The sequence below is a fragment of the Eubalaena glacialis genome, chromosome 7 (genome assembly GCF_028564815.1).
Source record: "Eubalaena glacialis isolate mEubGla1 chromosome 7, mEubGla1.1.hap2.+ XY, whole genome shotgun sequence".
Lineage (NCBI taxonomy): Eukaryota > Metazoa > Chordata > Mammalia > Artiodactyla > Balaenidae > Eubalaena > Eubalaena glacialis.
Window position 1 is genome coordinate 66,979,781 of NC_083722.1, and position 142,341 is coordinate 67,122,121.

General features: G+C 45.8%; 4 protein-coding genes and 1 non-coding gene across 11 annotated transcripts; 1 reads left to right on the forward strand and 4 right to left on the reverse strand.

Annotated features, from left to right (window-relative positions):
- Positions 1 to 1,729: 1,729 nt before the first annotated feature.
- NKTR (natural killer cell triggering receptor) lies at positions 1,730 to 50,729 on the reverse strand. 4 transcript variants are annotated; one of them, XM_061196556.1, is made up of 17 exons: positions 50,630 to 50,729; positions 50,376 to 50,456; positions 35,961 to 36,035; positions 35,288 to 35,395; positions 34,733 to 34,777; positions 32,878 to 32,965; positions 23,901 to 23,930; positions 23,232 to 23,377; positions 21,792 to 22,014; positions 21,197 to 21,352; positions 14,815 to 14,902; positions 14,174 to 14,319; positions 9,862 to 12,753; positions 7,399 to 7,494; positions 6,598 to 6,654; positions 6,007 to 6,111; positions 1,730 to 4,474 (listed from the first exon to the last, which is right to left on the reverse strand). In XM_061196556.1, exons 2-17 carry the CDS (start codon positions 50,431 to 50,433, stop codon positions 4,387 to 4,389), a joined length of 4,401 nt encoding a protein of 1,466 aa, XP_061052539.1. In that variant the 5' UTR covers positions 50,434 to 50,456; positions 50,630 to 50,729; the 3' UTR covers positions 1,730 to 4,386. The 4 variants fall into 4 exon arrangements, with proteins under 4 accessions (XP_061052539.1, XP_061052537.1, XP_061052538.1 ...); XM_061196554.1 differs by having other exon boundaries at positions 6,007 to 6,108; positions 50,630 to 50,712; XM_061196555.1 differs by lacking the exons at positions 34,733 to 34,777; positions 35,288 to 35,395; positions 35,961 to 36,035; positions 50,376 to 50,456; positions 50,630 to 50,729 and adding an exon at positions 34,400 to 34,424.
- TRNAV-CAC (transfer RNA valine (anticodon CAC)) lies at positions 15,439 to 15,511 on the reverse strand. The gene has a single exon. It is a non-coding gene; the product is annotated as a tRNA-Val (tRNA).
- A 3,802-nt stretch (positions 50,730 to 54,531) lies between the features above and the next one.
- On the reverse strand, positions 54,532 to 62,012 carry SS18L2 (SS18 like 2). Its single transcript, XM_061196564.1, has 5 exons — positions 60,783 to 62,012; positions 57,746 to 57,825; positions 57,268 to 57,487; positions 56,955 to 57,031; positions 54,532 to 55,060 (listed from the first exon to the last, which is right to left on the reverse strand). The coding sequence occupies exons 3-5, from the start codon at positions 57,334 to 57,336 to the stop codon at positions 54,973 to 54,975; spliced, it is 234 nt and encodes a 77-aa protein (XP_061052547.1). The 5' UTR covers positions 57,337 to 57,487; positions 57,746 to 57,825; positions 60,783 to 62,012; the 3' UTR covers positions 54,532 to 54,972.
- Positions 61,682 to 78,563, forward strand: SEC22C (SEC22 homolog C, vesicle trafficking protein). 4 transcript variants are annotated; one of them, XM_061196560.1, is made up of 7 exons: positions 61,682 to 61,802; positions 68,070 to 68,278; positions 70,106 to 70,269; positions 72,198 to 72,377; positions 74,571 to 74,689; positions 75,913 to 75,978; positions 77,837 to 78,563. In XM_061196560.1, the coding sequence occupies exons 2-7, from the start codon at positions 68,097 to 68,099 to the stop codon at positions 78,035 to 78,037; spliced, it is 912 nt and encodes a 303-aa protein (XP_061052543.1). In that variant the 5' UTR covers positions 61,682 to 61,802; positions 68,070 to 68,096; the 3' UTR covers positions 78,038 to 78,563. The 4 variants fall into 4 exon arrangements, with proteins under 4 accessions (XP_061052543.1, XP_061052545.1, XP_061052546.1 ...); XM_061196561.1 differs by lacking the exon at positions 61,682 to 61,802 and adding an exon at positions 62,023 to 62,064; XM_061196562.1 differs by lacking the exon at positions 75,913 to 75,978.
- Positions 78,564 to 93,476: 14,913 nt separating this feature from the next.
- VIPR1 (vasoactive intestinal peptide receptor 1) lies at positions 93,477 to 113,992 on the reverse strand. Its single transcript, XM_061195273.1, has 12 exons — positions 113,884 to 113,992; positions 109,777 to 109,884; positions 103,706 to 103,812; positions 102,217 to 102,320; positions 101,659 to 101,791; positions 98,939 to 99,092; positions 98,345 to 98,405; positions 98,065 to 98,131; positions 97,600 to 97,691; positions 94,599 to 94,728; positions 94,326 to 94,367; positions 93,477 to 93,668 (listed from the first exon to the last, which is right to left on the reverse strand). Exons 1-12 carry the CDS (start codon positions 113,948 to 113,950, stop codon positions 93,477 to 93,479), a joined length of 1,257 nt encoding a protein of 418 aa, XP_061051256.1. The 5' UTR covers positions 113,951 to 113,992.
- Positions 113,993 to 142,341: the final 28,349 nt, after the last annotated feature.

The following is a 142,341-nucleotide window of genomic DNA, read 5'->3' on the forward strand; positions in this document are numbered from 1 at the left end:
GGTGAACAGTGGGTCTGGGGTCTCCAAGAGGCAGAAGTGCTTGGCCCAAGCTTCGTGTAGCCCCACTGGAGGCCTTCTGATTCACGGGGAGCAGAGCAGGCAGGGGCGATGGAGCACTGCCTCTACCTTCTACTGAAATCTTTTTTTTTAACATCTTTATTGGAGTAGAATTGCTTTACAATGGTGTGTTAGTTTCTGCTTTATAACAAAGTGAATCAGTTATACATATACATATGTTCCCATATCTCTTCCCTCTTGCATCTTTAAAGAAAACCGTCCATGAGAGCCTCTTGCTCCTTTTTGTGTGTTGCCCGGGTGGGCTTTCCTTGCCTCACGCTCATCAGGCGCTGACTGGAGCTGCCTAGGGTCTGTCTGCAAGAGTGCACGCGGTCTTCTTCCAGGGTGCCAGCTCTTCTCCCTGACCTTTACAGCATCAAAGAACTTCTCCCTGCTGAGCAGGAGTCCTCTTGGCACTCTGCCCAGTTCATTCTATCACCAGTGCCTCATGGGATTCACCCCTCGCTCTGGGCAGTGGCAGAGTGGATTCCCTCTCCCAAAGACTAGCCGTCTGAGCCCAGGCTCTTCCCACGTGAGCCATGGTTTCCAGACCCTCACCTGGCCACAGTTTGTGTCACTCACTCTGCACCGGTGGAGCCTCCTTTTGCTTCCAAACAGTGATGCCTAGCCAGTGTTCATGGTCACTCGTGAGAGGGGCATTTCCCTTGAATTCTCTTGCCAGCTAATTCAGAATAGAAAAAAACCAAAGTCTTTGACACATTTCCTCCCAATACTGCCCAGCTGATCAAGACGATCACTATCAGAATTTGATTAAAGATCCTTGTGTTCTCTAAAAAATAAGACCCTAAAGGAACCTCACTTGGGGATTTCCCTACAGCAAACAGACTCTACAATTTTATTTAAATTTTAAGGCAACACATCCAGATTTGCCTGTTTTCAGGAACTGCCTGACTTGGGGGTTTAGTGTTAACTTTGAAAACTGAACCTCTGCCAATCTTACTGTGTGAGGTTATGTTGTATTCACTAAGAAAGTACAAATCCCTTTGAGTTCTGAGGAGAATAAAGTTAATTGTACTTGTCCTGCAAATTCTCATGTGGATGCTAAAAATATCACCATGAATGTTTTCTCCAGGAGAGAGTGCTATGTGCCTGCCTGGTGAACCACTGTTAGGGAGGGAAGGTGGAGGCTGCAGGTGGCGTAGCAGGTAAACATGCTGTCCCTAGGCAGCATCTCACAGATGGGCGGGGGGACGTATTCCCTCCTCAGCAAAGGCATCTGTTATATGCAGGTCACCTCAGCTGGATGACAACAGAGCCTGGAAGAAACGTGGAGTTGGCAGGGGAAGGAAGACCAAGCACCATCAATGGTTCTCTGCGTAGGTGAACATTTCTGCCTGAAGTTCTCTCTAGCTCCACCTCGTGCCCTACCACTAATACTCGGCCAGAAGATGAAAACAAGCCACAGACAGATGAGATGAAGTCTCTTCACTGGCTGGGTCAGCAAGGAGACTCAATGTCTCCTTTTCCATTTCAGAAAGACTATTTGAAGTCTGGATGAATAAAGAAGGATGAAACATGCATAGACTCAAACTTAGACTAAGTATATATTTTAATTTCTACAAGGCCCCCCTTTCCAGTTTTAGGGAAATTTAAATGAAGTGTATACAAATCAGACATTACCAATATGTACAAAAGCATTTTCTACAGTTTTTGAACAATACCAGCTATATCATGTTTCATTTGCAGTAAACAGGACATTACAAAAACAGTCCAATAATGCATTGTCTATTAAGAAGCACAATACACATAATTCAATTTTATTAAAAAATAATTTAAAATACAGAACAATCCCCTTTATGAAGAAAAGCTATTTCTGTAGTCCATTCAGTAAACACACAAGTTGAATGCTGCAGCTGAGGGCTGTTCTTTTCCATGGAGAAAACAAACGAGGCTTCTAGGGCCCACCTTTTCAGGGTAAAATTCTACCCACAGCACAACAGGCGAAGTTATTGCCTGTGAGAGGCAGAATTCTAAAATGCCCCTCCCCCTATTTCATGTCCCAATCCCAGGAACCTGTAAATGTGATACCACTTCTGTGACTATGTTCTGTGGCACAGCTGGCCTTAATACAGGGAGACTATCTCAGTGGGCTTGATCAAATCACACGAACCTTAAAACAGAGGAGGAAGGCAGAGAGACCTGAAGCATGAGAAGAAGGCCTCGATGGGCCATTGCTGGTTTGAAGACGGAGGGAAGCACACAAGAAGGAATGCGAGCAGCCTTAAGGAGCCGAGAAAGAGGACCCCGGCTGACAGCCAGCAAGGAACTGAATACTGCTAACAATCTGAATGAACTTGGAAGCAGATTCTTTCCCAGAGCCTCCATAAAGGAATGCTGCCCTGCTGACCCTTGATTTCAGCCTTGTGAGACCCTGAGCAGAGAATCCAGCCATACTGTGCTGGACTCAGGAGCTACAGAACTGTAAGCTAAGAAACGAGTGCTGCTTTAAGCTGCAAAGTTTGGGGTCATTTGTTACACAGCAATAGAAAACTAATACACTGACCAAAGGTAACTCTTCTTAACGTAATTAGATTTGGCAGTTTTTGTTTGGGTTCTAAATGCAGTTTCTTTCCACTGCGTATTATTAAAGCAATATTCTCCTCTGCAGGCAACTTTTGAAAACCCTTCATATGATCGCACGTTGTTTTGTATTCACTATCAAGTATGTTTGTTTGACTTGGGTCCTATTTTCTAATGTATTCTCATCTATCAACTTGGCAAACAACTGGCCACTTAACCCTGTTTATGAACCTTTTATGGGTGATGGTTTTAATATATCCAAGGTCACCCCTCCATCCATCAGGGGTGGTCAGATCCCTCCAACTGAGGGCTCTTTCCCACTTCCCAAGTACACCAGGCAAGCCCTGGGGTAGGATCGCACAGAGTTCTGCATCAAACATCCAATATGAATTTCTTCTGCATAACTGGATTAAACTGGCACTAAGGTGATTAAGTACACTTGGGGAAAAAACTCAAACTAAAGGTTAAAAAAAATCTCACCAGTTTTTACAGGTCAAATCATTTTTGCAGGAACCACCGAAGACTGTGAAAGTGTGTAATCTATGCAGTACTGCACACCCCGATTCCCTGTCTGTTGTCGTAGGTTTACCATCTCATACGAGGCTTCACTGAGTCAGTGCAGGCCACTGAAACAGGGAAACATGCTGGCGGGTGCGGAGAACAGTTCAACTGCTCTTGCATCTGCCTCTTACTTGAAAGACTTAAAAGTAAAGCCCTGCAAAATGTGCCCAGGATGGTGGCAGGGAGATCTTGGTGTTACTTTTGAAGTCCACTCTCCAATCAACTCCTCCAGGGGCACACGCATCAGTTCTGTGCAGCAGACCCCAGTGGCCACACAACCCCATGCCAATCCTGCCCGCTCCATGGCCCCCAGCCCACACCTGTGCTTGAGAGAGGCCCTCCAAATATTTAAAGTGAATAGAGCTTAGAAGGACCCATGTTTGGTGCCAATGAATTTTTAAAAATTCATTTCTCTCTCTGACGGAATTCCAATGTACAGTATATAAGAATAATGCACCAAAAGGTACCAAACACCAAAGCATAAACTGGAATAGAATTGTTTTTTAACAAACCGAACTTCTGATAGTATTTATTAAAAAGCACATAAAACATTAGGGCTTTAGAGACAGTGCAGGTATTTATAGTTAAGGCTGATTTACTCTTCTTAACCTCACCCACCAGCCTGAAATAATACAGTGGGCTGTATGGTGACTACTTTCCTGATCCTCTGAGACAACAAAGAAGTAAGGAATGAACTAAGAACCCCAGAGCCACTGCCTTATACTCCTGGCTACCATTAGTATCAATTCTGGGCAGTTTGTTTTTAAGAGCACACAAGTATAAGATTCTGTGTAATTGGTATATAAGTATTTGGTCACCTTTCACAGTTCTCCTTCACAGTTCTATGCTTGGCAGCATATATGCTAAGACCTTAAAAACGGGCAAAAAGAATCTGTATGCTAAGAAATACATGAGATGGAGAGAAATAATCTAGCTAAAATAATATTGCAAATCATATTTAAATTTCATGATTTCTTGATTCAAGAAAATGAAATTCATTTCCATAGTTGGCTACTGTAAAATGTGGCATACAAATATTTTTAGGAGACATATCTGTATTTTAAATTCTATGCACATGTAAATGAACAAATAACAGTAAGTGTCTATTTTTCAACTTCATCTCTAATATTGAAATAGAACAACAGACTGCCATTAAGTTTCGTAGACTTTTAAGTTACCAGATATTTACAAATAAGATATAATTTGTATCAAAAAAAGGGGACACTTTCAACTATATCTGCTGCTTTCACTGGGACTCCGGTGATGAGAGTAACTTCGGTCACTTTCACTGTCAGAGCCATAAGATCTACAACTCCTGTAGAACAAAACAAAAACAGAAATACCTTTTAATTGTCAACCCTTTGAATTCCTCTTGTAGCTTCTTTTTTGATATGAGTGGCCTGAAAGCAAGTGGCTTGAAGAGGCACAGCAGTGGGTTGGCGAGTGGGGTACTGACTGTGGCAATACTGTGGACTTTTCAAAGATGTCAATGACAGATGGTGGTAATACCGAGGTTAAGATAAAATAAAGAAACTTCTTGGGGAATTACTTGAAATCCACTCATATATGTGAGAATAATTTTCCATGTTACCCAAAATGAACATCAATATTTAATCAGACTGAGGAAGTAAGGGAAAAAAGGTCCACAAAGAGAGTTTCATTAAAAGACAAGGAAATCGAAATCAAAATCAAATCAAAATGGGAGCCCAATGAGGGGTGAGGCTGAGGTGGGGCAGGGACAGGACCACTGGGAGAGTGAGTCAAGAAGACTTGGTTATGGTCACCATTCAGTTATTTCGAAAAATATTCACAGAGAGCCAGTCACTTTGCTAGATGCAAAGGGCACACACAGAGTAGACTATGTAGAGTTCCCTGGGGCTCAAGGACAGTATAGAATAGGGGGCAAGATAAATAAAGCACGTGCGGCGGGAGGGCAACATATCTCAGAGTGAGCAGTCAGGAAGGTCTTCCCTGCGGCAGTGAGTGGGTTGCCGTGGAGACCTGCAGAGTAGGTGAGAATTGGCTATTTCAAGAGGCAGGAGGGGAGATGGTGAAGTGGGCATGTGAATCTCTAGGCAGAAAAAAAAAAGGTTCCAGAATGTTAGTGCAGGGAAGACAGAAAAGCCCAAGCTGGAGTTGGTAGGTGGAGAGGCCTCCATGCAATGCTGAGGAGCATGGACCTGCCCCTGAAGGCAGTGGGGCATTCTTGAAGAGTTTCAAACAAGGGAGTGTCCAGGTCACACTGATATCCTGCAAGCTCGACTGACTGTAGTTGTAAGGTACGGGGGAAGGGTAAGACCAGAAGCCACCAGGAAAGGGACATTACAAAAAGCAACCCACAAAGACTTCTGCAGTATGAGCCATATGTTACATAAAACGTATCTATAAATACATATAATATATAAACATTTTTAACCATATAAACTGCAATCCTAAGTGATTATTATATTTTATTATATGTTACATTTTTAAAAATATTACCTTTTTAAAATTTAAAACACTGACAAATTGGCTGTTAGTTCTAGCAAGCAACCCTATTTAAAGAATGGGCCATGGTTTGAGTGGCCTTCTCTCTTTACTCCTTCCAAAAGAAATGTTTGTCCAAGGATATGTGAATATTTAAAAATCCATTTTAGATTCAAACATTAACAACCACCGATAAATATTACCCAGCAACTCTTAATACAAAGGCCACTTTCAGTAACTGCCTTTGGGGTGATGAAGTTCAGGAAGAGAAAGAAGTATTTCTGTCCTCAGAAGATGGTGCTTTCTCTTCTACAGCAGTCTCTCACCCCACACCCCAAGTGCCCACAGTAACTTACAGTGCTTGAAAGAACGGAGACCCACCTGGACCGCCTATTGTAGCTTCTGCCTCGGTGATAACTGTCGCTCCTCTGGCTTCTACTTCGACTCCGACTCCTGCTATAGTAGCTATCGTAAGTGTAGGACCTGCTTTAACAGCAATAACAAACACTAAATCTTCCCATTCAAATACTCATATGTTCCCGTTTCTTTTTAGGTTCTTAACTGTCCTCTTAGAACATGGGCACTATGTGACAGTAGGAAGACACATCTGCAGAACAAGTACTGGAAACATTTAACAACTGCCCCAAATCAGACTTACCATATTAAACAGAAAAATGTTAGTTTCTTTTCTGCATTGCAAAATATCACAAAATTAACACTGAGTTAGTTCAATTGAATCTCGTGGATCTTATTAGGCAATTATAGTCAATAAATCCCTGCCATTACAATTCGACATCAATTATCACTTTTGACACTAGAGCACAATGGGCCAACAGATTAAAAACTGTTCAAAAAGACAAACGTATGTTTTTCAATAAAATACAAAACCTTTTAAAAGGGAATTAAGGGCTTTATAAAACAAGGCCCTTTTAATTCTGCCCCCGCAGGTGGTTTCCCAATCCCTGTCCATACCTGGACCGACTGTGGGGATCGTACGAGCTGCTCCTGGATCTGCTCCTGCTGGACGTCCTAATAGTAATCACATGAGGGGCTATCAACTTGTGGATCAGGACAGGCTATATCAAAAATCTAGACATTTATTTGCCCATCAAGGAGAAAACACAATGCAATCCGGCAGCTATATTTATTTCATTTTCATATCAAAAGTATATTGGAATTTTTTTAAAAAGCATGTTGGATTTCATAAGAAAGGTTATAAGTTTTACACAATTCTTCTATGAGGTGCACATCAAGAAGAAGTCACTGGGGAGGAACTGGGTGGGGAAGGGGAAGACACAGGTGGGACACTTGTAAGTAAAATGAAGCTGCAGCAGTGGTAAATACCTGAGAGGCAAAAGAGGGCTGGAAGAAGCTGGGAAACCAGAAACTTGGGGTCACCCACCATACACACACTTCTTCCTTTGTCCTCTTTTAATAGTCCTCCTCTCCCAATATCTAATCCGAGTCAAGAGATGACTGCAGATGGAAACTTAGGTCAAAGAGGAGGTACTGTGGGTTCAGGTAGCAGTCAGGGCCTCTTTTAAATATTTCTACTGCTTCTCTTGCCTCACTCTGATAAGATTCCATCTTGAGAATAGCCAGTAAGAATCCAACAGCTCTTTGAAAGAAAGAACTAGGTGAGAAAGTAGGCCTGTCTGATATTCAGCAATGACAAGATCCTTTTCAACAGCTACCTCACTCTGCCTGTGCAGGGCAGGCCTTCACAAGAAGACAGACGGAGACCACACGGCAGGACAGGATTCACAAACTCACCTGTGGCTTTTGTAACTGCGGTAGGAGCTGCTCCGGCTTCTTGTGCGGCCTCTGCTGTACCACCCTCTGCTCCGACTTCTGGAGTAGCTTCTTGATCTACAGGTAAGAGTGGAAAAAATATAAATCGTGTTAACTCATTATGCTGTTAAAATTAATTACTAGTAGGGCAGGAGGGGGAAAACCCAACAAGAGGAAAGGAGGTCTCTCACGAACTCCTCACAGCGGGTATCACAGAGACGGCTAATGAGGGTTTAAACCGAACAGAATGAAATAAAGAGAAAACAGAAAAGGCCGATACAGGTATGTTCATAGCATCCCTATCTGTAATACCAGAAGAGGAAACAAGCCAAATCTCCATTAACAGTAGAATGGGTTAAAAAAAATTAACACAGATATATACTGAAATATTCTAAAGTAGGAAAATGAACTACAGCTGCATGTATCAACAGAGGTAACTCTTGGGAACATAATGTTGAGTGAAAAAGGCAAACGTAGAATAGCTATACATATAAAAAAGGATTTTGTTTGAAAACAAGCAAAAGCAACATTATATATAGATAGAAACATTTATAGTAAAACTACAAAGAAAAACAACAAAATTATAATAGAAGTTTAGAATAATGTTTAACTCTAGGAGAGAAGAGAGAAAGTAGGGTAGCATCGGGTAGGACTACATTAGGTATGTCAAAGCTCTATTTTTAAAGCTAGATACCATTTAAAATTATTTTTTATACCTTAATCATTAAAAAAAATTTATACCTATTTAATATTTAATAAAACAAACAAGAAACTTAATGCAATTTTGCCCCCACCCTGCTTCCCCTAGTTTATGCCTGCCATTCAGGAACTGAACAATACCCCTGTGTATGTGCTACTCAGGTGACATCTTCATAGGTTTTATTCAGTATGTACTTATGTTCTGGAAGACAGATGCAGCTTATTTGCAAAGACACATTCTGTTCTCATAAGATCCTAGTCATTTACTCAACAAACAATTATAGAGCGACTCTGTTAGGTGAATGAAAGATGAGTAGCAAACAGCCCCTGACTTCACTGAGTTTGCAGGCCAGAAGGGAAGTCAGGCCCACGTAAGTAACCGAAACAGGGAGGCAAAGTTTAGCTATCTCAGTCTACCACCTGTGAGCTGCCCAACTTAAGAGCAAATTTCTTAGCGTTTCTGTGCCTCACTGTCTTCATTTATGAAATGAAATACCACCCACTCCAAAGGCAGGGGTAGGAAGGCAGATGAGAGTGGCCAGCGTCACCAACAGCTCAGAGCTGTCGGAGCGTAAACAGTAAGTACACACCGAGCAGACGGGAGGCTGGAGTAGCTCAACAGGCACCTTCATCTAGAATATGAACCCGGAGAGAAAAGGCCAGGATTCACCAGCTCTCTGGGCCTTGTTGGGAGTCAGAGCAGGAGGAGGTAGAGACGCCAACAACTCAAGCATGGAATGGTCTGAGAGGGAATGAGGAGAGCTAGCAGAGGGCTTCTAGAAGGACTGAAGGGACTGAAAACCTGCCCTGGCACTGGCCATGCGGAAGTACCTGAAAATCTTAGCCAGCTGAGTGAGATGGGGGAGGGAAGGCACAGAATACAAGCAGCAAGCAACTGAAGAGTAAATGGGAGATGGTTATTGTAGATGGTAAATGTTGGCTCCTATTTTTAAAGAAATCTGGGTAAGGGAAGAAAATGACTGATAGATAACTAGGAAGAAAAAAAGTTAAAGATTCTTACTGCATTTTAAGTTCAAGTGATGAAAGTCAAGCACAACGTAATAAAGGATATGAGTCAGAGGCGGTGAGGCAAAACCATAAAACATTTACAAGGAAAAGAAACGAATACAAATTACTTATTAACTTCATACCACCATCACCAATTTTTTTTAGTTTTAAAAATGCTCATTCTCTGCATTAGCCAGTCTATGCTGATGACAAAAGTTAGACGTAACTTGAACCCAAAATCAACCAATCAATCTTAAGATGATCATTTTTACCATTTCCTGCCCCTTGAATAAAGATCAACTAGATGCATGTCCTAACTTTGCCTCTCTGGCCCTCACCCTCCACTTGTATAAAATTGAGGGTTAGATTACTGATCTCTAAATCCTACATATTCTGTAAATGCAAGATTCCCTTCTAAGGCATCACTAACAGTAGAGAGAGCGGCCTCACTCCTTTAAAAATGGAGAACTTGCCACCTATCACGGCAACTCACTGCAATTGCCATGGAGCTTTAATTGACAGCAATAGTTATTTTACCCTGAGCCCAAATTTCTTCCCCTGAAATCTCCACTCCCTGTGTCTTCAGTCTGCTCTGTGAGTCACACAGCACAAGCTTTCTCCTTATTCCCTCCCAGATACTGGGAAATAGTGATCTTGTCCCTTACTCTGAGGTTCTTCCAAGCAAAACAATAACAGACTCTCCTTGGGAGAAAAAAAGGAAAAGAGAATAATGCTCACCGATAAGACGATGTGGAACTTCTCGATCGACTTCTTGAGTGACTGTAGGAGACAGACCTTGTTCTGTGCCTTGACTTGGTCTCAGATTTACTTCGAGATCTACTTGGACTCCTGGACTGGCTATCACCATCCCGACTAGGTGTCTGCTCATCACTCGAACTCTCCTGATTTCTTGGCCTCCGGTTTAAGCGTGCTGTCTTTCTTACTTCATCAAAGAGAGACCCAGGCCGAACTTTATTTTTGCTTTTAATTTCTATTCTCAAGCCTTGTGGTTTCATTTCGGGCACAGCAGTCAGTGCCTTAACTTCCACAGCACTTGATGTCGTAGCAGATGGTGCTGCCAGGTTCCCCACACCTTGCAGGGGCTTCCACTTATTATCCATGAGGCTGGTCTGGCTTTTCTCAGCCACCTCTCTCTTCACAGTGCTTTCTACAGCAGTGGCCAAGCTGGCGGAGCTGCTGTCCTGTTTTCCCACCTCACCCACCGTTTTGCTTTCTGACATGCTGCTTTCCTGTTTTCCCAACTCTGCCTCAGGATGCTCTGCTGGCATATCCTGCTTTAGAACAATGCTTATATCCGGGGTGTCAAGCCTTGAATTTCCTAGAGGGGAAGCCCCCTCGGCCTTTGCTGGGGAACTCCTATCAGGAGTGCAAATCTCCATGTTGTCATCTGTTTGAAGCATATCCTCCACTCCACTTGGGATGCTCTCTTCAACATGCTGAATGTTCGGGGGAGAACTGACTACATTTTCCTCAGTGTTTAAAGCTGCGGGAGACACACTGAGCTTACTATCATCTTTAGTAGGCTGATCAGTATCTGATGAAACCGTTATTGGATTATGTTTACCTGAAAGGTTGCCATCTTCACAGGGCTTCTCAGTTTGGGGAATATTTTCTTTTACGGCTTCACTTTTTTCAGAAAGTTGTTTTATCTCTTTTGCTTCCTGAGTAACTTGCTTTTCATTAACCTCCTCCTCCTCCTCTTCACCAAATTCTAGCGGAGGCTGCCAGTGAAATGCTTGTTTTCGTTTTGGAGCCTTGTGTTTTTTATCTTTTTTCCCTTTCAATTTCTCTTTTGCTTTTTTAGTATGTTCCCTTTTAAGATGCTCCTTTGAGCTGTGTTTATGCTTGTGTGGTTTTCCTCTACTGTTTTCTGAATTGGAATAGAACCCCTCAGAATCAGAGGCTGATGACCGCTGTTTGCTTGATTTCCAGGCACTATTACCATCAGGCAGTAAAGTATTTGCTGAAGACTTAGTTGCTGGTTTGGCTTTGATGTGAATTTCACCCAACTCTGACTCCGAATCTGAAGTGGCTTCACCTTCCTCCTTATCAGAAGATGGCCGGGAATTATTTTTACTGTTTTTAGTTACATCTTGTTCAGAATTTGACTCAGAGTCCCATTTACTCCCAGCATAATTCTTCCTTTTGGGCTTACTGCCATTTCTAAAGTGATCGGAAGGACTTTCTTTCAAAGTTCTTTTTTTTGAATGAGAGCATTCCCGTTCAGGCTTAGATTTCTCTTCATCTCTGTTTTTCTCTTGTTTATTATTCACGTCCATTTGGACTTGCTTCTCTTTTTCCTGGGCTGACTGTGTAACCCGAACACCTGACTGTTCACTGTCTGAAGAATAATCTAAAGATGACCTGCTTTCACTGTACTTTCTATGACATGAAGACTTGTCTCTGCCTTTGACATATTTATTACGAAGTGTCTTTTCAGAGCTGCTGCTGTGCCTTTTATTTGAGGTGTTATTTTTTTCCCCATTGGATCTAAATTTTCTCTTGGCTCGTCTTCCATCATCACTGCTAACAGAAGAGTATGAAAATGATCTACTACACCGTGAGCGGTCACTGTATTTATTTCGTGAATGAGATCTAGATGAGGGAGACCTAGACCTTGAATGTGAACTAGCTAAACTTCGAGACCTTGTGTATGACCTGGAATAAGATCTACTCCTAGAAGATCTACTCCTCGACCTTGGTGAACTTTCTGAACTTCTATCACTGTATTTTGAATATGCGCTCCGATCACTTTCTGAATTTTTTTCTCTTTTATGGTAGGATGATGAACTACCAGTCTCTTTAACATTTGCTAAACCATAAGTGCTTTGGATGGGCAGCAAATGGGTTGTTTTAGCTTTCATTTCCTGGATTCGTTCATAAGAGGGCTTCCAGGGCTTCTGTCCAGGCTTCCACCTTGAAGGAGGGGGGCTGTCACTCAGTGGTATTACAGGAATATTTTCCGCCACCACTGGTTGTACTAAAACATTTTCATTTTGTGTGACTGTTGCTCTTAAAGGTTCTGTTTTAACAGGTTTATTTTCACTTAACTGAGAGGCTGTTCCTCTTGGTGATTTTGATGCTGTTCTTTGGTGCCCTGACTTAGAACTAGATCTGGACTTTGATCTACTTCGAGAATGTGATGAGGATTTTGATGGAGTCCTTGATCTTGAGCTTCCTCTAGAATAAGACTGTGAGTGAGATTTTGATCTGTATGAGTCTCTGCTGGAATGGGTTGAAGAGCTCTGGTCATCCTTATCAGATTTAGACCAGTCCCTCTTGGACGAGTGACGAGATGACAGTGAGGAAGAACGAGATCTCCTTTCTCTATCACATGAGGATTTCACTCTTCGGGTGGAAGATTTTAAGGATTCTATGTCAGATGGTACAATAATCTTTCTCTTCTTAGTCTGTTTGTGCCTTCTGCAATGTTTCTGCTTTTTAGCTTTCTTTTTATGCTTAACCTTTTTCTCTTTTCTGTGTTTTTTATGGTGACCATCAGAGTGTCTTGCTGTACTTAGATCTGAATAATATCCATTATAGGACCACGATCGGGATCTCTGGGACAAGCTTCTTTCATCCCATCGGCTTGAACAGGGGTCACTTAACCTATAGAAAAGGACATAATACGCATGCAATTATTTACAAGCATGTTTTCTATGCTTTAAAATTAAAACACATTTGTTGTCAATACAAATGCGTCAGCAAAAGCTTAGTTAACAACCAAGTACTGACTCTGTCAACACTTTAAGCACACGTAGGAAGGATAAACCAACAGCTGACAGGCCTGGTCCCGACCTTGTAATTTCAAAGAGATCACTACTATCAGATCACTACTATCAGAATTACGAAAGGATTTTTTTCAGAGCCAAGCCAAGAATTTTCAAATTTGATAGGAAAATAGTTTTGAAAAGCAAACCAACTACAGCAATCACAAAAGCACTGCTGACCTACTGAATTCCTGGCTATCATCCACTCAGTAACACTCTGCCTCCAGGAATAATTTCTGAGGGAGAATCAAATCAAGTTCCCAAACAATTCTGTTAATTCTCTGCAGATACAGGATAACTGCCTGAACTTTAGGCGAAGCCTCTTTTTCTTTTTTGGCTGCACGGCTTGTGGGATCTTAGTTCCCCGACCAGGGATCGAACCCGAGCACCAGCAGGGAAAACTTCCGAGTCCTAACCACTGGACCACCAGGGAATTCCCGAGAAGGAATTCCCGGGAATTCCTTAAACACATGACTACTGTTTTTATCTCAGCCTCACAGAGGTAATCAACAACTTTCCCCTAAGGTTTTAGTTAAACTACCTAGTACAGAAATTAGGGGAAAAGTACATGAAAATAGATGCAGACTTTACAATATCTCATTGGTAATGTCAGGGCTCAAAACTGAGAGTTCTCAGTGCCACTGTGTCTACACCACTTCCACACAGCAGACGCACACCTTTTCCTCCCTCTTCTAACTTCGAACCATTCTGCTGGATGCCCACAGAGAAAAACAGAATTCTACCATGAACAATTACACAGGGTCCCATTGGTGTATTTTGCACTAGCTATTCTGGGGCCAGCCCCATTTCTAAAATAGATACTGCACTGTGGAGTGTCACTGAAGACAGGAGATGGATACACTTCTGAAGAAACAAAAGTCCCTGGGGTCAGAAGTTAACACACACACTGGGTACAGATTTCTCTATCTACCCATTTATTCATTAGTGACTATGAGAACAGGCTAGGAAAGAATCTGCTATATAATTTTTTTTTTTTAAGTCCTGATTATTTCTAAAATTGAACAAGAAATCTTTAAGAAATTCAGGAGGGTTATAGTCTTGTGAGGGAAAACAGAATTTTGATTTAAGCGCACCCAAAGTCAAGCAGCCCTCCTCCCATTTCACCAAGCATTCCCAAATGTATTCTCTTTGGTCACAGTCTAATTTTAAAGGTAAATATTTAGTGAAAAGTCCAGAAATATGTCTCTATCCCCTTAAGACTTAAAATATAGAGGACACAGGATTGTACTTATACTTACTTATCTCCTTTACTCCATTTTTCTCCACTAGGCGGTCTATATGCTCTTAATCTCTGCATTTCTTCTTTCCAGTGAGGAGGAGTTTCACTGCTATCATCATCATCTGATTCGGAACAGGATCTTGATCTTGGAGGTGTGTGATAGCGCTTTAAAAACAAAGTTAGGAATAATTATCTTCAAAATATCTCTTAATTGTAATCTGCTATAGGACAGAGGTAGGTATAAGACCCAATCTCTGACGCCATTCAAAGGCAATAACGACTGAAGTACCAAGAAGATGGTATGAAGTTGTGTTAAACTAAAAAAAAATGGGAAAGCTGGAGATTCACCTGTAATCACACACAAAAATTTCCTCTTTGAAGTCCTAATGCTTATATTCATTAGCCTAGATTATTCAATCTACTAACACTTCTCAGCATACTGATTATTTCACATTCACTTCATATTCAAACCCATTCAAACACAGCAGTAAACACTAACCTAACAGCAGTGCCTTCCCATAACTATATAGAATACAGCTAGCTCCTTGGACAGATTGTGGACTATACCTAAGATTAAAGCTAGGATTTTGCCTATAGGTAAAAACATTTTACTGCTTAAGATAAGTAATTTGAAAAAAAGTCCGGTTTTAACACACATACAATTGTGCCCCTTCCTTTAATCTTCCGTCCAGACTTTGATACAGATGGTTTCTGATCACTTACAATGGGTGTAATATCAGGAATCTTCCTGGAAAAGAAGATTGAAAATTTAAAAAAAGCAAATGCTAGGCAGTTTTCTCAGTGTTTAAATGCAGAATTTATGTTCCTATCATACAAAAACACTTCATTTAGATTCAACACTTTTGTAGAATGAGGCACTCCACATAACCTAATTTTCTAAGCAAATCCTTTAAATACCAAAACTTAAAAAAAAAGTAACCCAACTGAGTAGAAATACACGATACTAGTATCTATCTTTTAAAGTACAGAACTACTTTCAAAAAAATCCTTTTTTAGATGTCTCTTGTCAAAACAGTAATGTTCTTAGGGAATCCTGAGGTATTGTTGACTCTAATTCTCAAGTGTTTTTAAGTTTTAAATTTTATTTTATATATATATTTAAAATTATAATAATAATTATAATTATTATTTATCGGCTGTGCTGGGTCTTAGTTGTGGCACACGGCTCTTTACTTGCGGCATGGGGGATCTTTTAGTTGCGGCATGCGGGCTCTTTACTTGCGGCATGCGGGCTCCCAGTTGCGGCATGCATGTGGGATCTAGCTCCCTAACCAGGGATTGAACCCGGGCCCCCTGCACTGTGAGCACAGAGTCCTACCCACTGGACCACCAGGGAAGTCCCTTATTTTATATTTTTGATAGTTTGTTTGTCTACCCCACTTTACTATAAGCTGCCCCTCCTTCAATGCTCTGAATCTGCTACTTTATCTTATGGGTAATTCTAAGAGTATAGTTTTTATGGCAGCTACAGTCCTCCATGCCTGAGAAGTCTTTTCATACTTGAGTTTGTTTTGTATCTGTTATTATTAACATAATGGCTAGCTTTTATTGAGGACTTACTATGTGTCAGGCATTATATTAATAAGCATTTTAAACATACTTTTTTTATTGGGTAAAAATATATAACATAAAATTGGCCATTTTAACCATTTTTAAATGTACAATTCAGTGGCATTAGTTATACTCACAACGTTGTGCAACCATCACTACTATCTTTCCAAAACTTCTTCATCACCTCATCCCGAAACTCTACCTATTAAGCAATACCTCTCCATTTCCCTCATTCCCTTAGCCTCTGGTAACCTCTAATTTATGGCTGAATAACATTCCATTGTATATATATATACACCACATTTTGTTTATCCATTCGTCTGTTGGTGGACACGTGAGTTGTCTCCACGTTTTTGTTACTGTGAATAATGCTGCAATGAACCCTGGAGTACAAGTATCTGTTTGAATCTATTTTCAATTCTTTTGGATATGTACCTAGGAGTAGACAGGCTGAGTTACACGGTAAATCCATGTTTAACTTTTTGAGGAACCACCAAACTGTTTTCCACAGCAGCTGCATCATTTTAGACTCCTCCTAGCAATATATGAGGATTCCAATTTTCTCCACATCCTCACCAACACTAGTTTTTTGGGGTTTTGTTTTAAATTACAGCCGTCCTAGTAGGTGAGACACAGTATCTCACTGTGGGTCTGATTTGCATTTTCCTAATGACTAATGATATTAAGTATCTTTTCACATGTTTGTTCCTCATTTGTATATCTTCTTTGGAGAAATGTCTATTCAAGTGCTTTGCCCATTTCTAAACTGAGTTGTCTTTTTGTTGATATTGCTCATGCTTTTGGTGTCAAATATAAGAATCCACTGCTGAACCTAAGTTCATGAAGGTTTACCCCTATGTTTTCTTCTAAGAGTTTTATGGTTTTAGTTCTTATATTTAGGTCATTGACCCATTCTGAGTTAATGTTTGCATATGATGTGAGGTAGGGTCCAACCTCATTCTTTTGCATGTGGAAATCCAGGTGTCTCAGCACCATTTATTGAAGAGACTATTCTTTCTCCATGGAATGGACTTTGCACCCTTATCTAAAATATAATGGCCATGCAAAGTTTGAATCTCAGCATCAAAAATTAGAATTTTTATCATCTTGGGCCAGTTATTTAGCTCTTTGAGCTTCAGCTTTCACACTTGTAAAACAGAGATAACACTTCAATTTACCTCATAGGGTTTTACACGAATTAAAGAGATAATGTATGAAAAACTGTTAGTTCAGTGCTTTGCATATAGTAAGGGCTTCCCCCCAGAGCAGGGTTCTCAAACTCAAATGCTGACAGGCAGGTAATGTAAATCAGTGAAGTGGACACAATAGAATAGTTCACTTTCCACTTGATTATTCTTCCACTTGAAGAATAACAGTTCAAGCCCAGTGGTACACTTCAACTTCTCTTGGTCAGGAGACAGCAGAGATTGGTATGAATAGGGACAGCACTCTGAGTAGCCACTAATTTTTGCCTTGCAGTGAAATAGAACCAATGTTTTGGAGGATTCTTCAATTTCTCAAGAGAAGACAAAAATATGAATTTTTGTATGAGTCAACAATGTTTGAGCCAGTATTTGAGCCAATGGTGACTCTGGACACCTGGGAGCCAATTTTTAAAAATAAAACAATAATATGAAGGATAAATAACATAGGTCTATACTCCAATGTTTTCATGATCCACCACCAGTTTTCTCTTCTGCTACAGAGGCTCTCAGACCATGAGTAGGTCCCATATTTCAGGGTCTGAACCTCAATCATGGGGGACCAGATACTGGATGTTCTCAGTGTGTCCACTATGCCCATCCTCTCGGAGACTCACACTGCTCACCTAATCCACATGCCACTGAGGTACTAACCAGAGGTCAATATAATAAATGACACTGGGAAAAAAAAAATCTAATGGCCATAGATGTATGGGTTTATTTCTGGACTCTCAATTCTATTCCATTGGTCTCTATGTCTACCCTTATGCCAGTACCACACTTTTTTTTTTTGAATTTTATTTTATTTTTTTACACAGCAGGTTCTTATTAGATACCACACTATTTTGATGACTGCAGCTTTGTAGTAAATTTTGAAATCAGGACATATGAGTCCTCCAACTTTGTCTTTCTCCCTCAAGATTGTTTCAGCTATTTGGGACACCTTGCAATTCTATACGAACTTGGACATTGACTTTTCCATTTCTGCAAAGTCTACTGGAATTTGACTGAACCCATAGCTCACTTTGAGTAGTAATGACATCTTAATATTAAGCCTTGCAATCCATGAACATAGAATGTCTTTCCACTTATTTAGGTTTTAATTTCTTTCAGCAGTATTTTAGATATATACCTATAGTTTTCATTGTACAAGTCTTTCACCTCCTTGATTTAATTTATTCCTAAGTATTTTATTCTTTTAGATGTTATTTTATGGAATTACTTTCTTAATTTCCTTTTCAGATTGTTCATTGCTGGTTGTTAATAAGTGTTTTAGAGGCATTAGTTCATTTAATTCTCATAACAACACTATGAGGTATGTACTATTATCATCTCCATTTTAAAGACAAAGAATTTGAACATTAAGAGGTTAAAAATGTTGCCCAAGGTCATGGAAAGAAATGAAACTTGACTCTCATAACCATTTTATAGGGTTTTCCCAACCAGGAATCTGGCTCCAGATAAACATACAATATTACTGTAAGAAAACCTTGACTAAAAAGTATATTATAGTCTCTTCAGTCATTTCATATTCATGACATCATTTGATTCTCACAATGAGAGATGTAATAGGGACTCTTGGCAGGCAATTGTTAACCTCGTTTTCCTCATGAAGAACAAAGCACCGAACCAAATGACTTGCCTATTAAGTGTCCGGCACAAATTAATGTTCACCTGGGAACCTTTTAGATGCTGATCCAATGCTGCCACCCTCTACCTCCTCCCCACAACATTCTGATTTAATTTGCTGTATGGCCCAGAAACTGGTATTTTTAAAAGCTTGCCAAATTACTCCGAAGTGCAGCTGAAGATGAGAACAAATGAATTAGAGCAAGTGTGGAACCCAGCTTTCCCTAAGTGAATTATAAGTGATAATGAGCTTAACTGCTGGTAAATTCAGTAAGGTGGCAAGCCTACTAAGGTTGACAGCCCGTTTCTTATCCTTGCATACCTTGCATTCTTAGCACACAATTCTAGCTCCCAAACAACTGATCAAATCTCAAACATTCTAATGAAATAGATCAACTTGCTATCTTTGTATGACAAAACTACCTGCCAATTATGATTTAAAATAATTCTGCAGGGGCTTCCCTGGTGGCGCAGTGGTTGAGAATCTGCCTGCCAATGCAGGGGACACGGGTTCGAGCCCTGGTCTGGGAAGATCCCACATGCCGCGGAGCGACTAGGCCCGTGAGCCACAATTGCTGAGCCTGCGCGTCTGGAGCCTGTGCTCCGTAACAGGAGAGGCCGCGATAGTGAGAGGCCCGCGTACCGCGATGAAGAGTGGTCCCCACTTGCCACAACTAGAGGAAGCCCTCGCACAGAAACGAAGACCCAACACAGCCATAAATAAATAAATAAATAAAAATTAAAAAAAAAAAAAATTCTGCAGAATATAACTTCCAAAGATGTTATGTAACCAAAGAAGAGTGATGACCAAATAAACTTACCAGCAATATTCAACCATAAATACAAGACACTGGTATAAACTACTTTAAAAATACCAGATAACAGGGGTCAGCAAACTTTTTCTTAAGAAGAGAGTCCAAGAGTAAATATTTTAGGATTTTTAGGCCAAGAAGAAAATTAAGATTACTATGTAACAAAAAGAAAACAAGTTTTCACAAATGTTTTATCAATGAAATTCGAAAGTATCATTTTTTGTGACACAGATCTACTAATGAGAGGAGTGGAATTCTTTTTTAGGGAGAATAACATTTCACTTCATTTAATTAGGGTTCAGTATCCCCTATCAAAGCAGATAATGTTAATACTGTTCTTCTGGTAATGCTGATCTGTAATGAGATTTTTACATACTCCATCTCTGAAAATATCTTTCCACACAGATGGATTTTATGTGTAGCACCTGAAATACTGGAGAGTTATAACTGCATCACTGTGATGTGCAGTGCACTGAATAGCATGTAAAGCGATGAGAGCACCACATACAAACTCTCTGCAACTCCTTGATTCTGCTGCTGTAACACAAAAACAGCCCAAGAAAAACAGTGAACAAATGGATGTGGCTGTGTTCCAGTAAAACTTTATTTATGGACACTGAAACTTGAATTTCATGTAATTTTCACGTCACAAAATATTATTCTTCTTTTGATTTTTTTCCACAAACATTTAAAAACATAAAAACCACATTTAGCTCATGGGCTGTACAAAACCAGGCAATAGGCTGAATTTAGCTGATGGATGACTATAGTTTGCCAACCCCCGCTGAAACTGACCTTTCAAGTTTCCTACTTTCTGAAAACCAAATGGATTTGATCAATGAATGGTGTCTTCTATTTTCAGAAAGAAGGATCCCACTAATATTTGTTCACAATGAATGGTGTCTTATATTTTCAGAAAGAAGGATCCCACTAAAATTTGTTCACATTATATTATATATAATATAATAATATAATTAACAGCAGAACTACTGATACCTTACAAAGCTCACTAAAAAGGTTTACACAACTGTCACAAAGAGAACATTCAATTTTTAAAAATGAAAACATCAGTATGTTAAGCTATTAGTTCAAAGATACATCCCATTTCATAATAGCTTTTTAAAATGAGAAAATACAGAATTTTAAAATATCTAATAAACTAAACAATAACCACATGTAGAGAATTGATTGTGAACAGGGACATGTGCATAACTTCTCAGGCTTCAATATTAACTCTTCATAGGAAACTTGTCAATTACACCAACCACTTTATGGTATTTCTATTCATACATTTCCCTTAACAATTCTAAACTTGAGTCTAACACACAAAATACATTAATTACTATTTTTTGAGACCAAATCTAAAGCTACATGTTAGCTTTTCCAGTATAGAGGATTTATCACTGAGCAAGTTAACAACAGTAACATATGGGACTAAATTTTATCCCCAGTCATCACGCAATAATTTTGCACTATAAACTGGAGTATGTTTTATCACTCGATTGGATCCAAAGAGTTCAATTAACCCTCTGTTTTGACAACCAAAATCTCACCTCTAATGAAAGGCCAAGTAAATGAGATTGGTAATGAAATCTTTCCAGATCTCCACTAAGAACTTCTCCCCGATCAACTTGCCAAACCCCCTCTCTCTACTAGCAGAATATGAATTTTGAAAGGTAGGGTACATGTCATTTACGAATCCAATATCTCCCCCAGTATATTTCAAAGTGCTCTATGGGTCACGCTCAATAAATGAGTGTGGACCTGCAATAAGCTGATAGAATCACCAGTCAGAGAAATGAAAACATGTAGGTTAATCATCCTTACGGTTCAGGCTCCACTGTGACAAGAGGCATATCTCTTCTTAGTAAAAATCGGTTCTCCGGCACTGGAGGAATCTCTTCTGGGCGCACCACAGGCTTTTCCCTTTTAGCATTTGAATCGATACACCTTTTTTCATTGGTATCACTCCTCTCAGAGTGACTTAGAGAGAACAAACCGAATCACCAATTAAGATGTGTAATGTCTGCATTTTATAATAATATTAAATAATATAATATAATAATATAATTAACAGCAAAACTACTGATACCTTACAAAGCTCACTAAAAAGGTTTACACAACTGTCATAAAGAGAACATATAAAACATCAATGCAGTGAAAAAGCCACAGCACTAAAATTCTGATAAGAATTGCCAAATGATCCTTTTTTCTTTCAGGGATTATTTTCACCTGCAAACACATAAATCTTTGATATGAAACATCTGTGCTACCCTTGATTTGCTAGATTTCAATTTAAAGTCCACAAAATGCTATCCTTTTCAACAATAGGTAGCAAAGCTAAGTTTACAGAATCACACATACTTTCCCCATTCCAGGTGTTTGTTTTTTAGGTAAGACTACCTTGCTGTTTCACACTTACCCTTTTGGGCTTATTATATGTTTATTCCTTGGCTCTTCTGAACTGCTTGCTTCCTTTCGTCTCTTTTTAGAATGTTTCACTTTTGGCCTCCTCTTATGTTTCCTTCTTCTGCTTCTCTCATGTTCAATTTCACTTTCTGAGGATGATTCTGAAGAGGAAGAGGAATTGGAAGAGGAATCCGAGACTTCTGAATGAGTCGGTTTCTTCCTTTTTTTCTCAAAAACTTTTAAGAAATATTAACAAAAATATTAGTACTGGATTTCAGTGCCTATGTTTCAGAGTAAAAAACATGATTACCAAGTATTGTAAAACATGTTTTGTATAAAGAAAACTAAAAACAAAATTTATTTATTCTTTTTTTAATTTTAATTTTTTTAACATATTAGAGTATAATTGCTTTACAATGAATGGTGTGTCAGTTTCTGCTTTATAATGAAGTGAATCAGTTATACATATACATATGTCCCCATATCTCTTCCCTCTTGCATCTCCCTCCCTCCCACCCTCCCTATCCCACCCCTCTACGTGGTCACAAAGCACCGAGCTGATCTCCCTGTGCTATGCGGCTGCTTCCCACTAGCTATCTATTTTACGTAAAAACAAAATTTAAATAAACTTTTTTTTCAAGTTGATAATACAATTCGCTGGTGAGATTGTAAGGTAACAAAGCCTTCATGAAGTCTATATTCTAGTTGGGTCAGAGAAGAAAATAAGCAACTACATAATATGACAAATGATAAATGCTAAAAGAAGGGGGAAGTAAAGGCAGGGTAAAGGGAACAGGGAAAGTCGAGGTAATTTAAGATAACATTTGAGCAGAGACCTGAAGGAAGTGAGGGAGGGGGTCACGCAGGTATCTGAACGAAGAGTATTCCAGAGAGAAGGAACAGCCAGCGCAAAGTCCCTGAGTGCTTGGCATGTCTGAATAAAGGTCAACGTGGCTGGCAAGACAACGAATGAGGGGAAAGAGAGATTAGAGAAACAGCAGAAAGCCAGAATCCCTTACAGACCGTTGTGAAGACTTTAGCTTTGGCTGATGGAGAGGGGGCGCTTGGAGAAGATGGCTCTGGTTGCTGCTGAGGACTGTAGAGGGTCAAGAGTGTAAGCAAGGAGACCAGTCAGGAAGCTATCATCGCTGAGAAAAGATTACAGAGGAGCAAGGACAGAGGCAAAGTGAACAGTAATAACGCTATTGCTATCTTGTAAAAGATACCTGGGTTTGGACCACGCTGACAGCAGGGTAAGTAAAAAGAAAAGGTCAGATTTGAAAAGATTCCCTGATGGGTTGGATACAGGGTATGATATAGAGGCATCAGGGCTATTGCTATACTACTCGTAGGAGTTTCTTCCACTACTGAAATCTAGGAGGTATCTTTAAGTTACAGTCTTCAACATGTGTTACCTGTATCCTAGCTCCCTCTACCCCCAAAACACTCTTACCGTCTTTTGTCGACTTCGTGGCAAGCACCCCACAGTCAATAACTCGCACATCTGCATAAGGTCTACTTGCAGCATCAGTTTTCAGATTTTCAATTTGTTCGATTACTTCAAAACCAGAAATAACTAGTCCAAAGACAACATGCACCCTGTTACAATACAAATTCAAGAAAAAATTGTTTTGATGATAATTTAGCCATGAGCAGTAATCAAGACAACTGTTATCAATGACATATCCACAGACCTGAAAATAAGAGCGAAGTGTTTGATGTATGAAGCAACTAGAAGGGAATGAGAACTTCTGCTTCATAAAAGGAAAAAAAAAAAATCTCAAACTGGGCCTTAGTTTTCTGCCTTAAAAACAATGGTTCTTAACTATTTTATAGTAAAGAGTATGATAACAATCAGATTGCACTTGATACTCAGACACCATCCTTACAGGGTCACTCAAGAGCGCATGCCTGAGAAGTTCACCCATGAGCCCACGCAAAGACCCCTTCAGTGACATGAGAGGTCTCAAGACCACTGCACCCAGTGATCCTTAGGAAGAGCTCGGCTATGAGAGATTAACCCAGAGATCAAGAGCGCCCCTTGAGGGTTCACCCATGGTCTACTCTGTCTTGGATTGGCCACCCAAACACCTCTCCAAGATAAAAAGGACATAACTCTTACCCATCCAGGTGTGGAGCAGGCTTTGTGGTACTGTGCAACAAACATCAACATAAAGAAGATGGCAAAAACCAGGCGTTCAGGTGAACAGAGCAGAAGGGTTTAAATCACAGCATGTAGAGAACAAAGAGGTAAAGATAAAAAGATAGGGGAAAAAGTTAAACATCATACACACCTGGACTTAATAAGCTTAAAAACAGCAACAGTAGTCATTTTACTGATTTAAAAAAAACCCTCAAGATTATAATGAATTACAAACTCATATCTCTCTCCAACATGAAGACTATATATGTATACATATATGTGATATAGGTTTGAAATACACAGCATAAATATACATTAAAATTAAAGTTATTCTCAAATCCAAAACAATGACAACAACAAAAACAAAAACAAACTCAAAATTTATCAAGATAATTAAACAAGAATAAAAAACACCTAGCCATTTGCTTATGGAAAGAAGTGTGACCAACACTTAACACTTGCCCCACATACTTAAATGAATTTTTCTATTCATTATTTTTCATACTGAGTCAGTCTGCATCTTTTAGGCAGGCAGATGGAGGCAGGCCTCAGGAGTCCTGTTTTCAGAACTTCCTGCCCCTCTTCCTTCACCTAAGGTGACCCTCTGCCACCCACAGCAACTCTGAAAATGCAGTAGGGAGCAAACCTTCAATCTGCCAACACTCTGACAGCAAACTAAGTAATCATGGCATTATAGACACTTCAAATTTCCATGGCCCAGAAAACACCCAACCGGCTGCTTCTATAGTCACAAACTGGCAGTCACTCTTGGGAAGTCTATGGGGTATATTTGGTTAAGATGTTTTGAACCCAAGTTAGTTTTCCCATAACACTTTCACAGATCTTCAGATTATGTGAATTACAGTGGGAAAAAATTCAAAAGCAGATAACTAGACTCAGAAGTATCTATCACAAACATCTTAGTTTGTAAGAAAGAGAAATAGTATTTGAGAGAAAGGTCACTGGATTATCAGGCCATGTTAAGGCAGTCAATTGTACTAGAAGCTCCCTTACCAATTTTTATACTCATTTTAAGGCAATTCTAAGAAACGTAAGTCAGTAAAACACAATTTTAACCTTCACAACAATGTTAAAAATCATTATTCTACCAGGAAATGTAACACTTATACTTACATTAAGAATATTCGGTTCTGTAAAAGCACTACAGAATTTAGTTTTAAAAAATTAAAATATCAACTCAAGAAGTGCCAGAATTTTAAAGGGAATCTTGAGTTTTAAAACCACTAGTCTCAAATTTTCCTTAGAAGATTGAAAAGTGGTAATTTAAGCCAATGTAACAATAAAAATGAATAAAAACAGGCAGAAGAAAGAAAGAAGAAAAAGAAAATCTCGCAAACTGGTGAGTCACTGATGCTTAAATCATGAAACTAGCATCCCGAAATTACCTTGGACAAGAACTTTAAGATAGAATTGTGCTTCCCATAATTAAAAAACTTTACCAAGCACAGTAAAGATAGTAAGAAATTAGTACATATGCTAGACAGTGATTCCACTGTATGAAAGATGGAAAGAGGTAAAAATTTTTAAGGTAAAAATGTTCTACAATATAAGGGATCAGTCTCAAACATGCAGTAGTGAAAACAATGATTTATTGATTAGATATATTCCTCTTCCTTGGTCCTTTCTCTCACAATTCTCAGATATTCTGGTAATGGGGAAAAGCCTACAGATCGTCTTAAAACACAAACAACCCAATTCAATTTGCATCCTGGCTAACAGGAGGGCTATGAAAACCACCTCAGAGCAAACCTTTGGAGCAAATAGTGAGATTAAAACATCTGAGCTAACTGCAGTGATGCAGCAACATAATACTTGAAACTCAATTTGAGGATAGAACCTTTATGGACAGATTCAAGTTTGGTTTTTAATTCAAATGAAAACTGAAGACAAACTTGGTCCTTTAGTGCAGTAGTGAAGAAAACAAATGAAGACAAGAGCAATTCTTTCAAGGACAAATTTCAACTGGCCAACTGTGCCTAAACTGGTGGGAATAATTAAGTCCATTACTCGCATCTGCAATTCAGGATGCAGAAGTACAAATTTATGCTTTAATAGGGTTAGACTACATAATAAGAATACTGAAAGTATCTTAACAAAAGCCCCCTGGGGTTCTCAGCCCACACTCTAAGAGTAGAAATTCCAATGTAAAGCAAGCTTGCTGGCACTGGGCTGATGGGCAGGGGGAAATGATATGCTCGGTCCAAGCCATTCAATTCTACTAAAATGGGCAAAGAGATCTCATCCCACCAACTCTTAATTGTATTGATGTTTCAAAACTATACAGCTGTAAAGACCCAGGGAGTGGCAACATATGCTCGGTAAGTTAAGACCTTAAGGCCAGAGACTATCATAAATATGTAAGTTTGTACATGCTTATGAAAACATACCTAAAGGAGAAACAACCACAAGAACATTTCAAATTAGAAAAGCTTTCAATATTTTCACATTTCCATTTTCTCCTGTCACTCAAACACTGATTTTCTAGTTTCCCTCACCTATGAATCTGCTTTAAAAATATATGCACAAAGGTTCATTTAAACCTTATAAATCTTAGAAACTGAAAAGTATCACTGTTACTCCAAAAAACAATCTATATATATATTTTTTTACCATTATCAAAGCAGCTTTCGGCCTTATACAGAAATTAACAGTTCTGTACTGAAATGAGATCTAAACCATTATATACAATATAACCCACCCCCCAAGATGTGTGGGAACTTGGTGGTAACAAGCCACTGAAATTAAAATTATACTTCCCAGGATTAACCATGAACAATAAAACACACTTGTTTTACGTGTACTGCTGCCACAGATCAAGCAGAAAGTTTTTTTTCTTAAAATGGTTCAATGCACATAACAATAGGATTAAAGAGATAAAGGCAAAGAAAGAAAAAGAGAGAGCCTTAGAGTAATGAGACATTACCTTTGGAGCGCACGGTGTAACACTCTTTCTGTAAATTTTACACAAAAATGGCAAGAAATAAATTGTAATACACTTTTAAGACAAGACTGAATCTATGTTTTAATATCAATATAACTTTGAAATTAAATACTTTCAAGTTTTATGCAAAGCAAGAAAGCTTTTTAAAAAGGAGGGCTCTAAATTTTCTTTCACATAGGATATGTATGTAGAGATGAATTATGTTTAAGAAAAGCACTGTGGTTGAAGTGGGAATCTGCTCAGGTCCCTAATATTGTAACACCAGAGTGTGAATAATAGCTAGAAACAAAACATTATATATCGCTTTACAAATCACAGAAACTGGCTAAGTCATCAACTAACATCCTTCTCAAAAAGAGAATAATGTATCCTGAATACATACATACATAAAAAATCTGAATGCCCAGGAGCAGTTGCTAGCAGTAGAAATCAAAAATTTCAATGGAAAGAACTGAGTTAAGAGACTTAAAACAAAATTTCAGGGAACTTTTTTTACTAATTCACTTCAAACAATTAAAGTACCTTTCATGTTTCTACATTTGAAAGCTTTTTTGGTCACACATCAGAACAGACTACCATCAGGAGTTAATGACCAAATGTTTAGACTGTAGTTTCTGTTCACTGCCATTACATACACTCTTATAGTTGTTAAGGAACTGAAAATAATAATAATAAAGCAGCATACCTAGAATTTTAAGGATCTTCTCAAAGGATAAAAAGGCAAGAGAGGTATAAGTATAAGAAAAAGTATGCTGTCAAATCTTGGCCACAGTACTTTCTTTTCCTGTCTAATCTCTGATTTTCTCCATTATGAAAATTTTTTGTTCAATGAATATACACTGTCTGACCAATTTTAATTCGATTAAACTTTAAACATATCTGTTACTATTCAGACCAAAACCTATATTACATACAGTGGACAAAATTCTTTATAGGGGTTTTGGATATATTAAATCTTGAAATATTTTAAAATAGCTTTAATTTCTTATAAAGGCATTGATACATGAATTACTGTCAAAAAAATGTTTCAAATAATGTGGTGTTTCCAATGAATGTTGTAAAAAAAAAAAAAAAGTGACTCTAGTTGTAAAGTAGTATGAGAGAAGGAAACAAAGACAACCTATTTCTGTCTTAAGCAGGCTTTAACATGCAATTTTTCCCTTCAACTCCTGAAACTATCACCCCTGTAAGAGGCACCAAATTGTACAGAGTGACAAAGCTCATGTAAGGGCAATGGAAACTAACCAAGCCACGTTACAGTGCTCTACCTATTGTTCCATAAGTCACCAAAATAAAACAGCTTTAAAAAATTCAGCACTAACATTAACATAATACACACCAAACACCATGAAATACAAAATTCCTTCCAGGTTGCTAACACAAATGTCACACAAACACTAAGTAATATTAAGACTGGATGTTAGGGATGACACTTGATATCCAGAGACGATGGATTATGGTTAAGTGTCGTGAAATCTGTTCATGAAAAAATCTTGAAATTAACATATGAAGGTATTACCCCCAAAAAAGTAAGGAAAAAAGCCAGAACTTCTCAGGTTATTAACATTTACTAGCATTTCTTCTCACACAAATTCATGAATATGTGGAGGGAAAAAGACTTCTACCGCAAATCCACTTTTGCTATCCAAAAATATCAATACAGCTTTATAAAGCCCTTAAAACCAAACCACCCCTCAACTTCCCTTGCTCTGCTACTCTGAAAAGATCAGCACTTCTCTCCCATTCAGGTAAGTAGCCATTCTTAAATGACATAGAATATATCCTAGAACTTATGTTTTCCTCCCACAGTCCTATTTATGACTGTTAAGATTCAACACACACTTTTTGTTTAAAGTTCAAAGTTTGACTTTTTGACATTATCTTATTTTCTTGTATTTTTATAATTATCATGACCACTGACAGTGGCCAACGACAAAGCCTGTTCTCCAAGGCTCTGTGGGTCTTTTCATTCCCTGGTTGTGATATGAGGCCTGCATAGACTAAACCAAGGGAGACGAGAGCAACCGCCACTCCAACATGTTCTAACAGCAGCCGATGAAGAGACTGCAGCCGATTTAGGCAAGATGAGCCAGAGTTTCTTTGCAGCACCTTTCAGACTGATGAAAATTAAGCAATTACAACTATTTCCTTTAGGAGAGACAATATTTGCATATAAATCATTCCACATATTCAGAAACCTAGGATCAACCTACAAAACACTTTCTTCCTTTTATGTCTGCATTTTCACACCAAAATGTTTACTTTACATTTGAAAGTGGGGTAGATACTTTACAAACAGAAAAGGAAAAACAAAACTAACTCAAGGTATATACAAGACTAGATACAAGGCTTCCTGATAGCTAGGTTAGTGCTCTAACCAGGAGAATAGTTATTTAATACAAAGCTATAAATCATCTAACTAATCTTTTTAATGACTACTTTATGCAATATCTTCTTTATCCTTTTGATGAATGAAAATAAAGACAATGAAAATCAGAGTCAGAATTAATAGACTGTCATGACTGACAGCCAAAGGAAAAGAAAAATGCTTTCCTATGTGTCATATTATTCTCCAGCAATGCTTGAGGTGTCTAAAACTTACTAAAGTTAAAATAAATTCAGGGGAATTCCCCGATGGTCCAGTGGTTAGGACTCTGCGCTCTCACTGCCGAGGACGCGGGTTCAATCCCTGGTCAGGGAGCTAAGATCCTACAAGCCGTGCGGCGAGGTAAATAGAATAAAATAAAAATAAAATAAAGTAGAGTAGAATAAAGTAAAATAAAATAAATAAATAAATAAATAAATAAATTCAGAGCAGACCGGTCAATAAACCTATGTAGCTTACAGTGTGCAGCATTCTCTTTCTAGCTATCAATTTCTTTAGGATTATGAGTAAAACTCCTATAACCTGGGCTGCATATGTCTTTTCTTCCTTACTCACCATTATCTATAGAACAAAGGATCTCTAAATGCTTTTCTAGTCTAAGACTTTATAATCCTATAGCTTTTACTGTGGCTTCTTCCTAGTCTTTGGCCTAAAAAATAAATAATAATAAAAAGGACCCAGTTAACCTGGTTACTACTCTGGTCCCAGTTCTTTGAATTCCTTCAAAAATAGCTCAGCATGAACAAACCATTACTTCCTCAGTGATTCATGGGGATAGTGCCATATATCACTTCTTTCACGTTTCTTGAGAAGTACTATTCCAAAAACAATTAGTTTCCTTCTATTTAGGCCCTTAAAAGCAATATCACTATGACTAATATAGTAGCAGATATAAGTAGTTACTGCAAAAATTACAAATAGCTTTATAGAAGATTATCTGGTTTTTATCACACATAATTTTTCCACCCAAAGAAAGCAATATATACAAAAATATGTTTAATAAGATGATGTATATGCCTTAGGAAGGGGAGGTTTTAAATGTTTTAAGTAATGAAGACAATAGTTATTCTTGAGCACAATAGTTATTGCTCAAGAATTCTTGAGGAACATTTTGTTCAAGTACCCACACTAACTGCATCAAATTTACTCCTTAGAATTACAAGGTAACAGATTTATAACATAAACTACAAATACAATTTTGCAAGGATATGTTAAAAGTCCTTATTAAGCCTATAAAACTGGAACTATAAAGGCAGTTCTTGGCATTTTATGATCCATTCTCACACTATCCTTTCTTTTTCAGGCTGCAGAACTGTTGCTCAAGGTGCCACAGGAAGAGCTGTGGGAGGAGGATGAAACGCAGGAGCCACCCCTGGGGAGCCATCAAACAGCTCAGTGACCATCAACCCTCGGAACCTCAACTTTCAGAGTGATTGATTATCTGTGGTCATCTATACACTTTGAAGATGGTACATTATACTTTTTTACTACTTCCAATTCCAAAAGGATTTGGGCTTGTAAGACATAGACTTTCAAAGATATTTCTTTCATGGGCCACCATCTCCATTTTACCTATCCCTTCTATAAAAGCAAAGAAACATTTTGTTTAGCAAAGTGAACATTAGTTTTATTTTATCCTGCAACCCCTGAGGAATTGGTACTTTTAGCTCACATAAAAAAAAGCACACGCATAAAAACTTCTTAAAAAAAAAAAAGAAGGATTTTTTGTGAGTGCAAAAATGTTTACTTCCAAGATTGCTTTTAACTGAAAACTCATTTCCAGAAGTAAATTTCAAAATAAAAGTAGAAAATTTTCTTTCAATCACAAGTTCACAGTGATTTTAGTGCCATCTACAATCAGTTAATTATGAAAACAAGGTTAAAAAATTTAATACTAATTTACAGATGTTAAAATTTTAATTTGGTATTCCTTGTCAAAAAATAGTCTAATGTAAAATTAAGCTACGTAGAAAACAGACATGGCTTTAATTTTATTTGATACTAAACATCTCTAGAAAAGACTTAAGCAAGTATTAAATAACATAAAAACAAGATACTCTAAATTTTTTGAAGAGAGAATCTCATATACTGGATTTTAACTAATGTATGTAGGTGCACGGGTTTTAACTCTAACATTTTCTAAATAAGCTAATTAGTATATAACAGTGGGAAGAAGCTGCTGCTACCTGACAAATAAAAATTTAAATGTACTGATATAAAAAAGGAAATCTAAAAGAAACTTTAGAGCCCTCAGATGGTAGCTTTTTGACCAATGAATCATTAGTTTATCATGTACACAGTTCAGATAAGCTTAAAAATGGAAATGGGAAACCTCAATCAAAGAGTAAACAGCTCCTACAACAAGTTTTTCAAAATATTTCCCCCTACTTTTTTTTGGCCCTCAAGGAGGTTTAAGAATTGAAAAATACTCTAGTAAAGTAGTGTAATAACTAATACTCTATGGGATCAAAACAAGATACAGGAATAACTGTTTTAGGCCTTCCTTTTTTCCTGCACAACTCCAAGCATTATCATCTTCTATCAGCTTTCCATTTTTAGGACATTCTTAGGAACAGAATGCCCCTTATCTGAACTTTATCAGATCATGTTGGAATCTATTTTTCACACAAACTTAAAGTATGAGATTTATTTTATATGAATAATTTACTCCTTTAAAGACAGGGAAGCGCCATTCATACTCATCCATTCAGAAAGATGACAAAATTTTTTTCTGGTAAACCATGGAAAAATATTTCTCCAATATACATAGCATAACTGCAGAGATTTACTTCCAATCAAAAGCATTAAACTCCATGCTAGCCAATTATCTTTCGTATCTTATATCATGGGATTATAATAAAAATAGGTTTTGGAGTAGCTTTAGATAAGAATATAACTAAAAGTATGCCAAAAGTCTTTCAGATGAGAAATAAGTAAGGTTTTGGTTGTGTATACATGTACACGTAAAGGTGTTTGTTTTTTAAATATCAAATTCAGCATTCTGAAGTTTTCTAAGTGATAATATCATAAACTTTGGTGGAAATGATAGCAACATTGGGTTAATTCAATTACGCATAGAGATCTCACAAAGTTTAAGATCGTTAACAATGCTGGCTTAACACCAAATCATTTATCTCTATACAATGTCAGAAAACAATGGCACCTCTCTCAAACTGGTTCAAAGAACAACAGTTAGAGAAAAAGCAACCATACTATGGTTTACTCAAACCAACTGCTTTCCATGCCAAGGGCACATCCAGTCCTAGTCATGGACAAGTTTTAAATGTTCATCAAGGGTTTATGTTCCAATCCAGATTTGGTAATCTGAGCCCCCAAATTTGTTTAGAGTCAAAGCCAATTTCTTTTCTTAAGATGACAACATATTTTGAAAATAATTTACATCTTTTAAGTTACGCCTTTTAAGTACCATTCTTCAAATCCAGGATATACGCTTACCACTGTGGCTGTTAGAGCTTACCAATTACTATAACATAATAAAACCCAAGTTGACAGAATCTAGCATTAAACTTGGTTTAACGATACCATCTTTCTCATGAACAGCGCTTCTCTGTTTAGAAAAAGCTCATCTCTGAATTATGCCTACTCACATGAAAAACTGGGAACCATTGGTATGTTTCCCTCGATTTGCCATTGACAAAAGGAACGCTCTGTCATGTTTGAGAATAAAGTTTTCATCTGTTTGAAGAAAACACAAATTTGTCAGTCTACAATTATAAGTCACTTTTAAAGTGCAATGTTCAAAGTAATAAATAGAAAGCAAAGGATGAAATTCCTCTTCTGGTCAGTACAGATACTTGACTGAATACTTTGAAAAAAATTCTTTTAACTAATCAAATAACAAAAGCATAAAACAAAAACAAAAACTCTACTTATTTACTACTTAGCCTTGAGAAAAAGAACATATATTTAATACTTTTATACAAACAGCCTTAGAACAGTCACTTTTAGTAGTAACATATTTTGGCTAAATGATGTTTAAACTATTAACTTTCAGGGAAAACTAGCAAGAAAATTTTAGAAAAATCTTTACAGTAAAGCTCATTTCCTCCAAATTTCCAATTAACCTGCATAATGCACTATACATGGGAGTTTAATAATCCTCTTATGTGCTTAATTTCTATATGGTAAATTTATTACTCAATTCAATTGATGCTAGACTATGAAACCAAAAACCAAAATATTACAGTAAGTTAAGTTGTAGGGACATGCCTAAATTAAATTAAGTTATGTAGATTCTTTCTAATCAATAGGATCAAAAATTATCTAAGGAAGCAAGTCCTGTAAATACAAAAATTTAAATGGCAAAATACAATTTTTAGATATACAAATATCTGCCACAGGGAACAACCACATTACAGTGGCCTACAGCATTAGTTTCAAATTGTTACATGCTAATAGAACCAGCTAAAGAGCTGTTTCCTACTAGTTCAAAGGAAAAACTCTGTCATAAAGATCACTTAGAGATGGATTCAATTCCAGCAGAAATATCCTGAAAACTAATTTAAATTTCCTTTTAACACTCATACAAACAAATCTTTCTTTAAAACAAACAGAAACATAGAAAACTTTAAAAAAAAAAAGATTACCTTGGGAACAGGCTTCTGAAAAAGTAGTAATCCATTTTCCCCCAAAAGAAATATAAAAGACTATTATAACACTGAAGCTATCATGGCATTAAAACCTAGTAATATTGGATCCCATTATAAATTTCCGCAACTGACTTTTCTAAGGCTTTTTGGGGCAAGTGCAATAGTTAGATTTATGCAAGTACTACTGTAGGAAAAAAACACAATCATATAGCTCTAGTATACAAAAGAAAACATACAAACCTTTGAGAAAGGAAGAAATACCAAATTTTATTCAAAGAAATTGCTTGGTTTAGAGAAAATAAACATTAACTAGATTCTTTTCCCTGATGTGGAAATAATAACCCATTGGGAAAAGAAAAGAAGATACAGATGCATGTATGAAACAGTATACAGAATTTTCCAAGTCTTCAAGCAATATAAGAAATCCAGCCACAACCTGACCCAGACTGTCCATAAATTTATTAGGAAGGGTGCAAGGGAACAGAGTTGGAGTTTGTGTTACTGAGCTTCGTTCTCTTACCTTTTCATTTTGCAAAAGACCACATTCTCTATAAACAAAAGAATATGTTGACAGTTTTAGGCAGGAAGATAGGAGTTTTCATGTATATAGTTGCCTAACCTCCATGCTGAAAGTCATGTTTAACCATAAAGTTAGCCTTAATTAATCTTGTCAATTAAGTTATATATTACAATGTAATTTATCCCCAAGTTCATGCAAATAAAGTATTTTCATGCAGCATTAGTTTCATGCAAAAAGTGAACTATAAGTAAACCTCTTCTCATTAAAAGTACATGATCAAACTTGCTTTAATATCAGAACTGAGACAAAAGACCATAAAATATTAAGCCTTACCTTTAAAATATCCACCATAAATTGATTCTCCACCTTTTCCATTACCTGAAAATAATGAGCTACATTAAACAATAATGAAAACTAAAAATATACTAATACACATAAATTACTTTTTATGGTTTCAATTTGCTGAAGGAGTAATTACTGCAGATGATAAAAATTCTAAGACTCCTCAATTAACCTCAGTTTTAAACTATAAATCCAATCCCATTATAATAAAAACTATTTAAAAAATTCTCTCCATAACCCACTTATTTCAAACAGCAATCACACCAACAAAATTCTAAAAGAATAAAAACAATTGAACAGTACTTTGGCATTCACTGTAGGGTATTCACCAAGTAACTGTATTAAAACTGCATAAAAACAAACAAAAAAAAGTCTTAGTATTTTGCTTTTTATACATTCTTGGCCTACAACATTCATTCATCCAACAACTATTCACTGACCACCTAATATTTACATCATACTGTGACACTATATTTACAATTAAAAGTAATAATGAGATGCTTTAGAAACTGATAGAGTTATTAAGAGCATAACTTTTAGCTCTACCTTCACTGAAGTCCCCACCCTGAATCATAAAGTTTTTAACCACACGATGGAATGTAGAACCTTTATAACATAACTTCTTCCCAGTTGTTTTCCCAAGGCCTTTCTCCCCTGGAAAAAAAAAGAAATGAAGTTTAGCTACAAACATATCCTTCCATGGAAAGCACCATCCAATTAATCCTTTGTCAAATCCCTCGTATTGGGCACTGTAAGAGATAAGTAACATAAATGTTTTTCCTCCCTATTTTTTCTACTTTTTAAAAATATAAATCCAATTACATGTAACAAAGAACAATCTCATTATGTTCTGCTTCTCTATTTTCTAATCTTAAATTTCTTGTGAAATCTGGAATGCTAAATTTGTTCAAAGTACTAAAATCTGTAAAATTCTACCAAAATAAGTCAGTTTTGAATATACTATTATTTTATAAACTACAATGGATAAAGATTTCATTACATATGGTGGTACTTCCTTTTTCATTTCTGAGACCATTTCTTTCTCCTCTCTTCCCTTTAAGAAATGCTTCCCTAACATCGTATCAGTGAAAATAATATTTTTTATTTGCTAAACTCATTTCACAGATCATTACTTTTTAAGGAAAATATCTACTCTGTTAAGCAAGGTAAAACTGTAAGCCAGGACTTCTCATTGGAAATAATTTAATAATTCATTTACCTGAGCATAGGCAAAGGAAGTTTTTGCAAGTTTTTGGACATATATCTGAAAAGAGCTGAAACATAATGCGACCAACTGAAATAAAACACATGAAGAAAAGGTAAGCAAGTTGATTAAATATATCATATTTTATATGAGAGAAATAAATAGAATTAACAAATCAAAGGGTTAATTTTTGTAATTCATTTTAATTTTTTAAGAGATTCAACAGGAAAGAATTTAACTAGGCAATACCAACTAACAAGAACCCCACTCTATTAGCATTAGGATTCACATGCAACCAAACTGATTTCAGCCCTAAAACTGTAGGATTTTAAGTGTCTTTTAAAGGGACCTTATATTATTATATTCCTTATAGTATATCTCCTACCTGGACTATTAATCTTCTTTAAAAATACTCTCGAAAGACTTCCCTGGTGGTCCAGTGGTAAAGAATCCGCCTTCCAATGCAGGGGACGCGGGTTCGATCCCTGGGAACTAAGATCCCACATGCCGTAGGGCAACTAAGCCAGCGCGCTACAACTACTGAGCTCGCGCACCTCAACCAGAGAGCCCGCGTGCCGCAAACTACAGAGCCCATGGACTCTGGAGCCCGCACACCACACCTAGAGAGAAAAAACCTGCACGCCATAACTAGAGAGAAGCCCGAGAGCTGCAATGAAGACACTGTGCGCCGCAACGAAAGATCCCACGTGCCTCAACGAAGATCCCGAGTGCCACAACTAAGACCCGACACAGCCAAGGAAAAAAAAATACTCTTGGTAATAGTTGTCTGATTTATGCTTGAACCCCTCCAGTGATGAGAACATCATATCATAAGATAGTCATTCCGGCCAGTACTGTTAGAAGAAAGTTCTGTCCTCTACATCAGCTTTTTACCTTTATGAAAAAACTGTTTACAGACAACTTCCTGAACTGCCACTCACAACTAAAACTCACATTCTATTCCTAGAGAGTAGAAAGAGAATAGGTATGGTTCCTAAAAACTAACCAACAAACAAACAACCCTACAATAAACAGGAAATGAGAAGGAGCAAGTCTGAAAATTCGATTTAACTATGCCAATAGAGAAGTGTTTCACAAACCTTTTGGTCTCAAGACTCCTTTATACTATTTTTTCTTTCTTTCTTTTTTAAAACTTTTAATTTTTTTAGTTTATTTAATTTTATTTTTTATTTTTCTTATTTTTATGTTTTTGGCTGCATTTGGTCTTAGTTGCTGCGCATGGGCTTTCTCTAGTTGCGGCGAGCGGGGGCTACGCTTTGTTGTGGCGCACGGGCTTCTCACTGTGGTGGCTTCGCTTGTTGTGGAGCACAGGCTTTAGGCACGTGGGTTTCAGTAGTTGCAGCACGCGGGCTCAGTAGTTGTGGCACACGGGCTTAGTTGCTCCACGGCATGTGGGAATTTCCTGGACCAGGGATCGAACCTGCGTTCCCTGCATTGGCAGGCGGATTCTTAACCATTGCACCACCAGGGAAGTCCCTCCTTTAAACTCTTAAAAATGATTAAGCTTTTAAAATGTGGTTATATTTATTGCTATTCACTGTATTATAAATTAAAACTCAGAAACTTTCAAAAAACAAGAATACACAAGCACACATTCCATCAGCTGTCAGAGTGGTGACATCATCACATATTGTGTAATCTCTGGAAAACTCGACTTGTGAATGAGAGTGCAAGAGGCAAATTACATTATTCTAAAAATGGTTTTGACTTTGCATACCTCCTAAAAGTGTCTCAATAAAATAAGAAATGGAATTTTGATTTATAATCACTTTCTTGAGTTCCCTTTCCCTTTATTCTACAAAATCTCTTCCATTATGAACATTTGTATGTACTCAAGGAGACTTGTGGAATAAATCAAAATTAACTGTGGACCAAGCACAAGTCATTTGCAGTACAGACACAGAATGATTTACTGTGTATCACTATGATTTTAATTTATTCCTGGCCATGTCAGTCAGTTCCTCTGAGGACAAAACAAAGCTACTGCATAAGAGACAACCTTAAAGGATAAAAAGTGGGAGATGGAATCATATAAGGAGACTTTCCCAAGTCAACAGTGCCAAATGGAGTGCTGGAACCAAATTTTAAAGCAATTTCAAAACCTTCTAGCTGATCTTGATATCTAAAGGAATGAAGAAAAAGGTAAGAAAAGAAAGTAAAAAGGAGGACAGCAATGTATCTAAAATCATTTCAGAATTTTAAAAATTGCATGTAATATCAGTAATATTAAATACTACTCTTTGTATTTACATGGAAATATTTTAGCAGTGTGATAAAAGTATTTCCATCACTCTTCATAAATCCCTAAGAAATGGCTGGCTAGGTGGGTGTCAAGTTCAAAATCATCTAGCTTTGCAAACTAGAACATACTTAGATCTTTGGAATCCCTTTAAGATAGTTAGTTTTCAGAATAAAAGATATAATCAAAACTGAAACTTCGCCTTTTCTTTTAGGACTATAGTAACTTCAATATCAAGGGTTTTTTTTGCTTTGTTTTTTTTTTTTAATTAATTAATTTATTATTTGGTTGCACCGGGTGTTAGTTGCAGCAGGCGGGCTCCTTAGTTGCAGTACGTGGGCTCCTTAGTTGCGGCAGGCGGGCTCCTTAGTTGTGGCATGTGAACTCTTAGTTGCATGTGGGATCTAGTTCCCTGACCAGGGATTGATCCCGGGCCCCCCGCATTGGGAGCACGGAGTCTTATCCACTGCACCACCAGGGAAGTCCCTCAAGGGTTTTTTAAAAAAAATCTTTAATGCGTCCAAGTGAAAACTGATGAAAGTTTCAAATATTTTTAGTTTCTCCTTTACAGATGATTAGTAGTTATGAACACTCTAGTGGTACAATACATATAAAAACAGTTAAATGTGATTATATTTCCAGGTCTAATATTCAGAGAGGGATATCTAACTACAATGATTTTTTAAAAAATGCTCACCTCTAATATCTTACCCTTTAACCTGATGAAGAAAAGAAATTTCTATTGACCTCTCATTCTCATGGGGCAGGGGTTAGAGCAGAGGTTTTGTCTTTTCCATGGCATTGTGTTTTTAAGAGCAAAAGAAAAAAACTGAACAAAACCAAACTGTTTTGGGCTCAATACCATGGTGCAAGGTTAAAAACACTGCTAAAGGCTCTAAAGTAAATGATGTACATATCAGAACTGTAAAATATCATACTGGACAGCTAGTTCATCCACCAATGTCAGAATTTCCTTTGCAACAACACTGACAGATGAATACCAACAAAGGTAGAAAAATAACAGAAAAGCACAGGGACTCAAACAGGGGTAGGAGGTGAGAATTAGAAAAGGAACAGCCATCTTATGTTAAAGGTAGAAAAGGAAAAAATCTTTGTATATTTCACTTGGCGTTTTGAAGCAAAGAAAGAAAAGGAAAAGGACAGTGCTAAGAAGTGAACTTTCTTCTCTCAAAGTCCCCATAAAAATCCATATGAATTTGCCTTCATGGCCTTTCAACCAGGCCTGGTGTTATTACTGGGATTCTCTGGGCCCTACTTCTAAAAAAATAAGGAGAAAAAGGGGTGGGGAGCACATTCTTGCTTACAGAAATGGAAACAAGCCTTTTCCCTAAAATTGAACATGAGCTCAGTGCTCGAGCTCATGCTCATGCATGTGCACTAATTAAAGAAACTTTAAAAAAAGTGTGTCAGATACTGTGCTAGGTTCTTTACAAATACAGGCAGCTCTGCCATAACGACAGAACTGAAAGAAACATTGCATTATGCAAAATATCACATATAAAGACAACTGTTTCCATGGGACAATAGGAGTTGGGGACAAGGGAATTTCAGGTCATAGTAAAAATGATTGTTTTCCTTAAGAGTATCAATAATAAAGGCATGTTTTTAGTTATAAGAATATGTTATAAAACTTAAACATCATTGAGGAAATCCTACAATTGATCACACCTCACTCTGGCCTTTCTCAGCACTGTCATTAGCATAATCCTTCTTGTGGTCTTTCAAATTACTATTAGGACAACAAGAATAACTCAGAATAGCAGTGCTGTTCACAGTTCTTCTCTTCCACGTCACTAGTTCCCCACCTTGTTAACTAATGTGTCACAACACAAACAGTATTGCTCCTTAATTAATCTATCCATTAGAATAAATTCATTTTACAAAAACACAGTCTGTAAGACAGGTGGTTGTATTATTTAATTACTTTCCAAGAACCTTATTATGCAGGCACTATTGCACTGAAGTCCTATTAATTTATGAGTGTGTAAAAAGGGGAGAAATCATTTAAATAGTGCAGACCACTGCATCCAGTCACTGTATTCATGAGCTTATGACCCAGGGTGTGCTTGAGATGGGAGATTCATTTCTCCTGTTCCCTCAGCACAAATCAGATCTCATATGCTCGTTCTATCTCAAAGTATAAGCTATCTTGAGTGTGAGTCTAAAGTTTAAAGGGTAATTTTGAATACAAGCAAATTTCACTGTACTGCTATCTTTAGAACCACAATAACAAAACTCTATAGTATTTCCATTTACAAAGAGGTCAAGCGGCTTGCCCAAGGTCATAAGCAGTACTCAAACATTTGTCTTCCTCTTTACTTAAAACTTATTTCTCGGTTTCAGTTCCAAATACTTTACAATGTTTACTAAGAATACATTTTTTAAAAAAATAAATTTATTTATTTATTTTTGGCTGCGTTGGGTCTTTGTTGCTGCGTGCGGGCTTTCTCTAGTTGCAGCAAGCAGGGGTTACTCTTTGTTGCGGTGCGCGAGCTTCTCATTGCGGTGGCTTCTCTTGTTGCAGAGCATGAGCTCTAGGTGCGTGGGCTTCAGTAGTTGTGGCTCGTGGGCTCTAGAGCGCAGGCTCAGTAGTTGTGGCTCGTGGGCTCTAGAGCGCAGGCTCAGCAGTTGTGGCACACGGGCTTAGTTGCTCTGCGGCATGTGGGATCTTCCTGGACCAGGGTTTGAACCCACGTCCCCTGCATTGGCAGGCAGATTCTTAACCACTGCGCCTGCGCCACCAGGGAAGCCCTACTAAGAATACATTTTTTATTCAGTTTCTTCAATTCACGTGAACCTTGAGCAGTAAAGTTAAAACACCCATTTCAATGATATCCCCATTTTATCTATTTTGATAACTTGCCAGGGTTTTATAATATTGCTCTGAGGCCCACATAAAGCAAAATTCTAAAGTGAAGCATTCCTTTAAAGAAACACTTTGGTTATCACTTTGGAAAACCAACTTTAAGCCTCTGACAAATACAAAATAAGTAATGTTCTATTTAAAAAGGGAAGGGGGGGGGACTTCCCTGGTGGCACAGTGGTTAAGAATCCGCCTGCCAATGCAGGGAACACGGGTTCAATCCCTGGTCCGGGAAGATCCCACCTGCCGCGGAGCAACTAAGCCCGTGCACCACAACTACTGAGGTTGTGCTCTAGAGCCCACGAGCCACAACTACTGAAGCCCACGCGCCCCAAGCCTGTGCTCCGCAACAAAAGAAGCCACCACAATGAGAAGCCCGCACACTGCAACGAAGAGTAGCCCCCGTTCGATGCAACTAGAGAAAGCCCGCCTGCAGCAACAAAGACCCAATGCAGCCAAAAGTAAATAAATAAATAAAATTTAAAAAATAAAAAGGGAAGGGGCTGTATTCCTCTAAAATGTCAATGTCACAGAGAACAAAAAAAAGGCTATGAAAAAGAAGGATAAAGAGACATGACAGCTGAATGTAATATCTGATGCCAGACTGGATTTTGTATTGGAGGGGAAAAAATGTTATAATTGACTTTTTAGGCTAACTGACAAAAATGGAATACAGAGACAGTAGATTAAAGTATTATATCAATGTAAATTTATGAAGTTGGTAACTGCATTGTAGTTATGTAGGAGAATATCCCTATTCTTTTCTTTCTTAAAAATTTTTTTAATGTTTCTTAAGACTCTTTTAATGAATATCCCTATTCTTAACAAATATACACAAGTATTTAGGAGTAAAGAGCCATGATGTGGGTGAACCGCAAATGGTTCAGAAAAAATTGTGTGTGTAGAGAGAGAGAAAGAGAGAGATTAATAAAGCAAATGGTATAAAATGTAAATAGGTGAATCTGGGTAAAGAATAGATGGGCATTCTTTTTCCTATTTTTATTTTTCAACTTCTTATAAATGTGAAATTATATCCAAACAAAAAGTTTAAAACATCTGCAGATAAAACCCAATGCTTGAGTTCTATGAAAGCATGTGTCTATAAGAGCAGTTCTCAAACTTTTTGGTCTCAGAATCTCTCTATACTCTAAACAATTCCTGAGAACCTTAAAGACTTTTTAATATGGGTTATTTTAAATAATTTACATTTTCAAATATGAACAAAAAATTTAATGAGTGTCATTGTTTTACATTTTTGCAAATCTCATTAATGTCTAGTGTAATAGAAGATAGTTAGATTTTTCTATCTGCTTCTGCATTCAATCTGTTGTGTCATCATATGCCATGCAGCCTTTGGAAAACCCTACTGGATACAAACAGAATGGGAGTGAAAAAAATGGGGGTTTGACTCCTCCTGGCCTCATGACACCATCTCGCGGTTTGAAAACAAAAGGTCTACACCATTATACTACTATAATGTAGTATATTACAACTATAATTTATTTTAAAATACCTTACATAGACATTCTCATATAAAGTAATCAGATGAGTTTTAAAACTATACCTTAGGCCTCTAAGAAAGAAACACCCTTCAGGGGTGATAAATCAAAGGCCGTACTCCAGAGGTGGCTTCTAATACTGCTTTTGCTATCTTTATTTCTAATCAAACAGAGGCCTTGTAATTAGCAAGATGAATGTTAGAAACAGGTTCTTATTGGTCAATTAGTGATGTTTGGAACATACAGACTGAATAAAAACATTTGGAGATAATCCATACCCTTCCATTAACAGGACATATAAATCTGGAGTCACCCTTTGGAGTGGAACCTAAGGCTGGGTCCACCAAAAAGGTCCTGGGTCTAGTCAAGATTTTGGAGGATTCTGGTGTAGAACACTAAAAGATTCGCATGACAATTTTCAAGACCAGAAATCTTTCACATAAAGAGTGCTTGGAGCACTGAAAAGGACAGAACTGGGATTTCATCAAACTTACAGAACTGGTTATATGACTTACTTGTGTGCATACTTGCTTGCCAACGTCTACATGTGGCAAATGAGACTTGCTTTCACTGTGCCCTGGTAGCAAGGTTGTGACAAAGGCAATCTATAGCCATCACCTAACTTATCGGTGACTCCCCGATATACTCTAAAAAGGACTTAATAGCCATTCTTAACTGAAATGGCTTAAATCAGTTTGCAACAGATATCTAAAACCTGGTCCCCTGGGCTCCAGTACTCCATTTCTTGATACAAGATCTGAATAAGGCAAGTAAAAGGCAAGTTTCTGAGGCACCAAAGAAGGAAAAACAAGATTCCTATTTCAGGTCTGCCCTGGAAGGTACTCAGTTTAACCAACCACTAACAACCATAGAGAGAAGTAACATTTAACCAAAGAAGGGTGGGCCTACCTGTCAGAAAAATAAAGTTGTCAATGAGAATTTCATATCTATACTTCCAAATTGGGTATCATATTTCACACAAAAAGCTAATACTTTCAGAAAACATGAATTTATTTGTAAAGACGATGAAAAAGGATTGGCTAATTTCTACTAGTTAGGACCTTTAAAAAATTTATAAGGAATTCTAGGTTCAGTCAAGATGGAGTAAATATACCCTGCCCTATCTTTCTTATTGAATGCACCTAAACAACCTTGGACAGAAAGCATGGAACAATTACCTAAGGACTGAAAAATAAATGGTAGTAGGCATTGGGGAAGGACATCAGAACACAAAAGCCCACCAAGTTGGCAATGAATTTTGTTTTTGTTTTTCCTACCATATCTCTTGGCCTGGAATCAAAAGCAATCTGAAACCTGGAACTGCCCACTGGGTACAGAGAGAAAGAGCTCTAAGAAAAGCCCTCTATTTCTAGAAAGGGGGCCCCAACAGATCAGAGTGAATAGGGGAAATGTCATTTTTTTGGTGTATTTTTTCCATACTCTCTTGTCCCAGCTCCTAAGGAATTCTGCAGTGGCAGCAGCAGAGAGAGCAGTGGTGACTGGGCAAGCATATAAAACTCCAAGGGAGGGGAACCCTTCTCTCTGACTAGAGGAACTGTGGTCCCAAGAGCTTAGGAAGAATTCCTGTTGCATTTTACTCTCTATCCTGTTGCCACTTACCCTCAGAGACAGAGACAGACACAGTCATGGGAAGCACATGGCAGAACAGGGAAACTAAAACCCTTGCTTTCTAGCCAGATGACCAAAAAAGGGAGTCCCTAAGGGCCAGAATGTGTTGGGGAGATCTCAAAAAAGAGGGAGCTCAAAAAACAATCCCATTAAGTTGTACATGAATTCCTGGGCTTATCCATGAACTATGCATGGATCTGACACTAAACAGTAGAAGGTAGGTGGGAACTTGCAGGCTGAACCTAACTGGGTTGACTGTTTGCTATAACATCATCATCATCAACAACACAAGTCCATATTCTCCCCAGGATTTAAACTAGATCCAGGGTCATATAACATAACATACAAAATGTCCAGGATACAATCCAGCATTTATCGACATTTAAAGAACCAAGAAAATCTCATATCTCATAAGGGAAAAGAAGACAATCAAAGACAGCAACTCCGTGATGATACAAATGTTGAAATTATTAGACAAAGACTTTAAAGCAGCCATTACAACCATACTCCACTAAGTAAGGACAAACACTCTTAAAATGACTAGAAAAATAGAAAGCCACAAGCAAAACCAAAAGGAAATTTTAAAATGAAAAAGTATAATAACCAAAATTAAAGATTCACTGGGTGGGCTCAAAAGGAGGACAGAGATGACAGAGGAAAAAATGAACTCGAAAAAAAAAAAAAAGTGAACTCGAAGACCAGTGAATAGAAATTATCCAATCTGAAAAACAGAAAAAAGATGGAAAAAATAAATAAACAGAGCCTCAGGGACCTGTGGGGTAGTATCAAACCTCTGATATTTGTGTCATCAAAGTCCCAGAAAGAGAGGAAATAGTGTTGGACAGAAAACATATTTGAAGAAATAACAGCTGAAAACTCCCTAAATTTGGCAAAAGACAGACACAGATTCAAGAAGATCAGCAAACCCCAAAGAAAATAAACAAAAAGAAATTCACACTACAATAAAACTGCTGAAATCTAAAGACAAGATAAATGTTGAAAGTAGCCAGACAAGAACAATACATTTACATTTGGGGGAGCAACAGTTCGAATCACTATAGCTTTCTTATCAGAAACCATATAGACCAGAGGGGAGTGGAACATTTTTCAAGTGTTAAAAGAAAATAACTACTAACCCAAAATTCTATATATAGAGAAAATATTTTTCAAGAATAAAGGCAAAATAAAATTTGCAGTTGAAGGAAAACAAAGAGAATTTACTGCCAGAAGTTCTGCTCTGAAGAAATACTTAAAGCAAATTCTTCATGTGGAAGGGAAATGCTACCAGAGGAACTTCAGACTTCAAAAAAGAACAAACAGTAACAGAAAGGGTAACGATAAGACTATTTTTTTTCTCCTCTTAAGTTCTTTAAAATATGTGTGACAGGGCTTCCCTGGTGGCGCAGTGGTTGAGAATCTGCCTGCCAATGCAGGGGACACGGGTTCGAGCCCTGGTCTGGGAAGATCCCACATGCCACGGAGCAACTGGGCCCGTGAGCCACAATTACTGAGCCTGCGTGTCTGGAGCCTGTGCTCTGCAAGAAGAGAGGCCGCGATAGTGAGAGGCCCACGCACCGCGATGAAGAGTGGCCCCCGCTTGCCACAACTGGAGAAAGCCCTCGCACAGAAACGAAGACCCAACACAGCCATAAATAAATAAAAATTAAAAAAAAAAAATATGTGTGACATTTGAAAGCAAGTTTTCAGTGATTGTAGATGTAATACATAGGACAAGTACAACATAAGGTGAGAGGTAAAGGATGCTATATGTGGGATGGTTTTAACAGTTCTCTTGAAGTGGTAAAATATTAATTCTAAGTACACTGTAAAGAGCCAAGCATACATACTGTAATCTTTAGAGTAACCACTAAAAAAACTATACAGATATCTCTAAAAATTCAATCGAAAATTTAAAAAATACTAATTCAAATAATCCAAAAGGCAAAAAAGAGAACAGAATAAAAACAGAGGAAGTAAAAACAATTATTAAAGAGACAAATCCAAACATAACAATTATATTAAGTGTAAATAGTCTAAATATACTGATTAAAAGACAGAGAATGTGAAAACAGATTAAAAACCAAGACCCATTGATTTGCTATCTCCAAGAAACCCACTTTATTTATTTATTTATTTATTTATTTTTTAAACATCTTTATTGAAGTATAATTGCTTTACAATGGTGTGCTAGCTTCTGCTTTACAGAAACCCACTTTAAATATAACGATGTAAGTAGGTTAAAAGTAGAAAATGATGGCTTCCTTGGTAGCACAGTGGTTAAGAATCTGCCTGCCAATGCAGGGGACACGGGTTCGAACCCTGGTCCGGGAAGATCCCACATGCCACGGAACAACTAAGCCTGTGCGCCACAACTACTAGCCTGCGCTCTAGAGCCCACGAGCCACAACTACTGAACCCGCGTGCCACAACCACTGAAGCCTACGCGCCTAGAGCCCATGCTCCACAACAAGAGAAGCCCGCGCACCGCAACGAAGAGTAGCCCCAACTCGCTGCAACTAGAGAAAGCCCGCGCCCAGCAATGAAGACCCAACTCAGCCATAAATAAATAAATAAATAAATAAATAAAAAGTAGAAAATGACATACCATGTAAACACTAATAAAAAGCTGCAGTAGCTGTATTCACATTGGACAAAGTAGACTGTGGAGCAAGGAAAATTACTAGGAATAAAAAGGGTCATTACATAACAATAAGCGAGTTAATGCATTAAGAAGACATAACAATCCTGGGACTTCCCTGGTGGCCCAGTGGGTAAGACTCTGTGCTCCCAATGCAGGGGACCCGGGTTCAATCCCTGATCAGGGAACTAGATCCCGCAGGCATGCTGCAACTAAGAGTTTGCCTGCTGCAACGAGGATCCCATGTGCCACAACTAAGACCCAGCACAGCCAAAATAAATAAATAAATAAATATTAAATTAAAAAAAAAAAAAGACATAATCCTAAATGTGTAAGCATCCACCTAACAAAAGAGCCTCAAAGTAAATGGAGCAAAACCTAACAGAACTGAAAGGAGAAATAAACTCACGATTATAACTAGAGATTTCAACACTCCTCTCTTGGTAATCAATAAAAGAAGAAGACAGGAAATCAGCCAGGATATAGACGAACTGAACAACACTATTAGCCAACTGGATCTAAATGACATTTACAGAACACTCTACACAAAAACAGCACAATATACATTCTTTTCAAGTGTACCTGGGAAATTCACCAAAATAGAACATATCAAACCTTAATAAATTTTAAAAAGCTGAGATCCTACAAAGTATGTTCCCTGACCATAATGCAATTAAACTAGAAATCATTATTAGAAAGACAACTGCAAAATATCCAAGTATTTAGAAAGTAAAACACTTCTAAATAATTCATGAGTCAAAGACTAAGCTGCAAGGGAAATTAGAAAATATTTTGAACTGAAAGAGAATAAGCAATGTATCAAAATTTGTGCGGTACACAAAATTTGTGGGGTCCTTCACAGAGGTAAATTTATAGCATTAAATACTAATACTTGACAAGAAAGGTCACAAGTCAACAATCCAAGTTTCTGCTTTAAGAAACTAGAAAAAGAGCAAAATAAAGCCAAAGCAAGCATCAGAAAAAAAGAGCAGAAATCAATGAAATTGAAAACAGAAAACAAAACAAACAAAAAAAATCAATGAAACGAAAATCTGGTTCTTTGAAATGACAGTAAAATTGATAAACATCTAGCCAAACTGGCCAAAGAAAAAAAGACAACAGGCACAAATTATCAATATGAGGAATAAAGGCAATACCACTATAGATCCCACAGACACAAAATTAAGGAACGATGTTTGACAACTAAGATTAAATGGACCAATTGCTTAAAAGCTACCAACTACCAAAGCTCACTCAAGGAGAAATAACAACATGAAGAGTTCTATAACTATACTCAAATAATTTAAAGACATTTCCTCTTCTAATGTATACTTGCATTCATTTGGTGGCTTTACTATTCAAAAGTCTAATTCACATGTTTGCTAAAAAATACACAAATTTCCACTGATAGTAACGCAAAAGAATACACACTGTGTTGTATTCAACTCAATTTTTATCACTACTGCTTGATATCTCATTAATGTGGATAGTATGTCCACTCTTAAAGGATCTCTGCTTGATATTTATATCAAGTGAATTATTAACTATAGGAGAAGAGTATTACTTGAATAAGTACTCAATGACATACATACTAATGTTTAAATCCTGCAAAGCAGGACACGTCATTTCAAACAACTGAAGGGATCCTTAAAAGTTGTGTAAAAATCAAGTATCTACTACTTACATAATATACTGAAAAGTACTGAAAAGTGCTAGCAAAGTATTATATATGAGACTGAACCATATGAAATTGCCAATTATCAACTGGTTCAACCTAGAACAATGTAAGCATTCCTTGTTTTCTATATGATTCAGTGTTCTCAAGAGTTCTAGTCACTTCTACCAGAACGGTATTATAGTGTTGGGGACCGAAGTTCATTTTACATTTACCAAACGTATTCTGGAGATGTTTCATGACGAAAGTCATTTGCAAAACTAGGATATGAACGTATACGAGGAAAGGAGTACTGTACTTTTACGTGGCTAGAGAACCTTTGTTTGACCTCCACTTTCCAGGAGTCTGCTATTTTTAACTCTTAAAAAAAAATAAGCCCTGTTATTCAAAACGTGGATTCACTAAAGAGTAAGGATTAAGATCCACAAGGCTCAAAGTATGAAAAAGAGAGAATGCAACAAAATTACTAAGATCACATCATTCCTTTGCTCAAAACCCTTCAATATCTTATCTCACTGAGTCAAAGTTCTTACTATGGCCTTTACCCATTTCCTGCTACTCACCTGCCTCCTTTACTCCAGCCCCCCGTGAGCTTTTCTTGCTGTTCCTCAAACTTGCAGGTACACTCTCTCCTCAGGGCCTTTGTATTAACTACTCCCTCTACCAGGAATGCTCTTCTCAAAGATATCCACACGACTCACCTTCTCATCTCCTTCGGGTGTGCTTAAATGTCATCTTCTCAAAATGGCCTTTTCTGACCAACCTATTAAAACAGTATCCCTAAGGACTTCCCTGGTGGTGCTCCCAATGCAGGGGGCCGGGGTTCAATCCCTGGTCCGGGAACTAGATCCCACATGCATGCCACAACTAAGGAGCCCGCCAGCTGCAACTAAGATCCGACACAACCAAATAAATAAGTAAATAAAATAAATAAATAAAATAAAATAGTATCCCTACTACAAGACAAAAAAATTTTTTTTTGGTTTATTGTCTGCCTTTCTCCAATAGAATATAAACTACAAGGAAGAGAGGCCTTTGTTTAATGCATTGCTATATCCTCAGAGTCTAGAACAGCAGCACGTAGAATCTGCTGAACAAGATTGGCACAAAAGACTGTATATATGCCTCCAATTAAAACTTCCCTCACAGATACTAAAAAAGAGGTAAGAAAACAGTTTGGAACCCCGCGCGCTCTGTAACTTAGAATGAAACAACTACCCTCTAGAAGAAAATATTTTATTTTCAACAAAATATACTAACGAATGGCTGGATTCCCTAAAAACAAAACATTAATGCTAAGCGCACACATGCTGCAAGTCTGTTGGTACTGAATGCTTTGGTTTATCACCCAAGACTTGTGCTAAGTCATTTTTCTACGAACCAAGAAATTCTGGCTAAAGATACTTAAGGAAAAATAAAAGCGGAGTTAACCTATTAATGCTGTACAAGGATTAGGAAATACAGAATATACGAGTCCAAAGCTCACAGTACAGTGAGAGACCAGAAATCGAAACTGGGAGTGTTTGCCCCCTTGAGACACTGAGAGAGACAAAGTCCACAAAGGATTGCACCCCTTTTCTTGGCGCTAGGCACGGCATGAACATTCATTCCGGGGATGCAGGGGGGCATGGAGTTTGGGACTGTGAGGCCTGGATTCCGATTAGGATTGGAGTGGTGTATCCGGGCCACCCTCCTCTGCACAGACTTTCGCTCAGGAGAAAAAAAGAATGCCGACTGCGCCTACCAGCTCCCAAAAAGGCTTGGGGGAGGGGTGATGAAGGTAGACCCCTCCCCTTCCCCAAGGCAAGTCCAGGGCCCGCAGGGCTCCCCAGTGTCCCGGCTCACCCGGCTCCCGGTTGATCTCGATGTCGAAGTGACACTGCGGCCGGTCCTGCGCCCCCATCGCGACCGAGGCGGCGGCAAAAGCTGGGAGAGACGGGGAGCAAAGCGGTCAGGGCGCGGGGTTAGGGCGGAGCCCGCGCCTCAGTCACCTCCCGCTGGCCTGGTGCGACAGCGCCCGAGGCCGAGACCAGCTCCCTCTCACCCCAGGCCTCCCGGCCCCCATGGAGCGCGCACACACATGCAGGCTAGCTCTTCACCTGGCTGGCCTCCAGCCTGAGATGCTCCCCGTGAGCTGAGGAGAAACCGCTGCCACCACGGCCGAAGCCCAACGCCACTAACAGACCACCACCCCCGCCCCCTGGCCCGGCCTCCCAGTGCCACGCTAAACCCCGCGAGAGTCGGGACAAATACCGCGAGAGTACGGTCTCGAAGGCGGTGGGTAACCGAAGGGGGTGAGCTTACGTGGGCGTGCCTTGGAGCTCGAAGAGCCTCCAGCCCTGGCGCTCCTATTCCTGAGCTGGCCCTGTTTTGCCCCGCCCCTTTCCCCCCCTGTACGTTGGAATCAGTCGCCCAATCTGGGAGCCCCGGACGCGCCTGTGCTCTCTACTTTCTGTGGTCCTTTCTCCAGGGCCGTGTCTATGTATTTGCAGATACCGCGAGGGTTTCCTGTTTCCGAAGCTGCGAAACAGTTGCGAGAATGAGGTTGTTGACGTTTAGTAGCGCGACAGAGCTTTGGTTTTCTTTTTCTCAAGGAGTAGTTATGACACTATCCCGTTAGACCATTTGTCTCACTTCAAAGGCCTTTAGGCTGAATTGTGCATTCGTCCCCGCTTTGGGGCCAGCGTCACTGGTATAGTTGTGTTCAAGGCCATTCTCCCTCTTTTGTGAAGTGTCAGTTCAAGACCTTTGCCCTTATTTGAATCGCGTTCTTCGTCTTATAGAATGCAAGGGTTCTGGATACTAACGTGTTGTTTGATGATATATGTATGTTCTGAATACAACTGTCTTGTTAGGTTTATGTAAGTGCGAATATTTTCTCCCAATCTGCGTCTTGTCTTTTCATTGTTTTGAAAGTGGCTTGTGCAAAGCAGTTTTTAATTTTTGATTAAATCACTTGATCAATTTTTTCTTTTATGGGTTGTGCTTCTTTGTGTAGGAAATCTCTGCCTACCCCAAGCTCGAGAAGATTTTCTCCTATGTTTTCTTTTAGAAGTTTTGTAGCCCAACCTTACACCATAGGTGTAAGCCTATGATCTATTAGAATTTGTGGATGTGGGGTCCGGTAGAAGTTGAGGTTCATTCTTTTCCCCGTAGGGCTATACAGTAGTTCCACCACCATTTGTTGAAAAGACTTTTATCCATTGAATTACCATGGCTTTGTGACCACACATGTGCGATTCTATTTCTGGACTCTATTTGTTACACTGATGTATCTTTAGGCTGCGGCCACACTGTTGGGTTGTAATTGTTTTCCATTATTTTCTTAAAATTGTAAAATATACTTTACATAAAATTATCTTTTAACTCTTTTTAAGCTTACAGTTCAGAGGCTGTTAACTACATTCACATTGTTGTGCAACCATCACCACCATCTATCCATAAGACAATTTTCATCTTGTAAAACTAAAACTTTGGGGACTTCCCTGGTGGCGTGGTGGTTAAGAATCTGCCTGCCAATGCAGGGGACACAGGTTCGATCCCTGGTCCGGGAAGATCCCACATGCCGCGGAGCAGCTAAGCCCGTGCACCACACCTACTGAGCCTGTGCTCTAGAGCCTGCGAGCCACAACTACTGAGCCTGCATGCCACAACTACTGGAGCCCGTGTGCCACAATTACTGGAGCCTGAGCACCTAGAGTCCGTGCTCCGCAACAAGGGAAGCCACCGCAATGAGAAGCCGGCACACCGCAACGAAGAGTAGCCCCCGCTCGCCGCAACTAGAGAAAGCCCGTGCGCAGCAACGAAGAGCCAAAGCAGCCAAAAATAAATAAATAAATAAAAATTTTAAAAAAACTAAACTAAAACTTGGTACCAATTAAACAATAACTCCTCATTCTCCCCTCTACCCAGGATCTGGTAACCACTCTCTACTTTTTTTGTTTGTTTTTGTTTTACTTTATTGTGGTAAGAACACAACATGAGATCCACCCTCTTTTTTAAAAATTTTTTGGCCATGTCATGCAGCATGTGGGATCTTAGTTCCCCAACCAGGGATCGAACCCACACCGTGCAGAGTCTTAACCACTAGATGGCCGGGTAAGTCCCGAGATCCACCCTCTTAACAGATTTTTAAGTGTTCAAGCTGTCTAATAAAGGGGGGCAGCTGCCATCCCACTCCAGCTGATGGTTGCCACATGGATCTGTAACCCAGCATTGCTAGAAAGCCAGGCTTTCATAGGAAATCCTCTTGTTTTTTATTTTTTTATTTTTTTCACAATAAATAATTATTGAAATTAAAAGCATTTTGTGTACTCAATACATTATTGAAAGTTCTTGTTTTTTAAATATTAGCAACTAATTCAAAACTAAATACATTGCACAGCACCCACCATATCTGCTGATCAGATTAGGCCCATGAGCAGCCTACTTGGCGTGGAGTATGAGCACAAACCACATGAATAGTAGAGGAGGGAGGAGACCAAGGATGGGTTAGAACCCTACAGATGGCAGAATGGGTGGGGGAGCAGGCTCCCTTCCAGACTTGAGAAGGCCTAGAAAGGGCCAGAGCCTTCAGCTAACACACAAAGCTAACACACTTGGATGTTTACCATGTGCCCAGCTCTCAACTGCATTATCTCCATCTCACAACGTGAGGAGGCGGATACTACTTTCATTATCCCCATTTTAGAGCTGAGGAAACAGAGCTTTCAGAGGTTGTGTTAGATCTGGGACTCAAAATGAGATCTCTCTTCACTGTTTACATGTTACAGCCTCCCTGGGTTGCAACCCTTGACTCCAACAAAAGGAGGTTTTAATTTTGGGTTCACAAGAATCTCTTTGCCTCATTTAACAGATAAGTCTCAAAGAGGGAAGGTTCTTTATAGAACAAAGCTAATAGAGGCAAAAAGAACAATAAAATAGAAAATCACCATTATGTAATCCCTGAGGAAGTAACAGATCAAAGCTGGGGAGATCATAATTTAAGTGAAAGTCTATCAGGAACTTGATAATAAATCAAAGTAGGTTATTTCCTGATGTGATGCGAAAGCAAGCACCTATCACTTCCTATGATGTATTCTTGCCAAAAATATTAGAACCTGAGTCTGAATGAGCCTCTACCAGTTTATAGGAAAAGTGGGCGATTAGTGGGACAGATATAATGACACCACAGGGATACAACAGAAATGTGAAAAATTTTAGAGCAAATGACCTAGTTTTTCCAACAAATGGCAAAGAAAAGAAAAGGGAACTGTTAAGTATTTTTAGAGACTTAAGGGACATCAACAAAATGCAGGGTGTAAATCTTGTTTGGATCCTGATTCAGACACATCAACAAAAACACGTTTTGTGGGAACAAAAGAAAACTGAACATCGTGGAATTCAGGGCATGCTACTCCAAAATATGGCACCTTGGCATATTGAATATTTTAAGCTGAAGGAATTTGAGAAATGGCAGATGCTGGAAGGACTCTCAGACCTTCTCCCATGAAACAGGTCATGAGACCCTCATATTAGAAGTGTCCTCCCTACATCCAGAGGGACAAAGATTTTTAACAAAAAGGCCTTACTAAGTTCCCTCCAGTTTACTACACTTAGCTCATACCCTTATGTCCTATCACATTTTTCCATGACTTTCTACTTTTCATCAAACTTACTATAAAAACGCTCAGGTTTAACTGCTTCTTTGGGTCTTCATTTCCTTATGAAGGCTCCCATGTCATATAAAAGTTATATTAAATAAATTTGTATGCTTTTCTTTTATTAATCTGTCTTTTGTTATAGAGGCCTAGCCAAGAACCTTAAAATGACAGAAAGAAAAAGATACTCTTCCTCCCCTATCACATCTTCTATTAGTAAATGTTAGATAATAATTAAGAATTACTATTAATTGTGTTAGCAATGATAATGGTGTTGTTACATATATTTGTAAGTCTTTACACTTTTTCTCAAAAACCAAATGGAAGACTTATTACATGAAAATTCCTATACCTCAATATCAGTCTTTTGTGGAAAGGCAAGCTTTATTTCAAAGCAACCTGAAAAGAGCAGTCAGGGGGTCCACAACCACAAACTGGTAGGAGGGAGCACACAGTTACATGTCCATTGGCAGGGTCTCAGTCGGGAGTCTCGCCCAATACCTGCTCAGTTTCCTCTTCAGGTTGAAACTGAAAAGGTAGACTCGAAGATGCCCCTGATGTCCAAACACACTTATTTCAGGAAGGAGGACACCTGGAGTCAACTTAATTGAGCGAATCCGCTTAATTATTAAAATAAATATTTATTCTCTCTGAGAATACGGTTAATTTAGTAGCTTTCTTTGCATTTTCGAGCCACAGAGGTTCCATTCACCTTCTAAGCAGTTGAGTTGGTAAGACTCCTGCCTCCATTTCCTAGGAAATAGATTACATTTGATTACTCCTCACAACAGCCAACTGGAAGATTATTCCATTGCTTTCGAAGCGCTGGTTGGGTTGGCGTCTGCGATGGTGGCCAAATAAATGAGATTTCTGTGTAACACATGCTGGTACCTATGGGTAAAAAACAGGTAAAAATTAGACGTTTGCTTTTACTGAACATGAACAAAAAACTGGAAAAGAATTTATCCACCCTAGTGAATGGCTCATCCACTGATTGGATCACTCAGTGTTGTCAACCTTCTTATTTAACATATTAAAGGAAAATATATCCAGAATCTTACCTGTTCTCACTTCTCACTTCCATAGCTACCTCTCTAGGCCAAGCCACTATCATTTCCTGCTTGGACTACTGGAGCAGTCTCCTAACCTGTCTCCCTGCTCTACCTTTGCACCCCTACTCTAATTATCCACATAGCAGCCTGAGTGATCACTGTACAATTTAGGTCAAGATCATGTCATACCTCTGTTCAAAACCCTCCAAAGGCTCCCATCTCATAATGGGTAAAGCTAAGCCCTCATGGCCTATAAGGCCCTACATGATCAGGGCCTCTAGTTACCCCCTCTGATCTCATCTCCTACCACTTTCCCTTTACTCACCGAGTTCTGGCCAGACTGGCCTCCTTGCTATGACTTGAAGATATCCAGCACGCTCTAGCCTGGGGGCTTTTCCACCTGATACTCTCTCTGATTCACGTGTCTGCATAGCTGCTCCCCCACCTAAGGCGTCTACTCAAATGTCACATCAAAGATACCTGGTATAAACTAGCACTCTTCCTCCCACTTACCCTGCTTTATTCTTATTCGAAGTGCTTATTAGTATGTGTCTAATTATATGATTCTACAGTCTAGAAGGTAAGTTCCATGAAAGCAGAGCTGGTATCTGTTTTGGTACTGATTCCCCAGTGGCTGAAACAGTGCCTGGTACTCAGTATTACTTATAAAATATCTTGAACAGGGAACTCCCTGGCGGTCCAGTGGTTAGGACTTGATGCTTCCAATGCAGGGGGCACGGTTTTGATCCCTGGTCGGGGAACTGAGATCCCGCATGCCACACAGTGCCCCCCCCCAAAAAAAAATCTTGAACAATCTTAAAGAAGGGACAAGACACTTCTATGATCAATGCACACTTACTATAATAGCGATTCTCAATCAGGGGGTAGAGCTCTCCACCTAGGAAGACAAATCAGGCTAGGGGACAGGAAGCGTGGACTGTGCAGTGTGAAAAGGTCCATTAGGAGATTTTGATAACTTTCTTGCCCCATAGTTTGAGAATCACTGCACCAAATGGAGTGTTTTGCAACTATTTTCCATATAGAAAAATGAGAGTGTTTACTATAAACTGTACAAAAGCAAATTACCAAATGCCAGTGTCCAATGTAAAGACTTACCCAAAGATGGATATCTCTACTATTCCACTGAGCTGTTCAGTGAGGGATTGCAGGTTACTTTTTTAGGGGGTGGGAAAAGCATGGCTTCGGTAACAATGAAATAAAATTTTTTGTTTCTGTAATAAATGGGGCATAATTCCTGGAATGACATTTAGAAAAGAGGCTGTTTTCTCTCATTTTGGCATATGGCTAGAGAGCACATTAAATTACTGTGCCAAATTTACCTCTGTCTTAACCTGGAAATCTTTTATTGGTCTTTGCATGTGTTACAAGAGAAGTATGAGCCAGGGTTCCACGACCAGAAAGCAGCCACTGCTCTCATCATCTCCTGACACTAGCTTTCCGAGTGCTTTCCTCCCCATCCCTGCTGTCATCGGCTGACATGGCTTCACGTGAAGCAGTCTTTGCAATGAGCACAATTCAAGTTTTGAAGAGGGAGCCACGTCTGACTCCAAGCTTCACAGTGCACCGTCCGTATGGTCTTGGGCAGGTAAGTAACCTCTCTGAGCCTCATCTGCGATCAATCACTCAAGACTCCTAGTTCAGGTCAGCTGCTGTATTCCTACACTGGCTTCCCCGCCAAACTCATTAGTCAGGGGAATAGGGAGGGGACTTACTGGACGCATTCATTCGCCCGGCCTTTGTTCTGATATTCCACAATACAGCGGATCAACTGATCATTCTCCTCCAGGAGCTGAAAGATCAAAGGGTCAGTGCAGCAAGACATCAGGACGGCGAGGACAACTGCCTCCTTCCCCCGCCCCCGCCCCAATGCCGGGATTTCCAGCCCCAGCGCCTCTGCTGACTTCATTACCAGCTGACGGCAAGTCACCCTACGCACACGTCTCAGCTGCACACTCCAGGAAGCTTCCAGCACCCATAGCACTTCGGGATCTCTGCTAAGATCGCTCTGCCCGCATTAGAGCTCACCCGCTGGATCGTCTCCTGATTGACTTCCGCCTTGCCTCTCAGCCAGTCCGGCACGAAGGCCACCGACATCCCGGGAAGCCAGGTTGGAAGGCGTCCTCACGCCTTGCAGACCCCCGCGCGTCTAGACCAGAGCTGACCAGCAGCCCTAGACGCCCTACGGCTGCAGCAAAGACCCACGATAAGTGGGCCTACGCTCTCGACGTTGATTGGGTCCTCCCACCTAGGGGGCGGGGAACAGGCGGAACGTCATTTGTGATTGGGCGCGCAAGAGCGATTCTCAGCGTCCTCCTCCGACCCCGCCCCTGGGGCTTCGGTGCTGGTTTGTGGTTCTTTTGCGTTTGCGCAAGCTAGCCTCAGGGGCGGGGTCCGGCGTCAGCTCCTCGCCTTTTAGGCTTTGGGAGCTCTTTGCGGCAGCACCTTCCCCAGGGTCACACAGTAATCGAGGCTGGAACCTGGATATCTGGCTCCAAATCCATACCTCTTTCAACACCACTCTGGTGCCTCCAGGCCTGCGTCTGGAGCCTGAACCCTGGGCATTGCCTTCTGCCAAGCCAAACCCTGCAGGGCCAAGGAAAACACCGGTGTCAGCTTTACCCTTTGCTGAGGGAGAAACTCGCCTATAGGCCTCTTTTTCCTTTGGGCCCTTCTTTTTTTTTTTTTAAATCAGATTTACAACCCTAAAAAGCACTATTATTTTCCCCAATTTACAGATGAGAAAACAGAGGTTAAGTAACTTGCCCAAGATCTCATAGCTACTAAGGGCAAAGTCAGTATCTGAACAGAAGCAGTCTGGCTTTAAAATTTTTGATCTCAACCACTGCCCTGCACAGCCTATGCACCATACTGCGGAGGTGGTTTGCTGCAAGATAAAGGGAGGAAGCTGGGCCAACCTCTTGGGCCACACTGTTACTGCTGGCAACCACTAAAACTCTGAATTGGTTGTCTTCTCTTTTGTCTAGTCCATCCATGGTGAACATGGGAGCAGGCTGGTTTTCTCTGTAGCAGAGAGTGAGAAGCAGCCACTTAATTTAGGAGGCAGATCTTGGAAGACTTTACTCCTCAAAGGGGGTATCAGGGCAATTCTGCCTTCTAGAGCTTCATTTCCCTGAGTGGTGGCCCTGATCCACCACTCAGGGAAATGAATCCAAAGGCTCATCTGCTTTGCTGGGCTCTCCCTCCACAATTCCCTTATTCATCCCTCGGAGGAGGTTTCATCCCATTTAACAGAGGGCTAAGTGTGAGTGATAAATTAGCTATGGATGTGTACAGTTTGAGGTGATGTCTAATGGAGATGTTGAAGTTTGTGGCTGGCTGTTTGGCTGGAACTCAGGGCCAAGGACTGGGCTGGTGATGTAAACTTTGAGAAGAATCACTTGTGGAAACTGGCATCATCCTTGAAGCTACTCTGTCACCCTTTCACATCCAATTCATCACCAAGTCCTGTTGATCTTGCTCCTATATTTCTCTGCAGCCTGCCCAGTTCTTTTCCTCTTTACCACCATTCCTGCCTAAGCTCCAGCTTCATCCTCTCTTGCCCAGTCAACTGCACTGGCATCCCAGCTGGTCCTACCACAGTTTCCATGAGCCTTCTCCACTTTGATCTTAACATCAGCAGCCAAAGTGAATTTTACAAAATGCAAATCCAATCTGTTTTCCCCTGTCCCAAACTCTACCATGGCCTCCAAGAGCCTATATGGTCTTACCTCTTCTTTTCTCTCTAGTAGCTCTCACTCTACTCCTTTACTCTTTAAACTCTGAATTTCAGCCAAAGCAGTCTTGAGGAAAAAAGCAGAGCTGGAGGAATCAGACTCCCTGACTTCAGACTATATTACAAAGCTAATCAAGACAATATGGTACTGGCACAAAAACAGAAATATAGATCAATGGAACAGGATAGAAAGCCCAGAGATAAACCCACACACCTCTGGTCAACTAATCTATGACAAAGGAGGCAAGGATATACAATGGAGAAAAGACAGTCTCTTCAATAAGTGGTGCTGGGAAAACTGGACAGCTACATGTAGAAGAATGAAATTAGAACACTCCCTGACACCATACACTAAAGTAAACTCAAAATGTATTAGAGACCTAAATGTAAGACCGGACACTATAAAACTCTTAGAGGAAAACATAGGAAGAACACTCTTTGACATAAATCACAGCAAGATCTTTTTTGATCCACCTCCTAGAGTAATGGAAATAAAAACAAAAATAAACAAATGGGACCTAATGAAACTTAAAAGCTTTTGCAAAGCAAAGGAAACTACAAACAAAACGAAAAGACAACCCTCAGAATGGGAGAAAATATTTGCAAATGAATCAACGGACAAAGGATTAATCTCCAAAATATATAAACAGCTCATGCAGCTCAATATTAAAAAAACAAACAACCCTTAAAAAAAAACAAAAAACAAACAAAAAAAACCCAACCCAATCCAAAAATGGGCAGAAGACCTAAACAGACATTTCTCCAAAGAAGACATACAGATGGGCAAGAAGCACATGAAAAGCTGCTCAACATCACTAATTATTAGAGAAATGCAAATCAAAACTACAGAGGTATCACCTCACACCAGTTAGAATGGGCATCATCAGAAAATCTACAAACAACAAATGCTGGAGAGGGTGTGGAGAAAAGGGAACCCTCTTGCACTGTTGGTGGGAATGTAAATTGATACAGCCACTGTGGAGAACAGTATGGAGGTTCCTTAAAAAACTAAAAATAGAATTACCATATGACCCAGCAATCCCACTACTGGGCATATACCCAGAGAAAACCACAATTCAAAAAGACACATGCACCCCAATGTTCATTGCAGCACTATTTACAATAGCCAGGTAACGGAAGCAACCTAAATGTCCATCGACAGACAAATGGATAAAGAAGATGTGGTACATATATACAATGGAATATTACTCAGCCATAAAAAGGAACGAAACTGGCTCATTTGTAGAGATGTGGATGGATCTAGAGACTGTCATACAGAGTGAAGTAAGTCAGAAAGAGAAAAACAAATATCGTATATTAACGCATATATGTGGAACCTAGAAAAATGGTACAGATGAACCAGTTTGCAGGGCAGAAATAGAGACACATGTAGAGAACAAACGTATGGACACCAAAGGGGGAAAGTGGCGGGGGGGTGGGGTGGTGCGATGAATTGGGAGATTGGGATTGACATGTATACACTAATATGTATAAAACTGATAACTAATAAGAACCTGCTGTATAAAAATATAACTAAAATAAAATTTAAATGATAAAAAATAAAAAATAAAAAAATAAAAATAAACTCTGAGTTTCTTCTCTCTTTCCTTTTTTTTTTGGTGGGAAAATATACATAACACAAAACTTACCATTTTAACCATTTGTAAATGTACAGTTCTGTGACATTTAGTACATTACATTGTTGTGCAACCATCACCACCATCCATTTCCAGAACTGTTTCATCTTTCCCAACTGAAATTCTGTGCCTATTAAATAACTCCCCATCCATCTGCCCTCCCCACATACCCATCCAGTGTTGGTTTTCATCCTTCAAGGAGCCCTGCTGCAGTCCGCACAGAGTTCTTTATACATCTCTCTGTCTGAAACACTCTTCTTCCCTTCCCGTTCTCAGGGAAGCCTCCTTGAACCCCCAAGTCCAGACCTGAAGCTCCGGTAAATTCTTTCAAAACCCGTGCTCCTCTCGGAAGAGCACATAGCTCGGTTTGTATTTAAACATGTGCTGTGTATTGTGGGATGGGTGCTCTCACTCTGCTCTCCTAGCATAGTTTTTACTGTCAGGAGTTACTCGCTGTGTCCACAGTGCCCGGCATAGTGTCTGGTTCGCAATAGGTGCTCAAAAATTGTTGAATGAATAAACGGATGCATACTCCTTCCCAATCTCCCTTTAGCCGGTCATCCGTCTGTGAGTACGTCCGCCCCCAGACTGGGGTGTGTTCCTGGGGGTCGGACTTTGGCATCTCATCCAGGCTGGCAGGTGGCTGTGCTCTTTGGTTTGCCTATCTCGGGCCTCCCGCCAAGCAGACAACTGAACCCACGCCCCGGGCGTGTCGCGGCGTCACGCGGAACCTCCCCGCCTCCACACGTCAGTCCGTTCGCTACCCCGGCAGGAACTGAGCTTAAACTGCAAAACTTCTCTCACCTCCGGACGTGGGAAGTACAGGCTTGGAACTCAAATCCACGCGGATGAGAGCCGAGAGATGTGAGGAAAGTTGGGAGGCGCGCCCCAGCCACGCCCCATCTACATTTCGGTCGCAGTCCTTTAAGAACCGCTTCATTCAAGACTCCGCCGGGACCAGGCAGTGTGGGCGCACCAGGATTGGTCGGTTCGGGTTTGGGTGTTGCTCAGCAGCAGCGAATGAGGGCGTGGGGTGGTGTTTCAAGACTCGCGCATGCGCATCACCGCCTACCTGCGCCTGGGCCGCCGGTGACCCGGGCCAGGTTCGCCGGGTGGGCTAAGGTTGCGGAGAAGGAGGAAGGTGGCGCGGCGGGAGGGCGCCGACTCCCGGAGGCCGCCGTCGGGGCGAGGTGAGGGCTGGCGGGCGGAGGCGGGCGCTGCGGTCCGTTAGTCAAGAGCTGGCGGGGTCGGGTGTGGCGCAGGGCGGGCCTGGAGGTGGAGGGCCGTCCCTCCCTCCCGGGCCCGCCCAGCCATCAGGCCCGGCCTAGCTGTCCAGGGCTTCGTCTGGCGTCCCGAAGTCTTCTGCCCACCCTTTTCTGCCGCCGGCTGCTGTCCTGACTCCAGGACGATCCGAGGTGCGCGCCTGCCAGGAACCCTCAGCGGCCGACGCGGGTAGAGCGCTGCCCCCAGTGGGAGGAGACGGGGTGTGTCCAGATGATAGAGGGGATGATTGTTTCCTTAATTATCCACGAAACTCAGGTAGAGTGTTTTAATAGCAAACTTCCCTTCGCGTGCCAATATTATAAGACTTGGTTTACCAGATACTGGGTGCACTAGACCAGCTTTTCTGAATATCAGATGTTCAGAGGTACTGTATATTTGTGTCCATTACAGGATTACATCTAGACTTTCAGAGCCAGAAGGATTAAGCACCCCGGTGCTTAATTAGGTTTGTAGACATCAAAGCCACAAAAGAATATTCCCAGTGGTTAAAAGTAACTGGTGAAATTTGTGACACGATCAGAAAAGTAATAAAGCTCAGACTGTGGATAGGGTAAATCTTCATTAAATTTTACAAAGAAGGGAATTAATTCTGATAGAGATAATTTTAGTAAAATAAAAATGTAAATAATTGAAAGTGCTTTAGTATTGCTAAACAGAATTAAATTGACATAACAGTTTGCTCTGGAAAATACATTTTAGACAATGTTGTTATAGCTCCAGGAGTTTGTGTTTACAACACAGAGGACATCTTGGGGTCCCAAAGCTTTTTATTCTTAGAAGGAGCCTCAGAGATCCACCGCATCCAAAGATGACCGATGATCAGAGAGGAAAACCAACTTATCCAAAGTAATACAATGAGTAAGGAGCAGTTGTAACTAGTGTAATCCTAGGCCTTGGCTGCTTTTAGTAACAGGTCTTTGATTAGTTCTAAGTATTAATGCTTCAGGGGAAGGAATTGTTTTCGGGAAATAGAGTAGCTGTAATCCCAAAGATTGGATTTAGAGAAGCAGAGTGTAGTGGAAAGATCATAGGCTTTCCAGTATTTTGAGTAAGGAAGTTTTGGATGGAATACTGGCTCTACCACTTGAGCCTTGGAGCTACAGTTTCCTTTCTGTACAGTGTAGATTATGCCTACCCCATAGATGGTTATGAGCATTAAATAACATTATCAGTGTAAAAGTTCCTAGCACAGTGCCTGACATATAATATTAGTTGCTATCAAATTCAGCCCCCTACTCTCCTTAGCTCCTAACAAGTGACAGACTTGACCCCTACCCTCTCCCCACCCCATCCCCAAGCAATGCGGAACCAAGGCACTTTCTTGAACTACAAATGAGGTAACCAGTTCTCAAGTCCTGTGGCTGAAGGTGAATTCAGTAAGAGTGATATAACTCTATTTTGTCTTCTGTATTTTTTAAATTTTATTTTAAATTTATTTTATTTTTGGCTGCGTTGGGTTTTCATTGCCACGCGCGCGGCCTTTCGCTAGTTGCGGCGAGCGGGGGGTACTCTTCGTTGCGTTGTGCGAGCTTGTCATTGCGTTGGCTTCTCTTGTTGCGGAGCACGGGCTCTAGGCACACAGGCTCGGTAGTTGTAGATCACGGGCTCGGTAGTTGTGGCTCACGGGCTCTAGAGAGCAGGCTCAGTAGTTGTGGCGCACGGGCTTAGTTGCTCCGCGACATGTGGGATCTTCCCGGACCAGGGCTCGAACCCGTGTCCCCTGCATTGGCAGGCGGATTCTTAACTACTGCACCACTAGGGAAGCCCCTGTCTTCTGTATTTTGGATTTGAGGAGTGGGTAATGCCTTATGGTGAACGCTTGTGTTTGAATATTTGTGTGCCAAGTGAAACTAGTTTTGCTTGTTTAAATTACTATTTTGCAAGGCCTGGTCATTTAATGCTGTTTGTCTCTCCCCCTTTCTTTCTGTCTCTCTTTTGGAGGGAGGAGAAGTGTATGTGGCAGGGGTTTGAGAGAGGGTTAAGGATACAGGGATGAAAAGAAACCAGTTGGAACAAGGGTGCCCTCCAGCTAAGCACAGTCTTTTGCCGGTAGAATATGGGTAATCTCTGACATGAGCAGTTTATAAATAGATGCTGAGAAAAGGATTTAGGAAATGGCAGAGGCAGATTAAAATATAATTTTGATAAAACCTAATAGTAACTAGAGTGCTATATTTGATTACTATTTCAGTTTCTATTTGAAAAAATTTCATTTATGTAAACCTCTTTTTTCCTCTCCAAGTAGAGATTTATCGTGGAAAAATTTTTATTACTTTTAAAACCTAATTTTTTTTTTTACAAGTTTTATTAGTTTAAAAGTTTTTATTGAGGGCTTCCTAATATGTGCCAGACGTAGTGCCAGGTTACAGGGTCTGCTGGCCTGTAGAAGGAGCTAGTAAGACAGATTTGTATGTCGGGGTGAGCACTCTTAGGCTGCCTTTGTCCTTGTGTAATTGATAATATTTTTTCTGTAACTGTGACATGATTTTACAGATTCATGCCACTGCTTTCCTGTTTTAAACTGAGTACTGGTTATCTGCAAGTGGCTTTTATTTTAATGAATTCAGAGATTATAGTACCTACCAGTTTAGAAATGTCATGTAGGAATGGAGCTGCTCCCTATAAAACATGCCCTTCAACATTCATGCATAAATCATCAGAATTACAGTTAATTAGCATAAAAGATTATTGTTCTACTAGTAGAGATATTTTTAAATGACATTTAAATGTAAAAAGCAAGTATGAGCATACTTTAAGTGATATAAAAACCTTAAGGTAATACTTTTTTTTCTGTTTTTACTTTAAAGTAATTATACTGACAGGAAATTGCAGAGATAGTACAGAGTATGATTGATAGACTGTATGATAATTGCAAGCTTAGTTTTAAAATAAACTATTTTCCAGAGTGACTGTACTATTTTACAGTCCTACCAGTAATGTGTGAGAAATCCAGTTCTCACATATTATGCACATCAAATGCTGTGCATGCTTGCCAGCATTTGATATTGTCACTTTAAAAATTTTTACCTGTGCCAATAAGTATGTAGTATTATCTCATTGTGATCTTAAGTTGCATTTCCCTTAATAGCTAGTGATGCTAAACATCTTTTCATGTTCTTATTTGCCATTTCTATATCCTCTGGTGAAATGTCTGTTCATGTACTTTGTCCATTTTCTAACTGAATTATTTGTTTTATAACTGTTGAGTTTTTTTTGTAATTTATTTTATTTTATCCATTTATTTAATTTTTGGCTGTGTTGGGTCTTCGCTGCTGCACGCGGGTTTTCCTCTAGTTGCTGAGAGCGGGGTCTACTCTTTGTTGTGGTGCGCAGGCTTCTCATTGTGGTGGCTTCTCTTGTTGCGGAGCACGGGCTTTAGGCGCGCGGGCTTCAGTAGTTGTGGCACACGGGCTTCAGTAGTTGTGGCTCGCGGGCTCTAGAGCGCAGGCTCAGTAGTTGTGGCGCACGGGCTTAGTTGCTCAGCGGCCTGTGAGATCTTCCCAGACCAGGGCTCGAACCCGTGTCCCCTGCATTGGCAGGAGGACTCTTAACCACTGCGCCACCAGGGAAGCCCAACTGTTGAGTTTTGAGAGTTCTTTAAAAATTCTAGATATCTAGAGTCCTTTATTAGGTATGTGGTTTAAAAATATTTTTTTCCCAGTCTCTAGCTTTTCTTTTCATCCTCTTCACATGGACTTTTGCAGTGCAAAAGTTTTTAATTTTGATTAAATCCAATTTACTGTTTTTCTTTTATGGATTATGCTTTTGGTGTCATACATAAGAACTCTTCCCCTAAGTCCTGAAGATTTTCTCCTGTGTTTTCTTCCGCTTTTATAGTTTTACTTTTTACATTTAAATTTATGATATATTTTGATTATCATCAAAATAATGAGAGGTGTGAGATTAGGTCAAGATTCTCTTTTTTTCTTTCATTCCTTCCTCCCTCCCTCCCTCCCTTCCTTCCTATAGATATTCATTGCTCCAGCACCATTTGTTGAAAAGACTATCCTTCCTCCATTTAATTGCTTTTGCACCATTGTCAAAAATCATTTGGCTGTTCTTGTGTAGGTCTGTTTCTGGGTTCTGTATTCTGTTTCATTGATCTGTGTGTCTGTCCCCCTGCCAGTACCACACAATCTTGATTACTGTAGCTATACAGTAAATCGTGAAATAGGATAGTGAGGTACAATCCACTTTATTCTTTTTCAGAATTGTTTTAGCTATTTTAGCTTGTTTGCCCTTCCATATAAATTTTAGAATAATCTTATCTATATCTACAAGCTATCTTGCTGATATTTTTACAGGAATTATATTGAACCTGTATATCACTTTGGGGGAGAATTGATATCTTTACTATGTTGAGTCTTCCAATTAATAACATGATATATTTCCTTATTTATTTAGGACTTTTTGATTTCTTTCAGCAGTGTTTTATAGCTTTCAGCATACAAGTCCTATACATGTTTTGTTAGATTAACACCTAAGTATTGCATTAAAAAAGTATAGCTTTATTGAGATCATTTTTTTGGATGATTGTCAGTGGTATTTTATTTTTAATTTTGGTTTCTATGTGTTTATTGCTGGTACGTAGAAAAAGAATTGATTTTGTATATCGGTCTTATATTCTGCAACCTTGTTGAACTCATTCATTTTAGCAGTTCTTTTTTAGTAGGCTCTTTGGCATTTTCCATGTAGACAGTTATGCCATCTGCAGATAGGAGTAGTTTTATTTCTTCCTTTTCTATCTCCTGAGACTTTTCACATTTTTACCCTTCAATGGAAAGTGTGGGGAGATGGGACAAATGGGCTGAGTATGGTCTGTTGCCTGGTAGACTAATTTTTCTTTTTGCCGTCTCTTATTTTTATACCACTGCAGTTTCTTCACGTATAAAATGGGAATAATTATCCATTCATCCATTACAGATGGAAAAGCTATAAAGTATAGCTTTACTGAGATCATTGTTTGGATTTTAAATGGTATTTTATTTTTAATTTTGTACTGGAGACAGTCCTTGGTGTGGATTTGAATGTGGAGAGATCAGAGGAGTGTAGATATAGGCAAAGAATGTGCAGAGGCACAAAGGTGAAGAGAGTAGTGTACATCCTGGGGCTCCTGTTTCCTACAGCTCGTGGTAATTGAGATGCCAAATTACATCCCTAGTGTTCTTTGGGAGAAAAGTTCACCAGTGCCCATACCTGTTAATATCCTATCCAGGTAGAGGATCTGACAACAGGATCTGTGAAACAGGATGTGTAGATCCATAGAAAGATGCATCAAAGCTGTAATAACCTCATCACTAATCCCTGGTTGCAGGGCTGCCACATGCAGAGGTGCAGTTTATGCCCTGTACGAGCACCTGCAGAGCTAATAGATGGGGGCTGACACCCAACTAGGCTCTGCCAGCAGAACTGGTCCAGGGCTGTTTCTACCCCGAGAAGCACCTTGTTCTAATTTGCCACAGGTGCCATGAGGCCTCAGAATCTGTCTCCTTTTGTTGCTTAATGGTGGTCACATATCATGGCTAAAAATTTAGTATCTTATTTGCTAAGTGACTTCCTTTAGCCATCTGTAGGAACTCTCATCATTTTGAAGACTGGCTCTGTGTCAAATGTGCAGAAATTCAGGAGGACATACTATCCTCTCTGTTTTATTTTTGCCTTCTGCTTTCCTTGCTGCCAGCTTTAGGTTAAATGCTCAGAAGCCCTCCACTTCAGGTGAGGATATGGCAAGTAAACTGCTCAGCACCTACCTCGCTGGATGACCTGAAATGCACAGGTCCCTGGACCCCAACCCTGCTGCATCAGTGTCAGGCTCTTCCTGGCCCTTTGGGACCATCTTGCTACCTTTGTCCTGCTCCCCGCTGTCACTGCTGTTGCTCCTGAGCCCTTCTGGTCTCTGTTCCCCCATCCCAGTTGGTTTAATTCTGCAAATGGAGAGATTTATTAGAGAGAAGGAAAAGGAGGATTACAAGTGAAGAAGAGACAGGGAGGCTAATGGAGGGAGGACAGTTGGGAGTGACATAGCAGTAGAGGGCAGGGAAATAAAAATAAAAGCCACATTTGCACTTGTGGTGGGGGTGAGGGTGAAACAACCCGGAGTGAACATTTCAAGGGCGGTGGTGTCCCTGGCTCATCACCCGGCCCTCAGTAACAAGGTGACCTTCCTTCCTCAGGTGTCCTCATGACTCCTCTTGTGGACCATGTCCATGATCCTTTTTGCCTGTGTGGTTAGGGTGAGGGATGGACTGCCCCTCTCGGCCTCCACTGACTTTTACCACACCCAAGATTTTCTGGAATGCAGGAGACGGCTCAAGACTTTAGCCTTGCGACTGGCCCAGTATCCAGGTCGAGGTTCTGCAGAAGGACTTGACTTCAGTATCCAGTAAGCGAGCATGTTCACTGTTCAAGAACATCTTAACCGCGTGCAGAGGTGACATTATGCTGATCACACTGTGTGTTAAAAGCAGGTCTCACATCAGACAGCAGTCCAAGGTTGTGTGTCTTTACAATAGAAACAAAGGGACTCAAGCACTGTTGCTCCAACTCCCACCTTTCTTTCTTTCTATTTTTTTTTTTTGTAATTAGTTTTTATTGGAGTATAGTTGCTTTACAATGTTCTGTTAGTTTCTACCGTACGGCAAAGTGAATCAGCTGGCAGAGCGGCCCTGAACATCGGCAGGCCCTGGTCACCCAGTCTTCATGCCTTTAGTTTGGTAGTTTTTTCTGCATTAGGTGCAGGGGTGGAAAAAAAGTGAGTCAAAAGGAGATACTAGATTAAAAGGTCAGGAAAGGAAAAGGACGAGAGTGAGGAAGTCAAGAAAATAAGAAAAAAGACTTAGAGTTCTTGCCTTCAGTTTTTGCTTTTTTAATTTTTTCACTTTTTAAACAAATTTTAAAGTAAAAAATGTTTACATGACAGGAGCAGGGGAGTAAAAATGAGCATAAGTAGGTCCCTCTTCCTCAAGGAACTCCAGGTCTAATGAGGGGACAAGAGAAATATATAACTGAATATAACACAGTGGGGCAAATGCTCCAGTGGAAGTAGGAATCAAGTGGTTACAGTAATCATGGTAATAAGAGCTAATATGATTGTTTTCCATGGGCCAGGCACTATTCTAAGTGCTGTATGGGCTTATGAGGTAGATAATGGTATTATACCTGTTTTACAGAGGAGGAAACTAAGGTTAAGCAGCTTACCTAAGGTTAGACTGGTAGTAAATGGTAGAGCCAGGATTGGAATGGAGGCAACCAGGCACCAAGGTCTGCTCCTCATGTGTTATGTCATTTCTTATTCTAGGGGTTAGAGTAAAAAGCCGTTCTATGGAGGGATGGCGCAAGGCAGGTTTTGAAATCTCAAAATGGCTTGTTATAGATTTTACATCATTGTTTTCCAGAATTTAGGCCTTCACTTACCAAGTTCTTTTTGTTCCCCTTGAATAGTAAATTTTTGATTGACCTGATAAGGTGGCATCCTTTCAGGGGAATTCAGTCTCAGAATTAGGAAAACAAAAGGAAAAGTCCAGGCCTAATTCCAGGCTTGGTGGTATTGTCAGGCGAGAAGGGTCGTGGCCTGAAGAGGGATCCAGATGGTAGGCGTATGAAGCTGTCACCCTGTGGTATGCGCTCTGGGTGCTCAGGAGCAAAAACTGAGCTGCATCTGCCCACATCTGCAGCTCCTTTCTCTGGGTGCCTGAAGCCACCTTCCTCGGTGGTCCCTTCCTCATTATGCTGTGATTATCTAACAGTCTATGCGACCTTTGTGCTGTACCTCAAATAGGAAAACTTTTCTCTGTTCAAACAAACAAAAAAACCTATCACTTCAAATGAAGTTCTGGGTACTTCAGTCATTTTTTGAAAAGTAGAATGTAAAATGTTCTACTCATTTGTATTTTGACTTAAATAGTCACCATTATTTTCACAGAGGAAACTAAGGCTTTTGTTCCTTACAGGTGAGCGGTCCCATAGCTTAGTTAATAATAAATAAGTTAGAGTGATCACACATTGTCAGTGGCAAATGCCACTATACATTTTAAAGGAAGTGTAAGAAAGGCACAGTCCCCAGCAGGTCTAGCTGAAGAGATGCAACAAGCAGCTCCAGGACTATTCAAGGCCCAGCAGATCCAGAGTTGAGGCAACGTGGCGTCTGGGTGCAGGATGCGAATACATGGGTCTGTTCCCCGGTAACGCAGATGACACTCTTTTGTTCCAGTTTCTCTTCTTCGAGGGATGTGGCCTGCATGGCTATCTGCTCCTGCCAGTGTCCAGCAGCCATGGCCTTCTGCTTCCTGGAGACCCTGTGGTGGGAATTCACAGCTTCCTATGACACCACCTGCATTGGCCTAGCCTCCAGGCCATACGCCTTCCTCGAATTTGGTTCGTAACCCTCGTTCGTATTGATATTGTTCTCTCTTGCGGCACTGTATGTGTAGGATTTCCAGTTTGGATTTGGCTTTGACCGTCAGGGAAAACCACTGGAGGTGCTGTAACGTGTCACTGGAGAACAGCCTTGTACCATGAGATTTCACAGCAGTGGAAGGGGCCTGCAAGCTTGGAGGTTCAACACTCTGGCTTTTCATCTCTCCAGAGCCTGGGGCAGGGTGGAAGAATGGCGAAACCTGTATCTTATTCTGGAGCAGACGTCAGCAAACTGTGGGCCAAGGGTCTGTTTTTTGTAAATAAAGTGGAACATAGCCCTGCTTATTCTATTACTAACGGGTTGTCTGTGGCTGCTTTTGCCCTTCCCTGGCAGAGGTGGGCTGTTGTGACGGACCATCTGGGACCCATAAGCCTAAAACATTGACTCTCTGGCACTCTGAGAACACTGCCAACCCCTGCTCTAGAGCAGCGCTGCTCAAGGGTGGTACGTGGACCCGTTCTTCCAGCATGAGGGATGTATAGAGAGTGAGAACAAGAGTTTAGAAATTCTTGCAGTAATTTGGCACTCCTGCGATATTTTCAGTTGTATTTTATCAAAGTATCTGTCTGCAACCATTTGGAAATAAGAAAAAACTGGTCCTTCATGCAGAGGTTTGAGGAGCACAGCTCTGCCAGAGGATACTCCTTTTCTAGGCCCTGCCAGAGAGGCCGTGTGGAGGCTCAGGGCTTTGGAACACAGCAGGGTAATTATAGCGTATGCTATCAGTATCTGTCAGCTGTGATTCAAGTCATTTTGAGCTCCTGGAGAGGAGGAGTAGAGGTGGGAGTTGGGGGACATTCTCTGGTCTCGATGTAAATCGCCATGGTCCCTGTGATGCTCTTGAACGAGGTGCTGGCAGCATTTGGTACTCAGGGTCAGGTGCAGGGCTGGCACCTCGAAGTGTTGCCACTTATGCTTCTGGCAGCTACTGCTCACATCCCCTCATGTGGTCTCTGGCTGGCCCATCAGTGATGGGGCCAGCACCCACTTTTGGTGTCACCCAAAGGTGCTGGGGAGCTCCCTGATACTCGGGCCCCAGCCTGGTAGCCCTGTGACATAGACCGTGAGTTCTGCCTGAGTCTCCCTGTGAGGATTGGTCCAACTGCCGCTCTCAGCCCCACTTCTTCTGAAGGGCATGCTGTCCCCAGTCGGACCACAGCTGCAGCATCCCTTGGCTGTTATTTGGTTGGCAGCTGGTAGACCTGTGTTCTTCTCTCCCCTCATCTCTGCATGAGCCTTCCTTCCAAAGCGGTGGGCTTGGTCTCACAGGAGACCCTTCCCAGCATCACGTTTATTCATTATTGAGTGTGAGTAGAATATAAGTAAAAGTATGTGGATATTAGAATTATACATGATTTTGCTTTGCCGATATGTATGAAACTTCATTTCAAATACTTACTAAAACTTGGTAATGGTTAATACTAATGTAAATAAAAGAATTGAAACCAGTACCTTTCAGATATATAATCCTAGTTTGCACAACATAACTCACAATGATCTGTAATTTTTTTTCACACGCCTTTTCTTGGGATAATCAGGTCAAAAATGACTGTCCCCATTTTTCTATCTTAGAAATATTCTGTGAATGGCCCAGGATTGTACTATGAGTCGTGGCTGAGCTAAGACTCAAGCCTCTGTCCCCTGACTCCCTTGCCACTGAGGTTCTGATGGACAGACTGTCACGTTTTAATTATTCTGCTTTGAAGAGATTGATGAGACCAGTCCTGATATGTACTAATCATTTGACCTTCATGTGTAGTTGACACTCTTCAGAGTCTGGCTGACTTATTAGCTTGCTTAGAAACATAAACTTCATTGTGTACGTATTGTCTTATAACATCCCTTGTAATGAAGACACTCAGCTTGGGTTGCTCTCTTTTCGCAGACAGCGTCATTCAGAAAGTGAAGTGGCATTTTAACTATGTAAGTTCCACCCAGATGGAGAGCAGCTTAGAAAAAATTCAGGAGGAACTCAAGTTCCACCCTCCAGTGGTTCTCACTCTGGAGGACGCAGATGTGGCTAACGGGGTGATGAACGGTCACCCACAGATGCACTTGGAGCCTGGTAAGTGGCCTGCTGCTCTCTGACGTTGATAAAGATGAGGTGAGATTGTGTATTTCAAATGCACAGTGACAGTTTTAGTAGGAAGGTGTTTGGGTGGGGGGGCAGTGTATAAAATACCTGGGGAAAAACATGGGCTGATCTTGTTCCAGGTGGCTGTTATAAAAAACTCAACTGTTGTGACCAGTGAGTCGATCTGAAGAGAGGCAACTCTTCTGACGAAATTCAGGAGGAGAGTGACTTGGCAGGTTGTTTTCTTAACCAGGGTGAAATCCGCACATTTAAATGGTGTAAAGGAGATTTTCACTCTCTTTTGCTGGAAGTCACTTATTGAACTGTACAGATTTGTACATTCTCTCTCTCTCTCTCCTTTTTTCCTTTGACAGTGAGTCCCTATCTCATCATTTAGTGAAACATTGGGAATCTCCACTGAGAAGCCCCCGCTCCTTGATGGAGGGAGTGGAGGGCTATGGGGGTGAGAGTGGGCAGGGGCCAGAGCCAGGGCTTCTAGACCTCTCACTCTCTGCTTCTCTGTGGGACCCGGGAACATCGCTCTATCCCTTTGGATTCCCAAGTCCTTATCTGAGGAATGAGGTGTTAATGGACACTCACAGTGCCCTGGCGTCCGTCCGTGACTTAGTCTGGCATTAACACCAGTAGCCACTCAATGCCTAGCACATAGCAAAGCATGCTTTTTTGCATTCCTTGTTTACAGTTACACACAATTAAACTAATCTTTAATTAAAGTGGATATTTACATTCTAAGAATTCTGTAATGGTGTAAAAGCTGAATCCTTCCCTGGAAGACAGAACCATCTACATTATAACAGTCTAATTACTTTGTTTTAACAGTTTTATACTAAACTCATTGCTTGAATTTTGAAAGTGGTGTATTAAAAATGTTCACATTTTTGGCTTAACTTTGTGTTTCGATTTGATCTGTTTCAACCAGTAAATTCCTGGATTGGCTCTTATGCCATTCAGTAAGTTGTTGTAATTTATATTGGGATTGAACTTAACTTTTGTGGAAGGAAGACTGGGTAATCAGACCCCAAGCTTCTCCTTTGCCATATCTGTAGACAGGGTAACTTTGTGATGTATGTTTTGTTTTATAAACACTTAGACAAGAGGAGAAAATCCAGAAAGTGTCAACTTGCCTATCTTTCTAGGATGCTTTACTGTGGTTTGACTCCCCCTATTGTTCCAAGGCTAGAACCTTTACAGGTAGCATGCTCTGTTCTAACAGAAACTTTGAATTGCTCAGTGGAAACTCTAACACACTAACAATAGGCATCAGTTAGGTTGTGGCTAGATATTTGTGTGTGCGTATGCGTATGTGGGAAATGTAAGGACAAGAAAGGATGATTTAAAAGGAGCATAGCAAGAGAATGGGTGGGACACTATTTAATTGTGTGAACCAGAATCCGTTTCAGCAGTTACCTTTAAAGAGAGAATGATCATTTGTCCTAATTAGAGTTCCAGAAACAGCTTGTGGCTGAAATAATCAATGTTTTCCCTCCTCTTCCCAATAATTTTAGAATTTAAAAAATTGCATTTGCTGTGAATTGCTCCAGAAGCACACATGACACTGAATGTTGTCCTTGTCAGAAAAAGAATGGAACATTTTACAAGCTGAGGGTTGAGCTGTGTAATAGAAATGCTTCAGGATTTGACAACCAATTTACAGCTAAAGCCATAAACTGCTTTAAATCAGGATTTCTCAACCTTAGCCCTATTGACATTTTGTACTGGAAATTCTTTGTTGTGAGGGCTGTCTTGTGCATTGTAGGATGTCTAGAAGCATTCATGGCCTCCACCCACTGTAGGTGCCAGTAGCAACCTGTCCCCAGTGGGGACAACCCAAAATGTCTCTAGACATTGATTGAGGGCCCATATCGTCTCTGGTTGAGAACCACTGTTTTAAATAGAAAGGAAATGAAGCACTTGAAAAATCTGTGCTTGCTCAGAGAAGGGGCCTCTTTCTGGAAGAAATTCACCTTGGATTCCCAGATCCATTCTGTCCTTCATTTCTTGCCTTTTCCCCCTCTAACTACAGCTGCTTTTTAAATTAATATGTTTGCAGTTGTGTGTTTAACATAATAAACCTTTTCATTAGCAGAGGTCTAGTGAATGTCTGTATTTTTCCTTCATATGGAAATTGTTTTCACTAGACACTTCTCGTTTTTCATTGTGAAGCTCCGAATTTCCGAATGGAACCTGTGACAGCCCTGGGCATCCTCTCTCTTATTCTCAACATCATGTGCGCTGCCCTGAACCTCATTCGTGGAATTCACCTCGCAGAACATTCTTTACAGGTAACCTTTTCTATACCTTTTAAATCAAAAGACACATGATGGAAGAAACGGATGGGGATACATATTATTTATAGGGTTATTACGTACTACATTTTAAAAATTGAAGTAAAATTTTCACTTCTCGTTTTATTCTTTGTCGTAAGTTGAGCAAATATGAAACTTGTTCTTTTGTATCTGTTTTCCTAAGACGCCCAAGGGCCCTGCTGGGATATTGGTGAGAAATGGAAAACTTGCTTCAAGGACATCAGGCCTCCCCATGGACCCGGGGACTCCAGGAGTCACTGCGGGGGCTGGATTGTTCATCCAGGGAAAAAGTTTGATGCTCAGACTTTAACGTTCAGGCCCTTTTTTCCCCTGGGGAGAGCGGCCTCATAGTCTGATTTATAACATTCAGATACCAGCTTCCTGGTGTCTTTGTCAAAAGAACTGTATCACTGCGAAGTTGCTTCGCCAGCCTGCTCATCTCAAAGCACGTTTCCACTTCAGTGCTTTTTAAATATTATTTTTAAATTTTGAAGTATTTCCAACACTTTTAAAAAAAGTGTGGAACCACTATGAACAGATGTTACTTTTAAAAACAGAGCCTTAACGCTCACACCGAGGCACGTGGTGGCTAAAGTCTGAAGCGCAGCTTAGACTGAATCTCAGGTGGCTTATGGGGACCGAAGTGTTTGGGGAACAGCAGCAGGCCTGGGCCATGAGTGGTGGCTGGCTATTTCCACACCCTGTCTCTGGCCAATGTGTGGTGTGGTTCCCACTCTTATTGTTTACGACGACTCATAAGCAGATGCTTGCCGGGTGTCTGTATGCACTAGAACAGGCGTTCGTTGGTCAAGACATAGTCCCTGAGTTGGGGCACATAGCAGAGTGCGGCAACATCACTAAGGAGGTGGCAGTCCCGGGGGGTGGGAGGAGTTGGGGAAAGCTTAGCACTTACAGATGAGTTGGATTCTGAGAGGTGGCAGGGCTGGGGGTGGGGGCATTCCAGGTTGAGGGCTCAGCACACATGCCTGGGGACTGGAGGGCGCTTGGTGTGTCCAGGCCACTCAGAAGGATTTCATGTCACCCCCGGTGCGATGCGTGAACGGGGGCTTATTTCTCACCCAGCCAGGGATTTTGTACCGTCAACCATACCAGACCCAACGCGGAGTAAAGCGCTTCACGTCGTAGTGTTTTGTGTCCTCTAAATATTCCTTTCCTTGTGTTCCTCATATTTGTCTTAGGTTGCACAAGAAGAAATTGGAAGTATTCTGGCTTTTCTTATTCCTTTTGTAGCCTGCATTTTCCAGGTGGGTGAAACGTTGATGTTTTAGTGAGTGGGTTAAACCTGTGGCCTTATTTTGTTCTGTTGGAGCCATCAACAGGTTTCTAGATCCTGCTTTTGTTCCACCAAGGCCTTGGTTCGAATCATGGATATAGTACCAGCCCCTAGTGGAAGGACCCTCCACCCATCCTGCCCAATCCTCTCATTTTACAGAGAAAAGACGTTTGGGCTCAGAAAGGGAAAGCCACTTGCCCTAGGCCTCAGGGCCTTTGACAGTGCAGGACAGAAGCCAGGAATTTGAACTGGGCTCCCAAGAAGCAAGGGATGAGACTGCAGTGGGGGTTGGGTTGGGCCTGACCAGTATGAGGCAGGGTCCTGCCTCGTGCTTATTGTCGGGGCGTCCAAGTACGGAAATGTCCTTCTGCAGAAGTGACACCTATGTCTATGTGTTTCTTTTCAAACACAGGACTAGGTTAAAAAATTTGTTGTTTTTAATAGTAATACCGTCTGAGTCAAATCTGTCCTTAGGAAACGAAACAAAAATTATAACACTAACTAGAGCCCTTTGATTATTAGTTATTTTCAAATAAGCTGTATACTTAAGGAGTGGGGTAAAAAGGAGCTTTTGAACCCCTATAGGCAGAGTTAATTCTAGTAAAAACCTGACTCTCTTTCCTCATCCTCCACATGGACTAGGAGTTTAGTACCTTTTCTGCATGTTTAAGCTGCTGCTGCTTCTTTTTTTTTTAAAAATTAAAAGTTCTGTTCTGACGGCACTTCCTCTCTCTCCTGCATACATCCTAGATGGCCTGTTTTTAAGAATTACCTGATTGTGCAAAAAGAAATTTTCATCCCACGATTGAAAATGCACTCATTTTTTTTAGAAAACAAGTCTCTAAGACCTTGGGTGTTGCCAGGAGAAGTTTCCTGGAGCCTGCATTTCAGGGCTGCAGGTATCTTACAGTTCCACCTTCATCCCCTCAACTGCAGTCTTACTTGGATAGCTCTTTCGATGGGGAATTCTCTCCCTCCCCCCCTGAGCTTTTGTCAGATAGTTCTGTGTTTTGAGAATGTGTCTTTTTTGAAAAAAACAAAAAAAACCCAACATTGAACCAAAAAACTATTTCCACCTTTTGCAGAACAAGAATGGCCTCTTTCTGTGTGATAGCCCTACAAGAAATATCAGTCACTCTCCCTGCTATAAGACCTTTCCCTGAGATGCTCTTTTTTTTTCTTTCTTTCTTTTTTTTTTTTTAGTCTGTGCCACTCGGCATGTGGGATCTTAGTTCCCCGACCAGGGATCAAACCTGTGCACCCTGCAGTGGAAGCATGGAGTCTTAACCACTGGACCGCCAGGGAAGTCCTCAGAGATGCTTTTGAAGACATAACAAGGAGGCTGTCTAGGGAACAGTGGTCCCCTATGCAGTTGTAACTCAGGAAGAGCTAAAATAGTAAAAGCATGGCTTCTCTCAGCAGCTTTCTCACCTGTTATGACCCCCCCCGAAGGAAAATTCATTTGGAGGCCTGTCGACCTTGTTAGGGTATTCTGGCCTGGCTGTCTACCCCTGACCTGCATCTCTTCTTTCTCTACAGCACAGCCTGGGCATTTCTGTCTGTCTTTCTTGAATTCTTTCAAGAGTGCTGTGTTCTAGTTCCTCCTGTGATGTCTTTTTCACTTTTCTTATCTCTTCCAAATCCCCACTTTCATCCAGTGATTAACAGCAGCTGATCCAGGGAGTCCAAGCTCCACTGTAACGAATTCAGTTTAATAAGCTAATGTGTATGAAGTGACACTGCGTGGCAGGTACGATAAGTGAATCCTGCGTCTGACCTTGGCCATTTCGTTATCTCTGATGGGACTTCCTCTTCTGGTGTCATTTCAGTGTTATTTGTACCTGTTCTACAGTCCAGCCAGGACGATGAAGGTGGTGCTGATGCTGCTTTTTATTTGCCTGGGCAACATGTACCTGCATGGGCTGAGGAACCTCTGGCAAATCCTCTTCCACATAGGAGTGGCTTTCCTGTCTTCCTATCAGATCCTGACGAGGCAGCCTCAGGAGAAGCAGTCTGACTGTGGAGTGTGAGGATGACGTCATGGGCTGAACGGATCCTTTGATTTTCTTATGAGGGTCATTGGTGTTCCCCGTTTTGCTTCTCGACTTCACCTTAAGTTTCCATCCTTGAAGTTCCTTTCAGCCAAAGCGGATTGACCCCGAGAGCTGAGATTTTTCATAGGTGCAGTTGAAAGCATGAGATTGCTTGACATCCAGTCCGAGTTCTGTGCTGAGCGTTACTGCAGAATCTCCAGTTCAGCACGTTTACCTCGGACAGCAGAATCGGGGGGCTTATTCAGAAAGAGCATTATTGGAAGACCAAAATGGACTTATTTTGGTCTTTTGAACTGAGTGATGCAATAAACCACTAGATTCAATAACAGTAGTTTAAAGTAATTGGCAGTTGTCTCTGAGAAACCACTTAAAAATCTGTATCAGCTTTTCAGTCTAAATGTGACTTGGTTAGTTTTTTTTTTTGAGGGCCAGAAGAGGGTGAACTAAAAACTTTAAAAAGTGGTTTATAACTCTAAGATGGATAAATTTTGTTTACATTTTTTGATAACTTAGGTCTGATATGATACCTTTAGAATATTTAAATATATTTTAGATATAAGTTGAACATGTCTTCACTTAGGGTAAGGACAAACTTAAGCTGAGAAAATGGTTAAGAAAGCTGAATTTATTAAATTTATATATAACCTTTTATGGTAGTGGGATTGTAGGGATATAGAAATGTTTTGTATTTATTTGCAGGGTATATCTGAATATTTTTAAAATTGAGTAACCAGCGCTACCGGATCATTAACTTATAAGCATGAGCAGAAATGAGAATATCAGGATTCCTTGCAGTTGGCCACAAACTAGAGTAGGCAAGTCACACATATTCATACGGTGGCACTTTACAGTCACAGGTGGGAGAGGCTGCTGTCATCAGCCTTTTAGGTGGCAGCCGAATACCTGTCACTTTAATCATGTCATTTGATACTTGACCCTGTGTACTTGTTCTCAGAAGATCTCCCAAATTAATTACTCCTCCGCAGCTTTCCCAATCATCTTCGTTAGATTAAGGGCCTCATTTTTTTATGAACAAGAGTTAAGTGTGTGTTAACTTTTTTAGAGCTTTATAGCTTATAAAGCTTTATAATTAACCCTGTGCTCTGAAAAGTTACTTTTCTTTCTCTCATTGTCAAAATATTGACTGATTGTAGTTTTCCAAAATTTAGATCTGAATATGATCCCTCAGGTCTCTAGAAATTTCAGACTGGGTTGCCCAGTACCATTCAGGAGGCCATTTTGGAAGTTTGCCCTTTGGATTGTTCTTCATAGAAGTCCGGAATCTGAATAGCTCCACCACAGTTGCATAGAATACTTTGGGTTGAATTATGTGATCTTGATAAATTAAAAAATCCTATTTTGGTAGTTTTTAATAGTCAAAAACTGTTGCAAGAGTTGTTGAGCAGATGGGGAAAGCAAGGATGTCATTTTAGGGAATTCAGTTGTACTTGGTCATTACTGGTGGTGAATTGTTATTGAGCTACCTTGGTGTCACTTAAAAGTCCATGTGACTATGAACTGTGTTGGGAAAATGTTGCCATGGTAATTTTATTTTCTTATAATAGAATTTCCTATTTTTAATCAAAGTATCTGGATATGAAAGTTATGCTGCCAGCATCCTCAGATGTAAACTTCAGCGTTGTCTCTCCACTGATTTTGCATCTGCATAATTTTCCGCATAGCCAGCAGGTGAATTTTCAGGCTTTCCGGGACATAATTTTGAAGAGATGGTGAAATAGAATGGGAAGCTAAGGAGGGGAGACAAATCTTTTTATATTAGAAGCACACACACAAAGCTTTAAAAGTTGATTAGAACAGCTTACCCAATGTATTGTTTTCTTTGTGAGCCCGTGTGCTCTTGGTGTTGCCATGTAGCCCTGTACCCCAGATGGTCTGGGGTCTGAGCCTGTGATCCACATTCAGCAAGTAGTGAAGAACAATCCTTGCAGAGGAGACCCTCCTGGTGAATGCCTCCTGCCCTAGTGGAGAGGTTATTCACACCTGGTTGAATGTGGTCTGAATCCGTTAACATCTATATGGGGTTTGAGATTTACTTTTGCAAACAAAAGGGAAAAGATGCAGTCGACAAACGCAAAATAATGACCACATAAACATTATTTCACTGAAATCCAGCTAAGAGCAGTCTCAGTTCACTGGTGGTAGAAGCTAATGATAGGAAAGGCGTTCTGGAGATTTTATCCAAGGGAAATCCCAGGCTCAGGGGTTGACTTGGTTCAGGCCTGGAGTTTTGTAGCCCTGTGTTATCCTTGATGCTAGAAAGTTGACCCCCACGTTACCCTCGCTCCACCACACACCTTTGTCTTAGCTGTTCTAGCACCTTGATTTTCTCAGACGTTAACCGATCTCACAGGGCTGGATCCTGGGATAGATGAAATAATGTTGGAAAAACCTTAAAAGTGCCTTCGGGTGTCAGGTGTGGCAAGATCTTGAGCATCAGTGTGTGAGGTGTCCCATCTGCTGTATCTGGGCAGAGATGTGGCTCAATGCTCTCTGGCAGGGGCCAAGTCCGAGGGTTCCCATTCCGCAAGTGTGCTAGTGTGGGAACCACATAGACTCTGCTTTTCTTTCCCCAGGCTAGCCTGACTGTGATGAGGACCATGCCTGGGTTTCCTGTCCTGGGCGGGGACAGTCAGGGGTATATTTGGGTGGGATTTCCTCTCGGTACTAGAGGCCTCACTGCCCTCAGCGGGAGGAAGGTGACCATAGGCTCCTGGTTTTGCTTCTCCAGCTGGCACCCCTTTTTATCTGTGAATCAAGGCCCAGTGTTTTAAAGCTCTTCAAGGGGTGGGAAAAAGGGTATTGGAAGGAGAGCTGAAATTAGAAGAACGTTTAACATCATTGCTACCAACCCCCCCTTGAGCTCCCTGTTCTTCTCCTAGGTGCCCCCGTTCAGGTCTCCCCTGCCTCTTTCCACTTCTGCCCCCCACATTCCAGTCCTGGGGACCGAGGCTGAAACTGGAGTCTCTGGAGGGACGGGGAAGCCACCTTTCATCGTAACGGATAGGGCGGGTCCAGGAGCTTCAGAGAGGGCGCGGATGGCCCCAAAGCCCAGCCCTCTTCCCTGTGCACCCACAGGCACACAGCAAGGCTGGCTGTCTGGGGCCCAGGAAGCAGGGCTAGACGAGAACCGGAGCTGGGGGCTGGCTGGCCGCTGGAAGACAGCAGCTGCCCTTGGCACATGGGGGCTGCACGCCACACCTTCATCTAGGGCTGCCGTCTGTTGTTCCTTGAAGGAGTTGGCTGCTCATTACGTGAAGGACAGGTGACCCTCAGAAAACAGTGCAGTGCAGGTGAGGACCGGCGGGGAGGGAGGGTTTACGGTGACCAGATGAGTGCACAGACCCCTGCCCCGACGTCGCTCACATTCCAAGTGATTCTACACAGAATCCTGCCCAGGTACGGGGAAGCCCTATCTGTGCACTGTGAGTGTTAATAATGGTGGAAGAAGAGAGAGTAGATGTGCCCTGGAGAGATGGGGTGGGAAGAAGCTCCCTGTCAGCTGGCCCGAGGCCTGGAGGTCGGCGTGGCTCTCCCACTTGGTCCGGCCCCGCAGTGGGTGAGTCGCAGCCCGTCGGCCGGGTATCCTCCGGAAAACGGTGGTAACGTCAGCCGGCTCCCCTGGCGAGCTGTCAGGAGGGTAGAAGCAGTAGTGGAGGGGATGCTGGGTGAATCCATTGTTCATGTACAGGAGGAGAAAGGCTTTGAGTTGGTTCACCCAACAGGCGGAGGTTCTGCAGGCTTCAGGCAGTGCAGCTCGGCACAGCTGTGTCTTCTGGCCTTTACAAAAAAAGGCCTCATGGTTTCATTCCAGACAGGTAGCAGCCTCTCTTCCTCCCCCTGGACCTGCCTCCTGCCTTCCAGGCACAGAGCCTTTGGTTCCAGTGGCATTGGGTCCTCCAGGATCCAGGGAGGCTGGTTCTGTTGGTTGGACCAAACCTCATGGCCTGTTTCTGACCCAGATGAGGAGAGCTGATTCTCCCTTCTGGGAGCAGTGATGTCAGACTTCTGTTGCTGGGGAAACATCATTGGCAGAGAACCTGTGGAAAAAGACTTGTCGGTAAAATCTGGGAATGGCCGGATATGGAAACATCTGCCCATGTGTACCGATGGCAGAGCTGTTGCCCACAAGCGCCTTTCATTTAGGGTAAAATTATCAAATCCAGTCTGTTCCTCTACCCTGTGCTTGGTACATATGACCTTCTTTAACCCTTATACTTATATGATTCTGGGTTGTTTCAGAAGTGTTATTTAATGAATGATTCATATAATGTGGCCCCCAGGATTCCATTTTGTTTAGTGGTCTTTTTTACTAAGAGCATTAAAGATTGAGGCTGATTTAGCCAGAGAAAACAATTTCCTTCATGTATTCATTTTGAATGCTTGCTGCCCATGTTATACAAGCTTCTTACTGTTTTCATGTAATAACAAAGATCTATTTTGAGTAAACGATGAGTGCATTTTAACAAACTTTCACACAGTAGTAAAGCCTAAACTTGTGTTAATGTTGGTAACGAATGTCGTATAGCCGTTTATATACTATGTATATATAAATTAAACGAGGTGGCTTCAGAAGTGGGAGGAGAGTAAATCTAAGGTGCTTATCAACTTGTGTGTTTGTATTTGTGTGAAAAATCCTGAGTTATGGGTCCATTTTCCTAGATGAGGTGATGTGGGCCTGGCATAATGGAGGGGGGTGTGTTGAGAGAAGTGAAATTCAGGTCCTCTTGTCCAGTGAGGTCTAGACAGGTGCAAAGGCTCAAATAGTCTTCAGCACTAATCCCCAGACTCTGGAATGCAATCATGGGTCCAGGAAAGACCTCGGAAAAACCAAAATAGCAATTGCCGCACTGCCCTGGGGGCTGGAGGGGGCTGCCTTCTATGCAGGCTCTGCTTCTGCCCAGCCCTTTCCCTGCTCTGGGCTCTGAGCACCGGTCTGTATGTACTCTAAGGGTGATGTCGTTTTCATTTCCCAGGACGAGCCCTGTCAGGAAATGGCCACCAGGGGGCACATCATCAGGTTCCCAGCCCAGGGGACTGTGCTGTTTTGCAGGATCGTTCCTTTAGCAGCTGATGAAATTCCCAGAAAGGAAAAAAATGCACCAGCCTCTCCTGACTGCACTTTAACCACACTGGGGGATGCATGAGCCAAGCTCCTCTTCACTATTTGTCCTGAGTGAAGATCTTTTGGAGGAGGGCAAAGACCTCCAAAATAAGCATCTGAATTACTGAGTTCTGGGATTCGGGCGTTGGCAGACCCTTTAGATACCACTGGGTTCAACCCCCTTGTTGCTCAGGTGAGGAAGTTGAGGTCTGTCCTAGGTAGCCAATGACAGTGTAGCCCAGAGCTCTGTCCTCTGGGCTGAGACCAAGGTGCCGTCAGCCTACTTGGCGGAACCCACAAAGAATAAAAAGGGATCTTGGCCGATGAAGGATGCCCTTTCTGTGCCAGGAGGGCTGGGTGCCAGGAGGGCTGATGAATTGCCTTCCTTTTTCTTGGACCCTAATCCCCGGTGGGGTCGGGTAGCAGAAGTGCTGCCTGACAGCTGCCCAGCGTCCTTGGGCAGTGCCAGCGGAGGAGTGAAGGGGCTCAGAGAGAAGGGGCCCACCTGAGTGCGCCTGGCTCTGCTGAGTCAGCTCTAAGACATCCCCGGATCGAATGTGCAGGGCAAAACCTATTAAGTTCACTGAAGAGCACGACGGAGAGTATCTGTGACCTGGGGTGAAAAAGCACTTCTTAAACAAAACGTCATAGGCACAACCCTGAAGGCAAAATGATTGATGAATCTGATGACATACAAATAAGGATGTCATGGGCAAAGTTAAAAGGATGAGAGAAGATATTTACAATGTCTGAAACCAGTAAGGGATTAATATACAAGCACTTCCTTAAATCAGCAAGAAAGACGAGCAACTTCAATAGAAAAACGAGCAATTTGCAGAAGTGAAAACCCAGAAAGCTAATAAGCATATGAAGATGTTTAGAATCATTAGGAATACAGAGAAATACATATTAAAACAACCATAAGACATCACCTTACGCCTGTGAGTTTGGCAAAATTTAGAAACCTGGACGGGACCAAGTATTGGAGCGAGTATGGGGATCTAGGACTTTGTGTACAGCGAATCTGAACAGCAGTGCTACTGTTGTAAGTTGAACTGTGTTCTCCCCAAAGTCATATGTCGAAGTCCTAACCCCCAGTACCTCAAAACGTGACTGTATTTGGAGATAGGGTCTTTAAAGAGGTAATTAAGGTTAAAAAAATTAGAGGTCATATGGGTGGACCCAAATCCAATATGACTGGTGTCCTTATAAGAAGAGATTAGGACACAGACCCATACAGAGGGGAGACCATGGGAAAGTCCAGGGAGAAGGTGGCCGTCTGCAAGCCAAGAAGAAACCAGCCCCGCTGACACCTTGATCTCCAACTGCTAGCCTTCAGAGATGTGAGAAAATAAATTTCTGTTCTTTCATCCACCCGGCCTCTGGCACTTTGTTCTGGTGGCCCTAGCAAACTAATACAGCTGCCTACCCAAATTTAGTGTACACACACCTTAGGATGTGGAAACTTCACTTCTGGTTCTATGTCTCTGGGAAATTCTTACACAGATCCTTAAGGGGTCACATATGAAGAGAAATGTTTACTGAAGCATTATGTGTGTTGGCAGAAAGCGATCTGCGTGTCTACCGTGGACAGATAAAGCGTGTAGGCTCACCACGGAGCAGCAGACAGGAGGCAGAAGTACCAGATTTAGATGTAGTCGCATGGATGCATCTTCAAAACATAGAACTGAGTGAAAAATAACATTTATACGATTAGAAACATATGTGCACAAAATGATCTAATATTTCCTAAGAATGTACTCCAAAAGATACATGTCAAATTCATTTGCATGGTTGCCTACGAGGGGCCAGGAGTTTGCGAGTTACGTATAGAGATAATAAGGAATTTTTTTAAAAAAAGGAGGGCTGGCTAAAGTCAGCAGTCAGGTCTGAGAGCCCTGGGAGAACCAGGGGGCCCGCGTTGCCCCTGGAGAGCTTTCCCAGGGTGCCCAGCCCTGACTGGACTTGACGAGGCCGACAGGGCCTGCCCCTGGGGGCCTCCAAAGCCCCACGAGCTGCCAGAGTGTTTCGGCCTCCAGAGCTTCTTCAGTGGGCGACAGGGGTGGGGGGAACTCGAGCCGAGCCCAGGGGCTGTAATGGGCAGGGAGGGTTTCTGGGACCCAGGGGGGCAGGGGCGGAGGGGAGAAAGCAGGGAGGAGGGGGCTCCAGAGAGGGAATGCAGGCGGGTGGGAGCTGACTCTGGCCACCGGGACTCTCTCCTTCTCAGATTCAGGCCGTCTGACCAGTAGTTTCCTGACGGAGACTCTCTCCCACATGAGGCACCCAGCTGAAAGGCTCTCACGCGGACAAAGAGCACGCAGCTGCAGGGGGACGGAGGTGCACCCAAGGCAAGGCCTTCCTCCCACCCCAGAAATAGCCTGTTCTGGCCACGGAGCCAGCAGTGTGAGCCCGTGGAAGTGAAGCAGGAGGGGCCTGGGGCTGGGAGGCGTGGAGGTGACCAGGACCACGACTGCCCTGAGGGGTGGTTCCAGGCACATTTCCTGAGGCCGCAGGGATGAGAGCAAGGGCCATAAGCAAGGAACGCAGGGCCAGAATGAGGATGCACTTTCTCACAGAGCTGTCCAGCAGCGCTTGGAGAGGTCGTCAGCACTCCACCATGAAGGTGTGCAAGCAGATGTGAGATGAATCAGATGGGACCTTGGAACATGCTGTCCCCATCTCAAAGACATCGTCTTGTCCGGGATGCTGGTGTCCGCGGGGACATCTGCCTATCTCCCGGAGTGCCTCCTGTTGTGTCCATCCCACGGGGTGAGCCAGACGCCAGTTGCAGGAAACAGCCTGTGCCAGCTCCCATTTGAAGAGCAAATATTAGTCTTTTCAAGAGCTGCCTGTTCTCTGTCACTTGGCACGGAGGACACTGAACCGGGGGTGGGAGGGTGCCTCTTGGCCCCCATGCCCAGATGGAGTCTCTGGACCCAGGTCACTGCCACAATGTAGCCCCAAGGAACAGCCCTCCCCATGTCCAGGCAGGTATCCTCTCCTGGTGAGTGTGCGAGCAGTGGGCACTGGAGCCCCTACCTAGGGGAGGCTTGGATGGCACCGAGGCCCCAAGTCCCAGTACATGGCTCTCACGTACTGTCCGGGCTGCTGCTGCAGAGGCAGGGGACAGGACGTTTTGACCTAGACCTCAAGGTCTCTGGGCCCCAGTTCTGACATATATATGGTTTTAAAACCGTCTGATTACCAGGAAAGGGGAATGACCTGTTGCTGCTCCACTATCTCCCTTTGGGGAGACCTCTTCCAACTACTCCAACCGAGCGCCCCTTAGCCAAGCCCCGCTTCTTGCCTTGTTTCTTCTGTAATTTTCCTCATTTATTATCGACTCCTCCATTAGAGGCTTAGCTGCGTGAGCGCAGGGCCTCTGCCTTGGTCGCTGCTTGGAACTGTGCACACAGTACGTGCTCAGTAACTGTTTGCTGAGTGAATATAATGACGTTAATACTTTGAAAATATTAAACCGATAGCATTCTCATCCGCTGAGCCCTGAAATCGTATTCCTCTGAAGGCCCTCCACCAGGATGACTGGGGCAGGGTGGGGTGGGTGAAGCCATCTCAAGGAGAAGGGAGGATGGAGGGGGAGGGAGGAAAGCCCAGCCTCAGCTGGTGAGTGGTGGGAACAGGAGGGGATGCATCTCTCAGACGCGTGTCCTGGTATCATCCTCTGGGATGAAATCTTGAAGGGAAAGAAACTGAAAGCTGAAGATAGAGGGGGCGTGTGTCCCCCTCTGCATTGGAAGATGGCCCCCCAGGCAGCCTGTGGCCCTCGGGTGGCCCTGCTGGGTAAAAACGGTGGAGCTACAGATTTGATGGCAAGAAGGTCGGAGTGGGCGTCTTCTCTCAAGCCTCCCTCCACTCCCAGAGGCCTGGAAGGGTCCAGAAGTTCCTGTGTGCTCCACAGGGCACGGGGAAGGTGGCTGAGCTGGGACTGGTGGGCCTGTCTCAGCACCGCCGGGGCCAGTGCTGAGGTGAGAGCAAGTCATCCCCAGGGCCGGATGGAGGCACGGCTGAGCCTGGAGGGGTCTGAGGAGCCAGAGTGAGCCGAGGTGGGACCCCAGCCAAGAGAACAGACTGTGAGCTCATGAGCTATGAGCGCCCGGCCACCGTGAGTGTCCACCAAGACCCTAGCCCAAGACCCTAGCCCTAGCTTTGTGCCAGGCTCCGTTCTCTCCTGCCGGGAGGCCACCCGTGTTGGACTCTGCCTTGTATCCTCTTCACCTACCTTTGCCAGCTCCTGCAGGAATAACGGGACCATCCCCCATCTCAGCTGTCCCACACAGCTCTCGCTTTCTGCCCCAGTCCCTCTGGAGTCACAGTGTAGGATGCCTGCAGGGACCCGCTTACACTCAGGCCTGCCCAGCCTGGCAGTGTGAGGGCATTGCTGTGGGCAGACCTTGAGGTGTGTTCTGCCCACTCCTCAGAGGGTCCCAGTGGGACACCAGTTCCTGTTGGCAAAGCAGTGACCAGTTCAATAACCCGCCTTGATTTTGGCTTTCTCCGTTTCCCTGCATCACACTTCTTTGTTCCCTGTTCCTGTTTCCTGGTCACAGGCTCTGCTTTCTGGGGACTCAGGCTACAAGGCCACCTGAGCCTCTGTGCTAGAAATTGCCTATTGGCACTCGGCTTCCCTCTCTGGCCCCTTCCATATTTCCCTGTGTTGCAGGGGCTAGAAGGCTAAATACCTTTCCCAGGCCGCCTTGCTGCTGGGGATCTAGATGCAACTTAGAGGGAAGCGCTGTGGGAGAGAGTTGGAAGGCAGAAGGGAGATGGAGGCCTTTCTACCTGCGGTGCGGTGGCTGCCAGGTGGGATCTGGCAGATGTGAATTTTTGCAGCAGCAGGACACTTTCTTCCTTCCACTTCCTTGTCACCAGTTTAATGGATGTGCAAGTAGGACACTGGCAATAATTTCTACAAAGTGGCAGCTACAAAGTGGCAGCTGGGGTGGTGTGACCATGAAGCTAGGTGTGCCCTATTTTCCATTTCTCCAAATCTTTATACATTTAATTTCCTGCTTTTTTTTTTGACATCTTTATTGGAGTATAATTGCTTTACATTGTTGTGTTAGTTTCTGCTGTGTAACAAAGTGAATCAGCTATATGTATACATATATCCCCATATCCCCTCCCTCTTGCGTCTCCCTCCCACCCTCCCTATCGTGCCCCTCTAGGTGGTCACAAAGCACCGAGCTGATCTCCCTGTGCTATTTTACATTTGGTAGTGTATATATGTCCATGTCACTCTCTCACTTCGTCCCAGCTTAACCTTCCCCCTCCCCCTGTCCTCAAGTCCATTCTCTTCGTCTGTGTCTTTATTCCTGTCCTGCCCCTAGGTTCTTCAGAACCACTTTTTTTTTTTAGACTCCATATATATGTGTTAGCATACGGTATTTGTTTTTCCCTTTCTGACTTACTTCACTCTGTATGACAGACTCTAGGTCCAGCCACCTCACTACAAATAACTCAATTTTGTTTCCTTTTATGGCTGAGTAATATCCCATTGTATATATGTGCCACATCTTCTTTGTCCATTCGTCTGTCGATGGACACTTAGGTTGCTTCCACATCCTGGCTATTGTAAATAGAGCTGCAGTGAACATTGTGGTTAACTTCCTACTTTAAATCTCTTTCTGCACGAAAGACCTAGAGTGTTTTCTCTTTCCTGCACTGACCCATGACTGGTTTGGCTTCCTCTCCTCCAACATCTACCACACCACCAGGCTCAGATGGAGGGAATCTGAAAGGCCACACACTTACCCAAAGAGACGTCCAACAGGAGACTGAGAGTCAGACTCTGTTGGTTGCCTACTCAACAACCATCTTCCCTTATCAGATCAATCCTTCTTCCTTATCAGATCAACTTCCCTCTGGAAGCCTGGTCTCTCTTGCAGCCAGGGCTTGGGTGTGTGAACTAGTCCTGGCCAAGGAGCCTGAAGAGAGTATGTAGAAGGTGGGTTCTGGGATAGCTTATCTTCCTGACAAAAGGAGACACACAGGAAGCACTCTCCTCCCTGCCAGTGGATGGAGTTCTGTGAGAACATGATGCTTGGGGCAGAAACAGGTGTCTTGCAATCAAGAGGGGATAAGTCTGCGGATGAAAGTCAACACATTGAGGATGGCAGAGTGGACAGGTAGAAAACATCTAGGTCTATGTTGACATTATTGAACCTCTGAATTAGCCCTGGAGCCCCCTACTTCTCGTGGGCATCACCCTGGCAGGACCCCTTCCCTCTGGGCCACATAGAGGCTTGTTCAGAGCTCTTCAAAGTTTTTTCCATGCCAGTATGCTGGGCTCAGAGATGCTGGGATCTCTGGGAGCTGGGATGGGACTAGGTTGAGGCAGGTGAGGCACTGTCCTCGGATGCAAAATTTAAGGAGGGCCACAAAAAACTCAGTAGGTAATCAGGATAAATGATATTTTACAGGACCTAAATTCCCTGACCAGGGATCGAACCTGTGCCCCCTGCAGTGGAAACACAGAGTGAGTCCTAACCACTGGACCACCAGGGAATTCCCTTTAATGTAATATTTTAAAAAATCAAAACTAATGTAAAAATACAAAGCGAACAAAAAATGTCAAGATTTTTAAATAAAGACGATGAAGATTCAGGGTCACCAGCCAGGTCTGCTTCTATGTTTCTACACAGGGCAATCCCAGTGAATGTCACCTATGACAATTCATACAATGAGGCAGGGGTCCCAACCCAGCTCCCACAGCCCAGTGATTTGCTGGCGATCCCAAGCAAGTCCCTTCCCTCCTCTCTGGACATAATCTGCCCTGCATGGGGGCTGGGGCATCGCCAGGATGGCCTCCTGACCCATCCTCCTCATCCCCATGGCCTGCAGACGTTACTGTCCCTCTTTCTGGGAGGCTGTGTCCTGGCTATTAATATCTCAGCCATCCCTGGCCTGATCAGGGTGTTTCATGACTGCCAGCTGTGGCTCCGGCCCGCTCCCCGGGAAGAAATAAGAGGAGTTGCTGTTCCCACATGGGGGTGGGGGGGCGGGCCTTGCTCATTAAAACAGGCCCCGGGCAAGTGACGGGAACTGAGGCGCTGAGACCAACTCTTCACCCCACCTGGCCTGGCCTACCAGATGGAGGTGCCTGGGGATACACACTCCCTGTACTCCACCCCGCCGGGGGCTGCCCTGGTCTCCCTAACTCCTGCCTGGGCCCTGTTGCCTTAGGTCAGTTTCCAACAGCCCTGGGACTTCTCCCCAGATGCCCCACAGACATTAGCTTCAGCATGTCCCAAACCGGGTCCTTCCTCACCTGGATGACGGACTGGCAGCTTTTCCTTGGCCTGCCCCCGGGGCCCTTCTCAGCAGCCCGAGTGGCCTGCCCCAAAGCCACCCTCATCCCCTTGGCCTCATTTAAGAAGTCCCCCCTGAATTCCCACTGCAGAGGGCTCCCCGCACCTGCTCACCTCGATTCAGGTGTCCCTGGCATCTCTCATGCTCCCTTGGGATCTGGAGACTACTACCTAGCCCTCAGGGACCACCCCTCACCTGGGAAGATGCTCCCTAGCCATTCTACTGGCAGACTGGTCACCCTCCTTGGGCAGCCTGTCCCCTGGAGTGGCAGGAGTCATCCACATGGTGGCCGTCTGTGCCAGGATGGTGAGGGGCTACTTGTCTTTGCCTTCCCAGAGGGAGCTCACCTGAGTTAACTGGGCTTTGCCCTCAGGGTCTGGGTTCAGCCTTGGTCAAGGGTCAGGGCCTAGCCTGTGGGCAACCAGAGGTCTGGTTCCACCTGGGGTCACAGCCGGGTCTGGGATGGGAATCACTGCCACAAGGTCAGGGGCCTTGGTCTGAGGGCCAGGTCCTGGGTCTCCTTAATCCCAAACTGTCCCTGGGGTCATCAATCCTGTGTCCTCACCACTTCCTCTCTCTTGCATCTCGTTCTGAAATGGAGCTGAGGAGAGAGGCCTGCCCTCTGTGTCAACTGGCCTCCTGGGGAGGGGCCCGCACTCTGGGAGCTGGGAGCTGGGCTGGGACTAGGTATTTGGGTCCCTAAGGCCAACCTTGGTGATGTCCTTGAGGCACCACCAGGTGGCAATAGAGATGAGCTGGTCTGGTCTGTGCCGGGAAAGGCAGGAGAGGGACCGGGGAGCTGGAGGAAAGAGGGGCTGCAGGAGAAATTCTGCTCGTGGTCACCCCTATTCCACTCCCGCTCCATACGCAGCCTGGGGTGTCTGCTCATGACCTCTGCTGGCTAGGGACAGTGTCTCACCTTCTCCCCATTCCTGAATGCTCCCCACTCCCAGGGGTTGGGGGGTGGGGAGCTTTTCACTTCCTGCTACCTCCCAGGCGGGGCCCCACTCCTGTCCTCCCTTTTTTGTCCCTGTCTTGGGTCTCTCTCTGTTTTATTCACTTTTTACTCTCCTGGCTGATAACTCTGCTTCTCCCCAGACATGACTCACTAATGGTGGGATTTCAGGCACGGTGGTGGATGGGCCAGGTCCAGGCAGGAAGGTTGCAGGAAGGGGAAGCCAGGGAGGTCAGCTGGAGCAGTGGCTTTGAATCCATCCCTTGCTGACCAGCGTCATCTTCTTCGCCCTGCAGCCTCTGTGTCTAAACCTTTCTATTTGCTGTATTGTCTCTGTTTTGGTGACATCTGTTCTGTCCTCTATCTGCCACCTCTTGGCAACATGGTCATCTCACATGTGCTCCTTGGGTGCAGGTACCCCCATGTAACCATTTTTGGGACCAAGGGCAGCTCTGTCAGCTGTTTTGTATAAATCCAAGAATAGAACTATCTCTTCTTGGTTGGATTCAGGGGGTGGGAGGACACTACGAGGATGGGGTATAACTTCACCACACTCAGAGGAGAGAGGGTACCACTCAACAAGATGTGAGTTGAAAGCCCTTAGAACTGTGTGTTCCTCACATGGAAGCCAGAGGGGTGGTGGCACCTGGCTTCAGTGATGTCTTGGACCAGCCCTCCTTGGAATGGGGGTGGGGGGCGTGACCGCAAGTTGGAAGTTGGTCTCCATTTTAGCCCACATGGGAACACCAACCACCAGGAAAACCAAGTGAATCCAACCCAGTGTTTATTGTTGCACAAGCCTGTTTGCAGTCCCAAGGGGATCTTCCGGCTGGGCCGTGGGTAGGAAGCCGTGTGGCCACAGGGGTGCAGGGCGGACACAGGACATGACAACCACCAGGCTCTTGTCCAGATGGGCTGGAGGACTCCTCAGCCACACTCCAGGGAGGGTGGGGTGGGAATGGGGTTTGGGGGATGGTGGTAATAACAATATCAGTGGTGATACAAATAAGCAAGAGGATCCAGCTTGTTACAATATATCAAAGGCAGCAGTTAAGAGTCTGTGCTTTCCCTTTCCCGTCAGCAAGATCTGAGTTCAAATCCTGTCTGTGTGACAAGATGAGGTACCTGCTCTCTGTGAGGCTCACTGTGAAACAGGGACAGTAGTGCCCGCCTTGCTGGGTTGCTCTGAGGATTAAGGGGCCCAAGAGTGTACATCTCTGACCCGGTCCTAATAGTTGGCACATAGGTAGGCAGCCAGGGGCAGCTCCCACAGCCCATAAGGATTGGTAGGGCTGGTGGCAAGCTCCTTAAATTGTTCCAGCCATCCCGGGATGACTCCACTTTAGCGGGGACTATGAAGATAGCTGCCCTCCCCAAACTAAAACCCCTTGTTTACAACCGCATCTGCCGGAGGCAGAAAAACTCATTCACCTTGAAGAGCTGGCAGCTATGAGGAGGCACTGAGGGAGAGGGGACCGCATCTTTGGAGAGATGCCTGAATGGTGATGCTTAACCCAAAGGAAACTGACAGCAATGGTGGAACTTCAGGCACTGTCGAGGTGGCAGTGGCAGGTGACCTTTCGGGGCAAGACCTCTGTCCCCTCAGATCACACCACGTTCCCACATGCATTGTCAGGGGATAGGCGATGGCCCTCCTCGGATGGGTAGTGAGATCTACCAGGGGGTGGAATCAGGTGAGAGTATGCAGATTTCTTGCCCTTAATGGGCAGAGGGGGCCTTTGGGGGCGGAGTCTGAAGACTGAGCTCCACCCCGCATCTTCTAGGTAGGAGTTCCCAGCTCTCCCCCATCTATGCGTCCTCGTCTTCCCAGGCAGGCGCAAGGGCAGCGTTCTCCAGGGGCTTCCGGACAGTGAGCTGGGGGTGCCCGGGCAGCCTCCGAGCCCAGGGCTGGGGCTGACCTCGCCTGGCAGGCCTCTGCCCCCGGTGCCACGCGGGGTGGGGGGCGGTGCGGACGGGAGGGGCCGCCCACCCGCCTGGGCACCTGGCGGTCAGACCAGGGAGACTTCGGCCTGGAAGCTGGAGGAGCGGCGCGCGCTGGGGCTGACGCGGGTCAGCATGGAGACCTGCGTGCTGCACGTGGCCCCGCTGCTGCCTGCTGACGGGTGCTGGTATTTGGGGTCCCAACACAAGACGCCCTGCAGATGCCAGCGCCGCCACTTCCGCCGCAGCTCTGCCTGCACCTGGGAGAAGGGAGGGTGGTCAGGCCCGCCCCTATGAAGCCTCCTGCATTGCTGATTGGGCTGCACTCCGTCTAGGGTGCGTGAGCCAGACAGTCATAGCATCTTGGGGAATCTAACTTGAAAGGCCAGATGCTACCTTGGGCAGTGCAGAGATGGGACCTTCTAGGGGCCAGGTCAAATCAAGGGATTGGAGTCGGGGGAGGTGGGAGCCAGAGAGGATCAGAGAATTCAGTCCAGGGAGGAAGAGGTATGCGGCCCAATCTCCTGATCCCTGCCCTCCAGCTCACTGGAGCTCATCCAAATAGATTTCTGTGCTTTGTAACCAGGGCTCCACAGTGACTCAGCCTTCACTTCACCCATCCCCACTCACTCTGCACACAGCCACCTAACACAGCACTTCTAAAACTCTGATGTGCACATGAATCCCCTGAGGTTTTCGTAAAAGCAGATTCAGAGTCAGCAGGCCTGGGGTGGGCCCAGAAATCAGCATTTTAAACAAGGTCCTAGGTGCCGTCACTGATTTACTAGTCTGAGGACCACACTTGGAGTAGCAAGGTTTGACTCTTCTTTGCTCTGCACATATCCCGTCAGGGGTTTTGGACCTTGGGGCTACCAGAGTTCTGTTCCTTGACCCCCCAAGGTCTGAGAGGGGCTTACCTCGCCATTGAGGAAGCAGTAGAGGATGGCCACCACAAAACCCTGGGGAGGAAGGGAGGGGGAGAGGTGAGGTAGACAGACCCCGGGAGCCCCAAACCCTGCCCCACTCCTGTGTTCCCCTGGTGAAACAAAGGGCTAAACATACAGTTGGTGCTTAATGAATACTTATTGCAATGAAAAGATTGGAATCTAGCGGCAAGAGGCCAAGGCCCCAGGTGAATTTCCTCCCTTAAAGCCCAGAGAAGAACGCAGGCTTAAGTCCACAGTTCATACCTGGAAAGACCCCACGACGAGCTCAAAGACCATTTTCACTTCAGCCTTAAAGTTGTCGGGGAAGAAGGCAAACATGATGTAGTGCACTCCAAACAGGGGAATCAGCAGAAGGGTGGACTTGGCCAGCCTCCTGGGGGCAGGGGAGGGGCAGGCAGTGGGTATGGGTGTCCACACATGTGGGCACATGGGGCACAGAAGACGGAGACAACAACCAGGATGTGTGAGGACAGACTGTTGGTTCCCATCAGTCCTATGTCGACAACTGTTTCTGTTCCCTATCTGCAGTGCCTATGACCTCATGCCCCCTGGGCCTCCTCCCTTGGACTTCCAGCTCCAGTGAAGGAGGGACAAAGGGAAGAGGTGGTTTTACCAGAACCCAAGAGGACAGGGCTACCTGGAAAGGGTTGGGATCCTGATGGTAGAGGCCTTAGTAAGTGCTAAAATCAACGTGGGAGGAGTCCCTTGAATGAGATGGAAACATGTTGAGAAGGGCTTCTTGAATGAGCTTGAGCCACAGAGAGATATAGTCAATGCCAGAGACCATGCCAGAGTCAATGCTGGAGCCATGAGAGAAAGTCTGTAGCTTCCCTCCCCTTTGTCCTATCTAATACCCTTCCAGAGCCTCCCACTGGTCAAATTTAACTAGAAGTCAGTGGATAAAGAATCCTAGCAAATGTAGCTTGCAAGGAGAGAGAAACCCCTCTATTTTCACTTTCTGGAGGAGAGAGTATAAAGGAGGGCCAGGGCTGAATCCCGAGGATTACGTGTAATAGTGGTATTTCAGGCTCTATGGCCGCTAATGGGGATAGTTTCTTGAGCAACAGGAGATCCTGGTTTCCCTTCCCCTGGTCTCAGTTTCTCCAATCTGTACAATGGGGCAAGTGTATGCTCAACATGGTCAAGTAATAGAAGTGCGGCCCACTGTAAACTTGGAAGCGCTTTGGGTGCTATGAAATACAGTGCATTTATGAGAGACCAATACTCTACTGGAAATGAGGGCATTTGGGAAGGAAGTTTTTGTAATTGGGTTGCTGACCACAGATGCCCAAGGCCACTTGGGAGGATGACGGGTGCTCAAGTTTGTGTCTGGTCACCAAGGATGACTCAGGGTCAACTAGTAAAGCCCTGTCTTTGGCTTCTCTGCTGTATCCACTTCCCCAGGAGTTGCCACCTTTTCTGGGATTACCCCTTTCCCCTCCCCCCCACTCCCCACACCAATACACGCACCCCCAGAATTCTCTGCAGGACCAGCTCCTCCTTCACCGGCCATGTGTGCTCAGCAGGGTCCACAGTCACTCTAAATGACCTGCCGCTTTCCCATGGAGCAGAGCTCATCCTGGTTCAGGCCTCCCAGCCACTTGACCTCATAGCTGGTCCAGGCAGTGTGAACCCACAGTTCCCTGGCTGCGAGAGGTCTGAGGAGTGAGTGTGTCTCTCCCTCTGTCTCTCCTGCCTTGGCAGTCAGTCCAGGTAGGCCTGGCCCTGGGCCTGAGGACTCACAGCAAACTGGGGGCAGAGGAGCTGGCCTTGCCCCTCCCACTCCTTCCTGGACCTGGTCCCCAGCCACGCCAGTATCCCGAGCACTGCCCACCGCTCCTTGACTGCAAACCTATCCCACGCGCCTGAGGCTGACAGATGGAGGCTTTCTTTAAATTGAAGGCTTGTGGGGAGGTAGAGAGTGGGAGCTGACAGTCTCTCCGCGGGGAGCTCCATCTCCTACTCCCCCCACCCCTTCTGCCTGCCGACAGCTGTTCAGTTTCCACCTCACCCACGTGGACCTGGTGATGACCGGCTCTCTTTGCCTCAGATTCAAGCCCTTTTGAGCAGCTGTATGTTGGGGAAAACAAGGCCCCACAGGGAAAGTAGAGGAAGAGGGGGCACAGGCCTGATGTGCTACCCCCTGGCAGACTGCAGACCCCTGCAGGGCCTTCCTTTCTCAAACTGGAAGGGAAGCTCCACCTCCACACCCCGAGGGAGGAAGTGCTGTCACACCAGGAACGGGAGTCTTAGTCTCATCAGAGAGAATCACAGGATTCCAGAATAGAATCCTAAATCCAGCAGCTCGTGACATTCTAGCCAGGAATCTTAGAACCACAGCACAGATTCCCCAGAGAGAAGCCAGGCCCAGGAGAACATTCTGGATCACAGGACTGGAAGGTCCCTGTGGGACACCCCAGGTTTGTCTTGTCTGTGCAGTGCTGATAATCAATCTCCTGTTCCCATCTGTGGGCACACAGACCGACTCACCCTCCAACAGCCATCCCCTTCATGTTTCTGTAGTTCTATCTTCCAGCCTTGTTGTTCTCATGAAACCCTGCCTGTTCTCCAGGCCCCCCAAGCACAGGAAGAGCCCTCACACCTTTCCAAGCAAGGATATGACCCCTGTCCCACAGACACCGTGCCCTCCCCCTGCCAAGACGATGTGCTCCCAAACCCTAGAGGAGGAGGGAGTATGTGTCAGTTTCCTCATCTGTGAAATGGGGACAATTTAGAGGAGACTGTACAGACGAAATGAGATGATGCTTGGAAACCCCGTTGCACACACCTGGCATGTAACCTGTGGATGCCGTTACTACTCTCAGGGAGGACTGAGTCCTGAATATGGCCATTTCCTTGGTAGACTGGGGGCTCCCCCGGGGCATGCATCTACTGTGCCCCTTTTCTGTGCCAGGCCTACGCCAGGGACTGGACACACGGTGTGAACAGGACACAGGTTATCTACTGTGTTCTCAAGCTCCCTGGCTTGACAGCAGATACACAGTGGGGCCGATCACCTGCTAGGTAAGTCATGCAGGAGAAGCAGACCTGGGACTCATGGGCCTGGTGAGGGTGGGACTGGGCAGGGGACACTCGTGCACTGAGCCAGGCCATGGGGGCAGAGGTGGGCAAGAGCAAGGTGGCTTTTTGATGATTCTGGAGGGGGACTTCCAGGGGACGTGGGATGATTTGTGGACTGGGGCTGGGGATACCGGGAGAGCCGGGGCCCTGGGCCCATACTCACGAGTATGGGCTGCTGTCACTCTTCCCGACATCTGGGGCCCGCAGTTTGTGAACCAGGATTCTGATGATGCGAACAAAGAGGATGAAGTTCACCTGGTGGTTGGGGGCCGTGGTCGGGTGGTCAGAGAGGGGAGGCAGGGTGTCCAGCCCCCTGGGCTGATGGCCTGTCTTCTTCCCCAGGGCCCAGCTATCCATCTATCTTACCTCTCCCCTGGCTCTTCCCGCTTTGGGAAAGTCATCCAGGAACTCTCCCTCACATCCCTAAGGGCTGGGCCTCCCAATCTGCTTTCTCTACTCTAGAGGAAGAACTGGTGGGGAAAGGGATGGGGACAGTCCTGCATTAGGCATTGGGAAGCCTAGGGTTCATTTCTGACCTAGACACGAATTTCCTGTGGGACCTTGGTCAGTTGTCTACCCACTCCGGGCCTCAGTCTCCCCATCCCTAAGTGGTGGGAGGAGGCCTTACCAAGATGGAGGCGAGGATGGGGGCCTTTATGATCCACCACAGTGAGGAGATGATGGTATCCCAGCATCTGGGCAGGGTATGGTGGAGGAGAATGAGAGAGATTGTCCTTGGCCAGAGAGAGTCAGCAGTCCTTCTGTTGTCCCCGGCTCTGCCCCCAAACCCTTTAGAGACCACTGGCCCAGAGTCTGTTCCTCCCTGGTCCCCCTCATCCACCCGGGGGATCTGCCCCGAGTGACAGCAGCCAGGAGGAGGCGGGGGGGGGGGGGTGGTGACAGCTCACCCGTAATCCTCAAAATGGATCCTGATGATGGTCCACACCATGGTGAATGTGCTGGGCACCCCTGTCAGGGCCAAAGGAGAGAGAAAGAGGAGAGGGTGTGGCAGGAAGAGAGGGAGATCAAGGAGGAAGAACCAGGAAGAGGCAGGGAGAGAAAAGGGTGGGTTTCCAACGTGGCCACCTATGGTGGCATATATAGGTAGTTCAGTGTGCAAAGATGCCTCACTGAGGGGGTGACGCTCTATGTCCGAGGGACTGTGTCTGCCTAAAGGGGACTCGTTTTCTCATTTTGGCAGAGGCACTGTAGAGATTAGCAGCGGCCCTGCGTGTTTCAAGGACTGGAGGGGAAATGGAAGGCTGCTCAGAGAACCTGTCTGTCCCACAGGTCAGCTTGAGGTGCAGCTGCAGCCAGAAGGCACCTGCCCAGGGGTCAGACAGTTGGAGGACTTTTATCAACCCATGGCCAAGTGCCTTGCAGGCAGGATCTGCAGCCCAGCAAGACCTAAGGCGGCAGGCTGGGTTGGTACCCTCCCCCTAATGAGCTCCCCAGGCTTTGCCCCCTTGTTCCCAGCCTGGCAGCCCTCCCTGGTACCATACCCCAGCCGATGAATATGTACCCCCAGAAGTACTTCCTCTCGGAGAAGAAGGACACGGCGAGCAGGGTGTGCAGGTAGAGGCCCTCCACCAGCAGCCAGAAGAAGTTGGCCATGACACAGTACTGGAATAACACCACGGCTGCCTTACAGCCCACCTGCAGGCGGAGGAGAAGAGGGGGCCTCAGTGGAGCTAGCAGGGGTCCCTGCCTGCCCACATCTCTGTCTGGGGTGACAAACAGGATTGCAGTACAGCCAACTTACTCTCTTAGTTATTTTTGTATTATTCCTTTATAAATATACTCAGTGGTTTTCCCATTATCCCTAATTTTAGATCATCTGATGCTTTGGAATAAGCTTGCAATTTTAATTATCCACCCATCAATTTATCATCTATTCATCTTCCTATCTATATATCTATCCACCCACCTACCCATCCAACCATCCACCTACCCACCTATCTATTTATCCATTTACTTACCCACCCACCCACCAGACATCCACTGCCAACTCACCCATCTATCCATCTACCATCCATGCATCCATCCATTAACTATCTATCTGCATCCATCATCTTCCATCTATCAGTCCATCCACACGCTCACCTGTCTATCTCTCCATTCATCTACTATCCACATACTAGACATCCACTACCAACCCACACACTTAGACATCTATCCATCCATTCTTTTATCCACTTGTCCATCAATCTGCTCATCCGTCCACCCACCAATATACCCCCACCCATGATCTATCCAATTTTTACTTTATCCATCTATCCTTCCACTTAGTCATCCACACACTATTTACTCAGTCATCCAGCTACCAACCCATCCACTTACCATCTCCGCTACTCATTTATCTTATTCCTATTACGATTGAAGGTAGCTGGAAGACGTATGAGGGAGAATTCTTGCTTGCATTAGCAAGAATCCCTTGAAAGTGTAGGGATATGGGCTGTGGACTGTGGAGTGGGGTTTAGATGGAATTGTTGGGGGAAAGATGGGGACGGAGAAGAGGGAAGAGGAGGGTGAAGTAGAAGTTAGGAAAAAGAGGAGAGTGGAGGGATGATCATTCCTCCTGGGGGCCAGAGGAGCTAGAGGAAGAAGGGGTTCCCCAGGCAGGTGAGGACAATGGAGGAGTTAGGGAGACCCCTGGGCAGGGCAATCAGGGGCTCTGGGCAGCCCAGCTCACATGATTAGAAGGTCTTCTGGGCCATCTGTCCTCTCCCAGAAACTATTTGCCGTTTCAGATTGAGCCCAGATACCTGTAAGCCAGAGCTTAAAGCCACCCTCCTCCAGGAAGCCCCCCTGCTTTCACTCCTCCCTGTACCCAGAACACAGGTTCCCACCCTTTCCTCCTGTGCCGTCGGCTTTGAGGCACCCTCAGAGAGCAGCCTTCCCTCCTCTCCCGATGGTTGGAAAGTCCTTCCTCAGGTCTTACTTCAGTCCCTCCTGTTACAGGCACTCTGTTTCCCCCACCTTCCCTCATCTGCTTTACAGCAAGAATAACCCAGCTCTTTAACAGGACAATTATCTGTGCTTCTCCTTGCCTTAGAAAAGCTTCACAGAGCTGCTAATGAATCGGGAAGCTCATTTCCACGATTGTCCTCAACAAGTGCGCTGGAGGCTTCAGGCTGCTCCCCAGGCTCCGGGTAGGTCTGAGCCCTACTCCCAGGCGGGATCATCTGAGGCGCTCGGGGAATGGCCAGGGTGGCTCCCCTGGGTGTTCCCTCCCCGTTGTCGAGATGCCTGAGATACCACCATCACTCTCTAGAGAAAGTCACTTTTTTTTTTTTTGGCCACACCTCGCAGCTTGTGGGATCTCAGTTCCCAGGTCAGGGATCAAACCTGGGGCCTTGGCAGTGAGAGCGTGGCGTCCTAACCCCTGGACAGCCAGGGAACTCCCTGGAGAGACTCATTTTCAATTTCACTCTCTGGGGAGAAGGTACTTCTGACCCCTGAAATAATGCACTGCCTCTGAGGTCACTCATGAGGCAAAAACTCACTGACCACAAGGGACGAATGGGAGCCAGGGCTGGTCTTGAGCTCTCTGTCTCAGCTCAGGGGGCACTCAGGGAGGGGGCCCTGAGCACAGAATCACCTGGAGATGGATCCCTTAGTGATGGGCGATGAATTCCTTATATGCTCTCTTAACCTCCCTTGCCTAGGAAGGTCCAGAGGACTGAGGGCAGGGGAAGAATAGAAAAAGAGCAGGGCTGTGTGGGTTTGGACTGGCTCCAGAAGGCAACGGGGGGAGTAGGAAGGGGGGCACGGTGAGCAGAACCATGGGTATGAAGATGGCAGAGAGGAGGGATGGAAGGAAGCTTGAATGTCCTTGCACGATGGGGAAACTGAGGAAGGGATTTCCCTAAGGTCACATAGGAAGTTAGCAGCAGAGGCGGGAAGGGGGCTGTGGGCTCTGGCACAAAGTGTACCACTTTGCACCCAGGAGAGGTGTTTCTCACTGGCAGGAGTGGGTGTGTGAACTCCCAGATGGCCAAGCACCATCTCCTGCTGCTGGGAGGGAAGTGGGATCCAAGGAGCTGGCAGGCAGGGTCGGAGGGGGGCCATCTTTGGAGAGAGAGAGAGAAAGAGAGAGGGAGAGAGAGAAAGGGAGAGAGATAGAGAAAAGGGGAGACAGGAGGGAGGCGAGGGAGAAGAGGAGATTCAGGTGACAGATGGCAGAGGTGGGCCAGGGAGGTGGGCCTGGGCGGGTCCTCACCGAGCCCTTGGAGCAGTGATCCGACTCCCCGCCGTCGAAGAGGGCCAAGTCTTTGATGAAGACAGCGGTGGCCCTCAGGATGAACGATATGAAGAGATGCATGTGGATGTAGTTCCGTGTGCAGTGGAGCTTCCTGTGGGAGGTGGCCAGATCTGGGAGGCCGAAGGGGCCTCAGACCCCACCGCAACCAACACGTCCAGTGCTCTGAGGAAGGGTAGGGCTTGTAGCCTCTGAATGCAGACCCCACCCTTAAGGGGGGCCCTGTCCCCAGGTATCCTACCCATGTGTGCAGCCTGGCTTGCAGGTGCCTCATTCCAGGGCACAGGCCCCGCCCTCTGGTGCCCTATCCCCAGGTACAGGGCATCCTGTGAGGGATGAGGCCGACACAGGTGAACACTTCGAGCACCCTGCTGTCTCTAGGGGAGGCTGGCCTGGCGGGGGCGCTGGGGCAGGACTGTGTGCTGCCTGGGAGCTGACAGTGGAGGGGGCAGAGCATGCCTGGGTGAGGAGTGACCTGGCTGGTCTGCTCTGAGGCCCGTTGCAGGAGCTGGTCCTCACCTGAACAGGCTCAGGATGGCAGTGGCGACCAGGAGGGTGGCGAGGGACAGGCTGTAGCCGACGGTGTAGCCGGTCTTCACAGAACTGTAGAACATTGTCTGCTGCTGCTAGAGGGAGGTGGGTGAGGATCTTGGGTGGGGGTGGGGGGACTCACCTAGGGGGTGTTGGCAGAGGCGGGGTACCCTATGCATCCTGCCTCCCATCCCTGCCTTGGCAGATGAGGAGGCTGAGGCCCAGGGCTCCCAGGAGTAGCTGAGTGGCCCCTTCCAGTCCCCAGAGCCCCTTCCTCCCTGGTTTCCACAGATGAGACAGGACTGCTTCCCAGGGTGGGGCGGGGGTTGAATGCCCTTTCTCTGCTCCTTCACAAGGGAAATGTCAGTGGGGGAAGGAGCGAAGACCCCACACGACCCATTGGTCCATCCATTCATTCTTCAGTTACGTGTCCAACAGCCCTTCTGGGCCAGCTCTGGGCTTGGCATCCTCAAGCACAAGACTGCTTGCCCTTCAGACCCCCACATGAGGCCCTCTGGCCAAGTGGTGAGGGATGGACAATGGTAAAGAAGACGCTAGGGGGAGAGTAATTTCCCATTTGGGACTCTCAGAGGCTGGATTTAGCAGGAAGAGGGCAATCTGGCCTTTCTGGGGAGGAGGGACAAAGCTGGACACCAAGGGCTTCCTGCTGGCCCCTCCCCATGGACACACACACAGAGCCATGGTCACTGGGCAGCCCCTCCTTCCTCCCCACCTTCCACACCCTGCTGGAACAGAAGCCAGTGGTCAAGAAGGATCCTGCCCGAGGATCTGGTGGGCTTTTAAGGCCTCTGAGGAAATTGCTGCCCTCTTGGGAGGAGTGAAAGCCTTGTCTGTGAAGGGCTTTGGGGGTGGGACAGAGGTCATCACAGACAGACTACATTCACCCACCAAAGCAGAGAGGGGCTCCTAGCTCGGGACTTAAGTTATACTCCAGCCTCACCATCAGTATCCTTCCCTGGCTCCTGGCCCCACATCCTTACAGAGACCACCTATGCTTCACCTGCTCCAGGGCAGGTCCCCATCCTGGGACTGAGGACAATGGTCCTGTCTCTGTCCCTGCCCCTGATTGGCTCCTGGGTATCTGAGGCTGGTTCCTTCCAGGATCCGCACCTCAGTTTCTCCTCTGCATGTGGCAGGTGGGATGGGGTCTGTCTGCCCTGCCAGGGCTGGATCAAGGCTCCCACGAGGGAGTGGGGTGGCCTGGCCTGGGGGTGCTGCTTCAGATTTGATGCTGTGAGTCATCCTCCTGGAAGCCCCCTCCTGGACCCTGTCAGGGGAGCCAGAGGATGCGCCCCTGGGAATGTGGGCCTGGAGAGGGAAGAGGCTTGAGGAGGGCAGACCCTGGGAGTCCTGGCTCCGACATGGAAGGCAACCGTGCCCCTTGGTGGGAGAGAGTGGAAGGAGCTAGCAGGCCCGGGTACTCTAGCGTGTGTGTGTGGGGTGCACTGAGGCCCACCTCGTCCAAACTCGATGCGTTGTCATCCAAGCCACAGGCAATGGGGTAGGGACCAGGCTCCAGGGGCGTCCAGCCCTCGTCAGTGCAGCTGCGGCTCACGTTGCGGCCTGGGTGGAGGGCAGGGGTGGAGAGGAGAGAGGTTGAGGCAGGGAGTGGGTAGGTCGGAGGAGTAGGCATGGGGTCTGGCTGTCTCTGTGCTCAGCCCTACTCTCACCACCCCCCACGGCATCAGGCTCCAGCTGTTCTGACCTAGACACCCAGGGCATCACGGGGCAGCCTGGGGCAGGGAGAAGCACCTCCAGGGCGGCCAGGGGATGCACCAACACAGATGACAGCCAGAGCAGACGTTCCTGCCCCTTGTCGTGTCTGAACCTGACCCCAGGTGCAATTTAAACTCTGATCCTTGTCACAGGCAGCCTGGATCCTTGGTGTGGAATGATCCCTGACCCTTGTCATGAGCTGAATGCTGACCCCCGTCACGGAGCCACGGATGCTGGTGTGGTAGATGCTTCCTTTGTCTGTCCTGTAGGTACAGACAGCAGCCTTCTGGCTGGGGCAAGGGGCCCAGGCCTGCCCAGTCCTCCTGGGTCAGCCTGCCTGGGCCTACGGGTCTGGGTTTCCTCCCACGCCTGGGGGCTGGGGGTTCAGATGTGCTGCTGGAGAGGGACCAAAGGTAAGGCAGGAGGTGGGTGGGCGTCGGAGGACCTCTGATAAGGGCGCAGGTGTGAAGTCCTCACACACGGAGAAGGGGCACCTGCCCAGGCAAAGGCAAGTATGAGAATAATTGAGTGGCACACCATTGCAGAATCTCGGGGCTGAACCACTAAGGCTGGGGTTCCAGGACAGCGACACTGTCTGCTGTCCCTGGAGGACCAGGGCTGCAGCAAAGGGGCAGGACCACTGAGGGGCCATGTGAGGTGAGGGGTGACCCCAAGGCTCCCCACTCTCGAGGGAGGGGAGAGGCTGAATAGAAAATGGGTGAGCCAGAGAAGAGCCCTCTGCTCCTATCCCAGGACTCATTACAGAGGCACTGAGTCCAGGACACAGCCTTCCTGCCAGGCTTGTTGTGGGAAGAGGAAAGGAGAAGGAGGAAGGAGGAGGGGAAGGAGGAAGAAGGAAAGGAGAGGGAGGGAGGATGAGGGGAGAGAGAACAGGTAGGAGGAGGAGGTAAGAGGATGAGGAAGAAGGGGGAGGGGAGAGAAAAGTAGGGAAAGAGATAAGGCGAGGCGATGAAGAGGAGCCGAGAGAGAAGATGGGTCCTGACATCCTTGCCGTCTAGCTCCTTTCTCACCTGCACCACCACCATCACCACCACCATCACCATCACCATCACCATCACCATCACCATCACCATCACCACAACGCACGTTTTGAGAACTTTTCCCAGGTACACTGCACAGAGCACTGCAGGCATATTATCTTTTTGAAGCCCCTCAACCATCCAGTGGGAAAGTAATCCCATTTCACAGTTGAGAAGTAAGGCTCCAAGAGGCTGGTCACTTGCTCAAGGCCACATACATAGGACAGGGTAGGGCAGGTGTGGCCCCATAGTCTTCCCAGGTAACCTTGGCCCTCATCTGCACTGAGGTGACTGGGGACTTGTTTTGGGTGTCCAGGTGCAGAGCTGTAGGGGGCGTCAAGCCATCCTGAGCTCAGGGAGGGTCACTGTGTATATGTTTAAAATTTCCAAACTTTGCCGTGTGCTCAGAACATCCCAGGTGATTCCCTATTCCCTATTTCTGTAAATCCTCCTGGCCACCATTTGAAAGAGGTTCTTGTCACCCTACTTTATGGATGAGGAACTGAGGGACAACTAGGGGTAGGGGGATAACCAGGAAGGAGCAGCCCATTGGGTCTCTTTCCTCTGTGAGGTCCCAGGGGTGGCAGGAAGGACTTTGCTGAGGAAGGGAACCTAGGCTGGGCCAGTTTCTTGCCCTGGTGGCCCACTTCTGCACAGGCCTCCCAACCGTACTGCCACAGGAGGCTCCCAGGGCATGAGAAAAATCTTCACACTGCCCCTCTGCACACCGGCCCTCCTCACCCCCTCAGCTTTCTCCCGTTGCAGCAGAGGGTGGGCCGGCCTGGAGGCTTCAAGCAGCCGCTCATCAAACTGCAGGCCCTCCTCAGCCCCAGATCTCAGGAACTCACTGGGGGCCCGGAGGCCATGCCCCTTCCCAGGAGCTGATTCTTGGGGGACTGTCCCCGCCAGACTGGGGCAAGTAGGAAAAAGGGGACAAGGTCAAATCAGCCAGCCTTAAAGCAGGGGCACTAAAGCTCAGGCTTTGGGTTCCCCACTGGCTGGAGGGTCCAGGGCTCAATGAGGCCAGGCCCATGATGTAGTGGACACCTGGGATTATCATGAATTAAGCTAGCGAGCCTGGGTGACCCATCAGTGTCTACACAGCAGCTTCACATGCCTTCTGTGGGAGCAGTGGGGAGCAAACATTAATGTGTTAAGGCTCGTGATCAGGAGTTACCAATAGTCCCATTGAAAGGGGGGATGCCAAGGGTGAGAGAGGTTGGGTGACTTGCCCATGGTCACACAGCAAAGAAGCAGCAGGCCTGGGATGCAGACCGAGGTCAGCCTGACTCTACATCTTTTTGGGCTCCCAGCAGCGGCTGAAGGGGGACCTTGTCCCTTGGAGCCCCGATTGCCCAGAGAGCAAGGGAGGGCAGGGGATAGTGGGTCATCTTCAGGGCTGGGTGGCCTCTTTGAAGAGCCTGGGTCTGAAGCCCAGGACTCCAAGGGAACTGCTCTTGAGATGATCTCAGTAGAAGTCACCATGGGACCCTGAGGATCAGCCAGCAGTCTCTTCCCCAGTCTGGGCTGGGGAACCGACAGACCCTGTGTGTGTAGAGGGGGATACGGAGGGTGCGAGAAAGGGCAAGGGACCTTAACCCTGTGCTGGGAGGGCCACTCCACATTCTCCCAGTCTCCTCCCGTTTGTCATGTCTCAAAAAAGAAGTCATGGCCGCCCTGCCCCCTCTCCTCCCTCAGTTCTCCACGTGAAAAGCCCTACTCGGTGACTGGGGGTAGAAATCGGGGGTCATTTTCTCCCCACTCACCTCTCTCCTCTCCCCCATCAGTCACCAGGCCTGCCCCAGCTTCTCTTTCCTCGACACCAGCACCGACCGTCTCATCTCCCCTGGATTAGGTAGGAGCCTCCTGATGGGTCTCCGTTTTCCTGCCCCTCCAACCCGCTCCGCACCCTGAATCCTGGAGGGTTGTTCTAAAATCTAGACCTGATCGTGGCACTCTCTTGCTGAAATCCTGTCAATGGCGCCCCACCCCAGCCAACCAGGGCAGACGTCTTAGGTTGACAAGACCTTCTTATCTACGGCTTCACGTGATGCTGCGGGGAGGAGGTGCCCCACAGACCCCATAGACACAGGTAATATAGACTGTGGTGTCTTCTTATCAAAATAGCCCTCCTACTTTTTACTCTTAAAAAAAGTCTCTTCAAATATTTAATGGCAAAAACACCACAGGTGAAAGACACGCAGACCACAAATAAAAGGACTAGACCTCCACAGCTGGGAGACTGGGATTGACATATATACACTACTATGTATAAAATAGATAACTAACGAGAACCGACTGTATAGCACGGGAACTCTACTCAGTGCTCTGTGGTGACCTAAATGGGAAGGAAATCCAAAAAAGAGGGGATATGTGTATATGTATAGCTGATTCACTGTGCTGTACAGCAGAAACTAACAACATTGTAAAGCAACAATACTCCAACAAAAAAAAATAAATTGAAAAAAAAAGGACTAGACCTCCACAAACATTTTGGTGCCTTGGTGAGCAATCTTTGCCTGGCCACCCCTCTTCCCCAGGCTCTTTACCCAGCCTGGCCAAATGACATCTTTTAACTCTCTTCAGCTTTCCCTGTAGAACCAGGTCCCTTCCAACCCTTCCAGGGAAGACACTCCTTCCCCAGTCCTGTTACCCAGAGGGGCAGGAGTTGGGGTTGCCATCACTCCTATCCCACACTTCCCTTACTTGCAAACTTTCCTCTTTGGAATTGAGGCTCACACCTTCTTCATCTAGTTGCCCAGGAAAACACAGCCTCTTTCCTTTACATATTCAGCCCCTAGCCCAGTCTCCTATTTCTTGCCATCATTTTCAGAGGCTAAGGCTGCCAAGTATAGCTGCACAGGTTGTTCACTGCACAAGGGCATCTGGCTGATGAACACTAGGGGCTAAAGTGTACTTCATATTCAGCTTGTCACTAGGTAGGTTCTGGTGAGATGTTGAATCCACCTGAGGAAGGGCTGCCTTTCTCTCATCTGCCGAAAGGCTTGGTGTGGGCCCCCCTGAGGCTGGCAGCCTCGGGGTTAGCCAGATGGTGGGCTGGAGTCCAGGTTCTCAAGTGAAGGATCTGCCTTTACAATTCCAGCAGGGACAGAAGGAACAGCCTCAGGAGGAATGCAATTAGCAGGCGCTTCCAGGGATCCCAGGAAAGGCTGGTTGCCAGGCTCTGCTGAAGGGAGCATTATGAGAGCTGCCAGAGGAGCTCATCTCCTATCTGCCCAGGTGCTGGGTCCCCCTGGAAGAGGGCTGGGCTAGGTGGGCGCTGGCTTGGAATACGGCACACCTGTGGCTGACCCTCAGGGAGGGCATCCGGATCTCTCCTTCACTGCTGAGGTCACAACACCGGGCACTGGGGAGCGAAGCTGGCCTGCTCCAAAGAGACCATTTGGTCCACCTCCCATTCCCACTTTACAAATAGGGAAACAGGTCCAGAGGGGCAAAGGCCACCTAGAGTGAGAGACTTTCTGCTCATCCTCTGAGCCCTTATCTAGGTCCCATTCATCACCAACCCTTCCCACCCCAGCCCTGCTCCTCCCTCTGTCCTCCCCCAGCTCATCAAACCCATACCTGAGCGGGGCACACTCGAGTCCTATCCCCCCTCCACCGCACCTTCCCGCTTCCCTCCTCTGCCCTGCTCTCCACCCGAGTCCAAACCATCATCATCTCTCATCTGCCTTGGGGTTGGGTCTTCCTATTTGTACTCCTAGAATCCTCTCTTTTCACAGAAACCAGTTATCAGTTAAAAACCCCAACTGGACTGTTTCCATTGCCTGCTTAACCCCTGCAGTGGCTTCTCAGTGAACGTAGGAAAAGCCCAAGTCCTGTCAGTCCTCAAGGCCTGCGTGGTCTGGCCTCTGCCCGCCTAACTCTTTCCTCTCCTCCCTCCCCTGGGCTCACTGCTCTAGCCACACTGGCCTCCACTGAGTTTCCTCAGGGCTCATCCCATGGGCTGTTGATCCTCTGAGCGATCCCCCCGCCAGGATCTTTGCGGCTCTTTCCCAGCCCAGGTCTTCAGACCGCAGCTGCAGTATCACCTCCTCGGAGAGGCCGCCATGACGCCTGCCTTAGGTTGCTTCCCTCTCTTCTCTCTCCCAGCACCGCTTATCATTTATAATACATGCATTTGTTTTCTTGCTAAACGCCTCTCCAACTAGAACGTGAGCTCCCCGAGGACAGAGTATTTTATCCCTCTGCCCCCCACTGTGCTTGTCTAGCTCAGTGCCAGTCAAGATAGTAGGTGTTTAATGAACATTCACTGAATGAAAGGATTTCTTACTGTGTCATCTTTAATTACTGGTAGCAAGACAGCCCACTTCCTAAAGAGGTTCCCGCTTTTCTTTTCTGCCTTATATGTGAACATTCACTTAAGCAGAACATGACAAGGTGTGTAAGAAAGGTCAGTTTCGCAAAGTCTGAAAGGTCATTGCCTCCGAGAAGTGAAAGACTCATTCATGGTCAGCCCCAAATAATGGGAACATGGCAGCCATAACTATCAGTCAATCAGTTATCAATTGCTGAGCAAATATTTAGTGAGACCTTCCCACATGCTTATCTTTCTGTGAAGAGCTAATCGAATCCCATGAGTCCTTCAGAGAACTAATGTCAGTGCAACCTCTTCCAGGAAGCCACCCCTGATTGCTCCAGCCTCTTTGAGCACCTCCTTTGCCTTCTCACTTCCTTGAGAGGTGAGTCCCCACTCCAGCCAGCTCTACTCCTGCCACCAAGCTCCTGCCCTTCAACCCAGGGTTCTTACCTTGAATGGGGGAGAAGAGTTTAAAGATGAGGGGGCAGGCCAAGACGACCACCTGGCCCCGAGGGGTGGCTGGCCAGCAGGTGAGGTTGTCCCACATCTTGCTGCAGCCTGTGGGGTGAAGGCAGAGGACACATGGGTCAGCGTGGCCACCAGGTGCCTCCAGCCTCGGGGCCTGAGCCCACAGGCACCCACCCTTTTCCTCCTCCTCCAGGCTCCCACCTTGAGAAGCCTCCAGTCTGAGAGGGGAGGCACAGCCCTGCCCAGGCTGTACAGGGAAGGGGGAGAAGGAGGCATAAGTACAGCCCCATGGTCCTTGGTGAGAGACAGAGCGCCCCCTGTGTGTTTCAAACAGTGGTGGGGTTTTGTTTGTTGCAGAGACTAGGGGGGCCTTCCCCGGCATTCAATGGGCAGGCGACAGGGATGCCAGGCAGGTACCCTGCATGGTCCTGCACAATGATGAATTGTGTACTGTTTGGGACTTTCAAATGAGTTGCTGGGCATTTGCATAGATGAAAACCTTTTGTAATGACCAGAGGCTAGACTCTTACTCCATTTGACATATAAACACAAGGTACTTATTGTACAGGTTTGACAGTACGAGTTTTCCAGGAATGCAACTGCCAAGTAAAGGGAGAGAAGACTGGGCTTCATTGTGCTCTAAGAGTTGTTCTCACTAAGAGCTGTTCAATGTTTTGGAAAATCACGTTACCTACGGCAATGCTGCCATGAACCTGGGTCGGTGATGCAACCAGCATATATATCAATCTATATTTAAAGCTCTCACATTCCCAGAATTTATATTTATAGGTACAACCTTTAGACTATGTCTTCTTATCTTTTGGTGTGATTGTGCTGGAATGTACACACAGTATTCCAGCACACATAGTATTTTATTATACGTGTCTTTATTTTTGTTTTACGTTATAACTAGAACATCATTAACAAAACTGTGTGTCCTAAATTTCATTTTATAATAGTGAGGGAGGCATTAGAAAATATTTGTTGTAAAAAGGAGCTGTTGGGTATGATAGGGTGATGGGTATATTGGGATTTAGCTAGTTCTTGAGGAGTCTTCATAAAACTCACATACAACACAGATGCCTCCAACCCAGTCACAGTGTGAATTGTGACAGGGGCGGTGATTAGGGAGTGAGTTTGGATAAAGCCCTTAATCGCAGGCTGAGCTCTCCACTGTGTACCTATCAGCCTTGAAGACCTGGCTGGTGACGGATGCACAGACTCCCTAGGGGTCTCTAGGGGTCCACTTTAATAGGCAGATGCAAATGCCACGGTTTTGCCTGTTCAGGGTCTGGGTGCCCCTGAGGAACAAGGACTCCTCTGGATGCCGTCCCCAGAGGGAGGTTTAATTGTCTCTTTGCAACCCTGCCAGTCCCATAGATTTACTCAGGAAACCCAACCCCTGAGCGAAAGTCAACTCCAGCTGGGCCAAACCCAGCCCAGCCCAGGTCCGAAGGTTCCCAAGTTCCCAAGGAGGGGGCCTGGGAAGAGGAGGTGGAGGGACATCCCCACCTGGAGATGAGCCTCGGGCCTCTGAATGCTGAAGTGGGCTGACAGCGGGGAGGGGTGCCTTCTGGGGCTGCGGTAGCCAGGTGGCACCTGCAGCTGAAGGCTGAGAATGCCTGGATCTCCGCGGCCTGGTCAGAGTGCACAGCCTCCCTGCCTCGGGGACCCCATCCGCTACCACTCGTCCTATCCTGAGTCTTCTGTGGCCTCACTCTGGCTCCCAGTCTCTCCTCCATTCCTGTGCCAGCATCTCTGGAGGCCATGTAGCTGCTCTTCAGGCCAGTCAAATCCTGCTAGTGATTTAAGACCCTGTTCATAATATCATCAGCAAACATTTATGTAGCCTTTATATATGGGAGACACTGTTCTACCCTCTTTACACAAATAACTTATTTAACCCCCTCTCATTTTACAGATGAACAACTGAGGCACAGAGCAATTAGGTAGCTAGCCCCAGGTCACATCGCTGGCGAGGGGGACAGCCTGTTCACACGCTCCGTCTCCAGCAAACCTCTTGCACTCTGCCTGGTCTGAAGGGCTCAGTGCCATCTCCAGGAATCTTGCTTGGCAGGATTGTGTATAGCCCTGACAATGCTGGGCACACCCTGTCTTGCAGGCCAGCTATTGTGTCTGGGTCCTTGCCAGGCTTCAGGCTCTCTGGATCTCCAGTGGCGGTCCAGATCAGGAGTGGATTCAGAGCTGGGTCTCTGGCCCTGAGTTCAGCTTCACCAGAAGCGGCACAGAGGGGAGGGAGGCTGGGCTCTGCCCTCAGGGTGGCCACGCTTGGCCTCAAGGAATCTCAGCACCACCAGGGCTGGGCTGTGAACTGTGCTGGGGTGCAGGCCAGCAGGCAGCGGGGGAGCCAAGGAAGAGGGGCCGGTAGGGGGCACGTGGTCAGGGAGGCGTCCTGCTGGAGACAGCAGGGTTGGGAAGCTGAGAAGGGGTGACAGGCAAGAAAATGCTGGGTGCCTGGAGGGCCCGTGGTTGTGAGCTGGGCCCGGGAGTATTCCCTGTGCGTCTGCCCCAGGGAGGCCACTCAGGTCCCACCGCACACGTCATCAGGCCCACAGAGACCCAGGGCCCAGGCTGGCTGAGCATGCCCACTGGGGGCTGCCACCTCAACAGGAAAGAAAGCCCAGCCTGGGGTGGGGGATGGCGAGGCAGCGGCGGGGCTCTGCTTGTCCTTTTATAGACGTGTGTGCACAGAAAGACACGCACACTGACAAGCATCCCAGGCACACAGACTCACAAACACACACGCAGATATACATACATGTACACTTACTTAGACATGGAAAAACCAGACACAAGCAAACACAGGCACAGAGAGACACACACAACTCACAGACACACATGTACAGACATGACTGAGCGTGCCACAGACACTCACACACACACACACACAGAGCACACCAGGCAGACACATCCAGGCAGGTCCAGGCTTACACAGACACATGCCTCCAACACACAAAGACACTCAGAGTCAGTCACGGAGCTACACAGCCCAGAGGCACAACCGTAGCCCTAGACAGACAGGGGCCAGGAGCACACAGCTGGATGTGCGTGAACATGCGCAGAGCCTCTCACAAGGTCATGGGCAGACTCACCGCCCACAGACCCATACATGTCCTCCTCTGGATCTCGGGCCAGCTGCCTGGTGACAGGGTGTTGGCACCTGCCATGCACCCTGTGCCAGCAATGACCTCATTGGGATCACGAGGGTGGCCTGCCCTTGGGGCCTAGGAGGTGCTATAGTGGGGCCTATAGTCTGGGGTCTGGGCCTCTCTGGGCTGCGCATGAGCCCGGATCCCATTGTGGAGCCTTTCCGAGGCCTGTCTGCAGCCTGGTCCTGCCTCCCTGCCCTGGCGGGGGGTTGGGGCATAGGCAGCAGGCAGGTCCGGCCACCCCTCTACCCAGGCCGCAGTCTCAGGGCCCTGGGAGACAAGGGGCCGTCCCTCCTTGCGAGCTGGGAGAGGCAGAGGCCATCCGTGATGCTATACACACACTCACTGCCTCTACAGGAGGCAGAAAGCCTGGGCAGCAGGGCCCAGGAGGAGGGGCCCAGGACGGGGTGCATAACTGCCAGCCTCAGTGAGATGGGGGCACTGGGGAGCCAGGAAGAAAGATGCTCCCTGCTCCTGAGCCAGGCTGCTATGTAACTGTAAGCTCGGCTCGGGGGAGGTGACCTCTGGGAGGGAGGCCCAGAGCTGCTCCGGACTCCCCACTGCTCCAGCCCTCCCCCTCCCTCACAGGGAGCCTTGAACTCCATAGCCACTCCCCACCTGCCACGGGCAGTCGCAGTCGGCCTCGGCGCCTCCCAACTTCCCAGCCTCTCTGCTTCTCCCAATCCTGCCCACCCTTCTGAGTCTGGCTCAGGCTGCAACTTTTGAAGGAAGCCATCTACTTCCTTCCGTTCTCACCCCAGGGCTGCTGAGCCAAATGCGGGGAGCACAGGACTGGGGAGTGAAGACCAGAGGGTGCTGCCATTTGATCTGATGGCCCTGCAGCTGGGCAGCCTCGACCTGAGGGTGGATCTGGGCTCACGGTGTGAGGGAGGGGGGCTGCTTGCCAGTGTGGCCTCACCTGTTGTTTCATTCTCCAGCTGGGCCTCCTCCAGGCACTGGTTGTGCTGTACCTCGATCATCTGCATAAAGTCACACTCCTCCTGCTGCAGCCCGACTTCCCAGCCGCCCTGGGGAACAGAGACAGGGAGGGGGACCCGTCACCCTCACCCACAGCCTGCTTGTCATCCACGGACTCCAGGAGCACGGCGCCAAGCAAGGCCCAGTCACCGGACGGATCCAAGTTCCAGACTAAACCCCAATCCCAACCCCAGACTGAATTCGACCTTAAACTGAAGCCTGACCCTGACCTAGATCTGACCCCAAACTCTTGTCCATTGTCCCCAAAGCGGGGTCTGCCTTGAGGGCCCTGTCATGGCTTCCTGGTGGCCCTAGCAGTACCATGGCTGTAACAACACTGTCTCTTTGTGGGTGGTATGGCTATGGACAGAGGTTAGAGGGCCTCTCCTTAGAGCCCAGAGCTGGCCCACTGGACTTTCCAGTTTGGGTTGGGAGCCCTCAGTCCTTGCTTCAGTCTCCATGGATGAGTGGGGCCCAGCAGGTGCCACCTCGTTATGAGTTGGACCCTGCCTTCCTGTTCTTGGAGCCAGGCCTGGGAGGAATCCAGGAGTCTGGCTGCATCTTCCAGCCTCTGTCCCCACTCTAGGAGCCTGTGCTCAGTCCCCCTGGGTCACCAGGCTGGGAAGGGAATTCTGGGCCTCCTTGGCCAGACCCCCCCCCCTAACCTCCGCCTCCTTAGCTTCTGAATAATTCAAGCTCTATCAGATCTAATGAGGGTGAGGGAGGTCTCAGGAAGTACAAGAGGCCCCTTTAGGATGGCTGGAGGTAGGGAAAAGGGATGGGAAAGCCCAAGCTTCTCCCCTCGCCTCCCCTGTGCCCCGGCCAGGGATTAGGGGTGAGATCTGACCTGTGTGCCAGGGAGACATTGGCATTGGGTCTGACATGTGAGTAGGGGTGATAGCTGCCCAGGAACAGCCAGAAAAAACAGGTCTTGGGAGCCACTGGGTGGGGAAGATGGGTAAAGGCCTCCGTGAAGGAACCACTGGGCTGGTGGCAGCTTCTGCCTGTCTCTTTGGCTTTAGAGAAGTGGCTGCCACCTCACATCAGCTTCCTCATCTCTGCCCAGGGAGAAGAATGTCACAGTCCCAACAGGGCTGTGAGGAGAGGCCAGCAAGATTGCTCCAGAATCAGAGTTTATCAGTGTCTCTTCCACTTGTCCCCCCTCACCCTGGGACATGGTCTTCAACTCGCTGGACCTCAGTTTCCTGGTGGGCCAAATGGGCTTCAACCACCTCCCTTGCTGACCCAAAGGCTTCTTGCAGTAGGGCTGTGGCGAAAGCATAGGTATGGTGGGGTTCCCCTTATTTCCTTCTTTTAAGGGGGTCCCCATCTGGCGTTGTTCTAAACAAGTCAATCCCATTGTAAGGATGTGATCCCAAAGAGGGACCACACTCTTAAATCTCGTATCTTTTCTTTTAAACGGTTATATGAACAAGTATATCCTGCTCCATAATAGATCTGTGTTACTTTCCATATGCCAAGTTTTAAATGACTTTCCAGCTAATATCTTTACCCTAATTGGCTGGTAGAGTTAATGGTCCAAGATGGAACCCACGTTCGCTGTGTGGCTTCCAGGCTCGTGGCACATGGGCGAGTGAGGTCTAGGTGCTGGGGTCACATGCTTCCCCTCCTGCCCAAAAGGCACGGAAATACTCATGGTGCTTTGTCTTAAGGGATCTGTGTCTGGCTCATCCTGCTGGGGCATGGGAAGAGGGGTGGCCAGAGGGATCCCAGAGGTGGCCTCTGGAAGAGGAACCCAGGGATTGGCCACCCCAATTTGTGTCCCACCATTGGTCTCTCTTGCTTGCTTGGAGCACGTTTCTCCCCAAGGTAACTTCCCAGCTTGTTGTCCTCCAGCAACAGGGTTTGTTCTGCCTTCTGGTTCTTCCCTAGCCTTGCCTGCTTCTCCTGCCCATTTTCAGCTGCCATCACCCCACAACATGAAAGCAGAATGGGTAGTAGTAGACATCTGTGTTGCTGCCTTCTACCATCCTTTACCTTCCTCGGATGCCATGTCCTCATCTCTACCTGGGAAACCACGTCCTTCCCCACTCTTAGCCCATGGGGTTCTGATGAACCCTCTTCCAGGGGATCAATATATGACCAGACTTAAGCCAGTCAAAGTGTTCCTGGCCATAGTCCCTGGCACATGGCTTAATTCAGGCTCCTGAGAGCCAGGAAGCTCATTCCTGGGACCTTGGATTAAGCAATTAGGCAAGTGGATTTGTTCTTTCCCACTGGACTGGAAACCTCAAAGGACACAGGGGCTAGAACTACTGCCACCACCTTGTTGCCAAGTATAGCACAATGATGAAGCCACACAGCTAAAGGAAGGATAAAGAGGTAGAGAAAAACTGGATCCTCTTGACATTGTCTGAGCCCCTGAACGCAGCCATGCCTGAAATCAGCCCTGCTTCCAGGAACATGACTCAATAACTTTCTGTATGGCTTAAGCCAGTTGAGTTTTCTGTCCTTGTAACCAAGAGTCCAGACTTGTGCTCTGAAGACAGGACAATGGATGCCCTCATTTGCTGAGCCCTCTTAAGCCTGGGCTATGGCCATGCTGTTTGCCAGGACACATTTATTTTCCAGTCACTGAGGGCACCATAGTGCTCCTGGTGGCTTCTGCCTGCTACTTTCTGAGGGTGAAGGGGTGCGGGGTCAACTTCTCTAGGCAACTCTGCTCCCCCAGCAGCACAGCCACAGTGTCTCTCCTGAGAGGCAGTGTGTAGAGGAAGGGCAGGAGCCCTTGGGATAACCTGGGAGCCTGGGGGTATCTCTGAATAAAGTGAGGGTGGTCTAGAGCACAGGTCCCCAACCCCTGGGCCGCAGGGTTAAGAACCGGGCCACACAGCAGGAGGTGAGCGGCGGGCAAGCGAGTGAAGCTTCATCTGCCGGTCCCCATTGCTCACATTACAGCCTAAACCATCCCCCCCATCACTCGCATTACTGCCTGAATCATCTCCCCCCCTCCACCTCACCCTGTCTGTGGAAAAATTGTCTTCCACGAAACCGGTCCCCAGTGCCGAAAATGTTGGGGACCACTGGTCTAGAGGATGAGTTCTGCTTTCACCACAATTGGGTGCTGGGCCCCATCTGGAGAAGGGTAAAGGAAATAGAGACCCAAAGGGGGGCTGGAGGTCACTCAGCAATGCACATTTCCAGAGGGACCTAAGTCTCTGGCCACTGGTCTGGACTGCATCAATCCCTCTCTATGGCCTTGTCTTGGGCCATCTGGTCAACCATTGCCCTTTGGAGGACAGGACCAGGACAGCTCTCTCTAGCCCTTATCACTGAGGAATTCAGGCAGACTATGGACTTCCTCTTCTACATACTTCCCTATTCTAAACATCCTCATTATCCCTCTGGACTCCAGACACACAAAATTAGAAAATTCCCAGCCAGATGTAGCCAAGTCTAATGGTCCCAGGGAAGGGTTCCAGGGGAGGATATAGCTGGTGTGTGGGGTTCACAGAGAATGAGCAGTAGTGGTGAGCCTTTGAGGTTGTGTAAGAGTTTGACAATTAGAGGTAGAGTAAGAACATTCCAGAAAGTAGGAGCAGTGTGTGCAGAAGCGTGGAGGCATGAAAATGCCTAATACATTCAAGGTTGCAAGAAGCCCGATGTGGCTGCAGCAAGGGGCGCTGGAGGCATCAGGAGACAAGTTGGGAGACGTAGGCAGGGGCCAGGCCTCATCAGTTCTGCCTGGACTAGTGTAGTAGCTTTCAGCCCCACCACCTGCAACCTGAGGGATCTTTGTAAAATGTGTATCCCCAGCCTCGTTCTCCTGCATCAAATCCCTGATGGTCCTAGGAGTCAAAGCCCAGACATCAAAACTGGCATTCAAGACCCTTCCTAATCCCACCACTGCCTAGGTCTCCCAACTTGTCTCCTGCCACCTCATGTGGAGAGGAGGAAGCAGGCCTCAAAGTCAGTCTCACCTTGCAGTTGGTTTAAGATGAGAGCTTCAGGCCAGACTGGACCCCCAACACCTTCTCTGTGACAGCAGTTCCTGAGCCCAAAAGAAGGGACCCAGGCAAGAGTGAAGAAGTCCATAGCATCCCTTCAATCCTGATCCTGTGTCTCCTGCCATTTTGTTGGCTGGATGTGGGAGGTGACTGACTGGGGATTTGTAGGAGAGTCCTGAGTATCTGGCTGGGGGCGTGGATTAGCCAAGTCTTGTTAATTCCACCTGCTCAGTAGGCCCCTTCCTTTCTATTCCCACTGTGAGGGGCTTGGGAGAGGCCCTGTTTCCTCTTCCTGATGTGGAGCTCCCTGAGATATAGGGCAAAGGTTGAGGTTCTGGGGGAAAGGGTGAAGATGCTGAGAGTTGTAGCTGTTAGATGCTAGGGGCTCAGAGAGACAGGGTGAGACCAGCTCAGGTGCTGTGGGCCATACCCAACACCCTCAAGGGAAGCTTGAGACCACAGCTACCGGTCTTGAATCAGAACCTCCAGCTTCATCCCAGGGCCAGAGAACTATGGCTGCAGAAGCCACGGGAGACAGAAGCAGGGCGGTGGGTGCGCATGAGTCCCTCTGAGGAGCAGCTAGTCTGTGAGAGGGGTCTAAAATGCAGCAGGCTGGAATAGGTGAGACAGGAGAAAGAACTTCCTGCCTGTAAATTACCAAGCACTGTGGGCCACCATGGATGATTTGTGCTTCTGAGGTTTGTCAAAGGAGGGCTCTTTTTTTTTTCCTGCTAGGGATGGTTGGAGCAAGCTGGGGAATGGGGAGTAGAGAGCGGGGGCTTGGGAGGGTCACATTTACCATTCTCCCATTACCATCTCATATCCCACGATTTATTTAAGCTCCTCCCCACCCCCCACTGAAATAAGGGGGCAACAAAGAGTCATGAGGGGAAACTGAGGACCCAGAGAGAAAGCAGTGTGATCAAAGGCACATAGGACTGAACCCAGCTTCGCCCGCTGCCCCCTTCATTTTGGCTTTTGTGTTTGAATTGGTAAGGAGATGGAGATCTTGTAGCCGAGGAGGAGGTGAAAGGGAGAGGAGAGAAGGAGAAAGAGGAGAAAAGAATGGGGGCAGGCATAGGAAGGTAAGGTAAATCATGGGATCCAGCAGTCACAGAAAAGAGGAGAAACATGCTCCTGGCTTTGCAGAGGGCACTAAAAGAAGTTGAAATTATCATCTTAGTGGGAAGAGACACAAGGGAGTCTGTTAGGCTGATGGGAATGTATAATAGCTTGATCTGGGTGGTGGCTACATAGGTGCACACGTGCGAGACAATTCCCTGAGCCTGCAAATTCAGATTTGTACATTTCACTAATTAAAAACTGCCTCTAAAGTCCCAGGGCGGTATGTGACATGCCATAACCACTTTGGAAGAAGTAGCTCCTCTTATAAGATGGCAGAGCCTAGTTAAGTCCACAAGTTCTGGAATCATACTGTCTGCCACTTCCGGGCTGGGCGACCTTGGGCAAGTCACCTCACCTCATCTGTAAAATGAGGACAATGACAGCACCACCTACATCCAGGGTTGTGTTGGGTCACATGTAAGGGACACGAGGGGACTGCCAAGGGTTAGCAGTTGTTGCCAAAGCCCCAGCCCAGCCCAGCCCCTCATGCCCGGACCCAGCCTAGCGCCAGCCTGAATGCCCTGCGGAACCCCAGGCAGTCTGAATGTCCTGCCCACTAACAAGTGGCATCAGTGCCCTCCAGAGTAAAGGTCTCAAGCCTGGTTTTCCCCTACCCCCTACTGCAGTCTGATTTCTCTCCCCTTCCCTGTATTTTCACATCCTTTTGCCAATCGTCCAAAGCCTCCTGTCTCTGCAAGTCCTGGGGAAGGCTGAGCTCTTGGGGGGTAGGAGGGTGGAGTGAGAATTGGTGTTGGTGGATGGGGGGTAAGAAAAAGAGGGAGACATAGGGCTGGGATGCAGGCTTGGGTTTGGGGCAAGAAAGAACTTTCCTCAGCTTAGGGTGGTACCAGGGCAAGGGCTCTCATTATTAGGACAATGCAAGCAAAGGCATTCAGCCTGGGGTTAAGCCTGGTCCCTCAAGAGGCCCTTCCTGCAAGGTTTACTGAGGGGCATGAAGCCTTACAGGCTTTCTTTGCAGAGGATCACCACGAGGATGGCCAGCAAAGCTGGGGCGGCAGGGACTCAGGTTTAAATCCTCTGTCCTTTGAAAGTCATACTGGGCACCACTGGGGAAAGACACTCAGTTTCAAACACGGTGTCTGTGGGTGATGTTGATGTCGGGTCACCCGCAGAGAGCAGGGCACTGACACAGGGAGACATGACTCCTCGATACGTCGGCTGGTGACCTCTTCTCCTCTGATGACCCCCTGGGCAGGAAGAACTTGTTTTTAAGATGGTGGGAGGGGCTTCCCTGGTGGCACAGTGGTTGAGAATCTGCCTGCCAATGCAGGGGACACGGGTTCGAGCCCTGGTCTGGGAAGATCCCACATGCCGCGGAGCAACTAAGCCCGTGAGCCACAACTACTGAGCCTGCGCGTCTGGAGCCTGTGCTCCGCAACAAGAGAGGCCGCGATAGTGAGAGGCCCGCGCACCACGATGAAGAGTGGCCCCCACTTGCCGCCAACTAGAGAAAGCCCTCGCACAGAAACAAAGACCCAACACAGCCAAAAATAAATATAAAAATAAATAAATAAATAACTAAAATAAAAAACTATATGTTCCCTCTTAAAAAAAAAAAAAAAAGATGGTGGGAGGCACTTCCTGGGAGATATGGACCTTCACATCATGAACCACATGAGAGGAGGTGCATATAAGATTGGGCCCTGTCCAGTGAAGCCCAGCTTCCTGCCCACCCACCCTGCTCCAGGCCCCCTGCTCATCCCCTCACCCACCTGCCAGCTCGCTGTACAGTCCCATCATGGCACAGGCAGCAAAGGTCCTTGTAGTAGGTACAACCCTCCCACCCTGATAATATCACCACTCATCTTGTGATGCTGGATTAAATGCTGCTGGGGGATACCTGAATATCGACTATTAAGGAATCCCTGTTCATTTTGTTAGGTGTGATAATGGTATCACAGTTACATAGAAAATATCCTTTGATTTTAGAGATGCATCTTAAAATAATTTGTTCTATGATGTCTATAGTGTATTTTAAAATGCTTCAGCCAAAAAAAGCAAATGATGCAAATATTAATGGTTAAAGGTTAATAATTTTCAAATCTAGAAATTGGGAGTGGACAAACACTGGAAATTCCTATACTGCCATTTTGCTGACATCACTCCAAGAAATGCGTATTTCCATGTTCATTATACTATTCACTCCAGTTTAAAAAAAATATGTTTGAAAATGTTCACAATGAAAGTTAAAAAAAAACCCATAATGTGATGGAAAGATTAAATTGTATTTCTTTTTCTTCTGAAATACATCTAAGGTATGTGGGAGAGTTTGCGTGTATTGTACATTTTCCTGAGTGCAATGAGAACAGCTTTGTGTTGGGAAAGTCAGAGAGGGGAGGGCCGAGTCTGGGAGGATGAGAAGAAAGGAGCAGGGAGAAAGGGACGGGGCTCTGTCTAGTCCCCTGGCCCCATTCCTGCATCCACAGTCAGGGGTGTCACTGCCATGAGGCTGCCCGCGTGCAGGGAGGCCCATCATCCGTTGCCTGCCTGGGCCTGGAGCCTCACCCCCCAAATTGTCTGGCCGCCCCTGAGGAAGCACCACTCCCTGTCCCCAGTACTCCCGCCTGCCCTGGAAGCCCCTGGGCAAGGGGGGCAAGAGAGGGCTGAAGAAGGGTCCCTAGGGCTCCCGAGCTGGGGATCAAGAGGAAAGAAAGACCTGTCACATAGTTCACACAGCACTTTCACCTCCTTCAAGTCTCACTGAAGTCCTGACTGGACAGCCAAGCCCATTTCACAGTCAGTCGTGATGCTGGGGGTGGGTGGGTGGGTGGGAAGACTCTGCCCCAGCCAGGGTGGAGCTGGCCTCTCTTCCCATTTCTCCTGAATCTTGGGCCAAGGGTTCTCACCCTCCCTTTTGTGATGGGTTAACAGAGGCCCTTCCACAGAAAGGAAACATGCTCTCCGGGTCAACTGGCCATTGCCATGGAGTGAGGGGAGGACCCAGCTCAGGCTCCTTATCATGGAAGCTCTAGAAACGTCAGGAAAGACGGAGACTCAGGGGAGCATGGGAGGGTGGAAACCTCCGAAGGGAGCTCGCTCTTCCAGTACAGTCCCTGGGGAGCCCTGGGCAGGCCTAACTGACGTTGTCCCTTGACTTAAGGAGGAGACCTGACCCCTCTGTAGCAGTGTTTCCTAAAGACACAGGGTGGCTTGCTGGGGGTCAGGAGGGCTGGGTAGCCATGGACAGCTTCTGGAGCAGCTGGAAGCAGAGGGCTGGGGCAGCATGCCTACGGCAAGGTGAAGCCTTCAGGAGCAGATGGCCAGCAACCCACTTCAGAGAAGAGTCAGAGGAACCAAGCGTCCCCCAAGCCCAGGGCCATCCCAGTCTCTGGGGGGAGCTGAGGGCTTCCTCCTCCTTCTGGGGTCAGGCTCATTGGTCCTGCCAACAGAGGCTGTTTTATGGTCTCAGGTGGAAGGTTGGACCATTTGGCTGAACTCTTCAGGGACTGCCCTTCCTCCTCCAGGGAGCCTTCCCTGACTGCTCCTCTCAGCGACCCTTGTCCCATTTCTGGGCAGCTGCACCCCACACCCACCTGGGCTGGTTCTCCTGGGTCACTGGCTCTGCTCTCCCCTACCAACTGGAGAATCTTCCCAGGGCAGGGCTTGGGTCTGCTCCTTCTCTATGACACCTCCCGCCCCTGCCCTGGGCTGGGCACTGGTCTGAGCAGTTCTGCTACCAGTGAGGAGCCCCTGTGCCTGCTGTCCAGGGGGTGGGGGTAGTGGAAGGCCTGGAGGGTGGTCTTGGGGCGGACTTCCTCTTCTGAGACACTAGAGGTTTTCTTTCCTTTTTTTGCTTCCCTGTTCAGAGATTTCCTCTTCACAGACTGAGGTCAGGGCTCCATAAACAGGAGTGATAAGGCCTTGGGCTTTCAAACTGAACTTTGCAGCTACGATTTTATGACTCTGGTAACGTACACCACCCCCCCTATCCCCCCCGCCCCCGCCCCCGCCAAGTCTGGCTGGAGCAGGATTGCCTGGTGTCCATTCCTTATGGGAGCAAGTGCTGGCTGGTGGGGAGGAGGGAGAAATAGAGAGGGAAATGGGGGCCCCTCATTCCAGCCTGCCCTCATCCACTCCTGGGTGAGTCTCTTCTGCCCTCATCCACTCCTGGGTGAGTCCCTTCTCCCTCTGTGGGCCCAGCCCTGCACTGGGCTGTAGGGGACATGGGAGGGTGAGAGACCTTAGCCCTTGATCCCATGGGATGGTCAAAAGAGCCCAGGCTGGGAGGTGAGTAGGGTTGAAGGGTGGGGTCAGAGGGGGAAGGGCTGAGTGGGCTGGAGCAATCAGGGAAGGCTGTCTGGAGGAGCAGCTCAAGTTGGGAACTAACCAAACAAAATGTGGAAAGACAGGGGAGGGTAGGCATGGGAAGAGCCAGGCTTTGGACTCTCTCAGGAGGTGGGGGGGCAGATGTTGCACGAGAAGGGGCCCCACTGAAACCACTCTGCCCCTAGGCTGAGAAGCCTCCAGGGATGGGAGAATGGGGTGCCAGTGGCGGTCCCAAGATCCCTGGCTCATCCAGGGAGAATTTGAGTGGTTGGAGCCCAAGGGTGGGAGAGCCCGAGGGTTGCTGGTGAGGCCTGGAGGCTTTGTGACACTGAGAGGCTGTAAGTGGTGCCAGAGCTATGGCCTCAGGGCCAGAACTTGGTGGGGCTTTGAGTGCTCAGGAGGTGGGTCTCACCACAGTGGGAGGAGAGGAATTATGCCAATTGTCTTAAGGTCTGCTCCCAGGACAAGCAATGAGCACCCCATCCCAGAGTGTGCAATACATTAGCTAGATGGAAGAGAGATTCCTGCCCTGGTGGAGGTGATGGTAAGGGAGGTAATCATGGGATAGAAGAAACTAGAGAACCAATATACTCCATCCACCCACCAGCCAACCTGGAGCTGGTGCCAGACCTGGAACCCACAGGTTTTAGGCCCTGCCCAAGCAGCAACTGCAGATTCCTCAAGTCCTGGGGTAAGGGTAGAAAGAAATCAACCTCAGTCCAGGTCTGATGGGTGGGGGACAGGTGTGGCTCTGTTATCTTTGGGCCTCACTTTGCCCATCTGTAAAATGGGCTTGGGTAGTCTTCAGGTCTTCCCTGATCTTACAGAGAGATGACCAATGCATCTCCTGCCTCAACCAGAATCTGCCACACCCCCAGGCACACACATGGGCACACATGCACCAGGGGCACACACACACCCATATGGAGATGAAGCAGAAGTGGGAGGAAGAGGGTGGCCACTGCTTGTTGGTTGTTTGCTCCCTGGTCAGCTTTCCCCATGCACATGTCTGGCCCTCCCTGATAAACACCACCCCAAATCCTTACTGCCCACCACCTTCCACCTTGAGCTCCATACCTTTCAGCTCTGCTCAGTGCAAGGGCACAGAAGGGTCTGCCTGCCAGCCACCTGATCCCAAAAGCCCCTTCCCAGGTCCCGGGGTCCTTGGTGCTTGGTCTGCTGCTGAATGTCACTCCTACAAGTAGCTTAACGCCCCACAGACACCTCCGGTCGGGCACAGCACACAACGACGACCCTCACAGCCTGCTTCCAACCTCCTGTCTAGCAGACCTTCCATTTCAGTGGACCACAGTCCCCGACCCTGCATCCACTGACCTCCCCAACCCACAGGTACTACACGGAAAGCAAGTTTGGAGTCTGCTCTTTCCCGCCTCCCCTCCAGCGGTGTCCCAGATCCCGGCGCTGAGCGGGCTCCAAACAGCGCGGGAAGGGACTAGGCTCGACGGAGACTCCACCCAGCCCTCGGGTCTAGATCCGGTCTGAGGCGCAAGGGAGGCGAGACACGGTGCTCCGCGCCCCTTATCCCCTCCACACAGACTTGAGCACACGGCTGGGCTCCCGTCACCCTCGCTCCACCCCCAGCTGCCGGGACTCTGGGCGGCCCGGTGGACACTCACCGCTGGGCCGAGGGCGCAGGCTAGGGCGCCGACCAACACGCAGAGCCAGCGGGCGGGCGGACGGCTAGGCGGGCGCATGGTCCGCCCCGAGTCGGCGGCGGGCGGCCCGGCGCCAGTAAAGGGCGGGCGGACGGGCGGCGCACCGCGCAGCGGACGGCGGGGAGACTGACAGAGTCGCGCTGCCGCGGTGCCCCTGCGCTAAGAGGCTCCGCTCGGAGCGGGGGCGGGCCCCGGGGGCTCGTCTGACGGGCGGCGGGTGCAGCCAATGGCTCGGCAGAGGCGGGGCGGCCGCGCAGGTGTGGGGCGGGGCTGGGGGAAGCCCCGGCGAGTGGGGTGTCCCAGCGCTCCCTCCGCCAGTCCCACAAGTCAGTCCTCAGACGCGAGGTGTGGGCAGGCCTTTGTCCCTTCGGACCGCATCCCCGGGAGACCCCAACCCGTCCCATTCTTCCCTGCTTGGCTCACGACTTTTCCAAGCGCCAGGCTACGATCTCCCACTCCCACACGCCCCCTTAGCCCCACCCCAGGGCGCTCTGCTCGTCCAACTTCAAAGCCACCTCCTCTAGGAGGTCTCCCCGCCAGCCTCGCCATTTTCCACTTCTGCGCCTCGGAGGGCTGGTGCAGGCGGGCCGGATTAGGAGACAGCACAAATCACTTCTGATCCTCTAGGCTGAGGGCGCGACCTGCCTAGGGTCCTGGGCTGCAAATGCCCCAGATAGGTGAGGCTCACTGTTTGATCCATTTTCAGTCGCCCCAACTCATCCCTCGCGCCGGAGAGGCCAGGCGAGGGGAAGCTAGGGCGCGAGTGAGTCCCGACTCTGGGTTCCTTGGTGCCTCCCCTGAGCCCTGGCGACCCGGCAGGGCGCGCTCGGCACCGGCTGGGCTCCTAGACCATGCACGACCAGGCGGGGGCGGGGCGTCGTGCTTCAGGAAGGCTGGCGAGTCCGCTCCCTCGCGCGTCTGGGCCGGGGCACCTCCGGAAGGAGGCAGAACCGAAGCTCCAGCGCCCCCACGCGGGGAGGGAAGGTCTGTTGCCCGCGCGCGGGCCCGGACTGCGCGCCTCCGACCTAAAACAACCAGAGCCCTCCTCCTCCAGCCTTCCCTATTTTACGTACTGGGAAACTGAGATACAGAGAAAGGCCCGGAGCCGGCCTCTGATGCCTCACTTCCAAGGTTCGGCGGGTGACATGGGGCCAGCCCTCCTCCACCGTGAGTCCTCAGAGCTCGATTTGTTCTTTCTTAGAATAAGGGGCAGGTTCACTGGCTCCGCGCCCTGGAAGGGCGCCTTCTTGTGGACCAAATGCCGGTGGCTGCCTTGCCCTCTTTCCGAGGGTTCGAGACGGTGCAGTCCAGGCTGGAGGTGGCGGTGGTGGCAGTGGGGTAGGGTGGCTGTTGGGTGACTGTGATAGGGGGATGAGGGCAGGCGATGTTCAGTGGAGAGGCGGAGAGGGCTGCGCGTCCCTGGGCGCCTGCGGAATGTGCGGCTGCTTGAAGGAAGTCTTACTCCAGGCGCTGGCTGATCAGCAAGTGCGTCAGAGTTCCCTGCGGGCGCACCCTGCTTTCCCTCCCTACAGCGCGGGGTACTCGGGCCGCTGACCTTCTAAGGGTAGGATGGAGTTATGGAGAGACAAGGGAAAGCCAGGAAGGGATGAGCGCCCAGCCCCTCCTCGATTTCGGCTTATTTGGGGTGCTAGCATTTGCTTTCTATTCTCCCTCCCTCCCTCCTTCCCTCCCTTGCACAATCATTAAGAGTTTGCTGTGTGCCAGGCTCTGCGCTTTGCACTGGGGCACTGAGATAGATAAGACAGTGGCACCTGTTGCCAGAGGAGGACTTGGGGAGCTATTGTACTCCCTCCAGATTTCTACCTCCTTCCAGATATAATCAGTAAGCCTGGACATAAGCCCTTCCCCAGACAGGAGAACTGTGGAGATGCCCTTGCCCTGGCCATTCTGGGGTTTGAACTCACTTTCTCAGGGGAGGAAGTGTTTGAAGAATCACCAGCCATCTCCTCATCCATTCTCACTTCTGGAGGCCAGGTTAGGCTCAGGAGTCAGAGATCCTTGCCTCCCCCTGCGACCCTGCCAGTACTCCCTCTCAGGGCTCAGTGCTCTAGCAGAGCAGTGGAATTTTGTCCTCATTCTGGAGAGTCACCTCTTCTTGGCACAGTGACCCAGGAATCCTAGATATGAATGGCAAATCCATGAGCTTTGGATCTCATAAACCTTTGCCCACTCTACACACACACACACACACACACACACAGACACACACACACACAGACACACACCCCATCTGATCAGCTGCAGAATGCTGATGAAATCCCACCATTAAAGCATGTCCTTTGGCCTGTTAAAGTTCTGCTCTCTCTGAGGACAGGTATCTTGGTTACTTGAGAGTGCATTTGAGGGAGATGAGGATTGGGGAATAGGAGAGAGTCAGACCCCACTTTGCCAAGTGACCCTTGGCCAGGCCCAGAAGGGGGCAGATGGAGGAGGGGTGGGAATCTTAAGGCTCTCAGCTGGGGGTGGCTGCCTCTCCCCTTGTTCTGGAGGGTGTCCACACGACACCCCCTCCTTAGCTCGAGGACTACACGTGGGCAGGCTGGAAGCAGCGAGAGTGACTGGCAGGGCCCCTGGATGCCCTTGCAGTCCTCAGGCTCCCAGGAAGGAAGCGGGTGACTGAGGAATAATAGTTTCCATGCAGATTCTTTGCAATGAAAATTACTTCTTTGTTCTTTCAGAATTGTTCTCCTGGGAGACCCACCCTTCCTTACTTATCAAAAGTCACAAAACAACTTCAGAAGTGAAAGAAGCAGGAAAAAGAAAATAGCAAAAACAAACCAATACCTGAACAATTCAACCAAGAGTATGTTGACCTTGTTTTGACAAATTGTTCCCGCATGTCCAGTTCTATGTCCTGAGGCATTGTGGGGATCCCCCGGGGGCCTACTCCTGGGGAGTCCTTGGGATCTGATGAGAAAACCATCCTTTCACCTGTCTGATGATCTGGGAAAGCTTCTGGGGTGGGAGTGGGATATCAGAAACAGGAGGTGTGTGTGTGTGTGTGTTGGGGAGGCACAGAGACAGACTATTTGAGGGGGTGGGAAGCAGTGACTTGGATCTCCGTTCTCCATCCCCCCCCAAAGCCCGAGTCCCTCTGGAGTTGGCCTTTGCCTCATCAGTCCAGGTTTGGGGAGGGGGCCACAGCCACCTCTTGCTCTCTGCTCCCCCATGTCCTCTTGAATGGATTCCTCCAAGGGTATTCTGTTCTGAAGTCTCTCCTCCTGGATCCCTGGAACCAGTCTCCAGTCTCTGGCCCAAGCCCCACCTCCCTTCTGGATGCGGGAAACAGAGGAGTGCAGAAGGTGGGGGGAAAGAGAGAGAGGCAGAGTCACTTGCCTTCCCCCGTGATGATAGGCGTGGCAGGAAAGAATCGGCAGTTACTCATTTGGAGCCTGCCTGGCTTCCTGGCTGCCTGCCTCATTCTTGCTGTGGGTGCCACCTTGCCTCCCCCAGTCCTTCTCCCACCTCTCTGAGTCGTGCACTCAGTGCTTCAAGGCTCCCAGCTCAGGAACTCAATGATGGTGAGGTCTGCAGTGGAGTGGTAAGGGCAGCTGGGGACCACGGTGTGGTCTTGGCTTCCTTGGCAGGGACCTGGCCTGGGGAGTCACTGCTCAGGATGCCCCTTCCAGAGCCATCCACATTTCTGTGTGGATGCAAGCAAGCTTTGCCCTTTCTGGGCTTCTGAGTTGAAGACACCTTAGGTCTTTATTCATTGGGTGGGGCTGGCAGCTCCAAGGATATGAGGTGCTCATCACCTCCCCAGGCCTCTCCTTCTTTGGGGCTGGTTCTTCCTGTGAGAAGATGTTTCTTAACTCCAAGCCGCGGTTTGGTGGAGGGCAGGAGAGGCCTATTGCTTAAAGAAGCAGTATTCCCTTCATCCTTTCTGTAACTGCTTGCAGTGAATAGCATTCCTTCATCCCTCTTGTATCACCACCTCCACTGACTTGGCCCTCTGATGAGCACTGGGGATGTTGCAGTGACTTAGACATTGGCTGCCCCTCTAGGACAGCCTAGCACTGCTTGAGCAGGGCACTGGAGGGACCTTCTGGTGATGCTGCAGCTGCACTAGCTAAAAAACAAAAGTTCATGGGAGTGCAGGTGATGGAGGGAGAATTGTCCTGACTTGAGAGATGGGGAAATGAAGCCCAGGGACGGGTTCGGAAATGGCCAGCATCACCCCTTGGTCCTGGAGGCTGGGGCTTAGAGCTCAAGAGGGTGGGGGCGGAGGGGAGGTGATGGTGCCAACTCTAGGTGCATCAGTTCAGGCCCTCCAGTGATCAGATGCTAAGACGGAGTTAGTATTATCGGAAGTTTATTGGATGGCAGGGGGACCCTGTGAAAGACAAAGGAGGAAAAGGCAGGACCCAGCAGGGAGAACCTCAGACTGCGATCCAGCTCTGACAGAGCCTCTGTTAGCCTGACCCTGAGCTGCAGAGCAAAGGTGACACATGGACGCCTTAGTAACCCTACTCTGCACAGTCAATGTCTGGGGGCCATCTGGGAAGAGAAGCACCCTCACCTCAAATGCTGTGGTGAATCCTGAAAGCGCTACTCAGAGAGGCTGTCAGCTCACTGCATTCCCCAAAGCTGAATGGCATGTTCTTTCTTGACAGGAGATCCAAGTGAGGCATGTCTGTGGCTACCACAGAGGGGAAACTGAGGCGTGGAAAATGAAGGCCGGGGGAGAGATCCTGCTCCAGGAGACAGAGGAAGAGGAGCCTAAGGTCCTACCCTTGGGGAATGCCTATTCTGGGCACAGACAGGGATGACTCAAGAGGGAGCTCCTTTCCTCAGAATCCCAGGGCTCATTATGATCCAGGGGGTCAGCAGTCTGTCATCATGCGGCTTGGCATCGTGGTACAGCAAGTCTGGGAGACTCCAGAGGGCAGGACTACCCCCTGCCCCATTTACTCTCTAACAGCAGCCACAGTTTCTTGGTCATATGCCTACTGCCATATCTGTGTGCATGTGTGTGTCCGTGTATAAGAGCACGTGAGTGTGTGTGCTGTGTATGGGTGTGAGTCAGGACAGACGCATCTGCTCCCAGCCGGGTGTGAGAGCAGGACGTGGCCAGCGTGTATTGGGAGGAGGCTGAGTTAGGGGCAAGGCTCTGCGTGATTAGTGGCAGAGAGGGAATGAGTCGCAGAAAGGGTGCCCAGGACTCCAGCACCAGGCTGTGTCTCAGAGCTCATTCCTGAGGCAATGAACTCTGTGGGCATTGTGGCACCCCGACCCCAGCAGGAGCTCAGCCTAAGTCCACAGAAGATCTCAGTTCCCACGCTCACCTCTCCACTCCCAGCCCCGGGTTCCTGTGAATTGTTGTGTAGCTGGCCTTGGACAGAGATTCTGGAAAAGGACGATAACGTCAACGGGACAAAACAGACCTGGGGATTAAGTAACATAATTGATGCCATCAGAGACTAGTGTGTGTGTTAAAAATTTAAGGCTATCGACTGAAAAAGATGGAAGTCTCTATGGAACTCCCAAACAACTAGAAGAAGGTAAGATAACACAAAGAAAACTCCATCAATCCAATAAATTATTGTATGTGTGTGTGGGGGGGATTAGAAACAAGAATACATGATACATGGAAGCATAAAATCAGATATCAGGAGTAATGACAAACATTAATCATCACAGTAAATGTGAAAGGAGGAGAATTTAAGATGGGAAATTTAAGAGGAATAGTTTGTATTATTAGAACATTCAATCTATCAAAAAGATGAAATAATCATGAACATCTAAGCATCTAATGATATAGCCTCAAGATACATGAAAAAATGATGAATTGTCAAATCTACAGTCAGAGTGGAAGACGTGAACACCCTTCCCTCAGGAATTCCATTCAGCTGTCAAAAAAAAAAAAAAAAAAAAATCAACTAGAGCCACATTTCCCAGCAGGGATAGATATCTCAAAATATGGTATTGAGCAAGCAAAGCAGGTTGCAGAATGAGGTGTACAATACAGTGTTCCTTATATAGAACTTAAAATCTGCAAACAATACTATGTAACTTTTATGGATACAAAAATATATAGAAAAAGTCTAACAAATGTCCAGGAAGGATAAACGTCTAAGTCCTGTTTTCTCTCTGTAAGGCGAGGGAGGGAAAAGGGATAAGGGAACTGTATTAGTTTTCTGTTGCTGTGTTACAAATTACCACAAACTTAGCATCTTAAAGCAACACCCATTTATTACCTCATATTTTCTGTAGGTCAGAAGTCCAGATATGGTCTACTTAGGTCCTCTGTGGAAATCAAGGTGTTGGCCCCCTACTCTCCAACCTCAGCAGGCAAGTTGAGTATTATTATTGTTTTTTAACTTGTTAAGAAAAGCTTCAAAATATACAAAGTGGATAAAATAACATAATGAACTCCCATGTATCCCCCATCACTTTGTTTTCTCTGTGTCCCCACCCCAGCCATGATCATTTTAAATCAAATCACCGATCTATCATTTTATCTGTAAATATAACTCAGTAGGCACCTCTACAGGATAAGCACTCAAAAAAAAAAAAAAAAAGACCCACAATACTATTATCACACAATACCATTTTTATGCTAACCACACCTCCCCACCTGTCAAAATTCCTTAACAGCGTTAAATAGTGTCATTATTTAATTTTCTTTCTTTGCCTTATAAATGCTTTTATTTTCTACCAGTTGTTTGTTTAAATAAGGCTCACATATTATAATTCAATATAGAGGCTCCCTCATCTCTCTGCCTCTCCTTTCCTCACAAGTTCTCCTTAGAAGAAATTGGACTGGTCCTGTTCACTGGCTTCCCACAGTCGGAGTTTTGGTGATTGCGTTCTGTGGTGTTATTTAACTATTTCTCTAAGACTGATTATTTTAAAACACATCTTAAAACATAAATAAGGTGATTTGCTCCTTAGTTCAAAGTGCTTACAAATCCTGAGTGAGACCCCCATCACCTCCCCTTTACCTCTCCTCTGCTTCTCCCACTCTTGTCTCCAGCCACCCTGGCCTCCCTGCTAGTCCAAGAACTCATTCCTGGCCCACTCTTTTTTAAAAATTGAAAGGTAGTTGATTTACAATGTTGTGTTAGTTTCTGGTGTACAGCAAAGCGATTCAATTATACGTATACGTATATTCTTTTCCATTATAGGTTACTACAAGATATTGAATGTAGTTCCCTGTACTATACAGTAGGTTCTTGTAGTTTATCTATTTTATGTATAGTAGTGTGTATATGTTAATCCCAAACTCTTAACTCATCCTCCCCCCACCTTCCCCTTTAGTAACTGTAAGTTTGTTTTCTGATTCCCAGCCCACTCTTGCTCTTGGGTCTTAGGTCCCTCTGCTTGGAATGCTTTTCTTCCAGGTATCGCCATAGCTCCTCACCTTTCTCTTTAAGGCTGACTCCTCTACTTCATACTAAACTGCTTCCTCCGCTCCGAATCCTGGGCTGGGCCCCCCTCACCCTGTCTACATCTTTTCCCCATTGTGCTTATCACCTCCTAAGGTACAATGTCCATTAGTTATTTGTGAATATACTCTATTACACATATTGTCAGTTTCTCTCTGCTAGAATAGAAGTTCCATGAGGGCAGGGATTTCCAGGTATTTTGTTCCCAAATGTATCTCAAGTCCCTGGAATGGTGCCTGGCACATGGCCCTCTGTTAGTGTTTATTGAATGAACAAATAAGTGAATGAGTCTTCCTAAAACCCATAGCTGATGCCGCCCTCCCTCTGTCCCAGGATTCTAATGCTGCCCTCTCACAGGCTCTCAGGGAAGCTCTTCCCAGCCCCTCCTTAGTCTGGCCTTGGATACTCTTCCCCACCCCTGCCCAAGCCTTGGGCTCTGCCTTGTAGAACACCAAGCTCTTTCATGCCTCCCTGGCATTGCCTGTGCTGTTCCTTCTGTCAGGAATGCCTTCCTCCACATGTCTCTCAGGGGAGACTTTGTCATGCTTCAGGGCTTGAGTCCGTGTCCGTCACCCCCTCTGGGAAGACTTCTGGGAGGACCTGGGATAATAGGCCCAGAGTGGTGATGATTGGATAGCAAGAGAGATGGAGCTCCTCCAGCAAGCCTATCCTGCTTAGACCTATCTTTGACTCTAGGCCAAATCTGACCCTTGATCACAGGCTGATCCCTAATGATCTAAGGCCTCCACCCAGAGTTACACATGATCTTAGACTGATCCCTGACTCTAACCTGACCCCTGACCCTTATCATGGGTCTCGATTAAAACTAACCTTTGATCCTGATCATGGGCCTCAATCCAGAGTGACCCATGACCCCAGGATCATACCTAACTTCTGAATATGGGCATCAGCCTAGCCTGACTTCTGACCCCAATCCACCTTGGATCACAGGGAGTGAGAATGTGTGGCTGGCTCCCGTCAGGCAGTGCCTGAGTCTCCAAGTCCACAGTCCCTAGAGAGGGGCCAGGGCCTCAAGGCTGGGAGTCTCCAGGACAGCTGGGGGAAGTTCTCACGTCTGCCTGTCCTCTTCCCATCCCTCCCTCTGGCTCCCAATCTGGTGGGTGCTGCCCCAGACGAGGGGAGACACCTCCCTACCTCAGGGAGCCCCACTATGAGGAAACACAGCCCTGCTCTCAAAGAACCACAGTCTGAGGGGGAGATACAGCCCTTCCTCAGGGAACAGGAATTTGAGGCGAGACATAACCCTGTCCTCAAGGAGCTCCAGTCAGAGGGGAGACACAGCCCTAAATCAGGGAGCCCGACTCTGAAAAAACACAGCCCTTCCCTCGAAGAGCCCCAGTCTAAGGGGGGAGACACTGCCCTGCCTCATGGAGCCCGGTATTGAGATCAGAAGCAGCCCTGCCTCAGGGAGCCCCTCTGAGGGGAGACATAGCCCCGCCCTCAGGTCTCTTGACTTTGTGGCCAGGCACCAGGGATGGGACTAACTGGCCAGAGCAGCCCACACTTCTTTTCGCTCAGATCTGGGTAAAAATAGCCTCAGCTGCACATGCCTCTCTCTTACTTCCCCTTTATCCTGGACCCTGCTCAGGCCCAAGTCACTTGTCATCTCCTCCTGCCCCTCGGCCTCTTCTTGCCTGGGATGGGACAGGGCCCAGAAAGGTGGGGCCAGGGGCCCAGACGAGTTCAGCAGTTCTGCTGCAGCCCAAGTGAATCCTGACACCCATTACTGCTTCTGGGTAGCCACCCTGAATTGGCTGTTGGCCCTCTTGCCTCATGATATCAGATAATTTGCTCCAAATATGAGATAATTTATCCTCCCTGAGGTGTGTAGACATCTCTGTCCTCTGCCTTGAAAGGGGTGACGAGGCAAGGAGGAAGCTCAGCCCCTGCCCTGGGAGCCCTCAGAGTGGTTGAGGAGACCAGAATCTTCTGCAGGGATGAGTTAGGGTGTGAGTGGAGGCCGCAGGCTGGGCTTAGGCTCTCTGAGTGATGCAGCCCAGAGGAGGGGTCAGTGGGAACAGTGCTCTGAAGGGGACGGAGCATCAGGGAGGGGAGGTCTGGAACTGGTCGTGGAGGCGGGATTGTGTGTGTGTGTGTGTGTGTGTGTGTGTGTGTGTGTGTATAACCTACAGCTGGGGAGCAAGAAGGGAGTAGAGGGTAGAGGCCTTGCAGGCTAGAGCCAAGGCCACATTTGAGGACAACTGGGCACCACCAGAGGACCAGGAGCAGGGGCCTTGCCCCAGGAAAGTACACAACTGTGTGCATTAAAGAAAGATCCCATCCCTGGTCTCAGAGAAGCGTCAACTCATGGGGAAGCTTGGGCCTGAGGATCCCTTAATCTGCGGCCAGAGTAGGGTTGGGGTCGTGGCCTCCCCTCCACGTGGAGGGGCTGGATGTGTTTCATCATGGCCAGGCTGCTCTAGCCTGGCACATGCTGGCCGCTCAGCTATTGGAGACTCTTCCTTAGTCCTCCTGATGTCACGGTGAAAAATATATCCACGTAGAACACGTGCCCTTCTGGTAGCACCCTCTTGATTACTGGGGTGGAAACTACTGCTCCCCTACTCTTGGCCCACATGGTTCAGTGGTTGAGTGGGGGTCAGCCTTACTCTGGCTCCAGTAGCGGGTACATGCCCTAGGCCTGACCAGTGAGAGCCTTGCTGATGGTCACATGCCTCAAGCTGAGCCAGTGAGCGCCAGCCCTGGAACTTTTGCCTGAACTCCGGGAAAAAAGTGTGTTTCTCTGCTAGTAAGCCAGGAAAATATAAGCCTGCTGCTGTTGTGGCCATACTGACCTGCCTGAGATTTGAGCCAGGACACAGGAAATCAGACCCAAGAGATGATGAGAGACATATCTGCTGACATTATTTGAGTCCCTGGATCCAGATGCACCTAAGGCAGATTTTTTTTTCCTTGAAGGATTTTTTTTTTTAATTGGGGTATAGTTGTTTTACAATGTTGTGTTATTTTCTACTGTACAGCGAAGTGAAGTAGAGTTCCCTGTGCTATACAGCAGGTACCTAAAGCCGATTTGCCCTTGGACTTTTTTAGTTTCTGAGATACAGCTCCCTTCTTTGCCTAAGCCAGTGTCTGCTGGCCTTCTGTCACATGAAACAGAAAGAGTTCTAATACTGCACCCCTTCTCCCCACTAGAGCCCAAGCTGTTCAGGGAGGCCACCCTCAGATCACGCTAAGCACCTCCATTGTGAATATACAGAAGCCCAAATCTGACCTCTTTAGGTGAGTCCTATGCTTTAAGTCCTTCTGAATGCATCTTCTCCATCAAAATTTACGTCCCCTTGACTTTTCTCCTGCCCAAGAGCTGGCTAATCTGATTAAACAACTAATCACACATGTAGACCTTGGCAAGCATTTGTCTCAAAGAGCCTTTTCAAGAAGGAGAGATTCTAATCTCGAGAATCTTGAGCCCTCTGTGGACAAGGTTTCCAGAGAGGCTTTGGGGACCTGTCTCATTTCACTGGTCAAGCTGCCCCTTGGGAGTCCTTGGTTCTGAGGACTTACCTTCACCTCTGGTTGCCTTCAGTGGGAGTCTCAGCCACGGGCCATGTGGCAGCATCACCACCAGGTGGCAGTGGCGCCAAGTTCCTGAGGCCTCAGGACATCGCTCAGCCCAGTTTACTCGATGTAAATAGAAAGAGGAGGGTGTAAGGAATGGAGCCCTGGCTTTGGAGCCATCCAGATAAAATGGGAATTACTGCTCTGCTACTTAGCGACTCCAGGCCTTGGACAAGGGGCTAGAATTGTGCCTCAGTTTCCTCCCTCAGACTCAGAACTAATTGTGTCACTGCAACAGCTTTTAAACTAAGCCCCACTCTCCCAGAATCTTAACTTCTTGAGGGCTTTTATGTTTCAGGCCTGCTCTAAGATCTTTACATATATTATCTCATTTGCTCCTCAGAAAGATTGTGAAGCACGTACTATTATCGTCCTTATTTTCCAGATGTGGAAACTGAGGCACAGAGAGGTTCAGGAGCTTGTCCAATGTCACCCAGCAGAGCTGGCATTTGAACACAGGCAGGCTGGCTTCAGAGCCTCTCTTACCTAACCATCATGCTATTCCATGTCTAACACCAATGTGTGTTACATTCTTTTTTTTTTTTTAACTTTGGGTTTATTTATTTATTTATTTATTTATTTATGGCTGTGTTGGGTCTTCGTTTCTGTGCGAGGGCTTTCTCTAGTTGCGGCGAGTGGGGGCCACTCTTCATCGCGGTGCACAGGCCTCTCACTATCGCGGCCTCTCTTGTTGCGGAGCACAGGCTCCAGACACGCAGGCTCAGTAACTGTGGCTCACGGGCCTAGTTGCTCCGCGGCATGTGGGATCTTCCCAGACCAGGGCTCGAACCTGTGTCCCCTGCATTGGCATGCAGATTCTTAACCACTGCGCCACCAGGGAAGCCCCAATGTGTGTTACATTCTACTCCCACATTACTGTCATTGGCCACAGCCTGTGGCAGAGACTGAGTGTTGGGAAGATAGTAAAATCAGAAGAAATACAAAGGGAGTTGCTTCATGATCAGATCACCCCAAATCCTTGCCAGTTTTCCAGAGTTCATGACCTGGGGACCTAAGACTCTGTTGGGAGAGTCTTCTACAAGACACTGATGTCTTTTGTACCTGGAGGAAACAGCTTCTACCACCCCTGCAAATTCCTTCCACTCCAGATCAGAGGGTCTCTGTGTCCTGGCTTAGAGTATGTGGGGATTTGTGAGGGAGGCATTGCTGGTTCTCTTCTGGGGCCATTACTCCCTTTTGTGCCCATCCTCAGTGTCTAAAGCTCATCTCTTAATCCTCCTTCCTGTGTCCTGGTGTATCCCTGCATTCCCAGCAGGCCAGGGCTGACAGGAGGGATGGCTGGAGACCCCGAGCATCTTTCGGGCTGGGCTGGCCCTCTCCACAGTCCTGGGAGTGTCGTTGCCCAGGCTGCCCTCGGTCGTAGACCTGCGACAGTGGCCTCCTGCTCCGGAATTCCTCAGGCCAAGCCCGTGGAGGTTGAGAGTGCGGGTTCCGGAACTAAACAGCCGGCCTCACACCTCAGTTCTGCCACCTGCCAGCAAGGTGACTCTGGGATACTCACCTAACTTCTTTGTCTATATTGCCTCATCAGGAAAATAGAGATAAAAAACACCTACCTTACGGGGTAGTTGCAAGGGTAGAGGGCCTGACAAAGGAAAGAATAATGCATTTAGAAAGTATTAAGCATAAAAGTGCACCAACTGGCACAGGGCTTGATCCGTGGGGGATTTTTGCACAGAGGCACACATATGGTGTGTGTGTGCATGTGTGTGTGTGTGTGTGTGAAAATCTGGTCTGAGTCCCACCATCAATCTGCTCTGGTGCTCTGAGGGAAGTGCTCCCTGCAGGTGGCAGCTGGGTTCTCATCTGATTTCTGAAACCTTACCCCTGCGGCTGGCTCTGGGGCTCCCTGGGGTGCAGAACAAACATTTTCCTTCCCCTGCTGCTGGCCACGGGGTGGCGATGCACCCCAGACTGCTGTGTCCTGCGACCCTTCCTTGCCTGTGTCTCCCTCTTCAAGCTCAGAGTGAGGGGGCCTTTTAGATTCTCCCAGTAGTAGGGCTGCCAGATTTAGCACGTAAAAATACAGGTCACCCAGTTAAATTTGAATTTCAGGTAAACAATGAGTGATTTTTTAGTCTGTCCCTAGTATTGTGTTTTATCTGCAACCTTAGGCGTGGACCCCATGCCTGTCTGAGGTCCCTGTCCTATCCCCCTGGTCCCTAGGTCCCTAGGAAACCCCCCAGCAGTTTCCATCTAGCGGGTGGTGGAGGAGCAACGCCATTTCCAGGGAAAGCCCCAGTGTCCACCTCCCTTGCTGCCCACATGACTCCCCAGAGGCTGTCCCTTCCTTGATCCTGGGACCCTCCTCTCCTCTGGAGCAGGGAAAACTGGCTCTGAGCTATCACAAGTCTTCAAAGTTTCTAGATGATCTGTAAATTTCATGCCAAGTTCTTCAGTTTCTTACAACTCAGAATGACTTTTGACGTTTAAAAGCCAAGCCAAGGTTTTGACTTTCTTATTCTCTCATCCTGCCCCTGTGGGAGGTCTTAGCTATTGGGCTGAGAAAGAACGAGGAAACACGAGGAAATGCAGCTAATATTTCCACGTGTTCCCCAGCAACACATAGAGGGTCTCAGGGAAATCTCCCCACAGTCTCAGCACTATTCCCATCCCAACCCTGTTCTTTGTTTCTATGGCCACTGGGGTGCTGGTTGTTCCAGGTGTCAGGCTATTAAAGGACAGGTGTACCTGGTCCATTCATATCCTCCTCCCTTGTCATCTGTCAGAAAATACAGCAGTCAACTCTCGGAGCTGCTTCCCAGAGGGGACTGTCATTGTGTCTGTTCTATCAGTCAAATGCATCGCATCAGAGAATCATAGCCCATCTCTCTGCCGTGAGCTCAGGAGGGAGAGAAGACAGAGGAGCCTGCAGAGACTTCCGAAAACTGAGAAGTGCTTTATCACAGCCAAGGACACCCTCCGGTAGATGTTGCCTCAACATCCCCTTGTCATTCAAGCATCGCTGCTGAGTGAGCTGGGAACCCGCACCGCCGGGCTCAGGAGACTGAGGGGACCTGGGCATGACGTCCCCACACGGCACAGTGAGCCTGCAAGACAAAGGGAAATGGGAATTTAATTCTGGAAAGAGTTCTTCCTCGGCCATCAGGCTAAAAATGCACTCATTTGTGTAAGACATAGGTCTCAGTCACTGAAGAAAGTGAATGTGTGATGAAGGGAAGCGTCCTACACTTGGCAGACTTGCTGAGAATTCACACTTCCTGAGTCAAAGCCACTGACATTTCAGAAGAGCCAAATTTAATCAAGGCGTTTTGAAAGATCCAAACTGAATCAGAGAGACATGAGGCCCTATTATCAGCATGAATCTCGATGACTACTTGGAACTGTGTTTGCTGGCAAGTATAGCTTTCTCTGAAAGTGATGGGAAAATCGATTTTGTAAGAGGGCCTGTTTTTTTGGGGGGGCTTATAATTGTTTTACAATGTTGTGTTAGTTTCTACTGTACAGCGAAGCGGAGTTTCCTGTGCTATAGAGCAGGTTCTTGTTAGTTATCTATTTATACATATTAGTGTATATATGTCAATCCCAATCTCCCAATTCATCCCACCACCACCCCCGCTGCTTTCCCCCCTTGGTGTCCATACATTTGTTCTCTACATCTGTGTCTCTATTTCCGGTGGGCCTGTTTTAAGTCAGGTCATTAGCATCAAATATGGAAAGAATAGTTATGCCTGAGATGCCAAGTTTGCCCCAAGATGCAGCTTGGAGTGTCTTGGGAATACCATGGGCAGAAGTTTTGCAAACTTGAGGATTGTAGCCTTGAGGATTATGGGTTCAAGGGAAACCTCATTTAAAGGCTGAAATGCAAAACCTGAAAACGAGCTGCTCTGAGAAGGCCTGGAAGCCTTCGTCTGTCCCTGTCTGATATTTGCCATGTCTGTCTGTCTGTGTAGTATTTCTCCCCCTTCTAGAATGTAAGCTCCACAAGACCAGGAGTTTTTTAAATATAATTTTTAGAATCAGAAAAAGAATGAATGAATATATGTATATGTATAACTGAATCACTTTACTGTACACCTGAAACTAACACAACATTGTAAACCAACTATATGCCAATAAAATTTTAAAATAATAATAAAAATAAAATATAACATAATTTTTTTAAGTTTGCATGTATTACAAAATATTGGCTGTATTCCCCGTGTTGTATAATGCATCCTTGTAGCCTATCTTACACCCAAATATTTGTACCTCCCACTCCTTCACCCCTGTATTGCCCCTCCCCTCTTCTCTCTCCGCACTGGTAAACATTAGTTTATTCTCTATAACAGTGAGTCTGCCTCTTTTTTGTATATGCACTAGCTTGTTGTACTTTTTTTTTTTTTAATATTTATTTATTTGGTTGCATTGGGTCTTAGTTGCGGCACACAGGATCTTCGTTGTGGCATGCGAACTCTTAGCTGTGGCAAGTGGGATCTAGTTCTCTGACCAGGGATCGAACCCGGGCCCCCTGCATTGGGAGCACAGAGTCTTAGCCACTGGACCACCAGGGAAGTCCCATGCTGTACATTTTAGATTTTACATATAAGCGATATCGTACAGTATTTGTCTTTCTCTGTCTGACTTATTTCACTTAGTATAATGCCCTCCAAGTCCACCCATGTTGCTGCAAATGGCAAAATTTCATTCTTTTTGTTTGGCTGAATAATATTCCATTGTAGGATTTTTTTTTCCTGATTCGTTCATTGCCATATCCCCAGTGCTGTGAACATTGTCAGGCACAGGGTAGCCCTTGGTATGTATTCACTCAATGAATGAATGAATGAGTGAATGAATGAATGAAAAGACCTCTGAGGCCATGCTCGTCACATCCTTTAATACTATTATTAATATTACTATTAGCATCCACTTATTATGTGCTCTATCCTGTGTTCTTACAGCATATTTAGCAGCTCATACACCTGATCTTATTCAGTCTTACTCAGTCCTCACAATAAGCCTGTATAGTAGGTATTTAAGTCCCTACTTTACAGGTAAGGAAACAGAGGCTTCGAGAGATTTCCACATGGCCAGTAAGTGATGGAGCTGGTATCAGCACAGGCCTGTTTGGCTCAAAGACTGAGGTACCCCACTGCTCTCTCTCTTTCTTTCTGTCTCTTTCTCTTTTAAAATAACAGCTTTATCGAGATATAATTCAATAAGACTCAACAGGGCCCACATCTGGTCCACAGGACACACACACACACCCCCTTGATTTCCCAGGCAGGAGTACTCCTCTAGGCCATGTTGCTCCCCAGCTCAGAGAACCCAAAAGCCTTCTGGATATTCCCACTGAAGCCCTCTCTCTCTAGACCAAAAGCAATGGAGGTAGCATTCCGTCTAAACTCTTGAGGTCCCAGCACAGTTTTCTCCAAAGAATGCCTCCTCAAATCATATCTCTTTCCATACTTTCATCTTGTTTGACATCCTTGATCCAGCTGAGGGTTCCCACTTACTTGGTAAGTTTGTGTATTGGAAGGCTGTGTCTCAGATTGACTTGGCTATCTTGTGGTTAACATAGTGAAGCATCTTCTGAAACTGAGGCCAGAGGAGCCCCGTTTTAACATCCTTGCACCAAGATCATACAACTACTCAGGGTTTCCTTTCCTTTTGTCCTCCTGCCTGGACATTGGGAGCTTCATGGTTCGTAGAGGCGAGTTGCATTAGAGGAGAGTAGAATCAGAAGTAGCAAGATGCTGTTTTTCATGAATTTATGGAAAGATGTTACTTTCAGGTCCTGTTAACATTTATGTCTTCCCAGAGCTACCTGGAGAGGGTCCAGAGATGCTCAGATGATGATTACCTCCACCTGACTTCCTTCTTCCTCTTCTTTCAACTTATTTATCAAAAATACTTCATACATTGAAGGAAAGCCCCAGAGGACTGGAGTTGGTGGCAACATGGAGGAAGGTAGATGAGTTGGATACATCTCTGGGATCATGAATCTTGGGTGGAATTGAGGTTTTTACTCAGAGATTTTATCTGTTTATCCCCAAGAATCACTAACATCCACCAGATTTCCAGGAAGCCTGAATTTAAATTCACAAAAGCAGGTCTTCTGTGTCTTTCTACCCAGGAGCTGTACGGAGGAAAAAATGAGTGGGGATTTGGAATAGGTATTTCAAAGACTTGCAGTCCCTGATGAGATATATTTCCAAATAGTTCTCTAGTTCTCCAAAGATTTTATGACTTCTTTTACACACACACACACGCACACACACACACACATATAAATTCAGGCATTTGATGTTTCTGAAACCCAGCCCGAGGCAGAACCTTAAACACATCTCAAGTTGTGATCACAGAAGCAACGGGC

Excerpts from the sequence above, each read along its gene's own strand:
- NKTR (XM_061196556.1), bottom strand. The coding sequence starts at position 50,433 with ATGGGGGCGCAGGACCGGCCGCAGTGTCACTTCGACATCGAGATCAAC. Across the intron at positions 34,778-35,287 it reads GGGTGGGGACTTCAGTGAAG|GTAATGGAAAAGGTGGAGAA; the intron begins GTAGAGCTAAAA and ends CATTATTTTCAG. Across the intron at positions 4,475-6,006 it reads AGCTACAATAGGCGGTCCAG|GAGTTGTAGATCTTATGGCT; the intron begins GTGGGTCTCCGT and ends TTTGTTCTACAG.
- SS18L2 (XM_061196564.1), bottom strand. The coding sequence starts at position 57,336 with ATGTCGGTGGCCTTCGTGCCGGACTGGCTGAGAGGCAAGGCGGAAGTC. Across the intron at positions 57,032-57,267 it reads ATCAGGAGACGATCCAGCGG|CTCCTGGAGGAGAATGATCA; the intron begins GTGAGCTCTAAT and ends TTGATCTTTCAG. Across the intron at positions 55,061-56,954 it reads CGGGCGAATGAATGCGTCCA|GTACCAGCATGTGTTACACA; the intron begins GTAAGTCCCCTC and ends TTTTACCCATAG.
- SEC22C (XM_061196560.1), top strand. The coding sequence starts at position 68,097 with ATGTCCATGATCCTTTTTGCCTGTGTGGTTAGGGTGAGGGATGGACTG. Across the intron at positions 70,270-72,197 it reads ATACGCCTTCCTCGAATTTG|ACAGCGTCATTCAGAAAGTG; the intron begins GTTCGTAACCCT and ends CTCTTTTCGCAG. Across the intron at positions 75,979-77,836 it reads TTGTAGCCTGCATTTTCCAG|TGTTATTTGTACCTGTTCTA; the intron begins GTGGGTGAAACG and ends GTGTCATTTCAG.
- VIPR1 (XM_061195273.1), bottom strand. The coding sequence starts at position 113,950 with ATGCAGATGATCGAGGTACAGCACAACCAGTGCCTGGAGGAGGCCCAG. Across the intron at positions 103,813-109,776 it reads ACTCTTCTCCCCCATTCAAG|GCCGCAACGTGAGCCGCAGC; the intron begins GTAAGAACCCTG and ends CCCTCCACCCAG. Across the intron at positions 93,669-94,325 it reads ACTGCTTCCTCAATGGCGAG|GTGCAGGCAGAGCTGCGGCG; the intron begins GTAAGCCCCTCT and ends CCCTTCTCCCAG.